The 144,179-nt window shown below is 39.0% G+C and overlaps 1 protein-coding gene across 9 annotated transcripts; it reads right to left on the minus strand.

Annotated features, from left to right (window-relative positions):
* Nucleotides 1-3,240: 3,240 nt before the first annotated feature.
* Nucleotides 3,241-98,763, minus strand: GAB1 (GRB2 associated binding protein 1). Of its 9 annotated transcripts, none has more exons than XM_041471354.1 (12): nt 98,013-98,138; nt 42,288-42,582; nt 31,529-31,742; nt 28,389-28,469; nt 23,996-24,597; nt 22,039-22,124; nt 21,529-21,739; nt 10,302-10,391; nt 8,468-8,561; nt 8,004-8,127; nt 4,932-5,054; nt 3,241-4,724 (listed from the first exon to the last, which is right to left on the minus strand). In XM_041471354.1, the coding sequence occupies exons 1-12, from the start codon at nt 98,082-98,084 to the stop codon at nt 4,566-4,568; spliced, it is 2,151 nt and encodes a 716-aa protein (XP_041327288.1). In that variant the 5' UTR covers nt 98,085-98,138; the 3' UTR covers nt 3,241-4,565. The 9 variants fall into 9 exon arrangements, with proteins under 9 accessions (XP_041327288.1, XP_041327285.1, XP_041327284.1 ...); XM_041471351.1 differs by lacking the exon at nt 8,004-8,127 and adding an exon at nt 5,686-5,761 and having other exon boundaries at nt 21,529-21,832; XM_041471350.1 differs by having other exon boundaries at nt 21,529-21,832.
* Between the last annotated feature and the right edge of the window lie 45,416 nt (nt 98,764-144,179).

Consider the following 144,179-nt stretch of genomic DNA (forward strand, 5'->3'; position numbering starts at 1 on the left):
CAAGTGCTGACTTTATAATTGCAGGAAAACTTTGAGAGTCTCCATTTTGCCAACTTGATGCTTAATGTTCTAAACTGTATAGGATTTTATTCTATTCCATTTTGGATATTAAAGTTAAACATTTTCTCTGTGTGAACAGCAGATTACACATTGCACACTTAGCTAACCTGCTTCTTATAGAAAAGCTGAAGCAAACAGATCATCCCTCTCAAATGAAACATGGAAATATGTCGCCCTGTTTTTTTAAGATTTTCTAAGCCTTCTGATGTTTGCATTCTTGTAGCAATCTTTCTCACACACTTTCTGTAAACAACTTATTGTTTTACATTCTTTTATGAAGGAAAAGAAACTTAATGAACTGTTGGTTTGTCCAGTGTCATTGGAGAGGTGGCACTTTCACCCTCTAATCCACTGTCACCTTTGGAAACCTATAAATGTTGGAGTCAGAAAATAAACTTCCTTTTTTCCTGCCTTGAGAGAAGCAGCGTGTCTGCATAGTGTTGTCTCGTGTCCTATAGTAACAGAAATATTCTTTTCTAGACCATCTAGAAAGAAAACCACTGGCACCAGAACAGTCTAGTTCTGTTTACTTAATAACAAGATGGCAAAAACCTTTCAACTAGTCATGCATCCTGTTCTCCTCCCACTTTTGCTACTGAAAATTAACATCAGGGCTGAGGAAACATAAACATATTCTGGAAAAGTTAAAATGTCAAAGATATTGTTCATAACCCTCTCAAAACCTCTTCTTTGTACCCTACTCTGCACCTTGTTAGGCTGAAAGCTGAACTCAAAATGTTTGTTCAGTTAGGGCAAAATCCAGAAACATCATTGCTTGGGATTTGGTTCATCTACACCAAATTGACACAATGTTTTGTGGAACACTTATTGCACTAATTGCTAGACAAGCACCTTTTTTTGTGGTCATGGCCATATTAGTATCCCCAAGAAATAAAACAACAAGGAATTAACATTTAAGAAGCAGTTTGGTGCAATACACAGAGATCAAGAGCAGATCTAGGAAATATGGAGGATAATCTCGAAATTTAAGTTCACCTGTGAGCTTCTTAAGAACTACAGGTATAAAATACTTCAAAAGATGAAGTGACACTATTGCTGTCCAAATTGCACACTGATATTGTATGGCAGTACCTTCTCCTTGAGCAAATAAATGTCCATTCACTTTTCATGACCCAAACCACTATAGCTAAGGAGGGAATGGAACTTCTCTCCAGGGCTGCTAAGTTTCCGAAGTACTTTTGCAAGAGTACTACATATATATATATATATATATATGTGTATATACACACATATATATATACACACATGTACATGTATACACACACACACATATAAAAATTTACTGCTGCAGTAATAGCTAAACTTAAATTTCACTGTGATAAAAATCTTGCTTGGCTCATAGTGCACTGTAAAAGCTACAGAGGTGCCCATCACTCCCTAATTAGCTACAAGAAGCAATAAATTCTAAATTACTTAAAACAGCTATACTGTAATTTGTCTGTACTCCCCAGGTGTGGCACTATGTCACACCTGTCATACATTAATGTTTTTGGGTTTTTTTCTTTTTACATAAATACAAATATCAGTAAAGAAAAAAGACTAATGACCACATTTTCACCCTTTTCCATGTCACATTATGAAGTTCTAGTGCAGCAGAGCAGCTGTGTTTACACCTGCACTTCATGAGGTAATAGTGATTATATCGCAGTGTGTAAAAGTGTGGCTATTTGTACTTAGCAGATAAAGAAATGTTCAGATCACATCACGGAATGACACCAGATCACCTCTCAAGTCAATCTTAGTGTAAAAGGCACCAAGTTTTCTTTTGATTTTTAAGAGCAACATGTTATATACTTGTAAAAGACATATTGCATATATATATATATTTGCAATTTATAATCACACATACAGCAATGAAAACTGTATCTGCAACTGGTAACAAAGAGTTTGAGCGAAACAAGAGAAAACTTACCTATTTGAAAAAAGAACACTTAACAAGCAACATTGACAAGCTACTTCTGCACCTCTATGTACTTGAGTTTTCCACCAGCTTGCCTCCAACTAGAGTGTCCTCACAAAACTAGTAACTGGAAGTGACACAGGGCTGATATCAGTTTCACTTGCTTTCTATCACCTAGAAGTTTAGGAGTCACATTTTCCATTTTATATTCACATCCTTAGACCATCCAAGAACTCAGATCTGCACTGTGAAGCCCCTGTAGCTTCACTGGTGAAAATGAGATGTATCATCAAAAGTTAATATCACACCTATGAACATACCATGGACAGCATGTAAGTATGGAAAATGTAATACTAGAATATGGAGGTGAAAACTGGTTAGAAATCTAATTAAAGAGAAATTGTAGACTGATACTTAGAAAATGTTACACTGTCTGTACAGTGTGGAAACTCGTGTTTTCCTTAACAAAAGAAAGGGGGAAAGCCTAGAAATTAAGAGTGGATTCTCAATCATAATAACAAATAATGTTGTGAATCCTGCTGAATTTTAAATGAAGAAAGAGTAAGTGTTATCTGTAAATCAAAGACTGATATCAGCAAACTTAGAGCAAACCCATCTCCTATCACTAGCTCAGCAAGAGAGGCTGCCATAGGAGACTGATATTTTCCTGGCACCCAGAAGAGTGGGAATTCACATTATTTGGCTTCTCGGCACAGGGTTTTAAATCAGAGATCCAAGTTAAAAATTGTTCTAGCTGTACATCTACAATTCTGAAAAACATGGCTGGTATCCAGACACCTTCCCAGACACACTGGCATCCGTTTGCTGCTTTGCAGGACAGAGTTTACACACCAAAACAGAACAACTTGATTTATTTAAAATTCACCTCAAAATGCACTGTGTTTAGTTTCTTTTTTAAAATGAACATTCAAAGCATCAAAATATTACTAATTTAAAAAGATCCTTTGTCAAGAATAAGATAATTTACATACGGTAGATTGTGGCTGTGAGGGGAGAGAAACAACCAATGGTAGATTAGGCACAGTACGAAGGCCAACATTCCTGAAAACAATGCAGCTTTAAGCTCAACTTTTAAATGATCTGGACAAAAAAAACCCAATTGGGCAGGAAAATGAAACCAACCACTTAATTGAGGGCATTTGTATAAAATAAAAGTGTTAGTAAGTTTTCTATCTAGACCTAACTCATTCATGTATTTAAAGAACTCTATCTTCTTCCAAGTAACAAAAAAATGTTTCTAAACCAAGGCAGATTATTATTTGTAACTGGCATAGTAAAATAAAGGATCACAGTATACAGAGTTTAAAATCCTGTACCAGGAAAGAGCAACAAGTGGTTTACAAGGGGATCATTTAGGTATATTATCTAATTTTTAAAAACAGAGATATAAAATATCAGTTGCATAGGGATTTAAATATAAGGCCAAGCAGGAGATTAAAGTAATGTAGAGCTCATAAGAAGGGCACTATGGTGTTAAAACATAGTATTTCCATTTGAGTTAATGTCTAATTCAAAATCACAGTATTTTGCTAGTACTACAAAAAGTGAATGTCAAACTGTCCCATTAATCTTGAACTGAAAACTGACATTAGAACTTCTAAACAGTACAAAACTAAAACTCATTGTCTAAACCTGATCAGTGTATTAGCACAACAGTGCTTGGTACGTACCTGATTTATATACTCTACCTTCTGTAAATAATATAAAGGTCATTTCTTGTTAATAAGTGTGAGATCACAATATTACTACATGCCATCAGTGGTTTGCTGGCTTACTTGACATTTAATTATTCAGTCTTTGAAAGTGTAAGATCCCACCCGCAGAATCTTCACCCACTGAACACAGAACACTGTCATTAATAAAATACAATAGAAGTTCCACCACTAACAACTAACATATAAGCCAGGATTTTAGGTCTAAACCCAGTACAGTTCATTATTATTAACTCACAGCAATTTTTTGTTAGGAAGGTAGTCTGTAGACTTCCAAATAATCTTGCATGTATTAAATATAAACAAGTATGTAACTAATGGTTGTCTCTTGGCATTTCAAGTAGATGATTCAATTGTGAAAGTATTTCTGCAAAGTCAATTCTGAGTTGTTAAAATGAAGTTCAAATATTAATTTCCATACCTACATGTAGCTTAATTAACCTAAAATTGTGAGGAATAGTAGTGTAAGGAAAAAAAAATTCTCCAGATGAATTAGACATTAAGGTACACTAACTGTGAATACCTGACCCAACATTGTAACTGAAAAAGTGCATAAACACAGTAATACTACAAATGTTTTAACTACAGAATAAAAGGTTTTCTGAAACCTAAGTAATATTATTTTACAGGTTATTTACAGGCTGTGATTTTTCCAGACACCACAGAGCCAATTCATGTCTTAAAGTTCCTTTGATATATTCAAAGTGTTTTTTGGCTTCCAACCTATTCGGTGAGGAACTGATTCCCAACCCAGGGAATCAGGTACTGTACAGCTGAACAACACTGCCATTGTGGTTCTGTGATTCTTCAAAATTCACTTCTTTCCATTCTTCAAAGACAAAGCAGTGTTTTCACTTCACACTTTTTGTGGGAGTCTCAGACTCTGTAGACTGTCTGCCATCAGTCCATGCCTCCCGCGTGCTCTTCAGGGCCAGCGTTTTCTGCTGGTCCACCACAACGTAATCAACCCTCTCGTCTGCCACGCTGCTGCCTGAACCACTGTTCTTTTTCTGGGAACAGTGAGAAACATGTTCAAGTAAATTAACAACAAAAAAGCAAGTAGGTGTCCCAAATAAACACAGAACAAGCACTGGTTTCTCTGAAAGGTCCAACACTGACTCTCCACTAATCATTTGAGAAATGACCATTAAGAGATCTAACTGGAAGCAATTTTCAACTCCTGATGGCAGAAAAGCAAGAGCTGAACATCTGCTTACCTTACGAGGTGGGGTAGACTTTCCTGAATCTAGGTCCAGATCTAAATATTCCACTTGTTTATCTCCTTTAGGTTTTACCATAGGGCTGCTTCCTCCATCAAGACTGTTGCTTCCAAACAAATTCTGAAATCATAATATAAACAACCTTAGCTGCAAATGTACAAACTAGTGGTCCACATTATCAAATATGCTTACTATAAACTGCCAAAATGTAAATGGTTAAGGAAATGACTGAGACTCTTGCAATCACTTAAATCACGAAAATTTCATTGACCCTGTATGGCAAGAGGATACATTCTATGTCAAAAATGGGACACAGTCAAAACCCAATGGGAGGAAAAAACCCAAAAAACACCCCCCCCCAAATTTAAGGTTGCCATCTGTGCTTTCCACATCTATGCTTTCCACTTAATGTCCCCTTCATATCACGAAATAATAACAGATCATGTTTTGTTCTTTTTAAATGCAGTTATTATATCTCAAAATCAGTATTACTTAAGCACAAACTTTTCTTTTTCCCTCAATTTTTGTAAAATACCTATAATAATTTCTGCCTTACAGTAGTTGCAAAGCTAAAAATGAAACTTTTACATTTCATTCAAAATTCATCATGAGTAAGGAGAAAATCAAAGAGTATTGTTCAGTTGACAAGATTAAAATATTAAAACTTTGGAAAATATGTGTAGGGCTGCCTGAACTCAAGTTGCATTATATATATCTAAATTTCAATTAGCCCAGACTTTTACAACCTCACCTCCTCTGTCCTCTCCCAGCCTGATCCCTCCCTCTTAACAGGTGTTATAGGAACAGTACAATAGAAGGACTCTTCTCTAAAAGATAAAGAAAAAACAGGAAGACAGAGGGCAGCAGTCAGCAAAAAATGAAGAGGAAGGCAGAAGGAAAGACAGAAGGGTAAGGCTGAGAGCAACTTGAAAGAAAAAGCAGAATATTGCCGATTTTATTAAATAAAACATAAGTATGACATGTTCAAACAAGATGTTTCAAAGCTGATGATAGAAAAAGATTAAGAAATACGGATTCTTTGCTAAGATAGAGTTGAAACAAGTCAAAATTCTCAAAAAGTCAAATTTTAAAACAAAGGCCATGAGATATCCAGAAATGTTCTGGTTCTTTAGGAAATAAAATATGTTATGGGCTAAAGCCAAATGGGCTGGGCTTTTGAAATTGAAGTTATCCATTATATCTCTACTATCCAACTCATTTAACATTAAGTGGCAACTAGGACAAACACCAACATATGAAGTTCATTTTCGTTGCTCAAATTCTCAGAACAATTTTCTGTGTATTAAAGAGACAAAAATCAGATTCTGTATCAATGTTTCTAGCATAAATTTAAAAAGCTGTTACTCATTAAACAAAAAAAAATATGTTATTTCAAACAAACTAAGCAGGCAGAACATATGCATTAGGAAACAAACTTTAAATACACATAAATGAAACAGAAACGAAATCTGTAGAATAACCTTAAAATAGGACTGGTATAAGTAAACAGAAGATATTAATGAGCTGGAGCTTTAACTGTACCATCTTGGTATAGAAGTTAAGCCCTGGAACAGCCTTAAGAATCAACAGAAACACCCAGGCTGAACTGTGATTCTGTGCAGGGAGAACTGTGGGCACGGTTGGGGCTAATTGCTGGTGTAATATGGGATGTTTCTTGCACCTGTGAAATGGGAAATCACCCATTACTTACCAATGGCCCTGCAGGTGAGGAGCTAAGATTTAGCATCAGCAGTTCCCCCCTGCTTGGTGCTTTTCCCCTGAGAAGCACAACAGGCACGGCACAAGGCACAGCTTGGGGCGCTCCGCAGGCTCTGGAGCCTGCACCCCACCAGCTCCCACAGGGAATGGCATGAGGGGGGACCGGGATGCGGCATCCAGGGGCAGCAGTGATGAGCTGTGGGGCAGGGACACTGGAGGAGACTGGGAAGGGATCCAGAGTGGCAGGGAACAGGAAAGTGAACAGCGTTGTGAGAGGAAAGTTCAGGGGCAGTGAGATGGGCCAACACATGCTATATAAGAAAGCAGACACACAAACAGAACAAAAACGGTGCTAGACAGGCCCTCCCCAAAGAAGGTCGTACATAAATTATTTCAAGATGAAAAATACTGCTGTATCCCCTACTAAGAACCCAAACATATGAGTACACTGAACTGACTGGATGGGGCTTCGAACAACCCAGTCTAGTAGACTGTCCCTGCCCACGGCATGGGAGGTTAGAACAACATGATCTATAAGGTCCCTTTCAATCCAAACCATTCCATGATTCTACACTAGACGAAAAGCTGAGCTCAAGATACAGGTTTCCTCCAGTGTTTTATGCGTATTCTAAACCACATTTTAGTTTAGGCCTAGGTCAACTGCTATTGTCTTCCTTGAAACTACTGTTATTGAGTCTTCTTTTTCTCTCTCTCCTTCCCCTCACCAAAGAAAAACCACAGTGTGATCATTAACTTTTTCTAACTGGCTGCACTCCATGCTGAGTATCTGAATCTTCCTTATCTGAGAAAATTCTCCCCCAAAGGGGAAAAAATACAGACATTCAATAACACAAAGACTCCTTCTATCTTCTTCTTTGAAAGACACCTAATAAAATACACATGGTTCAATTTTCACAGAATGTATACAAGTATCAATCGTTTTTTTCCCCTGTTCCTTCTACATTTCCTGGAAGATGTCCCTTTAATACAGTTTTTTAAGCATGTCTCAGAGGTCCTAGGACAGTTTATTTCCCTTCATGTCATACTGAACTGGTGCATAGCCCAAGGACAAACATTACAAAGAGGGGACAGATTCTAGGAAAGAGGTAAAAAAAAGTAATGTTGTATACTGTTTTATATAACAGATAAGTATATCAACCATTTTCTTTATGCTCTTAACTTCTTCAGTGAAATCCTACCAAAATTACAGCTATGCTATGGAGAGTTTTTTATCATTCTGTTGATCTAGAAGTATAAAGGGAGTGATGTTGAGTGAAGGATCTATGTTTGCATGATTTAAAAGTAAGGACTGCACAGGAAGAGAGTAGTTAAGACGTAGATTTTACATACTGGGTCTTCAGTGGACTGATTTGGGTTCATGGATACATAATTCTCTTCACTGTCGTGCGAGTCACTGCTGGAAGTTGTGCTATGAACTGAATCCGGTCTGGGAGACACGGGAAACCTGGAGGAGCTAATTACCAGGAATTATTTTACAAACAATACATCTGCAATGTCTTAAACCTCCTGGTAAACAACAAAAATAAGCATATTAGAGCTGAAATTTTCATTCAAGTTTACTAGAGTGTCACATTTTTTGGTTATACACAGTCCCTTATATTTAATATCACAAAACAAAACTTCACACGGACACACTTTATTTCAATACACAGATACACACACAGACTCACACTCTTCCACGGGAAACTTCAAGCTACAAGCAAGCTAACAATATGATACAGATGTGCACGCACTTATTAACACTCCAGTCACCAAAATGATTACTCTGAATGAGGAAAAGCCAAGAAACTTACTCTCGTGCAAAGCTTCTGGTGATAGGAGATCTAACTGGAGCTTGTAATTCTTCCCACTCAGGCAGAGGTTTTATTTCCAGTGGAGCTGGTTTTGCTGTGTAAGAAACAGACAATTGTAAAGCACAGAACTTTCCTAAACAAACTTAAATTTAATAGCTTTTCACAGACTAAATACAGAAAAAAACTATATCTTTCAAATAGTAAATACTAATAAGGAAAGGGAGACACTTCCATTCTCAGAAAGACATGATATATTAACCTACATTTTTAATCTTTTCAGGTAATGAGAGGAAACATCAATTAAAAAATTAAAGTATAAAATTAAAAAAACCCACTGCAACTTCAGAATTTTTCAGCATATACTTGTAGGCAGTAATTATGCTTTGAAAAGAGATCTTGAAAGTGGCAGCATCGTATTCTGTCCTCATTCTGCCTTCTTGAATTGTTGAGCTGGCAAGCCCAGGGCAGGGCTGATGGGCTCTTTCAGCAGAGCCAACTCTGGGGACTTTTCTTGGTTCAGGGCCAACTGCTAATATGCAAACTCTGCCCTCACTGTGTACATGTGCCCTTACTGATGAGGTTTCATAGCTCCACGAGTGGGCAGAACATGCAGCTAAGACTAAGTCTGCAAAAGTCAGAAATGAACCAACAGCAGGAGGAGCCTGGCTTGCTTCAGAGATCATCCACAGTTGAGCAGAGCAATATGCCACACATGACAGCTTGTGCCACTCATAACAGATAACACTGTTCTCAAAAAAGTGCCATTTTTAAATTTCATTTTCAGAATAGAACCATGAGTAGGCTATTAGCAAGAAACACATTATCCCTCCCTCCAGCTTATATGTCTCACACCACCTAAACATTAGAAAAAAAGTATAAAAAGGCTTGTGGAAAAAAATATCACAGAGCAAAACTGCTGTCAACTTTATCCTCCCTAAAACTGTTTTTAGAAAACAAAATGCAATTTCATCATAAAAACAGCCCTTTCTCTTCTTGTGCTCCCTTCCACAATGAGTTTTCTGCCTCTTGGCAGGTTCACTAAGATTAAGTGTCAGGCATCAGTGTAGTAACAGAACTGAACAAGACATAGGCAAGATGATACTAAAGCACAACTGACACAAAAATTGATCAGCTTGGTTCAAGTTTTCTGTAAAGGTCTGAGACTACCTGGCAGGAATAAACAGTGGGCAAGGTGCTGCTGCAGCAGACAGCGCCAAGACTTCGTCCAAAGCCCACCAAGAACAGCCAAAGTATTTCATCCTGTTGCAATGGACTTCAAAACCCAAAGGTAATCAGGGATATTTCTCTGAGATTTTTAATGTTGCTCATTATTTTCTCTACTTCTTGTGACTATGTAAGGCACCAACTCAGCATCTTCAATAAAGCCCATCAAATTAATTGCAATCCTCTTTAAGGTGCATAAATAGATGTCTGTACTAGTGTATGATCAGAAAATCGGTATTTTGCTTCGATACCTAAGTGAACTGTGATTTCAGGTTATCGCCTAACAAAAGTTTCAAGTAACTTACAAGTTACTATGTACAATTTACAAGTTATTATGTACTTGCTTTTAAATAAACAGACAAAATATGAACAGCCACAACTTAAGAGATCAGAACATTCATGTTAATATCAAGGAAAAATTTTCACACACTGTTCAAGCCAGAAAATCTTTAATTCTTTATACAGGAAACTGATTGCTTGGCATGGAAAATGCATCCATCACCTTAGATTATAGCAGAAAAGAATATGCCAGAATTATTCTAAAATAACAATTTTTAAAATTTTTGCTTCATTTATTTTTATAATATACTTATAGTGCTAAAGTACATACCCTTTCTTCTTGTAGTAAAGTCACCTATGGTTTGTGAATCAGTTCGCTCTAAACCATGTGGTTTAGGTCTTAAAATTTTAGGACTTTGACCTAATTGGCAAAAAGAAGACTCTCTTAATAATATTCTATTTGTAAGTGGAAAACTGGAATTTTATAAATAAACATCACAGCTCACTGCAGAAAGGTTAATGCCACAAGCATAAGCAAGCTGCTGAAGGAGATTTTACAGTCTAGCTGGGGCTCACACTAAGGGCTTAAGCACCAAACCAGAAACAAAGAAAACACTGCATGCAAGTAATAAATACATTGGAGGCAAGTGTGAAAGCTGTACACAAAGGCTAAAAAGTGCATAAACAAATATTGTAACTGATCATTACTACTAACTGGTTTGATTAAAAAAAAATAAAAGTACATATTTGAGGTATATTTAGTATGAAAAGAGAACAGTCATGTTTCAGATACAAATTGAAGTACCCTCAGAGAAATTAAATCCTCCTTAGTCACAAAATTTCTTTGGAAATAATGACTCTTGGGAGTCTCCACTCCTGTTGTGCTCTTGGGAATTCCTCTACCCAATGTGTATCTCCCACTTGAGGTGCCCCAAGAATCTTTTTTAACAGTGTATTTGTTAAACTTGTTCCCCAGAGGTCTCCATCTGTCTGTAACAAACCCCCACCACTCTTACCGTGCAGACACAGTGGGATTTTCTTCCCAAGTTTCCAGCCTGCATACTGCACCCCGCCAAGGCACAACCCAAACTCCACCAGAGATGACCCTGGCATGAAAATACAAATCATCTCCCTACAGACAGTAATGCAAATCCCCTCCCAAAACAAGGGTTCTTTAGCCAACTTGACCAAACTCTGCAAGTGTTCCAGGTCATGCCATCTATTTTAAATAAACGTGATCAATAATGTGTAATAGCCCTAAGCTTTCATTAAAGTCTATCTGACAAAGTGTTAATATTAACAAGGGCAAGTGCCTTCAAGTGGTACACCAAGAAGCCATATGAATAAACCAAATGAAAAGTTTAAGTCTGGTTATGTTAGAAAGCTGCCCTACAGCACAAAATGGAAAAGGACTGGTACAGACTCAGGTGTGGTACTCCCAGCAATGGGTGAGAATGCTTTGTAAAGAATAAACTTGGCAACAAATACCAGAAGTTTGCAAATCTCTACCCCAAGGGTTTTGCATATGAAGTGCTCTATTAGTGTTATCAAGTAACAACAAGTAAGGTAAACACAGGTTTTGTACTGTATCTTAACTTCTACACAGTGCTTCTGAGAGACCATGCAGGTAAGATAAAATTTATTTATTCATTAGTAGTGCTGCATAGCAACTTCCTTAAAAAGAAAAGTGAAACATGAATTTATTTTTACACTGACAGTTCTTTTCCAATTTCAAAATCAGCTGCTCCCTTAAATGGCTCAATGTGCTGATGAAATGGGTGAACAGTTGGGCAATGCTGACCAAAGACACAGACTGTGAAGTAGAACATGAAGTATTTCTGACTAGAGCCAAGACAAAAGCACGAGCCAACATGTTGGTGTACTCAATTCTGAGCTGATCCAATATTCTTAAGTCCTTGCCTATAACTTTCTGATAAAAGCCTGCCTATTTAAAAAGACCAGGATCTTCAAACTGATGAAACAAATTTAGAAGTTCAAATCCAAACACTTTTTATTAAGGACAATTCAATGCTGAATACCATTACTGATCATAATAATTTTGTATTTCACAGTTTTATAATCTGATTTAAAAAAAATCTGGCCTAATACAACTCAAGTTAATATGCACTGACATAGAAGCACAGATTGTAAGCACAGTGAGAAAACTAGCAGAGTTACCTCACAGTTAATTATTTAAGCAGCGTGCACTTAATAACCTCTGCTCTTATAACCAAACAGACTAAAGTGCCCGAAACCCATAATACAGAGATAAGTTCAAGGAACTTAGGCTGTAACTTGTTATTTCTCTTTCTGTTAATGATGCTACATGGTCTAGCACAGCCAACCTTTCTGAACTGGTATTTGCCCCATTTGTAAAACATGGCTATTATGTAACTGCCTGCTTCCCACTTAATTTAACACTTACCAACCACTCAGATTTTCAGACGAGCTATATAACTACATGTCCCTTTAATACTTCTACAACAGAAAAAAAAACATACAGAACTCACTGAGCTTTCATCTCTTGCTGCTGGAAGACTGTTCAATCTCAATAAATTTGGTGGCAAACCAGCTTGCTGCTACCAACCAGCCAGGATAATGCAATTCTTCATGTTTAGTATGTCACAGAGAATTAAAATACTTGTGCAGAGTGTTTTCTTTTTTCTTCCTACAAAACAAAAAAACCCAAAGGCCTAATCTCTGTTGAGGAGCTGATACTGTGCAACAGGAAAGACCTGACACCAGGCAAAGGAAAAGAGGAGGGGGGGGATCAAAATCACAAATCTGAGGTTACCTATTTGTGTAACTGCAGAATTCTTTCATCCTGTTTTTGCTCATTTAAGAAGATAAAGTGACACGAGCCAGGGCACTGAAAGCCCTTAATAATATCCCTTACTGCTTTCAAAAGACAATTTTCCCCAGGAGCACATCCCTGTATCTCTGAAAAGAATCAAACTGATTAAAAGTGCTTCCTACCTGTACAGTAGGCTAGTCTTCCACATCTGTTCTATCCACAAATACTCACTAAAGTGTCACAGGGCTGTTCTTCAAATCAGTGTAGTGACAATGTAGGGCTCTATGGAGAGCCTGGCTCTATACAGCATTCCAACACCAGCAATACTGAGGAACACATTTCCTGTGGTTCCCACAGACCCAGATTTACTTCATCTCAGGAAAGATAATACTTTTAACTTACACACCTATTCGGGGAAAGATAAATCTGGGTAAAAGAAAAAAAAGTTTTATTTATGCAATTCAATTTTTTTCTAACTGAAAAGGAAATAAATGTTGCAACATCACTGAATGCAAATCTACATGGGGAAAAAAAAAACCCAAAACCAAATAAATTATGTCAAGTGAAACCAACCAAACAAGAAGTGAAAATTAGATGTTTTTATTGTTCTATTATGTCACCACTTGTAAAATGCAAAATGCTACAGCCAGGAGACAGAAGCTCAGCTTCTGCATGTTCTATCAGACTCTACAAGGGCACTCTGAGCTCAAAAATCACTAATGAAATCTATTTTTCTAACAAATGGCTGCTTGTACAAAGTGCCAGGCAGAGCAGGCGATTATGCTGTGGCACTGGAGTGGACTCAGCTGCATGAATTCTGCTCCTGGTATTTGTGTCATGTCAATGCTGCCTTTGTCTGTGAAGTCACCAGGAGAAGAGTCCATTTGATATGTTTGAGTTCATCTCAAACAATGGTTTAAACTGAAAAATCCTTTTTGGTTTTTGCATTGGCTCTTGTTTTCCATAGAACACTTGGAATATAATATTGGGGCGGGGGGAAGTTGTCCCACTGTAGTAAATTCCTGCATCAGTGTAGGTGGGTCCTAATGTTTTTGGTTTTGAGAACACAATGCTGAAGAGATTAATTTGTTCTCAGACTATTGCCTTGAAACACCAGAACTAAACATGATTTCTGTTAAGGACACTTCTTTCCTGACTGGATGCTTGCTCCATGGCTTGCTGGCAAGGGATTTCAAGTCAGGAAATTGCAAACATCCTCGCAAAAGAGGCCAACTCTTCCATTCAAATACCAGGTATTTAGGGCTTAAAATTTTAAGGCAAATATACTAATGTAACATAAAAGTTGAGAAATGTATTATCTGTTTCCCAGCCAACCGGACTAATCTAATCCTTAGGAGACAAGGAGATCGTATGTAGGAATGCTAGAGCAGTGCTGTGCTTGGGATAGGAGGGGGAGAGCAAAAGGAGAAACCAGCCACATAAGTGCATGGCATCCACACAAAAGTACTTTCAGAGAGAAATAACTAACCACAGTTCCTTGTTTCCATCAACAAAATACATATCTTGACCCCTTTCCTTTGTAATTAGATGAAACTGAAATTTACACTGAGGTCCAAGAATTCCTGTACTCAGAATCACTGTAGATTTTTCCTCAAAAACCAAGGCTGAAATTCACTGTCTTGCTCCCAAATAGTTTATTATTTGGTTTTCAATTCTGCAGAGTAAACTCCTGCTTTTCTTCTCTTCCTCACCCAAGTGAACCCTGATTCCCAAGTACATGGTCTTCAACACAGAGCTCTACAAATATCCTGAATTTGCTTTTTGATCTCTGTTTTTGTAAGACTGTTTCCTGCCAAGGTACTTGTAATCAGAAACATGTATTTACTTATAAGAGATTCAAATGGATTTCCGTAATAGTATCCACCAACAACTAGGAATATCAATAATGTGCTTTGTGCTGGTTGGGGATAAGATACGAATGCTGATAACTATGGTCTCTTTAGGACAATAAAAAACAAACTGAAATCGACTTATTCTTCAATGTTATGAAATATAAAAAGCAGTCACATAAAGAGTTGCTCTTCAGTCTTCTCAGACATCTTTATCCCCTCAAAATAACTGGTAATTCGAATGCTACAGAAATTAAGAATGAATTGGAAAAAATAAATCTAACTGGATATGACAGCTAACATTCACTGGTATTTCTAAAATATTTGGCAAATGCTATAAAACTAGTCAGAGAATGCCAAATGCCATAAAACTACTCAGTGAATACCAAAGCTATTAATCATCAAAATACTATTTGACTACTCTAATTTGTGAGTAACTCTACATGTCTGTATTTTTAAAGCCCCCAAAACATGATGAACTAGGAGCATTCAATAACAAAGACTGTTTTAAAACCTAAGCACGGTGTTCTGGAGTATTTATTGATTAGCAGTTTAATGCTGCACTAAGATTTGCAAAGTCCAAAAGACTTCAAAAATAAAACATAGAAAAAAAACCACAAAATTTAAATTATTTAGCGGAAAACTAAAGATTAACATTAAGCCTATGGAATAGCATGACAATATGTGCATTAAAAACTATGTTTTCTTAAAGAAAGCAAAGAAAAGAAAAATTTTATGAAGAGAATTAAAAATAGGGCATTTTTACCCCTGTTCTCTTGTTCCTGCTCTACCTCATATCTTTGGAGTTTAAAATTACCTAAAAAAAAAAAATCCCTAGCCCTAATCTCTTAATTTAATCATCCCCAGCAATAATATCAGAGTAACTACTGCAGTTTGTCTTTAGAAAACTGGCATGTTTAAGTTTTTTGCAACCATTGTGTCCAGCAAATCACAGCTTCCTCTGCAGCTGTGATACAGCCATCCAAATGAAATCTTTATTGAAATTATTTGCTGTTTCAAAGTTTTAAAAGACAAATCACAGCTGCAAGTTAAGGACTGGTACATCACAGCAAGGAGTTATTTAAAGCCATTAAGCAAAAACTAGACTTGTACAAGTAATTTAGCACAGGCATGAAGGAAGTCTGATTTTCAGCTAAATGGGAGCTTGTGGAAGATCAAAGAAGAAAAAAAATCAATAAATTTGTACTCAACTTGCTTTACAAACTCTGAGGAAGCACCAAAACATCCCCCAAAAGCTTAATTTTTTATAATTCCTAAATGGAATGAACAAGGGGTGTATTCTCTCTCCAAGAGAGAATAGAAGATAATGTGCATGGATTTCTCAAAAGCAAAATGAACAATACTTCTCTTCAGAAAAGTAATCACAAAAGTTACAATTTCCTTTTCAATAGATCTTTAATTCAGTTCTTGCTGCAGACAGAAATCACCATTCTCGTATTTTCAATGCCTACTTGTCCTAAAGCCTCAGAACATAACTGAACATTTATTAAAGAACATGCAAGACAATGATGATAGTGTAGAATACCGAAATGTTGCCAGTTCCTAATTATTATTATTTTTAAAGAATTTTCAGTTCCCGTCATTACAAATGCTGTCAGTGTTTCTCTGAAGTTTTAAGGATGGTGTGGTGCTCCTGCTGTATCAGGACATGCAATATTTTCACAGTGTCCAACTTAAATATTTACATGTTTGAGTGTCTAACAAGGGAACTGTTCATCAGGCTATTTATAGCTACCTTCATGATTAATGAGGGTTCTTAATTTCCTTAACAACTACCTACTTTGCCTGAGATTTGTAGAGCATCACGCTACACTGCAACAATGGATCATTATTCCAGTCATCCAGAAGCATCACACTAGGTCCTGTGGGGACCAGAATGTGACAGATGCTTCCTGCCACAGGAATGCTCTGTACACAATTACCTTTTCAAAGTGGTCCTGGGCTCTTTTATAAAGAAAACTGGAATTCTCTGTGAAGTTAATCCATTTGGGAAATGCTTCTGAGGAGTGGTGGCAAAGATACAGCCACATTTTTAGAAGTAATCCACATATTTGAGGTTTAACCACACAGATGATGTCTTTTAACATATTAAATGAGAAAAAAAATTATGACAAAGGCAAGCAGATAATTTTTTTTAAAACATTTTTTTAAAACTATTAAACAATTAAACATTTTTAATCACGATTTCCAACTCCATGAGAATTTTCTTGTTCTCTCTTGGTTTCTTTTGTTTGTTTTCTTGTTTTCAAGCTGCAACTGGGTACTATCTTGGCATGAAAATAAGTGCATCACTCACTGTCTCTAAATCCAAGTTTACCACATGCTGTGCTGAAAATTACCAGGGCCAAGCAGCAGTCCTTTTTAAAGGCAGTCATGTGGACCTAAGTTGTAGGAAGCCTCTCAGATTAAATGCTGATATATTTTTGTTGAAATATTAGCCATCAAAAAACAAACAAACAAACAAAAAGCCCACCAAAAAACAAACAAAAAAAACCCCCAAGCACCACACTAATTATTGGTTATTTTTGCTATTAGCAAAATAATCTGTGCTGCCCAATCCAAAACTAGGACTGAAAATATTGCTCAAAATAATCTTGAATGCAATTAAAGCCTAACAATATTTGGACAAACAGACTTTCTATTCAAGACTAATGAAGCAAAGTCCAGTACCGTGTTGTAAGCTGGAAATTCTAAATTCTGTATTGCCTATGTCAGCAATTTGCTGAGTGATCCTGAGGGCATTGCTCTATCTTAGCTCCCCATGACTCAGGACTAGGACCTGAGCTAAATGGAGCTCTCTCAGAAAGTGCTTTTAAGTATTATTGATCAAAAACTTTACAAAAATGACATTTGCATTCATTCATTCATACATTACAATCATATACTATATTCAAATGAATAAGATTTAACTTTTGACTTTCATTTTATCATGGCCGTTGTTAGTTCAGCCATATGCCCACTGTTCATATATTTCTTTTCAGAATCTTCAAAAGCCCACTTTGGTAGAAATGTGCTTTAACACACAAAAAAACGAAGTTACCAATTAAATGTAAGCTGGGCATCAAGCTGAGATTTTGAGGAAGTAAACTCCACCATTGCCAGTTCCATTGCTGACTTTACACTTTGATTCAGATATTGAAAAACTGCATTTTATCAGTCAAGATGACAAGCACATATTTCTTAAGAGATTTCAACCTTACAGATGAGATGATGTTACATATCTATAAGGACTTTCTCTGTACAGCTCTTAAACTGTTAAATAAAACAAAAAAAAGTCTGGTTTTGTAGTTGTTTGGTCTTAAAGTCTTGTTTTAAGATGAAATACCCCTCTGCCCTAGCCATGGAAACAAATCCCGGGGCAGGAGAGGGTCACTGTCATGCCCAGAGGTTCACAGAGACCCCCATCTCTCAAATGCTGCACCACTCAAATGCTTCCTCCTGACCCATAAAAAACAATTCACATCTTTTTAATTTTATTTTTGACCACAAACTTTTCACTTGAAAAGAGAACCTGGTTGTTCTTTGCTGCCTAATCTGTCTAGGGAGTCCTCCTTCACCTCACAGCATTTGGGCATCTTCAATTCTACTGCTCCTTCTTGGACAAACAGTATTTTGAAGAAGGCATGTCACCATCACAACAAATGTCACTTTTGCTCTGTGGCAGAACCAGTCACTGTCTTTGAATAATTCAGAGAGCAAAACCCATCTGCATGGGTGGATGTAATATTTTTTTCTGCTTGAAGCCTTTTACCAGCAAACGCACTTCCAGTTTAGCATCAGGACTACATGCAATTGTGGCAAGCTAAAGCAGCCAAAAAGCAGAAATACAAAAATGAATATAGCCAATGGTCCTCCATAACTAAAGAAACAGTACTCTGAAAAAAACCAAATTAAAAAATAGATTATTTTTGTCATTCAATTACAAGTGAATGCAGAAAAGCACCTGCCAAACATTCTCCATTTTGTCCCAAGCAATACATCACATACCTTTTGGTATTCTTTAAAAAACAAGTAAAGTGTTTTGATTCAAGTTATTGGGGCAGAGAGACAATGCCATGTTTTGAAATTCCTTTCAAGACTTCCAGAAAGTACTGGAAGCTCCCCATATTTACAGAAGCAGCTGTGAGTTAGAGAAATGAAACTACACGAATCTGTATTGTAATCTCAAGGCTATAAATACTTTTATTCATTATTATTTTTTAACCCACTTTCTGAAACAAAGGTCTCCTAGAGATCAGTGGAAAAAGAAACAGACTGGGGAGATCAAAGAGTCTAAGGCTGTAAGCAGCAAGCTCTTAAAATAAAGGAAAAGAGACGCTAAACACATATATTTGACAACAAAAAGCAGTGTATCCTTCCTTTATGTGCTGGTTTCACTGCATTATCCCTTTGTCAAATGCATTTTTAGCACTGGGTATAACAAACCTCCCTGGCCCACAGAAACATGACAGACCTAAAGCTAAAGCTCATGTGAAAGGTGTTGATGGTATTTCTAATAGCTTCCAAAAAGCTTGGAGGCAGTGCAAACACTGTTTTTGCAGCAATCTGTAACCAATAAAGAGCAGCTTCTTCTGACAGAACATGAAATGTGCCCTCATAACACCTTATCCCCAACACACCTCATCTCTGCAGTATTTCAGAGATCATCTTTTGGAGAAGCACCCGCGGTCTTCAACAGATGTTCTTGAACCAATGGCATATTAAATCCCCTCAACATTTATAGGAGAGATAGCCTGAAGATAAATATTTTATGTTCCATTTCCTCCCCTTCTGTGTTTGCCAAAGATTTATTGAACACACAGGCCTACCTGACACTTCCTATGCACTAATTTGTAGCAGAAGAGCATTGTAGTACATTTACATAAACAGAAACAACCTGATAACAGAAGCTGCTACAAGAACTTGAAAGCTGAAAAAGCAACACAGAAGAATATAAAGCACACCATCGTTTTAGTTAGGTAAAGATCCACTTAAACAAGGGGTTTACATAATTTAATTCAAAGGAACCCGCAGTTTTATTTTCCCAAAGGTATACCACAAAGGAGTTACTTGTGTAGAAATCTCAATTACTGAAACGGGAATATATCACCATTCCAATGTGTCATCAGATCTGTTCTTCACAACAGTGGAAAACTTGCAGTGGTGCATTTGATAAAATTAGAGTGAGGCAGTCTCTGTGTGTGTGCTACTAAGATAAAACCCTCAGTGGTAAATCAGAATCATTACCATGCTTGGTGCTTTGCAGCTCAAGATACTCACAAAATTTTTTTCAGCCCCCTAAGCACTATACCATATTTACTTTTAAGGATAGTTTTACTTTAAAATCACTTTTGTTTGTAAATTACATTAAGCAATCCTATTATTTTACAGTGATAACATTTTCCAAAAGTCTACAGGCAAAAATTTCATCCAGTAACTCTGCTTTAATTAAGAGGTATGTTAACACATCTTAAAGTCCTTTCCCTGGTGTTAGCTACATCTTTGTAGCTATAAGGCATTTGAGGACGGGAGCAAAGCAGAAGCCTTACATGCCACTTTCTAAATGTGAAACACGAATTCTGTTCCAAAAACAGAGGTCCAAGAGCAATGATGCTGCTCCGGCAAACATCTGTGTGGCGGCTTTGCACTGCCAACAGCAAAAGTGAGATGCTTTTCAACACATACATTTATTACTTTTGAAGGTCAAACATTTTATCAGTAAAATACACAAACTGGCCAGTCTGGTAAAATATTTTAAATTGGTTCAGTTCAGTTCAGTTTATTCTGAGAATGTTTTCCATTATTAACTTTCATCAATCTCTTCCTCTCCAGTATTTCTTAAGAACCAAACAAAACTGCTGTCTGATAACACAGAAACAATTAGACACAAGCAGAGGGCCAAAAATCTTTAAAAAGGCCATGCCTCAATTTTTGAAGATGGACAAGCAAAATGAGACATGGTGCTTTCCACTGCACACAGCTCATCTATCATAGTGATACTCTCTACTTTCCTTAATTACAGACAGTTTTCACTTAGTGGTAAAAATACTAATTTAAAGATTTAATTAGTGAATATTTTGGATCGTCTGAATATTAGCCATTATACTTTCCCACAATGAAGCCAGCCATTGTCAATGTAACATTTTCTAGTACATAAGATTAAAAATAGGACTTACTCAAATGCAAAATAGGGCAGACATTTGACCTGATATTCTTTAGTTCCCTCTTCTACAAGAAAGTTAGTTATCTTGTCTCAAAAACTTAGTAGGGAAACAAGTTCTTTAAGCATTTGCCTGTATTTGAATAAGATGGCTGATAAAACATTTTAGATAAACTGGAAAATCCAAGCTATTTATTAGGGATCCTCTATATGAGTATCTCTTATAGACACATTGCAACCCAATCATCTTGGTTCCTTAAGAACTCTGGTCACCCAAATAATCCTTATTTCAAGGAAAAATAAACACATTATGTGCCAGATTTTAGACATTAATTTTTTACAATAGATTCAAAGGGGCCCTCTAAAATGAATATGTGTGCTGATCCTGTACCAAGCATTGTTATGGCTATAAATTTGTGTTCTACCCAATGCCTTGTGTTCTCTCTCTGCATCACAAGTGTCTTCTATATACAAGGACACACTTCTGAATCTTAGGAATTCAGTGTCATTTTTTCATTAGTAAGTATGGCAATAAAATCTAAACCTATGCTTTTATTTGGCATTGTTATTGCGGTGTTTCAATAATGTTAGAAATAATGCGAGGGCTCCTCTGTGATTTGGTTATTTCATAGGACAAAAATTATTTCTAAAATACTTTCTAAAAACGTGATAATTTTCCTCTAAGCAGAAGTTGAGAGAGCTATGTTATTTTCTTAGATGATAAAAATTAGGTTTTCTTGGAGGTTTTCCTCACCTTTTCTGTCTGGTTTGAGGTTCCGATCCACTGGTGGTGGCTCACATTCTGCAGCAGGTACCGACCGTCTGGGAGGGGTCTTTGGGCTGGACCTGAAACCCATGTGAGCAGGAGGAGGGACTTGCATTCCAAACAATGGAAAATCAAACGTGCCAGGTATCATTGGTACATAGTTTGTTTCCTGGATGGGTTCAGTGAAGCTGCTGGAATGCTGTCGTGGAGGAGAGTTGGGATTCATTGGGACATAATTTTCATCTAGTTCTTCACTTGAAACACTTCCCATTGTCAACATGCTTCTGTTTTTCTAGAATTAACATATATTTCCTTTAACAAAATAAGTTATGCAATCAGCTGTGAATCATATGAGTCTTTTAACCTAATCTACTCAGATTAATGTATTCTATAGAAAGTGAAAAATGACAAACACTGCACAGCTTGCTTTCTTACACAGGAACAAAGAGCATTCAAGCACTGTCACTGTTGCCTCTCATCAGATCAAGTCATACTTACAAAGTGGTTATGGAAGCCCTCCAATGAATTAGATCTGTCATTCGGAAACGTTCGTGGAATATCATAACAATCTTGAGAACTAATTTCTGAAGAAACAAGAAGAGAAAGTGGCTATTTATCATCCCTGTTCCTGTAACTTGACACAGGCATCCAGAGTCTATTGTTATTTACTGTCTGCTTCTGAGAGTACACAAACACACATCGTGAAGCTGTGGCCCCTAGATATACCTATATTTGAAAGGACTGTGTTCACAAACAACCTTAGCACTCATCAGTTACAACTTGAAGCACTCACAGTGGCATTTTTCCATGGCAAGAAAAGAGAAATGAATTTTTGCTTTTAAAGAAACAGCAGAATCTCTTGTTTAATTGAGCATGTGTAAGAACTTAGTGCAATCAGTGAGAATCTGGGCCCTCATGAAAAACCTAGTCTAAAATAAACAAACAACAGATGTCGTTTAACATCTGGAAAAAGGTTTTCTGACTGATGTCCTTTGCTTGGAAAGTGTTGATTCAACAGGATTCCATCTGTTACAGGAACAGGTGAATCCCTTCTCCCCAGTGTGGTCTCCAGGGGCTTTCAGTTGGAGTGGACTGCTGCAAAAGCAAAGATCGCTCCCTTTTCAGAGTCCTGGCTCTTGGCAGTCCCACTAAGCAGGTCCTCAGCTCTGTGGCTGGTTCTTTGCCAGACAGTGGTCTTTGTGACGCTCCTGGCTCCCAGGTGCTGCTCATCCATGCATGCAGCAGGCTGCTTTACCCTGTGGCAGGGATGCCCCTCCTCATGACGCCAGCACAGAAACTAGGTAAAAACTGGATTTATCTCCATCTTGCCCTGAAAAACCTTTGAATTTTTTTAAGATTTTCACCACAGAGGAAAGATAAACAATTCTGCTCTTAAGTACCAAATTTAAACAATGTTTTCAGAAAGACTAATTTTCTTGAGGCAGACAATCTCAGATTCAGTATAGGAATACTCACCTATAAACTTAGCAAAATGAGTGTGGTGGATTTACATGGGAGAAAATACTACATGAGAGAAAATAAGCAAAGTAAACAAGGATCCTTCGTAGTGTTCATTTGTAATTTTAAAACACTAACAATCACCTATATTTTATGCTCAGTCTACAAAATGAATGACAAATAGGACAATAGTATCTGAGCAATTGCATGATCCCATCTATTCTGTATACTGCCTCCTCTAAAAGCCTTTTATTCATCCCTCATTTCAAACAATTCTCCTTTAAAATCATCTGTAACATAAATATTGACTTACACAAATAAAAAATTTCACTTTAAATACAACACTGTAATACCCACCTGCTTCAGAAATCTGAAAGTGAACCCTTTGCCCAAGAGTGGTTAACAAAACAATACACAGGACAGCACATCTGGAGTAGCAACATTTAGGTGGCCACAAGGAACAACTTTAATTTACTAAAAGACTGCAGTAAGCATATCTATCACATGGACAGAAAGAAAGGCTGGTGGCAATGATCATCAAATCAGGATTTATCTCAAAGCTCTGGGTATACACCACATCCTACTGATCTTCATGAAACAATTTCAGCTTCTGCAGATTGCACCACACTTCACTAAGCTCACTTTGGTCATCCTGAAAGACTGATAATGGTAGTATTGAATTGAGTTATATGAGCTTATTACCAAATAAATATGTCTAGTTCTTCAAATATTTTTAGCCAAGGCTGAATGCCACAGTGCAATATCCATCCCTTATGGATGTTCTGTGCTTTGCTGTTTTGATGGCTTCCTTTAAAAATCTCTGTTCCTCTTTCTAATAGATTTTAAATATAGTGAACACAGACCACTTTGTGAGGGGCTAAACACTTGTTCCTACAGGCTAGAAATGCCCGCCCCTCACATTATTCAGCCCATTCGTATCATTCAGATCACATAGCTCAAGACAAAAATTCTGCAGGATAAAGCACGGAATGCTGACCTTTCCGGAAGACATTCAGATCTCCTGTTGAAATGGTGTTACTGCGCAAGGGTGGCACTCCTGCAGCAGGGATGCAGTAACTGCTGTCAGTGTCTGAAGCAGTGCGACTGATGCTACAGGTTTCCACAGGAGACCGATCCGCTGCCTGGTGAGGTTTGGGTGGCCGAGGTGGAGGGATGTCTGGAATAGTCTCCAGTTTTGAAGTCTGAGACAATGTTCCCTCTGGGAAAGTTCGTGGGATCTGATAAGTACCTCCAGGGGTGGGGGGAATATCATAGCTAATGGAGATGTGCCTCATTTGTACGTCTAATGACGTTACTGACGGGGTATTGAAAACATGTTGCTCTCCTTCGCCGTCAGTTCCAGATGGAGATGTTGCCTTTGGCAAAACATCCTGGGAGTAATTCCTAGGCAGGTTGTACAGGCTGGAGTCCGCCAGTGTCAGCGTGGAGCGGGAAGATGGGGAATCGTAGACTCCCTGCTGCGGGAAGAAGCCGTTCATAGTGTGCTTGCTCCCTGATACAGCAGGGTTTTTGTGGGAAGGCAGGTTATCATTGCAGTCTGTTTCTGAAGAGCTGGATTTTGCAGAGTCAGCAAGAGATCTACATGTGAGATTGTGAGATTAGAACGTTGATGAACACACAGAAAAACAAACATTGCAAATCATAAACACATTTATCATGTAACCAAGTGAAAAGTCTAACAGTGCCTTCCAATTTTTTTATTTTCATGTTTTTTAAAATGAGATGCAGGAACTCAATTATTAAACAAACAGAACTACCTAGGCATCCTAAGTAACTACATTCATACAAATTCATTCATGTGAAATATATAGCACAACTGTGGAGCTTTACCAACAGCTTCAAAACAGGTTGATGTTTCATAAAGCAAGTGATTTTCAGGATGCCAGTTTGAAGCCAAGTTTGGGGGCTGGAGGTTTTTTGATCATTTTTTAAACCCATGCTGCAAACTAGCAACACTTTATTGGCACTGTTAAAGGTAAAAATAAGATGCTCAATTCTTGGATTTACAGTACTTGCTCATTATAATCATTATGAAAAAAATGTTAAGAGAAAAAATATGACTGCTTGTAACCCCCCTAAATGGGTGCCTGAAGTTATACTGACTATATCAAACCCATTTGAAATATGTAAGGAAAAAAAAATAAGAGATACAATCATAAATATGAGGAAAATAGTATGTTCTTTGAGGGGAAAAAATCCATAGGTTGCATGTGCATCAGAGAGCTTTTGTCTTGAATGCAAATGAAGGCACTGTTGTTAGATAAAGCTGCAAAGCAGTTTACTTTTGATTTCTTAGGAAATTTTTTTACGAGAACAGCACTCATTAGTACTGGTACTAACCACTACCAGTAAACTTACAGGGAAAGTAACTACATTACAATAATTTGATTTCCTTTCTAAACCTCTCCATTTACTGTGCTCCAGGCAGAGAAATTCTATTATCAGCCTGGCTCCTTGCTTAAATGAAAGTAAAAACAGTGGCAAAATACTAACACTGGAGATGTCAGTAGTTTAGTTAAGGAAGGCCATACACATTTTGATCAAACATATCATATTTCCTATTTTCATTACCTCAATACCATACCATTGTGTTAATTTATGCATGCATATGTAAATATTTCAGCATGCATGTGTATCAATGAATACCTGCAATATAATTCTTAGTAAGCTCTATTAAGCAATTGGACCACAAAGTTCCAAAAGTTTTGAGCAATAAAATACATAAAGTACACCCACTACCATAAGAAGCATTTTCCCCCTTATTTAACAGGCTCTGCACCTTAAAGTGATCACAACCAATATTTATTATTCACATTTCATTTGTCATTAAGTTTGTACAAAAATTTCTTAAGGGTCAGCTGGATTTACCTCCCAGAGTTCTGGCAACCTGAGGAAAAAGGACTCCAGTTAAGCTATTAATTTAGGTTCCCTCTCCAGTCATGAGAGTAATGGAGACTGTGTGAAACACAATCTGTTCTTAGACATCCATCTAAACCCGATGAATTACCCCCGAAATGCCTCTCTGCCAGCTATCAGGGGAACCAACATGATCAGCTTGGAATAGACATCTGCACTCAAGAGAAATGTCATTCACCTCACCTACTGGTTTTTCTTCTGTTTAACAGCAAAGATAGAATCTTCCATCAGGACAAGAGGCTTATGTCAGCTCTCATTCCAATTTCATCACCTTTTCCTATCAGCTTATTCTTATTGCTTTAGCATTTTTTCCATTAGAAGAAGTATAGTTATTTTGCTCTGGTTACTATCTTAAATATAGATTTCAGTTTCTGTCACTGGTCAGAACTGGTTTCTAGGTAACTCTGAACTTTAATCTGCATTTAGTTTAATTGAAAAAAGAAGATAATTTTCTCATTATTTGTTCTTCGCATAACCAAGGAAGTAAAACTTCCTACATTTCTCATTATGCTGGCCATGAATATATATTTCTCTTGTTTCTTAGCAGTTGCATCAGAGCTCTTTGCCTCAGAGCTTCAAAAATTCATGAACCACTAGAAGTTTAAAACACTTGCAAAATATAGAGCACATAGGACAGAAGGAAGCACATGAGGTTACAGGGTGCATAACAGATTGTAAACACTGAGCTCAGGCCCTGCTGCAGCCCTTCCTCTTTATTCAAAGGATTGATTCAAGAGTGCCTCACTTTCTAGATGTACTCTCCTAGTTCTATGATACCCACTTAGACCAAACTCCCAGAAAAGGTCAAGCATTTTTCAAATATGGCAAGGATTGGGATCTTTAAATTTTATACTATAAAAATAAAGTGGGCAGTCTACAGAAGTTGGACATGGAAAATCAATTGCAGAACCAAAGTTATTAGTTCCAGTCACTAGGATATACTTTAAAAGGAAAAAAATTCTAAAACTACAGGAATAAAACATAAACACTACATTTATCTCACAAAAACATGGAGGAATATATAACCAAAGCTCAAAAAGAAACAACAGCATATTTACAATGCCAGAGCCTAAGGATTACCCATGAAATGCAAGAAACAAATGCTATCCTTTTTAAATACAGGAGTTTTTCTGGGTCTAAGTGAATGATGCTTCTTCTTTCTTGACCACAAGCACTTGTGCAAACAGAAGGCTTTCAAAAACCATGATACGTGAGGTAGCCAGGTCTGTCATTTGCTTGGCTGATGGCAACAGCTTACATTTCTTATTACAAGAGGGCATTTCTGATTTAATTCACAATTTTGAAAGTAATCTTTTGGAATCAACATCTTAGTCTACTGAAATAGTTTTCAAAATATGAATGGGTTGTAAGCAATCTGATTTTGTACAACTGAAAGTTTGAAGACACTGTGAAACAAAGAAAGCAGTTTATGCCAAAATGAAGCCAGAGAATTCAGCCTCAGAATTTTAACTATTTTTAAAAGTCAGTATTAACCACTGATCATGATAAGAACACCATATATAATTCTGAAAATGTAGAGTGCATACTTGAGTGCACAGGAGGAGACTGTATTCCTGTCTGGTGTTTTGGTTTTTTTACTTACTTCTGTACTTCAGGAATTTTATTTTTTTCCCTTTAGTACAGCTCAATAATAAAAAAAAAAAAAAATAATTGGCTTAAATATTCCATTAAATGGTTATTATGGTAAGTATTAAAGGGTTTTTACACCACCATTTAAAATAATGGCAAAGCTGGATGTAACACAATTATAATTCCTCACTTTATTAGCAGAGGATGCCTATGACATGAATTCAGTGTTATCACACGTGTGCATCACATATGTGCAAATTATGGTGAGTGGCCAAACTACCCCTTACTCAGTGCTAGGACTGGCCATTTCCTTCCACATACCAAGAAAAGAAAACTGTCCAGGCTGTTGAGCTACAAGGACTGGACATTAAGATGCATGCAGAGGAGGTGGGGCAGTGAGGCAAGGGGAGCCCAGTAAAAAGCCAGCCTCCACGCTCTAAAATCCACTTGTTGACAGAGACCAAGGAAAAAGGTATATCAAGTGTTTTAGACTGAGGGGTAATAAACTCATTTTTGAAAATAAAGTATTCAGGCTGGCTTGACCACTCATTCTTTTCAGCTGATTCTTTTCCCATCCACAGGATCAATATGACTGATTAAACAGAATATTATAAACAAAATGGCAGCAAAACTGCTCTTGTGTGCCAGTAATCTGGGACAGCAACAGCAAACATAGAAAAAACAGGATAAATAACATCCAGACCTCTTTTCAGAAAATGGAAGCAAAAGTTATATAGTTTTTCTGTTAAAACTCACGGAACACCATGCAAGATGAGTCTCAAACAAACAATATTTTCAGGCAAGTTAATGGCTCTGTGATTAATTTCTCACACGTGTTCCAAGAATGGCTACTATTCACTCACTGCAGTGGAATCTTTTTACTTTCAAAGTCTTCTAATAGCAGGTATTCCTGCCCTTCTTCTGAGAGAAAAGGTGACTCTTGGCTGGTTCATACACAGTAGGAAAGATGAGGAAGACAGCATTTAGTATTTCAGTACACCTATCAAATGAGCCAGAACAATAAGGGATTTGGAAGCAATGTTTGGCTGCGTTTTCTTATCTACGATCCAAATACAACCTTAAAATTTCCCTAAATGCTACAGTGAAACAATGCTCTTTCTTAAGTCAGCAGTGATCAGAGCATGAAACTATTTTAGACCGCAGGTGATAGTTACAGTTGCAATTGCTGCGTACAAGACATTCTCACAACAGCATGTGGTCACTCCATGACACTGTAATGGAACATTTAATAATTATTTTCTAGGTCTGAAACATTACAATTCTCCAAAATCCCAAAGAGGTGACTCAGATACATCTAGGTTTCACAGTGACCTATCTCACCCAGAAAAGAACCTCAAAACCTTGAAATAAAATTCAGTGGTTTCCAGGTTACCTGTAAAGTAACATGCAGAATCAGAATAGAAAATGTTCCCTCTGAATATTGGTAATTTTTAAGTCTAAAGGGAAAACATTTAAGTAACAGTAGCTGCCTGCTTAATTACAGCTATTAAACCTTACACTTTACACTAAGTCTGTATGAAATACCCAGATAAATTGTTCCAAGCCTGGAAAATAGGAGAATGATGCAGCCATTTAATGTTTTTTCCTTGCCTGTAAGGATATGGATTGGGGTAGAGTGCACTCTTAGCAATGTGCTACCGAGATACACAAAGCTCTCATTCCATAGGAAAATGTCTATATGCTCTATACTCTGTCCCAAATCCAGCAGCTTACCTCCTTTACCAGAGATAAAACATAGGCAGTCCTTTTAGGTGGAACTGAAAGTCCAGCACAATTGTTATTCTGAATTTTCATGATCACAGCCTTTTTAATGAAAGGACACAGCTTTTTAGTTACTTAGTTTATTGAGAAAATAAACTACACTCATATAATCTCCAATGTCAATGTCTTCAGCCATTCTTATAAAACCATCATTTATTTAAACAATCTCTACACTCCCAAAGATTTTGTTCTGTTCTTTCAGTTCACTAGGTATTTTATTGCCACTGGACCTTTTGCTTTCCCCAGTACCTTCTCTCCTGTGTCACCAGTGACTTCCTTGAGAAATTTTGCAGGTTTATCATGGACTCCATACTTTTTGTGGCTCCTTCTATGGTCTCCTTAGCCTCTACTTAACCCACACAACTATGGGAGTCAGGTCAGAAACTCAATTACACATCCCAACCTTCATAATTCCTAAAAACACCTTCACGTTGCAGTGGTAAAACTCTGCTCTGAGCCTGTCCCTCACTGAAGCAAATGGGCACTCAGACACATTTCTGATAAGCTAGGATTGCTGAAATCCAAGTCAATTCCTCTGCCAAGCTGTTCTGGAAGTGATACCAAACTTAAAAGCTTTTGGCAGGAACACTGACATTCCTCTTCGATACTATCAGCTTCTAAACATTACTGAACACTGAAACCTTCAGCACTGGGTTTCCCCTTCCCCTGCAGGAGGTTCTGGGACATTCCATGCTGCCTGTAACCTGCATGTTCCATACTCTGGAGGAACTTTAGGCTCATTCCCTTGTTTTATAAGGAAGACTGTAAAGGGTAGATACTTTTCTACCACATATTCATCAGTAAATGAAGCAGGAAACTCCTCAAGCACAACAGAGCAAGATAAAAATGCCAAGGGAGGGCAGAGCAGATGGCACAGGTGAAACTGGCAGGGCATCAAGGTGTTGATGCAGAAGGCACTGCCACTAAAAGGTATGGCCCCAAGGAAGCATGTGAAATAGTCATGAAAGCACTCTCAAAGGAAGCTTTCTTCAACCTTCCATGTACTTGTCTGTAATTACAAAAATAATATGACATTAATTTTTCTGTAAATATCCCAGCAGATTTTATTTGAAATTACTGCAGCAAAGAAGCTTGCCAGAGGGATTTATAAGGTTCTCCTACAGAATGTTTAAGGTCGAAAGGGATGTCTGGACATTATCTGCTCAGCTTTTCCAATACCTCTAAGCAAACCCTTCAAAATCAGGAGAGGCTCCTCAGGAGCTTGTCCAGTCAAGCTCATTTTTGGTTCTTTTAGATAGCTTTTTTTAAAAGAGGACAGAGACTCCAGCATGTCACTGGGCAGCCTGCTCTAGGAAAGGCCACCATGATCCATTCTGACAAACCACAGTGATATTTCCCAGGTAGCTACTATGAATATCATATCCTCTTATGCAGGAGGTGCTGTGGATTTATTTAAGTTAGAAGTAACAGGTGGAGAAATAAATAGAGATAGAATTCTGTAGAAGTTCTAAATTTTTCCTTCAAATTTCCTATTGCACACTTCTCCAGAGAACTGACTGTGTAGGCACTCTTTATTCAGTAAAAAATAAAGCTTATTTGACTTTCCTTTTAAGTATCTGTTATTTGGAAAAAGCTGAAATTCAGGATATGGAAACTGAGCGGTTTCAGCCTCTGCATTCTTAGTTATCATAAAATAATTGGGTTTTCTTCTTGTTTGAGAGTCTGAACCATGCTAGTAATAGTAAACAAATGCCACTTGAAGATCACTTTACTCAGTGATGTGGTAACCTGGCAGGTGATAATAAAACCAGCATGTTTTCTAAACCCCTTCCATGAAAGCTTTAACTGGCAAAACTGGAGAACCAAACACCAGGAGGGAGAATGGCTAAATTCCTCCAGCTTTTTCTAGTACTAAACTGGACGAAGCACACCAGATTGTGGCTAAAGAAAGGGTATTTTGTGCCATGCATCACTCCAAGCTCCAATGGAACGCTTGGATTGCTGCATCACTGTGATACTTCATGTTGGCAATTGCTGTCAACACTTTTGGAGATTGCAATATACCACTGACCAAACAACTCACTATCACAGCAAAAGGTTTAATACATGTAATGAAAAGAATGAAAAGTTACAGGCAGCTTCCCTGTGTAGAAATGCGCCTGCAAATGTTCAATGTCTCGGTAATAAAAATTGCATTCAGCACAAACATTCTTGGTCTGTAATACAAATAAAGTGTTATTAAGAAACAAAAGTCACTTACTTCATAGGTTCAGGTTTTTTACTTTGACAGTTTATTAGCAGTAAGTAGTCTTGAGGATCTTCTTGACCAGAGGAAGACTCCAGAGGGGGGACGTTAATAAGCTGATAAGGAGAAGGAAGGGAAGATTCTGCTTGCATGGAAGGCGGTGAAGTGTTGATAGGCAAGGGTAACTCAGCAGATGGTTGTAAAGAACTAACTGATGGCTTCACAGCATCTGCAAACACAGAAGCAAAGATTTCTTTAAACAGTGAAGAAATAGTTCTTCAACAGTAAGAAAAGAAAATTATTAACACAGGATGGAAAAAATCTCAGATTTTAGTTCAAATTTGTTAAATTGGACATGAGAACATCTGGGTGTTAACGTTTGTTTCAGGGTATTTACATTTACATATCAATCTTTATCTTTTCAAACTGCAATCAATTTCTTAAGTAAGCCTTGGAAACAGAGGTTCTGCCTTATTTAAAGACTTATTTAACCTGCTTTCTGGCCACAGAAAGAACAAATATGTTGACAGCTGCAGTAATGCAGCTAAAAACACATATCTGTTTTAATCAAGAGCAGTCAAAAGCTTGTAAATTATTACTTGAACATGGCAACCTGAGTCAGCACTTGCAAGTATTCATTCCTTTTTGACCAAGGTCACTTCAATGTTTGAGATTAGTCACCAGGCAAGACCTGGCCACTCTCAATATCTGAAAATCAACAGGAAAGTTACTGCTTTGGCAAAGGAAGATTTTTTACAACTACAAAAATAATGCAAAGGTACAACAGGTAACATGTTCCACTAAGCCCCCTGATTACATATCCTAATTTTTTATTGTTGTGCAATAAATGAATGGGTTGGGTTTGGTTTGGTTTTGATTTCCTTTCCTTGTTTTGTTTTGGCTTAGTTTGGATTTCTTTTGGAGTGGGGGGAGAGGAGATGTTGCCCTGTGGTTTTCTTTTTTTAAAAAATAACCTTATCTTTATAATTCTTATTCACTTCCTATCCATGTATATTCTAAAGTAACTTCTCTTTTCCTTCCAAATACATATATCCAGACTATTAAATTATCTGGGAGACTAGAAAACATCAACATGATCAAACATTAAACAATTATTTGGCTTTTTCATTGTTTTAATGACATTGACTAAGAACAACAAAATTAAGCAAACTATTTCCTAATTATCAAGGCTTACTTGCAGCTCATTGTACATTCCAATTTGTACATCCCAAAAATGGATGCTGACTATTAGCATTGTTTAAATGAACATGTTATTATCCAATGCTCCTGCTCCTATCAGCCTTACAGGCCAGCTATGCACTACAAAGTAGCTTCATTCAGCTTCTGCTTCTCGGGACTACCCTGGGAAAAAAGAGATGAGCAGCCCAAAACACAGCCCTCCTGCTTCCAGTTCTGTGTACACCACGTACAAGTGATTTAGACATGGAAATAGAAATAGCAGCACTTGTTTTGAACTCCCACGGCATCTAAACAGGCTCAGAAATTAAATCCCACCACACCCATGTGGTTGGAAGAAGTCTAGGTGTATGAAAATTCCTCAACTCAACCTACCTGAAAAGGTAGGATAGCCTAAAAAGTTATTATGAAGGGTTGTGGCTGACCTATTCATCAAACTAATTAGCAGAAGAAAGAAAAAAAACAGACTGTATCAAGGGGTCACACACATAAAAATAAATTTATGCACCCAGATCAGATAAATAATAGTATAGAGATGTTTTTAATTCATAAAATCTCTATACATTACATTTCTTGAAACACATATTCCTAAAACACGTCCTATGGTTTAGAAAAAGGTGGGGGGGGGGGGGGGGGGGGAAGGTAAAATTAATTACATTAATTGTTACCTGAAAACTGCTAATTAAAATAGCCAATATTTACTTAAATACCCTTATCTTTACAATTCCTATGCACTTCCTATTTATTTGTATTCTAGAGCGACTTTTTTTTTTTCTTTCCAATACAACAGTACTTGGATGCAAAAGCTACTAAAAAAGTAGTTTATTTTCTACATGCTTAAACATAAAACATGAACAATTTTCTATCATTTAGGAAATTCAAGAGCTTGAAGGAGCCTCTTTGAGGCACCTACTAATGTTTCTTGATTCCCCTGATGCAGGGGTTCAACAGCAAGAACAGAGATGTGCCTGAATGGACCCTACCAGGAATGTACTGTTTGTACTTTCTGGAAAAGTGGCAGTGGGAGAAAGGACAAGCAGCTCTCTGCCCTGTTCCCTGCAGAACTGAAGAATAGAAGTAAATGTATGCACCAGTAAGAGTGGCGAAGAAAAGTTTCCTGTCAAATACATCATTTTTTGACCACACTTAGAGATGAGATCCTCAAGAGCTTCCCGGTGCCTCAGTGCCCACCCCATTCCTGGGCCTGGCGGTGCACAACCTTCATGTCATTGGAACTGCTCAGTGTCAAGTTCACAGGAGGAGAAAAAAAAAATCAAACAGGATATCCCTGGGGCTTCCAGGGAAGACTGGTGTGTCAGTCAGCACTCATGCAGTCAGGAGAGTACAAGTACACAGTAAGATGCCTATGTGATCTGATGCAATTAAACAGACCATGCACTAGCATTCCCAGGAAGAGTGGCAAAACTCAAGGGTGACTTTCCAGGGAAAAATAAAATAATTGATTTTGAAAGAGGACCAATGTATCCACAAAGTCTGATGTACTGCTCCAGCTTCTGGGATATCCCAAGACAGAGGCTGCTTCCAACAGCCTCTGCTGACCTACCCTCTGACACACTGTTCTCTGAATTTCTCCTATTTATTTGAGTGCCTTTATATTTTTGACCTTTACTACCATCCTGTGGTAGTGAGGTCCACACGTTACTACACATGACATGAAAACTCACTTCCTTTTAAACATGATATATTCACTTGAAATATTTCAGCTCCCATCTTCAAAGAAAATGTGAACAATTACCTCCTACTCATAATTCCCATTCCCAACTTTACACAACTTTGTCATAGTTTTTACTGAGTTGGTACTCCTTAATTTTTCCTGGTGCAGAAGCCATTTCATTGCACATCTGGTTTCCCTTTACCCTCACTTTTCCTAGCTCTGCTACTTTTTCTTTCCGGAGAAGAGAAACTATTGCACACAAAGCACACCAAAAAAAAGTCTAGGACACACTGATTTATGAAGACATAACAGTGATTCATTCCATTCCTTTCCTAACCTTTCCCTTTCAATTGTTACTGAATATTCAAGGCAATGCTGTCTGGGAGCTTTATGATCTGCTCTCTGAGCAAGGATTTGGAGCCCATTAATGTTAATGGATCATTAGGGACACTTTCCTTCTGATGAGTTGTCTCATTTCTTTTGACACAGATAATACTTGATAAAATCCCTGATCCTCCCACAGATCTGTGTGTGGTTTGTTTGAGATTGGTGTTTGCGTGGTTTGGTTGAGGTTTGTTTGGTTTTTTCAGCATATAGAGCATTAACTATTAAAATACCAACTTTCTGATCTGAAATCCATCCTCATACAGGCATTTTGTATGTGTTACATAGTGTGGGCTAATGCCAGATTGAAAGATCTAATAAATTTGATCTAAAGCACTTCAGATTAGCTTTATGCATTGATGACATTTCAAATTTGACTACAAGGGAAGAAGTAATGTTAAAACTTTCATCAGTGAGCAAATGAATGCTCTTTGCATATCTGCACCCTCTCAAATATTCTCTTCAGCCCAGTACTCCTGAAGCTGATATGAAGGAAAGTTGCTCTTCCAGTAGTCATTTAGGATTTCAAAGAATACAATCATCAACTTGCTCGACTTTGGACTAGCAGATTTTTAGGGAAGGGGTCATCTGCACACCAAAGAGTGTTGTAAGTCATTTGGTTTGTTCCCAGAGCTCAGACACTCAGACTGCTTTGAAATAACTGGGAGCTGGAAAAGCAGCCAGAAAATTTAACATGCAAATGAGTCTAACAAGAAACCTATTTTGTTTTTATAATTCCTGCATTCAGTACAGCTAGAACAATCAGCTCTCTCAAAACAGGGCAAGAGTTTTATCTTTTCTCAGTTGGCTTGTTATGAGTAGTTACATGAAGCCTATGAGTAGGCTTCATTTTCACTAGAATTTATACTTTTTTCTTCATAAACATTTTCATATCTTGTAAAATTTATGAGGTAAAAAGAGCATTTTCTGAACAAGAATAGCAAAAGGCTCCACTTTCTTCCTTCTTAAATGTATAAAGTTACTTTATTCCACACGTTCCTAGGTATCTTGCTCTGTGTACAACCTAGAAAATCTGCATGTGGGAGTTTCTATTTAGGATTGGGTTTATATTTTGGTGTTTTTTGTTTTTTAATGAAAGCAAAAATTAAATTGTTTTCTACACTATGATGTACAGCCTCTTAATACTCTAATTATGCAAAAACTTGAAATGCTCTCATAGTGAACAAAACACAGAGGCCTCATTACAGCACGCATTTCTTTAAATGTCAAAATTGCAATCAAAGTAAGAAAATGCATTCTTTGCACATTGTAGGTAGAAATACGAAAACAGAAATGGGATTTTTCCATTACAACAGTGAATCAGAACAGATGTGCAATGGCATGATTCTTCCATTCTTCTGGATGTTTTGTTCCATCCATTTACTATAATGCATGTGTTATTAAAATAACCAGTAGTCAACAAAATATCAGAGCAATAACCTTGTCCAAAAATTCACAGATACAATAGCAAGAACCATAATTTTAAAAAATCCACCAAATAAAAACTTCATAACTACACCTGAAGCCTTAAAAGAACTTTGTTTGAGAGATCCTGGAATCAAAGGGCCATATGTGCAGGCACAGAGCACAAGCACATGTATGCTGGTGGGCACTTGCATTGTTCACATATTAGTTCAATAGATGAGAGCCAGATACAGCCCAGAAGGGGCACAGACACATGAGCATGGATTTGGGATTTTTAAGTGATCAGCTCGCCATCAATATGAAATCTATGCAGTAAAGCTCCATACTGAACCTTTCTGCTACAGCCAGAGAAAATCCTTTAAAATGCTCTAATAAAAACTTCCTATGCATTCCATAGGTTTATTTTCTTAGTTTAATATAATCTCCCAGTATCTCTCTCTTCCTGAAGAGACCTTAAGTGGTACCCTATTTAAGGAATTAAGAATTCAGCTTTGCACGTTATGTCCAGGACAACCCTGCCTCCTGCATCCAAACCAGAAATACAACCGACTGTTCCACGTTCCACCACACACAGAACTTTCCAGCTTTCAGAGCTAACATCTAAAATTTAGTTCTTGCTATCTGAAGTTCATGTGTAATTCTAAGCTGTAGTTTTGGTTACCCATTTAAAATTTGAAAGTACCAAAAGCATTTGCAGTTGGATTTGGCACCTCCTCTCAACCTGCAATTTTTTTTAAAGACTATTCATTTAAAAGAAGAAATAAGGAATCATCTGTAGCTTGTTCTCCCCATCTTCAGATGGCACACAGGCTGGGTGATGCAGGAAAAATAATCAAGGAGTCGTGTTATAGACTAACTTCTGTAGGTGCTCGTGAAGAAAACTAGTGCAGCCCACTACAGTAAAAAGCTTGGAAATTTTTCTTCACTAAAAAGGCCCAGAGCTTTCCTTGGCAGAGCATACTGCTCTGACCACATGGTAACTTCTCCCAGCTGTGGCTCCAGCTCAGTGCCGGGACTGTAGGTATCTCTGTGTTCCAGAGAGACTTCCATCATTCCACATGCTGCCTCTCAGCACCTCATGACTCACGGGATAGCAACCTTTGCCAACACTTTGCCAACCCTTCTCCCAGCAACTCAACATTAATGTTAACAGCACAAGAAGTGTCCAGCAGAAACAAGAGAAAATTAAGTTAACTAGCTAGGCATAATAGATTCAGTTTACTTTTCTGTTTTCCTCAAGGAACAACAGAATCACCTTCCATGTGAACTTCTGTTACATGCAGCTGTCAACTTAAGATAATGACCTCAAACATTCAAGATTAAGATTCTGATCATATCCTGATAGTAAGTGATTTTTAAAACATACGTATTTTTGCCTCACATCTTGAAAGGGAAGACCTACTGCGGCAGATTTTGTGCTCTATTCTTCATCATCATCATCTCACTTAAGCACCTCTTCTTTTACTAGAGTAGAAGACATCTTAGTCCTATCTGCTGTCTTCTCTTTTTCCTTTGGATAACAGGCAGTGATCATCTCAGCTCGAGCCACCAGCTACTAGTTCTATCAAACCTTGATTATTCCTATGCAATTTGATAGAAAGCTCTAACATCATTCTTCACAGTCTATCATCATCACCTTCCTCTCAGAAATTCCACTCTTAAAAAAATCGTTTTTGTACATCTCAGTGGCCATTATCTCCCAAACTTTTCTTACTCAAAGTAAGCAACCAAAAAAGCCTTCCAAAAACAGAGGTTTTGTGCCACTATTCCTTCTAAACCTACTGTCTCACTTCTGTGACAATAGACCTACAATTCTTCTCTGGAGGGTTTCTCTCCTAATGCTTAAATTAGTTCTTTCGTTATTTTTTACTGCACTCCAGGTCATCAATTACCCATCCTTCTGGCACATCACCTTTGAGCCAACAATTCTTTCTAGCTAATCATATCTGAGAGATACAAAAATGCCTCAACTCTTCATTAAGTACATCATCTCCATAGTGCAAACTTGTTGCAATTTTTTTTTAAGCTTATTACTTTGTCCTTGCACTTCCCTTTATGCTCTCCCAGAGCCAACCTTCCTACATCTAGAAGCTCAATTATTTCTCCTCACTTTTGAGCCCTTTAATGACCAAGGTCTTGAATATTTAACATATGCTATTGGGATGGCCATGTGTGCTAGGCTCTGTCATGAACCTGTTAAAGCTGTCAAAGAAGAACATTTTTTGTTTCCTACAGGCAGACCCTTCATGCAGGAAGGGCACCCTGAACACCTCCAATACCCACTATTTATTTATCAAAGACAAGGAGTCAGGATGGGAAGGTAAAGTTATGTTCATCCTGTCAGTCTCTGATATTGCACCAAAGCTGTGATCAACCTGCAGTGCATGGATTATCAGAACATAATCTTAAAAAAGCAAATATAAAATTTTATTGCTCCAAAGGCAAAAAGGTAGGAAGGCATAACCAGATAGCAGCACCCTGAAAAGAAACTTTGAAAGCATCATGTGTGAAGCAAGCTGCAGTACCTTCAATGTATGGTCCTCAAGATGACAGAAACTTTTTTCACCATATTTTATTACTTATGTAAATGTAATTGTAGATTTCAATGTCTTGTTCTTTCCTTTTTTCCTCTTCTTCTCTACCTTGTTATTTCTTCTGGTTTATTTTGCTACTGCTATCTTTATTCAAATGAATACATGCAAGTAACATGTTTGCATATAGTAAGATAATTTCCTCCTGTCCCTTCTCTGCCAAGAACACAATTCACTAAATTACAGAAACATGGAGCTGAATCACATATAAAACATTAATCACAGACATCTACTAAATTCTAGGGAAGGACTTTCACAGCCTGTGCTTAGATATCCTTTCAAGGGTTTTCTTATCATTATATCACTCACTGAGAGAAAAACAAGTTCCCTCTTCAGATAACAATGGATCCATGTCCTGCTTATCACAGCTTTTTTTTTGAAAGTCAGTTCTTCCCTCAGTGTTTTCTTCTCAGGAAAAAAAAAAATCCTTCAACCTTTCTTCTCATCAATCATTCTTAAAAAAACATTTCCTCTATTTTTACCCTTCTTTAAACATTTATCCTCATCATCCTGAAAGTATTTCAGAGGACGTCTCCACAGCAGAAGACACATATCAGCCACTACCCATCAGGTCCATTCAGTCTCTCCATCCCAGATCGTCTCTCAGTACAGTTCAAAGCGAAATACTGGTGACACATTTTTGCCTTACAGTTCCATTTTAACCTCTAGATGATCTATTATATCATGATCTTACAGAGAAAATATGAACGCTAAAAGCGCAGCATGAAACTCTGTAGCAAACCCAAACGCAGTGCTCAGACACCCCCCAGCTTTGCACATGTGTTTTAAACAGAAGGATGCTACAGAAAGAAATGCTTTACAGCTTTCATTTGAAAACAAGAAGCATTAGCTGAAGAAAACTTAAAACTACCCAGAATTTTATTTTTAAAAGTAAAATAATTATTTACTTTATTTAAAATAAAAATTCCTTCCTGTTTCTGCCTTGTCTAATTTTAAAATACCTAAATCACTGTGAAACCTTTCTTAAAAGAAAGTCCCTACAAAAAGCCAAATATTGCATATATTGTAATTGTAATGCAATCATTACAGATTGCATTAGGCTATGATGCAACCAGAAATGTGAACACTCAATGCTTGTAAATATGATTGAAGAACATAAATTATCTACTCTGTCCAAATACAAATGTAACACTGCAGATCTTCACAATGTAGAGATTTCACATGCATAAATCAGTTTCTAGTTGGAAGGTCAAAGCAAAGCATTAGGTAAAAATGAGTACTCAAAATAATTTCTAATAAAATAAAACAAAGACCAAACTTTACATTACAGGAATCACTGAGTCTTTGCTGTGTATGAAAGCAGCAGCTCAAAGCTACTCTGACCATTATTTTTCTCGTCTCTGTACAGTTACAAGCAACTTTTTCTCCCTCATTTGTCCCAACACTAAAACATCAACTCCCTAATTGATTTCTAATAGCACTAGCCACTGTCGCCTTGCAAATTTTTTCTTTTTAAATCCAAGAAGGTAATGTTCCTGGATTTCCAAATGAACCCCAGAAGGAGCAACAGGGTAGTGGTGTTCCTAGCTCTTGATTGAGCAATGGATACCAATGACAAGACACTCACAATGCAACCCTTAATCACAGTCTGGCAAGAGACATTTTTTCCAGCTTCAAAGAAAACTGTCTTCTGCTTCCACAGGTAATAGAAAGATTTGTTATGCCACATGCTCCTTTTGTTTAGCTCCAGACTAAAATAATAGTGTGTTTTTACTACCTGAACTTCACCTGTTCTTTAACTTCCCAAAATAAGCTGCAGGTGAACACAGATTTTTAAAGTACATTTGCAACCTGCTCTTCCATTGGCAGGAAGATTCATCTTAGAAAAATAAGAACTTGGCAATAAACGCTCAGCCACTGATTTCCACATTTTCCTTTTTTTAAATTCTTCCTTAATGCATTGCAAGCATCACTAAACTGATCAAACAGACAGCGCTGTCAACTCTCAGTCGTGTGAAGTAAAGGTGTTGGAATAATTCAGTGTAGTAGACGCCTGACTTTTCAAACCAAAATATTCAGCCAAAGCTAAAATGCCAAAGATGAAACATGCAATGAGAGTACAATGGGGAGAAGTTATCAATACAATTGACTGAAGAAAAACTCAGTTTATGAAGGCATAGTTACATCTCTCCACATCCATAGCAGGTTTCATGTTCAGTTCAATGACAGAAAACTAAGGGCTAACAATACACCAGCTCTCAGAGGAAAGGTCTGATGGTTTTGAGGAGACCCCACCTCTCTGTTCTGTGCAATGGACATGTGCTCCTTTGTGCTCTGCCAAAGAGCTGCCAGGTGTGGCATGAACCAACGTTTCATCCTTAGATCCCAGATTTCCAGTTTGTCCCCAGAACCAAGGACTTCTGCCCACAGCTGCACTGGTGCATTGCCCCCTGCCCACGCCTCTCCGAACGCAGGGACGCCTGGCAAGGCTGAGCACTGAATTGCATGGTAGTTGCTCTCTGAGACGTGCTGTGGGTCCTGGGTGTGCTCAGGATGCCACAAAAACATGCTGGAACTGTCAAAAGAAGCAACCTTCTCTGAATTTGCGATTAGAGAGGCAATTCATAGATGAGGTTTTCATTACAAAGTTGTAGTTCAAAACTGCAATAAGGAGAAAGAAAAGGACTCCTTCTCGGTCCTTAATGCAACAGTATTTTCCAGTCACTTTTAAAGATTTGGCTGGAGCAAAGTGATGCAAGCCCCTTTTTCTCCTTCACCTCCCTCAATCCCCAATCCTACAAAAAGCAGAGATTTAATTCTGGCCCCTTCAGTCAGGCATGCCTTATTAACCCTCTTACCACTCCTGTTTAATGCTTTCTTGGAACTCTGCACAGAGCTACAGCAAGTCATGTAACCCACTAATCTCCAAAAGGAATGCAGGAATAATAAGTAAATAAAAAATAATGGGTTCAGGACAAGCAATGGCCATAAGGTATTTGCGAGGAATTAAACACATCATGGTGTTTCCTACAAGCTGCCTTCATACAGTATCTATTTTGGTAGGATTTGAGTTGGATAGTGCAAAACTACAGGTTATTTTTTGTTTGTTTTAGCTGATGGGGGTGGATTTCTTTTTCCCCAAGTTTCAAAGCAGACGGAGAAATGGTAATATTAGAAACCTGACCTTTTGCACTCAGTCCTGGTTGTATAATCATATGTTTTTATACCAAATGGGACTCATTTGACGATTATGAAGATCTACTGCTGCACATGATTTTACTTGAGATTTTTCCTGTACTTCCAAGAACTAACATCATGCAGAACAGAAGAGCGTCATCCAAGTTCTAAGGCATACTTAATTTGTAACAAATTCTGAATATCTCCCTCTGTTCTGCTTACTTTTTTTGAGGATAACAAGGAAGTTTCAATGCCAATACACACAAGTTTTAAAACATACACCAGCTAAAGATAGTCATCTGATCTTTGAAATGTTCTTCACACATAGGCACTGCACTTTCTCAGGAAAAGCAACAGAACTTACCCTCATCTGTAGGGTTGAACCCACAGATATCACAGATACATCGAACCCACTTATTCATCTCCTCCTCACTGTCTGCTACCAAATAGAAAACTCGGTCTATAGTGTTGATATCAAAAATATAGCTGTTTTCAAACTCCTTTTTGTTGAACGTTAATCCAGCATCCACTTGTTGACATAAATTTAAGTCAATAATACGGATAGGCTTCTTAGCATGGTCATTTTTGTAGTATTCCAATACATCTGGATCCCCTGTTAAGCGGCCGCTCCGAAGCACAAACCACCTTCTCTTCCATGCCTGGAAATTGGGGAGAGAGAAAAAGAAGAAAAATTAGAAGAAAGAAATCACCCTTTAAGACCTTTTATGTGTGATTCCAGCCTGGGTTGAACCAAGTACTAATAAGTAGTTCAATTATTATACTAAGAGATTACACACCAAATACCTACATTTAACACTATTTAGGTAATGTTACAGCAGTGGACTTTAGGATTAGTGAATTTGTATTTTAAATTTTATATCTTGGCTTTGTTTGTAACAAGTCCATATATAAATTAAATCACTGTTTACAAAATGAGAAAGCATGAATACACTAAAGAAAAAAGTGGGGTGGGGATCAGGAGAGGGGCAAAAAAGCACACAAAAAGGGCTTCTGAAGGAAGCTGTCACAGGCATGAGAAAGACAAAATAAAATACATCTTTAAGTGTTCCATGATGTTTTTTTCCAGTATCTGTTGTTTCAGGCTGATGCTTTTTAACTGAATTTTTCCCTGATAATCAACGATATGACCTGCATTTAAGGAACAGACAATGCTCACATTGCACATGCACCGCGATTCCAGGGGAACTCTGCACTCAGAACCTCATCGTATTTCTACAGTAGTACTTCTTACAGAAAAAGAGCAACATTATTATTTTTTGAAACTGTTAGAGGGATGGAGATGGAGAGAATGACCAAATGTTGTAGTTTTACCAGACAAACCCAGTCTTTGGGGAAGATACATAACAAATGAATTTGATAATCTGACACTATGCCTATTATACCAGCCCTCCTGATGCTGCAGAAAGAAGCTGGTCTAAGAGAAAAGCAAATGCAAAATGTCGCATTCTCTAACGAATCCTTAGCTGCCTTTCATCCCATAGGCCTCCACCACCTGCCATAATTCTCATCAAAGACCTTGACCGAAAACACACAACCAAGCTCTGCATACATCTGTCCTGCTGTTTCCAACAGCATCTTTATTGCCCCACTTGGCTGCACTTTTATTCCTCAGGTCTACCACTAATACTATGCTAGCAGCTTCTTTTTATACCCCAGTGCCAGGATAATGGGCACTGCAGAAGAAACAGACACACTGCCATTACTCACTAGGAGAGCTGCACGTCTTTCACATTCTGACATCTGAAAGCAGAGCCCAGACACAGTGGGGAGCCACACCTGTGTCATCCATTTTTTCTTATACTGTTCAGCAAAGCAAATTGGAGACCAAGGTAAATCAGTGCAGTAGCCAAGACAATGTGTATTACTCCACAGACTCACACCATGCCCCAAGTCATCCCACTTTAAACTTCTTTAGGATATTCAAACAAGATTGTCAGCAAGTCCTTTGAAAGATTAAAAAAAAAAGATAAAAGAAAAAAAACCCCAACAACAACAACAAAACTCCCAAAAACCACCAACAAAACAAAACAACAAAAAAAAACAAAAAACAAAAAAAAAAAAAACAAAAAACAAAAAACAAAAAAAAAAAAAAAAAAAAAAAAAAAAAAAACAAAACCAAAAAAACCAAACCAGCAGAAGCCAGTCTTTTTGGCCAGCCCTGGCTGTGTGCTAACCAAGGAAAGGAATGGAATCAGCAAGGAGGGTCCCAGAAGGGGTCAAGATGTGTGATATCCTTTAAACACTGGGACAGCAGCACTGAAAACAAGAGTTTCTTACTGTGTATTAGAGAAAGATTCAGAGCCATTTTTGTGAGGCACAAGAGTGCATTAATTTCATTTTTTTGCAGGTGCTACTGTCAAAGAAACTAGTGGAAGGGACAAGGAGCAAGTAACGCACTGCCATCTCCCCACTCTGAACAAGTGCTGTTGGCTTTGCCCCAGAGACTCATAAAATCCCCACTGTGCATGCCTGTTTGGGGTATCAAGCTTCGAAAGCTATAATGAAAAGATAATACAGAAAACAGGAGAAAGGGAAAAAGGACAGACAGCTTAATTAAGGCTTGTGATCCATTCTCCAACTAGCAAAGCTCTAAAAGTTTTTTTGCTTTTAAGATAATGTCTATACTTTACAAAACAATTGTATTTACTGCAGTTCTGAATAATGGCATCTGTTTTTAAATTACGAACTGTGTGAATCAAGTCAAAGTCTCAAGCAACTATTTCCATGGTAGCAGTAATTTTAATTGGTGAACAGTTAAAATTTAGAAGATGTAATAGATTAAACCCCTTCAATTTAGATTTCAAATGTGAGTATATCCTAGCAGCACAGCTAGATAAGCAGCATTTAACAGTGACCCAAAAACATTAGCAGAATTTGTTTTGTTTCCTGCTTCCAAATCAAGTCACAACTCAGATGCTGGGATAACACGAAACTTCAGTAGATGAGCCTTTCTCCAGGCAAGGCTGATCACAGATAACTGCTACAAACTGTAGAAACAAGCTTTATCTTTAACCTCAGCCTTCAGTCACTCAGATGAAATTTTCAAAGCAGAAATCAAGAGGAAAGACATTAGAGATAGGAGAGGAACAAGAGCAATTGAGAATCATGATGCATTTTGTCTCACAGTTTGTGCAACAACAAAATGCCAGGCAAAAAAACTCCATCATCTCTGTATCAACCAGGCATGCCTCTTCTAAAAATTTATTTCTAGTACTGTGTTAGGGAATGAAAGGTTCTTAGCAATCCTGACAACTTCTATTGAGTATAAATCAGTAAATGGGACTCTAAAACTGAGAAAAAACACTGAGCTATAAAGAATTTCCTTTCAGCCCTTCAGGGTACAAAACAGCAAGTCTTAAATATTTAAAACATTGAATTTAGCCTACTGGCACCTGCTACTATTTTTGAAGAGTTTTCACATAGTGCATATGCGAACATTTATTTCAGTCCTATAGTGAGTCACACTCTGAAACTGGCACAGATTATATTCAAAAACAAAAGCAATTCCATAAACTGCACACTAATAAGGCAGATACAAAGGTTGTCTGGACTACAGTACAAAGCACAATTTAGCAGCAGAATAAAGCTTAAAGCTAGACAAGCAAACTGACATCAGCACCCTTGCTAATCATAGTACAAAAGCGCCTCTATATTTTGTCAAAGTGCAAAATGAGCTCACATAAATCACCCTTTGTTATTTCAAAATATCTGGGATTCTTAAAGCTTCAGATATTTTTAACATTTCAGTATTTGTCGCTGCAAAGAAAGCTGTGCACTGCCCCACTGAAGTACAGAATATTGTGCTATTTGTGTTGTATGTGGAAGGAAGAGCTTTTTCAGTAACAGCTTTCCAAAGAGCAATCTCTAAAAGTGAGAGTGCACTTGTGCAAATACGTACTTATGCAAGTTTTATATTTTTTTACCCATTTGCGCATTTTTGTTTGAAAATTTTGTGTTTTCTTTTATAGAAGTGCATGCTACAAACTATTTCTCATAATCACTCAAAAAAGATGCAACCAATTTATGTCACAGAAAAATTAAAGGTACCAATCTGTCACATAACTGATGTTATTATCAGCCATACATTATCAAACATTGGTTTTCTGTACTAGAAGTCAACTGCTTTAAGTTTGAAAAGTCAAAAAAATAGCCAGAATGTGATTTAAATATTTTGTAGTTATTTAATTCTGGAAAAAAATTTGAGCAAATATTTTTTAAATTAAAGATTCACTCAAATATATAAAATATATTATTAATATAAATATGGTTTAATAATATATTTTATAAATATAATAGCACTTAGTCACTAAACACTGCTTGCAGAGCAAATACCTAATTCAGAAGAAAAATGGCTCCTTTTATAAGTGTTGTAAGGCAAAAATCATGGTTATCAAGTTCACCAAAAGCCTGTGTAGGCTTTGTAAATTATTACAAAACACAGTTTAACAAGGTTTGCTGCTTTTCCTTCAGAGGCCTTGTGTGCCTCTCAGCTTGTTTTCTCCTCTGGGCTGCACAGCACATCAGTTGGCCTAACACAGAACACCACCATGCCTGCCAAACATTGTCCTGCTTCTGTCATGAGACCATCGCTTCATGAGACCATCATAACTATAGAAACGAGCTTGTTTACTTGCTTTTGAGAGAGGCTGAAATGTGACAAGCTGCTCACCCACAGAGCATCAAATGATCAAAGGAACAGTGGAATTCTGTATTTTTTACACAGCATTTTGAGTAGGTTACAAAGTAAAACCAAGACATTTCAACGATTAGGGTTGTTCTTTTTGCTAAGGTATATGCAAACTGCGGATGTGAATGAAGGAGGTAAGAAATGGACAGAAACCAGCATGAACCAGTGTTAGGGTTTAGTCAGGTTTCGGCTTTTTTTTTAACTACTGCATACTACTGCATGCAGCACACAGAATTTACAATATATTCTACTTACAAGAGATGTACCTGTTGAAGAAATTGTAGCTATACTTCCCTTAATCTTTACATTTATGGATTATTTTCCCCTCCTCTCTTCTCATATACAATCAAGATGTACTTCATTCAGCTGCTGCCTGTAGTTTAAAGATGTAGGAAATACGGGATGCATATGTAAATTGAAATGGAAAGGAAGGTGGAAGGGGCAGGAAAGAGCAAATAATTTATATTTTTCAAAGGATTTAACCTTCCATTTAGATCCCCTTAAGTGGTTTCTCAAGAGGCCAAAATGATTTCATGACATGTTAAAATAAAAATGTAGAGATATTAAATCAAAGGCAGCTTTTTGTAACCCATTTTTTACAGATTTAGCTCTCACATGGCCAAGTGACTGCTTACCGATAAACTGATCAATTATCCTTCTGTAGTTTCCTACTGTTATTACCCACCATTCTAAGGCTGCTTAAAGCTGATTTTCCTCGTCTAGCACATTTGCCGCCATTTTTCTTCTGGGTAGCATCCAGTCAAAAAAACCTTTCACAACTCCTGAGAACTGGCTAAGTTGAAGAGGGTTCCTTACACTCCACCCCAGTAACACTGCTAATAAATCTTTCCCTATGTATGACCAGCACAAATCTCAGGCCTTCCTTCTCATCTCTCAAGTGTGCAGATGTTTGTGCTTAGGTTTTCATCTCTGTACTCACAGAATACTTTAAAAGGGCACTATTTGGCATCCTTCTTTCTCAGAGACATCAACTAAGACCTGGCAGAAAGAAATTACTTGCCCAGGGACACAAGGAAGGCTCCAAAAAATACCTGGTGTTTCATAAATGCACAGCAAGACATTTCCTTACTCCAAAAGAACTTATGAAGTAAACAGAAGACAGAAAGCAGAACATGAACCAGAGAGATGTAGGAACAGCAAAAGACACAGCCTTTACACAGAAGTGACTTTATGGACATTTAAGTCCTGTAGCTACTATTAAGCATTTTTCAATTGTCTGCTAGGATCAAGATTTAATTTTCTTTATGCTTTTTGCTCCTATCTATTTAATCTATTTCTCTCTTTCTACTTACTTCTCAGTGCCAAGGTTAAATAACAGTGAAATTGGTACATGTCTCTGACAAACAACCAGAAAAAGGATCCCAAACAGCAGCTGAGTATTTCTGCTCCTTTTTGCCTCCACATTTCTAATATCCAGGTATTCCAGCCATCGCAGAAGACAAACACACCTCTGGCACAGCTTCACTGACTTGTGGATTAGACCTGTGCTCTGCATGCCCAAAGAAGCTCAAATAAAACAAAAATAAAAGTGTTCCTTCACATTGTGCTTCCTTTTAAATCCTGTTTGTGGTCAGCCTAGACCAGTGACAACTATAACCGACGAGCTGCATCCCACAAGGCACATACTTGGGAGGACTGCTGTGAAGTAGCAGAAAGAGGTCATGTTAGGTAAAAATACTTCAAGTACAGGACTTTACTTTTTCCACTTGCTGCTCTTCCAGCTTGCAGGACCAACTCCAACATGGTAAGATTGCAAAATTTCAAATGCTTTCCCTAAGAAATTAATACTTGCAGATTTCCATATGGATTTCTTATTTTGGGGTGTTTTAAGGAAAGCATTTTCTGTAAATATTTTTAAACCTATTAAGTTCATTGGTTTTGTGGGTTTTTTTTATCTGGTTTCTTTCTTAAAGGCCATATCATGAGCACCAGGAACTGAAGAATATGTAATTACTAGTTATTTCTGAAACCCTTGTCATAATACCAACTGGCAACAGACATCCTCTTATCCTCTTCCCTAAAACTGATGCCCTTTATGTTTTGAAACCTAAGACAGAAAAATTAAACCAAAAACAAAACAAAACAAAAAACTGAAAGCATATTTAGTGTCTTAATTCTATGCAGCAGAATGTACATACAATTCCATGATTTGACAATAGTCCAAATATTTTACTCTTAGTAGCACTAGATACTAAGAAGTGTAAACAGATTGCTGGGAAACAAACAAATGTGACACTAGGAAAATACTGAATATGTTATGACTTTCTTTAAATACTTAAGACTTGTTTTCCAGGAAGCACCATCTTTTCTCACTGAGCAAAATAAGGAAAAAACAGTCTCAGTGGAAGTTTCCACTCTCCTGGCCATCATCCTGATCATCTGTTCCGAATACACACAAGGCCAAAATTTCCTGTTTTCAAACTATTGTCACCATTTTCTAGTCTTGTGCTGTCGATTCTAACTTTAGCTTGTTAAATAAACAAAACATTGAGAATACAGCAGAACAATACTTCCACACACACTGGCAGCTCTGTTTCATAACCGATGTTTCAGCACGTGAATTAGTCTCCCAGTGTTAATTAAAGCGCCAAAAAGGTACAAAATAAAATGCAGTGTAGCACAAACTGCTGCTTTATTTTGTGAATCTGAAACTAACTGAATATCTTCATTTTTCTCTTAAGTTTGCATAGGAATTCTTAATTTTTTCTTGCCTTTTACATCTTTTTTTTCTACATCCTTATCCCTATTCCCAATGTGCAATAGCACAGCCAGGTCTGTATCATCTAATTCACATTAAACTGATCTTCATGACAACAGGTTTCAGTAAATACTTTTCTGCAACATGCCAGAAATTTTCTAATGGCAAGGACAAACTTACTCCTGCACACCTTAGAATTATCACCAAAGGAGATTATCATCTCTTCACCAAAGAAGAACCTATTCATTGCTATACAGAGCAATAAAGAAGGAGCCCTGCAGCAGTGCCAGAACCTGAGCCCCCATTTCACTGTCTCCAAGCCAGGACCAGTGACCAGATTGTCTTTCTCTATTCCTACATTCGCTAATCCAATTGAAATGCCTATAAAATTTCCAGTGGTTCTAATCTCTTGCAAACCCATGTTTTCACTTCTCCTCCACCACCCATCCTGTGTAGCCAAGACATAACTCCTACGAACTTGCTGGGAACACGTTCCCCACCACTGACATGAGCTTTGCCATCTCCTTTCACCGCTCATCAGCAGTGAAGTCACAACACTCATGGCATGAGGTCTGCCTTGGCACAAGGAGAAATACAGCTACTGCAGGTGCCTTACTCACACATCTACATGGTCTTTGGTTTGCTGCCCTGTTTCCCAGAATATTTCTAAAATTTGGCTATTTCCTCTCTGATCATGAGCACGCTCTGATCATCCTCCTCTCTAGTCTTTCCTATATCTGTCCTATTTGAAATAATGCTGCCAGAAGAATCTCCCTTCTCTCATTCTGATTACATCATCTTCTATTTTAAAGTTATCCACTTATTGACTTGCTTTATTGTACTTTGGGGCCTCTTTTCCTATTTTGAGGCTTTTACTTTTAGAGAGATCTGTGTTCTTACTTGACTCTCTCTCTCTTGCAAGTCTCCCCCTATTGCTTTTTGCTTTACCACTGATACCAGATTTGGATCATTTGTCCTTCTCTCTGGCATCTCTCATCTTTCTTTTGAAGGCTTCCTGAACAAATAAGCAAGGGCAAGACATCTCCTTCCTCCAGATTCCTCCTAAAGATCAGCTTCTTTGACAGTGCTTGTGATAACCCAACCAAATTACAATCTACCTTTGCATCACATGGATTTATTTAAGAAATGATGGTTTTGTGTATTCACCAGACAAAGGTTTGTTTCTTGAGGTTTCTTTGTAAAAAAAGTTGCTTCAGTCTTTTCATCAGCTTTTAATTAGAATTCACTTCTCCCAACAACTCTTAATTTAAGAAAGCAAATAATTCAGGGTAGGCTCTGCCCTGTTTTTAGAAGTTTCTGTACATTGCTTATAACAAGGATTGCCACCGTATTCACAGGACCCCCTTAACAAGACAAGGCAGAGAAGACACCAGCCATGCTGTTTGACTTGGATTCCAACTGAGTTCATGAGTGTAGGTTGCATGAAGGAACACCCAGAAAAAAAAATTAGTATTTATAAAGACATGAAAAATTCAAAGCTGAGAAGTCAAGCCTACACTCTACTGATATCAACAGCTGCTTGCCTTCTAATGGCTGGGGATTAACTATTTCACCATATGTTTTTATCCATTCATTCCTCATTTCCTAGGAGGACAGGAGTTTTGAAGCAGCATTTGTAACATGTTGGAGAAAAATTCCCATTTCTCCAGATCACAAGCCCAGTGCTTCCTGTAATGTTTTATACAAACTGAGTTTTATCTTTTTTCCTTCTTACTCCCCTGTGTAGATATCTATCTTCATCATCTGTGTAAGAGTTATACACAAGGAAAAGAAAGATGAGACACCAGAATTTTGTAAAAACATGTCATTCCTAACACAGATTTAGATCCTGGGACATTGCAGTTGCAGTGACCATACAACACATGCTTGTGTCACTGCTTCATGTTTGGGTCACTCGAGCATGCTCATTTGCAAACAATACAAGAGTTTTCTACAGATGACAAGAGGCCAAGCATTCTGTACATCATCTCTTCAACAAAATATTCATAGGCTTAAATCCTGTGCTTTGTACACCCTAAAAAAGAAAGGGGATTTGAGCTACAGAAGCATCAGTTTCTCCAGCTTCAATAGGGAATGATGAATTAAGAGGGATTTAGCGATGAGTTAAGGATGATGGTACAAAGATATCCCATAATTTCTACAATTTGTCTCCCAAGTAACTAACCTGGTTTTACCTACCAGTTGTACTAAAGAAGCTCCTAGCCATCCATTAACACACATGCTCCAATGGAAATTCAGTCTCCAATGGAAATTCAGACTATGTTTTAAATAGTCCCTACAAATTAAACTTAGGACATGTTGACACTCCATCCTTATCCATTCCTCATGAGAGCAAGGATGTACAGTCACTGACATCTTTGCAAATCAAGCATGTGCAGACCAAAGCACCTCTTGCAAATGAGTCAGCCACTGCTCCAGCAATGAAAGGACTGACACTTACTCAAGACCTTCTCCTCAGGCATAGTGAAGGGAAAGCTAAAGGAAACCTATTGTTCTGTCAAAGCTTCACAGCTTTGACACAGTAGTTTTTATATACTGTGAGGCATTGCAAGGAATTCCCTGTATGTATATAAGAAACATGCAATTTTTCCCCTGTGTATAAGAAATGGGAAGAACTAGGAACGGTGATTTACATTTTAACACTGTTTTCCCATTACAAATCACCAGATCGGAAATGTGCCTATGCAGAGATGGCAGAGAGTTGCTAAGAAAAGTAAAGGCTAAGATAAAATAAAAATCAGTATTCTGTCTGATAAATACATTCTCACTTCACATGGCTGAAAATATTTACTGATTAGGCTCCAGCAGTTTTTTTTTCTGAGCAGAACTGACCTGAAGAACTCCAGAGAAAAATTAATTTCAAAATAAGAAAGCATAAAGTCCAAATTCTTTTCAAGACATTATGATATATAGATTCCTTTCACTATGCTCCTTAACCCTGAGTTCCTATTGTAGCAAAACTATTGTTTTTCCAACAATGCAAACAATATTTTTAGATACAAATAACCCACTGGCAGTAAGAAAATGGTTAAGAAATTCAGGAACCAGCAACCTCACATAACAATAGCTAAATAAACTACATACCAGGATACTTGAATATTAAGATGCTTCAAATATAATTACTTGGATTAGCTTACAAAACATTCCTCAAGCTCTCATCAGCTCACATAAAATGTTTTCTACTGCTTCCTGGTCTGTAACAGTTTCCTCGCACCATACATTATTAGGATGAACAGCTTTGTAGAACGTAACCACCACAACCAATTTACAGACGTGTGGACAGACAAGGAATCACAGACAGCTCTTCAGTAACAGCACAAATATTAAAATAAACTGTATTTTTAGAGGGCTGTATTAACACAACTAACACATACCCACAATGTACTGAAGCAATACACCAGAGCCTCTCCATGGCACAAAACTTTTTCTTGTTTTTCTTTTTTAGAGCTAGTAGATACGAGTGAGCAAACAGGTAGAGAGGTTTAGGCTCTTGCTTCAGCAACAGCATTCACCAAGTTAACTTGTAAATCAAAACAAAAGCTCTTTTTGAACAAAAAAAAATTTCAAGCACAAATATAACATTCTTTAAGGAAGCCCTCTCACTCCAATTCATTCTCCCCATACCTAAGTTACAAAGCAGAAAATAAACAACATCAAGAACACAGTTTTTGACTAGTTTACCTCTTCAAGTCTTCAGAAAATTTAAGCAATGTCACAGCCATTTCTGTAGTTTTGTCTACCCCAAAATAAGCAAAGCTTTCTTTTTCCTGCTGGCTTCCCACTTCACTCTACACCACCCTATCCTCATAACCTTTGACCAACAGGAAGCAGACACAATGGACTGAAAATAACAGCAATTGTAAGATTTCAAATTATTTAATACAAGGGGTGGGCTTAAACTTGCTTTGATTTTTCAACAGCTACTTAAAACACATTATCTACATAGACTTAAAATGTTAGCTCAAAATCCTAGGTTGAATGGGGCCAAAAACTGTGAAATTTTTACTAGGTACTATTAAGAGGTTCAAATGTACTATACAGAGGTTCAAATGCTTGCATATGTTGAGATTTTGTGTTTAAGTCATAGTCATTAGGCTGTTATATACAACAAAATTAGTTTACCAGCAGTTTAAGCAAGAGCAGTAGAAGTTTCTTAGAGCATTTTGTCTTTCTTTAAAAAACTTTTATTTATCTGAGCTTTTAGGTCAGAAATAGGTAAATGTCCCATAAAATTAGAAGACATTCTTTTAAGAAATGCAAATGTCTATTTAAACAATGCATTTAATCCATGGTGATGGAAAGTCACAGATCAGTTTGCTAACAGACTTTTGCTAACTCTAAGTAGCCAAGATGCACTTTGCAGTGTAGAAGGAAAGATCTTTACTCCTCACAGAAAAGCCCAAGCAATGATCCCATATATATCTTCATTAACAGTAAAAAATTAATGTACTTTAAATTGTACCAATAGCTTGGCACAAACACTGGAGGGTTACAGATTCCAAAGTTCAAAGAGGCAATTACAGCATTTCTTTTTATTAGTTTTAATGTTTTTTCTTTGCACCCCAAGCACCTGCTGATTATTATTTTGCAGAGCCACAATCATGTCCCAGCCTCCTCCTCTGCTGTTACACCACAACACACAGAGGTCACAGTCAGAAGAACAGAAGCACCAACTCAGACAGGGACTCACCTTTGTACCAGAGCTACACTGTGTTTTCTGTACAAAGGAAGGGGAAGATGTTGGGATAAAGAGTCAGTGTCATTTTTACACAGACTCCTGGTCCTGAGCACAGGACGACCAAACCCAAGGTTCTCCCACAATCTCCCACAGAGAGGCTGGTAACATCCTCTGCCTTGCAAGCACCAAGGAAAATCTCAAGCTATGAATATTACATGGAATAGTTACAAGCATACTGAAATGCAAGGTCATAATAATTTTCCAACATTATTAATGTTCCAGCATAATTCTGAGTATGTTTGCTACCCCACGCACATACTTCATCAAGCAATCACTGCACCTCTACTGACATTAGGCACCGCTCCATTTCAGAGGCATTTTAATAATGGAATTACAACAGAAACATTCTTTTCTTGGCAGGGTAAGCTCAGGCACTGCATTTCTGCAGAATAAGACTGGATGTACCTTGTCAATGCAGCATTTCATTAAGGTCTGCTAGAGCTCAAAATAACTACAGAGAAGCCCCTCACAGACCTCGGAATCCAACAACAACTTCCAAACACAAAACATTCAAACAACACACAAGCAAGCTTCTGGGTAGAGCAGCACAAGCCACCACTGACATGTTAGAGTAGTAGCTTGAAGCACAAATAGTCCAACAAGGAAAGTAAATACGAGGTCCTCAGCCAGCCTGTGGTTTAAGAGTCCCTTGATACCACTCCGCCTGCTAATAGGATCCTCCTCTTCACTTCCCCCGTTTTAAGACACAACCTGATGCCATCACACCAAGGAATAACAGAGAAAGGATATCCTGCCTAGATTTTCCATTATACAGATCAAATCGTCAATCCAGAGAAGTCTTTGCTTACACATGGGATAGAAAGAAGATGCTTCCAACTGATAAATCCTGAGAGGAAGCAAGGTTGACTCCATGACTATTTTTAAGTAGTTAGCAATCACACAATGGCCTAAAATTACTGGCCGACCCCCACAGTTCATGAAACCTTCATTAAAAATAAAATTAAAATTAAAAAATAGGGAGTTAGCACGTTTGAGAGAGGAAAAGCAAAACCAAAAGAACTGGAAGGTGACAGATATAACTAGGCCTCTTCCCAGACTCACCTTGAATTCAGTTTGGATGCTAAGTTTAAGTAAGTGAAAAGATAGGAGCTTTATGTCATTTTCTCTAAAAATGAAGCATTTCCTTCAACAATTGCTGGGAGAAATCTTTCTTCAACAGCTCTTGTCATTTAGACTAATACTCTTTTGCTGTAAATATCGTATGACAAAAAGGAAGTAAAGAGAGAAAAATAAAAATATCTCTATGTAACTGTATTATGAAAGGAGGAACTTGTTTCTTAGCCCTCATTTTCAAAGCCAGATACCACAGCTGTGCTGCAGCTCCAGCTGAACAGCTCCCTGCATCTCACCACCTACCAAACAAACGGCATTTAGTTTACCAAATGTCCAGTGTTTCACTTTTAGATCAGTTAAAAGCATCCCACATCTAAGGCTTCATCTAAGCATAAGAGAAGTCATGCTTTGTGCATCTGAACAGATGATGAATACAAACATCTTTGGTATAATCTAAGGATAAATAATTTAAGTGGCATAATTTCAATGTTAAATTCACTAAAAATGCATTCTTCTGCCAAGCATTTCTCTGGATAAAGAACAAGATGAGGCACAAGGCCCTGTAAGATCATTCCTGTAATCCAGAAAATGCCCACAAACTCAAGACATTTTAAATATCACCATTCATCTCTACTTTTTAGTGCTAATAAGGATTTCTTCTTTTATGCATTTATCTTTGTGGAGGTTGTTGTTCCTGTTCTTTTTAATGACAGCATCCTTCTGATGAGTAACTAAGAGATTCACGGAAATCAAAAATTTCTGATCTCACCACAAACTATTCCCCCTCCTCCTCTGTGCACTCAATAAAAAGTGAACAATTAGCCTGCTGTTTGCTTTTTGCTGTTTGCTCAGTACAGTGAGATTGTTCATTTCTTCATTTGTATCAGGTCACATCATGGAACAGAGAAAAACATTAAAAATACTTTAAAGAAAAAAAATCTACCATTACATAACCAACACTGCTCTGAGAATTTAAACCCTATCAGATTATTATTATTTCTTTTCTGGTTTTGAGCAGATTTAAGTGTTACCCTTTACCTTATCTGGTCTGCAAAGTACTTCACATTTTGCCATTTTGCTCTTTGACATGAAAAGCAAGCACTGCATTATCCAACTGTTTTTGCCAACTTTTTTTTTTTTTTTGTTAGTTTCATAACTGGTTTCATTTGCTAAAAAAATGTTTAATTTTTGATTTTTAACTTACAAGCAGGAAAGAAACTCTAAAACTGGACTCTGTTACTTTATTTGTTGTCTTTCTTATACCCCTAAATGGCATCTACTTTGTTTACCGACTGGAAGCTCTTACCACTGCCAGCACTTCAGGAACAATGTGGCTGTGGAAAGGGAAAAACATGTTTTTTTACATTTTGTTTGTCATCTAACAGAATTATAAGGTACACATGTAGAAGTTTCAAAATATTTTTAATAGCGGATAACCTCAAATGGACAAAACAACTTAATTCAGTAGGTACTTTATCTCAACTCCTAACTTAACCCTTTTAATTCTGGAGCCACTTATGAGTAATAACTCATAGTAATGTAATAAGTAGTAATGATTTGCTATATCTCTGGTTGTTTTTCAACATCTGTACCATGACATTGAAAAAGTGTAGTCTATTTCTAACAACAACCATTTTTAGCCCTTAAAATGGAAAGAGCTTTGAGACAAGAGCAAGAGGAATGAAATCAGAAGCAAGATTTAATTTTGTACAGTATCTTGTACAAAATTTTCCACCTCTTGAACCTATATATAACATTATTATTATGAATCCAGTTAGACACACAACTAATTTGATTATTTAAATTTGAGCATGTTGTTTGCTTCTGATGGAAGCCTCTTCCTCCCAGAAAGCCACAGAGCCGAAGCTGCTTATTCACAACTTGAATCATGAGAGACGAACTAAGACCACTAACAACAATGTCAAACCAGAATTTTGGAAATCACTGATGCAGAGTGACTGTATCTTCACTGTCAGTGACTGTGCAGGCAAGATGCTACTAATGTCACTTTATTTGTACTGCTGCTGTCAGCCCCCAGCCAGGCAGGTGTCACTTCACTGGAGCTACTACATGATTTGGGAGCACTTGTTATGCTCGACAGGCAGGGAGGCCAAAGGCTGATTGACGTGGAAACAAGGGAATTCTCACTTTTGGTAACAAGCTGATGTACCAGAGTGGCCAGAACGTCCATTCTTACACTCCCATTTAAATTTTTTTCACAGAAAATAAGACATATTCCAGCAGATTGGGCAAGACAACTCAGATTTTATTAAAGCAAAATTACACCACCACCCAGTAAAGATCAGAATATTTTGAGGATGGGACAATGGCATGATATAGCCAGAGTGTTTAGGTTCAAAAACATAAACTTTTAAAACATGAGGCCCCATGGCATATGAATAGTGTTAATACTGCTAGAACTGCTCACATCAGCTACTGATGGACACAATCCAAATTGCTTCAATCCAGAGGAAAATTATTTTGGTGATGAAAGTTGCTGAATCAAACTAACAATAAAAAGCACTTATTTAATGTCTTGGAACTTTAACCAAAATATGCTGATTGATCAATTTTGCTAGTCACTTCATGACTAATAAAGAAGCATAACCAGTATTTATTGTATGCTTACTACCTCTTAAAAATCTGCTTAAACACTATAATAAAAACATAGTTTAATGGTTTGCTATACTAAGAATTCCTCTCCACGGTGGCAGGCATAGATGATTTTCTGCAATACCATGCACCTGAACTAGACATAATTTTAATCACCTTCTGCCTGGCAGCATCAGATGCAGCTTTGTGGAGAAGCTACAGCTGAACTTTTCTTAGCATTTAAAAGAAGTATCACAGCATACCGACAGAACTGACAAAAATCCCACAGAACATAAGAAAAGTTTCAGTGACTTTATCCCACTCAACAGAAATGAGCTGACAGGGTAGAGAAGCATATACAAATGACTGCTTTCTCTTTGATTCACAATACTTATATTTTTATTTCCAGCCCAGGTAAAACAAATTGGTGTTATGATACTATTATTAGGCTGCATGTATAAATACACTTATGCACTTTTGGAGGCAGACCAGTCAGCTCAGAAAACACATTACAAAAGAAACAGCAAAGAGGAAGAGCATGAGGTGCTGCTCAGGTTCACCCCCTAAGCTGTTATGGGAGGTGGGAAGAAAGAAAACAACACAAAACAGTGGAGCAAATATGTTGTCAACACACTATTTTAAGAAATGTGGAAAGTTTCTCAGAAAAAAAAAAAAAAAAGAGATGGCTCAAGAGCTGGTTCTTGCTTAGCAAAATAACTCCTGAACATTTCATACAGACAGACAATCAAGTAGTTTAAATCACCTGGCTTAACCCAAGGCAAAAGAAACAAAGAAGCAGCGGATACAGATTTCTTACAGTGAAAGGAAATTGGTGGGCAAAGCACAAATTACCATAATCAAAATTTTAGCCAGTGGAAAAAACCTATTTGTTTTCTTTAAGAACAAAGAATAAGGACAAAACACACATTCTGGATAACCTAGATCTTCCACTACATTTTATAAGGAGAAGGGTTCAGTCTTACCTTCCTCTCTTCTGCAACAGCTCAGGCACTTGACCCCAGTTCTCCATTCTACCCAACATTTATCTAAGAAATGACATTAAAAATATTTTTTTCCTCATTTCAGTCAGGAGAGGAATTTGGAGACAGGTCACTTACAGTTGTTTTCCAGGGGACTCAATTTACAGATAGAGTTGAAACAAGTATATCTGAACCAAGAGAGTTTATGGATTTTCAGCCCTTTTACAACCAGCCTATATAAGCAGAAAAAGAGTTATAAGTTTTAAATAAGAAAGACAGACTAACAAATACAATCACCGATTAATCTCCCTAGCTTACATTCTGTCTTGGTGGTCCTCAAGTCACTTATCTGTTCCAACAGCCAACAAGGCTGAGATATCATCCCTGAAGTTCATTTTCTAAGCACATCCACCATGCAGAAAGAAGAAAGCTGCATGAAGAAACAAAGCCAGTAACTCATTCCCTTTGAAAAGGGTCTTGCGAGGTCTCTCGTTTGTGATTTTCTCTCCTTCGTTCACAGGAGACCTTCTGGAAAGAGTAAGATGGGTGCACTCATACCAACAAAGGAGGTTTTCTGTTCTCATAATCAAAACACTTGCCTTGTTTCATGGAAACACTTCGTAATTTTATATTTGGTTCAGAGAAACAGGTCCTTCACTGGCAAAATACAGCTGCATAACATTTGCTCTTACAGTAAAAAGTACCTGCAAAGTAGTGCCACTAATAGAGTAGCCCCAAACATTTCAGGAAGCATCAGGACTTGATCAAGGTCTCCAAAAAGGAGATTTTGAGATAATTCATACTTGAGAGCAAGCTAAAGTTGAAATGAAAAATATTTGCCTAAAATACATACCAGATATTGTAAGAGTCAATTCACTTCAGTCTACAACACAGAAAGATAACTACAGTAAAATAATACTTTGTGAACATTCAAAAGTTTTTTTCAAAATGCAAAAAAATTAGAACACTTCTCAATTCATTTGTTTTCTTAAGTATTTGAGGAAACTTTATTTGATTCTGCATATAAATTATTGGCCTGTCTCTAATTTGCCTATCCCTAACAGCCACTATAACGCTGGATTTTAAAATCAATCTCAAGATGATGCCTCCTACCATCAAGCTATGCCATTCTTAGTAAGCTGTTAAAATTAAATCTAAAACCTTGATGTGTTAGATCTGCTCTGCAGATCAAATCTATACATTACTGGTGTCTGTAACCTGTTACTAATTTGTACAAGTCTGTGATTTTATTTTTTGTCAAATACACATGAAAGAATATTTTCTTCACAGTGTGTATATTGCCCCACTTCTTCACATACTGGAATAGTCTGTTGTGATGGCTTCTTTTTCTTCTTTTTTTTTTTTTTTTTTTTCTGACACCAGATCCAAAATAGCTCCTAGACAAAGGTCACTTCCTTGCAGAATTGCTAAATAAATAAACCACATTTCACAACAGAATTCAAGATAACACATTGCTGTGGTTCCCTTGCTAAAAAATAGTATATGTGTGCTTTTGTCTCACTAGATGTGCTTATTAATGTCATATTGTACTTTCTGTAAGCAAAAGAAATGGACAAACTGCTCAGAACACACTATGAAAGTTACAAATCTTTCTTCTGTTTGTACTCAAGCTCCCAACAGATTAACTGGACTATTTTTTAATACAGAAAAATCTGATTATACTGCAACAGTGGTCACTACTAGTCTTACAACAGCAGTCCCGAATTTCCAAAATTTGATTCTAGCAACCCCTGCATTACAAATATTGTAACGCTGGAGATCCAGAATTAGAAATTTTGTAGCTTGTTAGCAAAAGCAAAGCTCAAGTATAGGACTAATCAAGCATACTACTTTTAATTTGAAATTCAGTGTTTTCAATGTGCTCCTTAAAACAAGTAGCATGGGAAGAAGTTAGGTGAGGTTTCTGTATACCACCAGCTCTGGTATGAACATGTGGTGCCCACCACACTGCTTGTAAAAGGACAGGCAAGAGGATAAGGAGTGACACTTACACTAAACCTCATCACAAAGGCAAAGCCAACCTGCAGGAAAAACCACAGACACTACAAAAACAGAGCAGTGATACATACACTGCAATATTCCATAGGAAGTTACACAAAGCATATCCTCCCAACATTAATAGTACAGAATTTCACAAAAAACAGCAAAGCATGATAAGGCTGGCAATGATTTTAAGAGAAAACAACATCATCATGCAGAATCTTACTTTTAAACAAGAAAGATCGAAAACTCTTCATCAGCCTCCAGCTGCTGCAACCATTATCCTGGAGAAAAACCCAGCAAGATCTCCATTTCAGCAACACTCCAAGGAGAGCACTTCACTTATTTAGCATCAGTTCCCAACAACAATACAACTGAAAGCTCTGCAATCTGGTAGACTTAATGAAGGTTTTAATCATCTAATGAGATTACCTCATCCGTGTGCGGTTTCACGATGCAGTCTCAATGGTAGCCCATTATGCCAGACCCCTGACATGCAGTATCAATCATGCTAATCGGCTTACTCTCTTATCACTCCTACAGGGACACACTGCCATGCACAGAAACCAAAATTGGGCACAGTTTTTAACCCACAGGTTAAAAGGAATTGTGGAGAGAAAACACTGCTAGGTCCAAGCCTAAAATTAATGTAACTTCTATCCAGCAGATTATGAGCCACGTTCCATTGTTAAATTTCACATACATATGCTATGCATTCTATACAACAGCTCTCATGGAGAACATGAAGTTTACATATAACAATTTACATGTTTACAGTTAATAAATATCACATTGGAAAAATCTTAAACCTTCACAGAACATCAGTAGCTGCCTTTTCTGAAGCACAAGCTTCTTCCCCAAGTACCATCAAGTGGAGCTCACAAAGCACAGCTGCCTGCCTGTTTTACTGTTACCAGTATAAAAATGCTACAGTAATTAATGCCCTTCATTCACCAAGGCCAGGAGCATCCAACCTCAAAGTAACATAAGGCATGTACAACTTGTTCTATTTGACAGATGAGGGTAATGAGAAAGTCTAAATATTAAATACACACACAACTGACACAACTAATTCAAAGCAGCTTTACACATTTACAGCCCATTTTGCTGGGCCAAGCATCCAAAACTCCTCTGAATGCATCTCACTCCACTGCCGGAATACTCACTTAAAATGGAAATGCAAAATGGGAAAACCAGCACGGCAATGTCAAGGCAATTAGGCTTTGGACCTTGTTATCCCAAATTAACTGCCTAGTAAGCTACTGACTCAGTTGGCCCAACAGAAGCCAGGATCTGACTTGGGACTCTTGCTTTGCTGAGCAATATTTTTTTTTTTTTAGACATTAAGATACAAAAAAGTGACTTTGTGTAATTTGACAATTGAGACAAAACACATACCTTTAAAAATATCTAGATTTTCTGCCCTACTTTTCAACAAGCATATGCAATTCAAGCAGCTGCATTTTTACGTTATCATCTTTGGACATCCCAAAGTGAAGGCACACAGCTCTAGTTCAAACAATTAAAGACTTACAAATAATTTACCCTTGCTACCCAAATACATACTAGCCCTTCAGAATAGGATATAAAATTGTAATAGAATTTTAAAAATTCACAAAATCAAAACTCTAGATACAAATCAACAATGCTTCTTCCACTATTTCAACAAAATAACTGAACTGATAAAAAGGAGATAAGACAGAGGAGAGGAGGGAAAATGCATGTGACTTGGCTACAAAGAGAAGGAAAAAATATAGCTCTCTAATAAAGTTTCATTTAATCTAAAGTATCAAATATTGGTATTAAAAGTCGCATTATTATTCTGCCACTAGGATAACACTGAAATCTACCTAGAATAGGCAACTGTTACCTGGTCTCTGTAAACATGGAACACTCACAGTACAAAAGTGCCTGTCTTCACACTGCTGAGCTGTTAATAGACTTAAATATTAAATTCTGTCCCATCCAGGAATTTTCTATTGTTTTCAACTTTGAACAGTATTCCAAAAGTCTCTTCCTTCTGAGAGCAAGATTTTTCCTTCCCATTGCCCCCCAAAAAGCTCTTGTTGAAAAACACTGAAATGCCTCCCAGGGGGGTCTCAGTCTTGCAATTTAAGAGGGGTAGAGGACGAAGGAGGACATCTTGCTTAAACAAACCAGTAATTATCTAATTTTTACTCCTTTTCTCACACACAACTTACAACAGATATCCAGAACCAAAAGTCATTAGCATAACCAGTTCAAACATGATTCAGCTAAAACAATACTATAATGGGAGATGTTAGGCAACCTAAAACTTTGAAATTCATTGGATGATCTGCCTGTAATAAGATTCCTGATGTTATTATGTTAGTTTTCATTGGGAGCCAAAATGTTAATTAAAAGTCAAAAAAAGTGTGAGTTGCACTCTCAAAAAAAAAAAAAAAAAAAACCAAACAAAACAACAAGAGATCAACTTTATATGAAGTTTGTTTTACCATGCACCCCAAGTTTGCTTCATGTCTCTGTGTGATGCTCTATAAAATTGTCATTTAGATTAAAACAACTCTAAGCTCAGGTAGAAGAGTCACATAAAGCCCAGGGGAGCTACATTAGGATGAGATAACTAATTTCTAATATCATTTTTCTAATATAATTTCTAATAGCAGAGCACAGAATTTATTGGCTTTCTGTCACTCATTTATCAGTGGGACTATTTTTCTCCCACAACCATTTTTGTTATTCACAACAGAAAGGCACAACATGGCCAGAAATAAGCACACTGTGCTGCTGACTAGACCCAGTCTGAGCATCACAGACATACCCAGGTACGAGCTCATTATGGTGAAAGACCAGTGAATCACCAAGAGTACTCAGAGGATAAAAAAGGAGGAAAATAAGTTGCCCTGAAAAAAAAAAAAAATCAAACATATCAAATCACTGTTCACCTTTCTGTTATTTTTTCTGGAGGATCTGGAATGGGGAGGAGGGATAGGAGAGAGCAGAAGGTAAGACTTTATGCATACAGGTGACCTATCATTCAGAATAGACTAAGACTAAATCAAGAAATCGGCTTCTTTTTCATAGAAACCAAGTGACAGATTCATGAAATTCCTGCATTTGCTTATTCTTGTTCATCTCCAAGGTTTTAAAATACTTCTCTTAGTGCAAGATAAGCATCTTAAAATAGCACAAACATGCAAGCAAACAGTGAATAGAAAAGAGTGAAAGACAGGAAGAAACTGATTTTCAGTGCAAGAAAATAGGGATTTGTTTTGGAATAGGAATAGCAATTGTAAAAATAATTTTTAAAAAATTCCAATTACTGCCACATATCAAGAAATTATTGTCTCAAGCTTGGTATGCAAGACCACAATAATGCTTGATGCCAGAAAAGTGATTTATAAATGACTTGTTATAAAAACATGTGCTATTTCGGGCACATTTCTCATTGGTCAGAACCTATAGATTGTTCCACACTTCTAACCAGGGCATTGCAATAGGTGCAAATATTGAAAGAAGGCTTTAAGAAATATCTTCCCACCTGACAGGAATTTCTTTCTGACTTCATTATGATGAAGCAGAGTGTGAAGCTGCACTGGAACTTACACCCACAGAAAACTTTAAAGATGAGAAAATGCTTCTGGAGGTGGACATTTGACCACATTACATATAGGATTGGGGTTGTTTGGGTGTTTTTGTAATTTTGAATATTTAAAAGAGTCTGTCCTGGGAAAGTGCAGGTGCTCCTCAGGCCAGCATGCTTTCAAACCTCAGCTTTCAAACCTCACCTACAGGATTTGCAATGGATGCAGTTCAGAACCACAAACCTCAACATATTTGCTGCATGGCACTGCCAAGACCATGGCTGTAGCAAGGCATATCTCAGCCTGCCCTCACAGCTCCTGCCCAGCACACCCAACACCCTCCCTGAACAGCACCAGATGAGGGACACACACACACATTTACACACAGGATGACAAAGCCAATGTATCCCAACTTCTCAGAGCAGGGAACCCTGACCACTTCTACTGATCTTATCCGCTGGCCAGCTCTCTGAAGCTGGCGAGCATGGAGCAACCATTACCAGGGGACAGACCAGCTGAAGAGTAAAGAGCTCCAGGGTTTCGTCTTACTAACAGTCAAAATAAAAAGCTGGCCTAGACAAGTCTTCAGAGGCAGCAGAACTCTAGCAGAGTGAGCTCTAGACTCAAGATGTTGCTAGTGACCAACCTGTGATATCTTCTAATCTCTGTAGTGCAGATTCTGGACTGAAAATAAAGGATAACATCTTTTTTTTTGGAATCTGCCTCCTGCCCCTAATTTCTGTTGTACATTATAACATGCAGAGATATGGTATGCATACACCAGAAACAACATTTTACAATTATAAATTACCATTTGGTAAGACAGTGACTTCAACCATTGTTCCAAGAGTAGCAAGTTCCAATTCGCTAACATACGAATTGAAACTACATGAGATTTTATGGTATAAATTTATAATCAAAAAGAAAAACAGAACAGTCTCATTAATTTTACTTACTAAAAGCACACTTGAAATGTTTCACAAAGTAAGTTTTATGGAAGAGGGGGAAGCACTGAAGTACATTCATGAAACCAGAGACAAGACATATGTATAGGGTAAGCTGTTCCAGGTGCAAAATATCATGGAAGAGACATACCTGCAAGAAGAGGAGAAACTGATTAATGAGCCCCAAGTCCTGATGAGTTAAAGTAGCATTAGCTAGCAGTAATACACCATGTGTATTTCAGCAAAGCCCTGCCCACACAGGGCTTTGCCCTGCACTGTGCCCTGTCCTGCTCTGAAGGGATGTTGGGGGGCACACACCTCACCACCCACTGAACCTCCTCCTAGGGCCACAGTTATCCAAGACCATCTGCAGGAAGGATGTCTGTACAGACTGCATGTGGCTGCATCTCTGATGCTTTGGCTTCAAGATTCCAACTTAAAAGAGAAAGCTGGTTGTATTTATTTTTTATACTTGATCAGAGGTGCTTCTTAACATCATAAAGAAAACAACTCTTGCTCATCCTCCAAGAATCTCCCTGCAGCTGTGCATGGGTGCACACACACTTGTACACATGTATCTTGGGAGGACAGGGAGAGAACAACAATTGATTTCCTGCAAGTGTAACGTCCTGTTGTATTTCCAAGGTAATCTAGAGAATCATCACAATCCCAGATGTTTACAGAGGGAAAGAGAAACTGCAGTAACTCTGCACAGGATGAGACAGTTGACTGCCTAAGCACATCATTCTAATGCAAATTCAGAGCTTTACTGCTTTTTCTATAGAAGCTCTCTGTTCCAAACCCTGGAACTGCAATGTGTGGGATATTAACAAGCATACCTTAGAGTTTCAAGTCACTTCAAGTGTGTCTGAAGCAATGAACTTAGACAAAGTATTTTTAGATTTCCTGCAATCAACTATCCTCCTGGCATTGCTCAATATGACACACAGTTTTCTGAGGGATGCAGTTGTGCTACATACAGTTTAATTTTAAAGTTTCATTTCTGTGTTTTCCATAAAATAATTACTGGCAAATTTGCTCATCCAACAAGCTGAATCACAAGTGATTAAGGGTCATCTAAGCCATGCCATATTGTGTAAGTGCTTGTTAAATTATACTCATAAAAAGTAACTCATTTTATCTACATAACATAATTGTGTAAACTAAACAAAACACTAGTAATGACTGGGTGTGTATAGCAAAAAGAGATGGCTAAATTCTGCACAGTAGAGTTTTGCTATTACAGCGTCTCACAAGCCTAAGGTTAGTCTTGCCTGGAGATAACCTACATCATCTGGGAAGGAAAACAAAGAAGAAAATGTTGCCTCTACTTTACATATCCTGCAAGATACAGCAATAGATCTCTAAGAGCTGTCCTATTTCCTGGTGTGGGGCAGAAAATAATAAACAGTTGAATCATTTTGAGGAGGAGCTAGGAAAGAGGGTGACAGCTTGTATAATCTGGGAATCTTACATGTCCAAGAAAGGATCAAGATATATCAGTGCAACCATGGCAATCCAGTCAGAATATTCCAATACAAGATGTTCTTGCAAGAAAATAACCATGGACAGGGTAATTACTGGAACAACCTAATTATGCAGCAGCATTAAGTAACAAATCACTATTTGATGCAGCTCCAGACTATCCACTATTATAATAAATACTGTCATTAACCATTATTAAGCATTATCTTTAATGAAGATGCTTCAAATGAAGGAGCTTGCTAATTAGCTGTGTCCTACATCTCAGAGCCAACAAAGGAATCTCAGAAGTCTTCTGCTACCAATTTGTAAAATTGGGTGACTAGAATCTAACAACGGCCTAATAACACATTGACGATACTTCTTCCATTAAGAAAACAAAAGATGACATCAAGATGTGGTGCTATGATTTTAAACTGTTACTGATGTGTTTCATTTGGACTGTGATTGCTCTTGGTGCACTTTAGTACTGTGACTCTCATTTAGAGAAGAAACTGACTGCTACTTTGGACAACTGCCTCAATTCATCATCTCACTGCTGCCATTACTATTTGAATACTAAGTCACAGAATTATTGATCACACTGCCAACTATTCAGAAAAAAAATTATAATAAGATTCACAGACTAAAGCTGATGTAGAGACTTAACTGAATTGCCTTTGATTAAAGGCCCAGCTGAAATTACAATGCAAATAAAGTAGTTCATTTTAAAGAGTCAGTTTTCACAGTAGTGTCCTGTTGCAAAGAAATTTAAATTCTTTTTGAAGAATGACATCAAAATGACCTCAGTTTCATGTTAATAAAGATGACTGTTTTCCTCAGACTAAATGATAACAGACAAAGCATTTAAATGAAGAAATAGTCTTGACGTGGGGGGGAATCCTCTAAAAATGGTGAAGAACTGAGCGAAACAATCAGAATTACACTGGATGATTCAATGCTGCTGAGACCTACTACAGTATGTACAAGTGACAGTAGAGCATTGTATTCCTTTTTTCCAGTTCTCATCTTGGTCTTGATAAAACCAAATATAGTTCAAGGAGTCAAAAATTAAGCCACATGCAAAGCAAGGATCCTTTTTAGTAAGCATAGAAAACATTTCTTATTATGATAAAAATGGGTTGGATTAACTGTGTTTGCAAAAGGAAAAAAAAGGCTCTTTTGCCATTTGACTTGTTAGAGCTCCTCTCCCCTTCTGTGCAGCACAACCAGCAGCTCTACAAATGGATTATCAAAAAAGAAGGTTTATTAATTTGAACAAATTCATATTTGGTAAACTGTAGAGGGTCCTTCACTGGCCAACACACATGCAAAAGCATTCAAGCATCTGTTCTACACAACCGTTAGTTCTCTTTCATGTCACATACAAGAATTTTTCTGCAATACCATCTGAATGCAAGACTATTTTTGCTGTCACCTGCAGGTTCAAAAGTAGCACAGCAATCTCAAAGAGACCTTGCCCATACCTGCAAATTCCAAAAATTTTTGTTATAGGCTACGGTTTTCTCCACAACTTCAGTCCATGTTTAGACATTTAGCAGCCCAGCACAAACAGCAGTAGCTCCAAGAGCAAAACAAGTCTCAGCTTTTCAGAAGTTAAAGAGAAGAAAAAAAAAAAAAAAACCACCAGGCGAAACTGCAGTTACCACACTTCAGGTTTACATGTGCAAAATATCAACAGTGACAACAAAAGGCAATGAACAGAGTCCAAACTAACAACTCTTGCATTTGACATCTCTCAGCTATCATGGTATTTAGCCAATTGACTCACATCAATCACTAGGAAATACGTATCTATCTTATTTACTAGGGATGTGTTAGGAAAGACATAACCCATGTTGTCACGGTAATCCTGTTCATGTGGAATAAAACCAAGTTTGTAGAGTAAACAACCAAAAGGAAAGAGAAAGCACCAACTCCCGTCAGTCAATGTATTTCTTTTGTCTTATATTATGAAAGGCTAAGAAATACTTCAACAGGAATTATGTAAATGTTTTAACCAGAAATTTTAATCTGAGAGCTACAAATAATTACTTCAATAGCTATGGATTAGAGCAGAGTCTCTGTTCATACTGAGGTGAAGCAAAGAGGTTGGTATTTGTGCCATGAGTATACAAACAATTTGTAATAAAGCACAAGTGATACTCTTGATACTCCTAAGAAGTATTACAAAAAAATACATACAGCGGGAGAAGCATGCACACAGAAAAAAATTAAAACCACAAGAGATCTCAAAGTCAGTTTGATGCCTATTTAATCTAATTTGACAGACAGGAAAGGTGGAAAACCTTGCCACCTCTCCAGTCCTCTCTGGGACATTGAATATTCTCTTGGTGGTTGTTTTTTTTTTTTTTTTTTTAATTAAGCATACATTTTAATTAAGTCATACTGAAATAAGTGACTGGAAACTATTTCACTTCTTTCTACAAATATTCTCATTTTGTATTACCATCAGATCCTGACACCTAAGTAAGAAATCCTGGTTGTATTTTATGTGAGCTGTTATAGAGATTTGCCATTCAGAACATACTTTGCAAAATATTCTCCAATGCTTTTAGCTGGATAAATGCAGCCAGAGGAAAGTGCTTGAGTAAGCCTTATAAAACAAAAGGCAGTTACAGCTAAAACTGCATGTATAAGACACAAGAATTTACAAAAATCAAGACATATCTCAGATCCCAGTCTTATAAGCACCTATCCCAAAGTCTACAGTTAAAAAAACCCAAACAGAAAGCCAACACAATATCACAATATAAAGACATTCACGTGACAGTTTACTACTGTTGGGTGAACTTGAAAGCATTTTCATAGTCCCTACCTTAAAATGAAGTCAGTACAACAACTCATAAAAGCAGAAATAGTGCAAGAGTTACATTTATTTTCTGTATGAGAATATCAGTACCTGGAACATGACAGCAGTCAATTCAAGGTTATTCAAGGTGTCCAGTTATTTCTGGACAATACATTATCTCACAGAAGTTTCTTTAACACAGGTGATGCATGAGGGGGGAAAAGTATGTTCTTCACATGGAGAGAGACAAAGTGTGCAGGGCATTTGCAAAACACAGTTTCCCTTTTCTCTTTGTCTTTCACAGTTTTTCTTAAAAGCATGGACTGAGACACTTGCCAGATCTAATGCAAGAAACACAATGTTTTGCAGCAGCCTTGGTAAACTAGAAGTCACAGTTTTAAACCTAAACACCAATCATTTCAGTCGCACAGAAGTTTGAAAAGCTGCTGCAATAGCAAAGACAGATTTTCAATAGTTTATTACGTTTTATCAGGCTATTATGAGAATCTACATAGTTAGCAAAGCCCCACCAGGATTTTTTTTTTCTCCTTCAAGCTATATGTTCTAAGGAAGCAAAACCCATTGGAGCTTTTTTGCATTTTCTGTGGTACGTTTTCAAACATCCTTCCTTTTATTTATTATTGCACTTCTTGAGGAGAACTCATAAAAAGATTGAGGAACTGCTTTCTCTAGAGGTGACAAACATTATTTCAAGAAAAAGCATATTACATACTGTAGTAAATCCAATTAGTGTTTCACCACACTAAGTCTCATTACATCCAAGTAAAAATGCACTGAGATTACAAGCAAAGAGAAATACCAGTCCTATGCCTGTGAAATTGGTTTATCAATTTAGGACATGAAATCCCTGTCAAGATGACTTCAAGTTTCATGTATTTTTTTTAACCCAAATTTAGTAACCTCTACATTATTTAGGCAAAATGCTTGACTTTTTCCAAAAAAGAAACAGCTAATAGAGAAACTTTGAATATAATAATTGAAATCTGCATTGCTCTTTCTATTTATTGTACCAATAGTTATCATGTGCAAAGAACCCCTGCTACAATTCTTAAAAGTTTGGCTTGTATGATGTACTTACAGGTGCATACCTGCCCTTTTATTACACAGAGATCTACTGGCCTTAAAAGCCAAGCCTGTTGAACACAACTTTGACCAATGAAGTGTGCTTGCTTAATGACTTAATGGAGGCAGACTTTTAGCTTACAAAACAACATCACTCTGCCTACCCAGAGAGAAAGTAGAATTATCCCAGTAGGACAGAGAGAGAGTCTGGTAAGGAGAATCCAGGAAATGACAAGTGCAGGATTTGGATATACTGAAGATGCCAGGGCAGAAAGACCAGACATACCTGTGCCCTTGGTGCTGCCCCTCTCCATGGCTAACATCCCTGCCTGCGTGTTTGAGTGGTCTTTACATCCAGCTGCACATTCAGCACAGGCTAGCCCACAGCCAACTGAGTGACTCCAACTGCTCCATATTAATATGGCGACAGAAGCAGCAGGCAGAGGACAGACAGAGGAAATCGAGAGGGTTGCACCCTCTGCTCAGCAATCCCCCTTCGGCAGCAGGCGGGCAGAGAGATGGGCAAAGGACCAGCTCTGGAGTGCTATCCATGCTGGCACCTGCTGTGCCAACTAACATAGGACACAGTTTGGTGCAAGACAAAAAAAGACAGACAGACAAACAGACAGACATCCCCCTCCCTGCTGAGTAGCTGTTCACTGTTCACACACCAAGGCACGCACAAGGCAACCACCTCCTCAGCCTCACCATCAAGCACCTCACACAGATACTTGACAAGCAGAACCTTCCCATGGTAAAGGGTAAGATTAGAGATGGAATTTTAAAAGGCCTTGGAAGTTTCAAAGAGTGATAAAATGCACCAAACTCCTGCAATAAATTATCTTCCACATTTTAAGCTATCTCCTGATACACAAGCTGTTCAGTCAAAAACTTAAAGGTCAAATTTGCATCAATAGCCTCACCAGAAAGTTTTCTATAGGGAAAAGAGGAGGAAAGGCTAAAGAAGCAGACATGAAAATAAGAAACCAGTATCTGTATTTTATGCAAAATAAAGTCATTCACCATGCAGAATCAGCCTGAAGGGGTGAGTTATTAGTCTTGTTTTAACCAATATGCTCTTATCTCTAAGTCTTTCTAATTAGCGATATTCTTCTCTCCAGTGTTCCTTAGAAATCCTTCTTTTTTAAAAAATCGGGGAGGGGGATTAATGACTGTCTCAGTTTTAATCCTTCCTCACACTCCTACACAGAGGCCTTTTTCTTTCTTAAGGACACTTCACAAGTACTTCATTATGTTCAATTTTTTTTTGTGCCCAGTATATATAAAACAGCTACTTGCCATTTTTAATTCATTCAAGCTGCAGCCAAACATCTTGCCACAGAAAATTAGGAACACTGCTGTTAAAAGAAAAGTCTCTGAATACTTAGAACTATAATGGTATGCTTAAGCAAGCAAACACATGAAAATGACAGATGTAATTTTTTACCTATGTCACTTGCAGATTTCTTATGAGCCCACATGGGTTTGATTTGTTTGGGGTTTTGTCATACTTCCTTTAAATCAAGGAGAAATTAAAGCACCCATATTTTCTAGAATCAGCACACTCCAGTAAGAAAACTGAAAACCTTAATTACTCAAACCTGTCTAGTTCACAATTAATCAAGAATGAATACCATGAAGAGGTTCTACATTCAACCAGCTGGTTTTTAGAGAGATCACATTCATATTAAACATGATATGCTCCAACACTCAGACAGGGAAGAAAAAAAAAACCACAGCCACACATATGCCTTATTTTCACACCTCGTACTGTCAACAAAGCCTTTCAAAAGCAAAACACTCAAAAAGAAAAACCCTGTCTCTTAATGCAACCTGGCACTGTGACTTGCAAAGTAAACAGAATACATTTAAAGCTGTTACAATTTAGTAATAGTTTTGCAGTGCTCAAACCATAGTAAGCCATGCACAACTAATATCCAAGAAGGAAGACTTCTAAGTAGCACAGTTTCCACGCAGCCACTTCATCTTCCTCAGCTTCTTCTCCAGAGAAAACCTGCAAGGTATGTACCCAGCATCACTTAATGCCTGTCGTACACCAGTGCAGCTGTGCCACCTGGTACTTGTGCAGAAAGGCTGAACTCTGTTCAGCCCTTCCCTCTCCACTGTAAAAGCAGAGGAATACCAAGAACCCAGCACATTTTTCACAACTTGTTTCAGCTCTCCCCTCTAAAGTCACCCTGGGGACACAGATTTGCACCTAAGGAAAAAAACCCTGTGACCAAGAAATTCTGTGATCCACCAGAAAGTAATACTGAAATTCCCCAAGAGAACAACTTCAGCCCAGCTGACAGCAACTGTAGGTCTGAATGGCATATTAAAAAGCAATCAAGCTGATTACATTATGCGTCAAAACATGGTTAAGTGGTACAGTTTTGCTGCAATGTTAAAAGAACATCTGATCTTCCTCTGAAGAAATACAGTTTCACTGTCAAGATACTGGCAGGGAAAAAAGATGAAAAAATTGCAGTGGAAGAAACAGGGTTTTGTCAAAAGTTTCTGGATTATAAGTCTATGGCTTCCCACACCCAGTGAAAGTTTTATGGAAGCAAAGGGTGAATTTAATGACCTTGCTTAAAGAAGATGGAAGAGACTGTAACATTACAAAGTTCTATTCCTTTTGGCTTTTCTTGTTTGAATTATTAGGTGCAAGTGTCTTGTGTTATTCCCGCCACTTCCTTCTCAGCAGGCGTAGGCTCACATCTAAAGCTCCCAGTAAACCACCTCTCCTCGGAAGCACAGCCTGGCTGCTGCAGGCCAGCTACTCTCCAGGTTTCTATACTCAGAGACCAAGATAAGAACAAAAGTTTCTGTTGGAAGCAGGAGCATTCATCAAATCAAGAGAGGAGGAATCCAGCAGAGATAAGCAGCAGAGGAGAAAGAAGTCCACCTGCATATCTTCTTCTACACCATTTTTCCTGAAAGTGTCAATGTGCTGCTTTTGGCTGGGCTAGAGTTCATTTTTTTCATAGTAGCTGGTAGGGGGTAACTTGGATTTGTGCTGGAAGCAGTGTTGATAATGGGGATGGTTTTTGTTACTGCTGAGCAGGGCTTACACAGAGCCAAGGCCTTTTCTGCCTCTAACCCCAGCCCCCAGTGAGTGGGGTGGGGATGTACAAGTAGCTGGGAGGGGACATAGCTGGGACAGCTGACCCTGATCAAAGGGATGGATGTTCCAGGCCATATAACACCAGGCTCAGCATATAAAGGGGAGGGAAGAAGGAGGAAGGGGGGATGTTCAGTCTTCCCATGTAACTGTTACACAGTTGCCAGCTGTGGTTAAACCAGGACAGTCACTCAAGGAGACTGCAAAGCTCCACTGTGGATGTGTTACGTTTCTGCTACAGACAGAAATAATATACACACGCATTCCCCCCCAGCAAACTCTAGGTGCTGCCCCACATGTAGAAGGACTGCTTTGATCCAGAAAAGCTACAGAGAAAAGTAGCTTAGGAGAAAAGGACACTGTCAGAACTTCATCGGCCTTTCCAAATGCAGAGGCTGCCCTTTACCCAAACAAGAAATTTTTGATCCCTAATAAGTTCACCCTAATAGGGAAGCATCTGTTGGACATACAAGCCAGACACCAAAAAGATATCCCAAGTTCCTCAGCCAACACTATCACAACACACTGTGGATGACCCCAGATAGCTCTTGGTTATCCAAATTGACAATATAGCGTCATGATTTTAAATGAGAGATCTCCTTCTATTTTTAATTGAAAACTTTCCACTTCAAGTTTCCTCCAAATTTTGGAAGCTTGACTAAGAGAGACAGTTCAAGTCAAAACTGCTGCAGAGAGAGATACATTACAAGTTTGTACACACTTCTGCATACCTTTGCATTAGTGCTTTTAACATGGTATGGCTTTTTCTTTGAAGGACTAGAGAAACTTTAAAAGTAATATTGTGAATATTAAACTTCTTCTTTGACTGAATGCAGGGTAAAGATTAATTAGCAGTATAAAGGTATGCTTTGTCGGATCACCACCAAGTCTATCTGTGAACCTCACAAAGCTCCAGAACCGTACTTCTGAGGCTCTGCTGTTGTAGCCCAGGGGGCACATGAATTTATTTGCCCACAGGTGGTTTGCATCCGCAGGTTAAAAAATACATCTGTCACTCACACAGCATTTGGACCAGCAAGAACTCACCACCCCACAGTCTGCTTTTAGAACTGCCTTTTTCCCTTTTTTCTTTCCTGTTTTTTAACCCAAAAGGGTTTTGCTGATTCCTCCTGTGAAGAGCAATGCCACAAAATAGCTCCCAAGTCTAAGCCACTCCCTCATTGCAATTCCAAAATACATACTTTTGTGGGCAGCTGAGAAGATACAACAACAATGGAACTATGAAGGCAAGACTTTTCTCCCAAAATACTGTTATCAGCCTGTGAGTCCTGTACACAGTCTTGCATCACATCTGTGGAATAAAATGCGAAAAAGTAATTTTCCAAGGGAAAAAAGAAAGATTATGTCCCACAAAGCTCTCTTCAGGCAGCTGGGAAATGGATGTCTTCCTACATAGTGAGTAAGAGACTACCAAAAGAGTATTTAAGTCAGCCAACACATAAAGTTTCCCTTTTAGCACTGAGAAAAACCCCGACCAAACCCCTAAAAAAATCCCAGCAAACACACACCACAAAACCAGGAAATTCTGCTTCCATGCATGAGACCTGAGCAGGAATATTCACTAGTGATGGCTTCTGACTCCAGCAATAACTTCAACAGAAAAGTTGTTTCAAGTTATTTTTTTAGCTATTCAGTCAAAAGTCTTTGCATTTTATATCACAATCCAACAAATTAATTTCCTTCCAAAACCCCACCCTTCTCTCCATGCCAAAAGTTCAAAAATCTGAAATTCTAGTCCCATTCTGAACTAACAATTCATTGCTCTGTCACCAAGACATATTTCGCAATGCGCCTTCAGTAAATTTGTTGCAAGAACCACCCATAAAATGCTGAACTGCCAAAACCTGCTCTGATATTCCCACTCCACTCGTTCCCACTCTCATTCAAGACTCCAGTGCACCCTGAAAGCAGAGACAAGGAAAGGGCATCTCTGCCAGGAGTCCAGGTATTTTTCTGCTATGGCTACTGAGTTCTCTATCAATTCAAATTGAAAGATTCCCAACATGTCAGTAAATTTGAAATGGAATCAATAAAGCTATTTGTCTCACTTCATTCTTGGCTCATGAATGAAGGAAAAAGAACAACTATTGATCAGAAATCAGTTCACCAGGTGCTGCAGATTGTGTAACTTTTGGTGCATATACTTATAAGAATAAATGAGGAAATCCCCCAGAGCATAGCAATCATTGTTATTAAAAAACCACAGTTTCTCTACTCTACAAATGTGCTAGTATCTGTATGTTCTTAAATACGTTAAATTTTATTCCTATAGATGTTTCTTTCTGAGAAAACTTGTCAATAGAAACACTGATTTCTGAACATACAGAGTGAAAGCTGTAGACGATCTGAAATTTGAAGACTGAAAAAGAGCATGTGATTTTGGGCTTCCTAATTATTTTTTACATGACATTGAAAATGGAAGATTTTAAGTAGTAAAGCTATCTGGAAGTGAAGTTTTTAAGGAACAACATAACAAAGGAAGTGTATTTAGAAGTTTGAAAATGGGGGAGGGAGGGACACACTGAAGCAGCTGCATGGTTTTTGCACTGTGGACAAGAAAAAACAATTCAAAGAGAGGAAAAGGCAGACAGAGAAGAAAGTAAAATAGTTAAAAGCTGCAGTACTTAACTTATTCCTGTCTCCGGTATCATGCAAGTGTTGCTGCCTTTTGTTTTTACTTTAGAACTAGTACTTCTTTTTCCCCCTACCTGATCCAGTTTTCGTAAGTGCCTTTCCCAGTTTTCATAATTAAACCCATTAAATAAATAATTATTCAGCTATGACGCGTGTTGCTATGGCAAGGACTGCGATAGCAAAGATTCAAGCTTTTATGACTTCAGTACAAGGTCACAGAGAAACCTGTGAGCAAGAAAAATGCATGGTGAAAAGGGCCATTTCCATTTACATCAACTGTGAGGAAAGACACCGAGATGAAGTACATGGCTGCACCCTGAAGATTGGTCTAAGGGCGATTGTTTCATCTTCACTCCAGCCTCTGCACCACGTCACAGGAGGAAGAGAAATGTGACTGCTGACTAGGCTTCACTAGCACAGTGCTCCAGCAGTACATGAGGCCCCAGGGCCACATCCATTCATGTACCCGCTAACCCAGACAAGTGCTCTTTTGCCTTTCAAAGTACCCATAAAAATACTGCAAGACTGTGATCTTTAAAGAGTGTGCACTCCTTGCCAGATAACTTTAAAGTGGCACTCGAGGAAGATAAACACAGCAGCCTGACTTCCCATAGGAACATGGGCATCTCCGTTCCCACCAGTGTCCAGCCCAGGTGGGAGAAACCCCACAAGATGCACAAGCAAAGAAGCAATGACAGCCTAAGGCAGAGGGGCAGGAACTTCTGGGGATTCCCTGGGGACAGTCAGATATACTTGGTGGTCTCCTTGGAAAGCTGTCCATGGAGTGAGACAGAGCCCCACCGCAGCGGGGGAGAGGTGCAGGGAGCAGCCTCCAGCCCTACACCCAACAAGGTTGAGGGAAAAGAAGAGAAGCTGCCCTCACAATTCTGACCAAACTTTCTCCTCAATTAGAAACCACTTTTGCTGAAGGCCGTGACTTAGAAGAAAGAAGTGGCCACTCGCAGCATGGTGCCCTTCAGGTGACAAAGGCCACCACACAGACAAGCACAAACACCAGTCTCTAATGAGAAGCATAACCAAGCTAAAGCAAGGTGCCTCTAACTTGTTGCTATTTTTACCAGTAAGTCTTGTCCTAAAAATATTTGCGTGGGGGAGGAGGAAAAAAAAAAGGAGGATTTAGTGGGGTGTCAACTAAAAACTTCACATCAAATGCATGCATGCATTTGAAAGCAAATAAACCGCTTTGATGCTGCTCCACAGTGGTGTCTGCAACTCAGCAGAGAGGACAGGTAGGCAGACTCTGACATTAACAGAAGAGGTGGGAGATCCAAAACTAGAGATGAAGAAAGCACACACTTGTACGGAACTTTCAAAACTAGTTATTCCAGTTTAACATTTTCTTCCTGAACTGACATAGCATAAACAAGAAGCAATGAACTAATGAAATGCAAGGCTAATCCCGAAGCATGAAATTATTATAATTGTGCTGTGCTTGGCTAATTTTAGAAGATGAAGAAGAATGACTATACTATAATAAGTCAAATGTAAATATACAAGGCCCTCCAATCACCCACAGTGCATGCAGCCCACATTAATAAATTCTTCTCTGCATCCTCTCAGTTTAAAGTGATAAGAGCAATAAGAGCAGCAAGGAATTCTTCTATCTCCAGTTTGCTAGATAGACCTATTCTACTCCAGAGTAAGTTTAAAATTTACCAGTCACAATTTCTTTTACTTCAAGCCTGATCTTCTGCCTGTAGGTTTCCCAACACACAGGAATGTCAGAGAGTGTGATAAGAATTGTAAAGTCTAATACCTTCACAGTGCTCTTTGCCCCTTGCTGGCTCCACCAGTACCGCTGAATCCCAGGGAAAGCCAGATTTTCATCTCTATGGTACCCATACACTGGGCTAACATCACTATAGTCTGAAAACAGCAGTTTCTTACATGGCACACAAAATAATTGGACTGAAAATTCAAATTAAAAAAAAACAACTAAACTACCAAAAAACCAAACTACTGAGAAGTTTCAAATGAGGGAACATCTTCCCTTCTAGCTATTATTTCCAGATAAAAATCACTACAGGTCAGGGCCCCTCCAGTTGTAAAACCAGCATTTCGCACAAACCTTCTTTCTCTAACACAGATCATGGAGGTCAGATAACTGCTCAGAAATATTGAGATGCAAGACATATGGTAAACTATGCACAAATATAGGCTCACTATCTCCACTTTAAGTTATCCTAAGAAACTCAGAACAATCTATCCCAAGAAAACTATGATAAGCACATTAGGAAGGCTCTCAAAATAGGCAAAGTCAGAAAAATTAAAAATTGTCAAGGTACATTTCCTTCTAACCTTTTGGGAGAGTGGGAAGAGCAGAAGAAAATAAATCTGGAAACATATATTGCTTCAGTGGAGCTGTATTTTTCTGATTAAATTTTATTATTGCTTTCATATAAAATTAAAATATTTTATTTTTTACTGTGACAGAAATAATTAAATATTTATATTTTATCAAAACATTTTTATTCAAAGGTCATTAAATCAATGGATTATAATTAGATACTTCGATTCATCTAGATAACTATTCTGAATAACTCTCTTGAGTTAAACATCAACTCTTTTGAGAAACCTCAGATTCTTGGAGACAAACGAGTATTACATACTAATGTTCAAAAGGGATTCAGAAAGTAATTCTAGCCAGCAAAGCCCCAAATTTTTACAACAGACCTGATTCTATAGCTGAAGCAGTTCCTATGAACAAAACTGGTAAAACATATATTACTGCAGAACTTGGCTCACAACCAGACTAATTTAATGTTTTTCTGTTCAGCACATAGCGATCAACTGACAGTAGCTCTGATTAACTGGCTCACTTGAAAAATTCTTTCCTAGATTTTGCTTCATATTAACTCATGAAGCTTAGTCCAAGAGGAAAATAAATTTTCCTTAGCATTGGAAGTGTTATGCACAATGACTACTACATTCTTATTACCCTACATCTTCTCAGTGGAAGAAGCTGCTCACAGTAGCTATATTATATAAAATATCAAAAATATTCTTGTGATTAACTCCAAAAGGTCACCACAAGACCAATAAGGCAGTAAGCTTGGGAAAGGGTTTTTAAAAAAAGAAAAATAAGTTGCCTCACTTGATACAAACTGTCCATCAACACATTTTCACTACATTTCAGAACAATCCAGAAGATCATCAATAAGAAAAAACTGCAACTCCCATTTGCCTCTGTCAGAAACTCATGTCCCTTGATTTATTTTTTTAATACAAAAGGCTAGGATCATGGTATTTTTTGAGTGTACCTGATTTCCCACAATCTGCAAAAGATTGGTATCATCATTCTGAGATGTGTCTGGAAAGCACAGAGATTTTATGTGCCATTAGTGTGTCATAGCAGAGGGGCATATTTTGTTAATTCTACGTAAGATATTACAGTAGGTTCATGTAGCTCTGCAGACTTTACCACACACACCCAACAAGACAGGCTAGTTTGGCTTATACAATACATAAACAAACCTTAGAGCAAACATGCAGTAGAACAAGTTGAAACATTGGTTACATTAGTTAAACCTAATTACATCTGAGTAGCCTCTTCATTTCCAGTTATTCCCATTAAGTACACTGCTGGTTAGCAAGATCAGAATAAAAAAAGCCATCACCTTCTCCTTCCTACTCCTGGACTCCCCTTTCAGGAACACTTTGCACTGATTGATGCAGCAGAACAATTGGAGAGTGCACAAACAGGTCTGGACCACTTCCAATTTGCTTTCCCATCGAGATGCAGACAGCTCTATCTTTTTCCCCCAATCAGGGTCATTGCAAAACTCAAAACACGCAGTCTGGTCAGTTTTAGCTCAACCAGCTGCAGCCCTCGGTGCCTTGATCTGTGTCACTACGTGCAGGATCTGTGCAGGATCCTGGTGAGGGAGCTCACACAACTATTTCCTCTTGGACAGCAATAGGCTTGGATTACATCATCAAATCACAGAATATTCTGTGTTGGAAGGGGTGGCACATAGGATACAGGGCTTATCTCCTGTGCATAGTAATTAATTCTGCTTTGTCACACATCATTCTTAGAGAATTTCTCAAAGACTTGTGAAAATAGAAAGCAGTAGCGCCAGTGCCCATGTCACCACTGTAAATGTATCTTCCAGCTCCAAATCACTTCAGACTTGCATGACACAGATTTGGGAGAAAAATACCAATTGAGGCACAGTCCAGGGAAGACATGACTGATGCTGTCAAAGCACCTGAAGACTCCAAAACTTTTTGCCTCATTCAGATGATGGAATGAATGCATGTTGTGAATTCCATTGCCTTCAGGCTTTGTTACATTAAAAATAAAATTTAAAAAACCGAATTATTTTATTATTAGAGTAGTGAGATCATCAAACGAAAGAAAATTTGGCTTTATAGTTAAAATTGCATTCCTTTAGGGGTCAGCTTTCATATTTATGTTTGCTTTTATATCTCAGTGGAATTTGAAAAACACACTCTATTTAGAGCTTTACTGAAGGATGACCACAAAGAAACTACAGCTGATACAGAGGACAGCAGCTTATCTTGGCAGCGCTCCCAAAAAGCAGAGATAATTCCCATGCTCACCACTCTCTATTCTGTCAATTCTGTCTATGCACAAATTCAATCCATTTTGGCCTTCATGGATTTCCATATGGGCAAAGTCCAAACTACAAAGGAATCTCTAAATCTGCCCAGATTAGACTATAAAAAAGAGCAATTATATGTAAAGTCTGCTACATGCTTTCTAAGCAGAGAAAGAGATGTGTTCTACCATGAAGTCTTCTGAAAAATTTTATGTAGTTCCTTCCCTCAGTAGAGACATAAGAGCATTTCACAAAAATACACAAGTGAATAGAATAACCTCAAAAATCCTTTGTACACATAATAGGAGAAATCAATCCTGATTGAGAAGCGAATGCAGAAAACACCCTCTAGTCCTAATAGTTCAGAAAATAGTTTCATCGCTTAATCCCAAACTTAGTGCAGAGTTCAAAACCAGAGATAAATCTGCTAGAGCAGTCAGGAAAAATAATAATATATAACTTTCTATAGAGACATAGTGCAGTTGTGAATGGCTTTAAATACAACCTTCAAGAAGACTGCATTTTATGAATCTATGAACAAAAAACAGTTGTGACATTTAGAGATATATAGGCCAGCCCTGATTAATATCTTTATCAATGATCTGGATGAGGGGTTCAAGTGCACCCTGAGTAAGTTCACAGACGATACCAAACTGGTTGGGAATGTTGATCTGCAGGAGGGCAGGAAGGCTCTGCAGAGGGATCTGGATGGGCTGGATGACTAGGACGAGGCCAAAGGTGTGAGGTTCAACAAGGCCAAGTACTGGGTCCTGCTCTTGGGCTGCAACAACCCCAGGCAGCAACACAGGCTGGGGCAGAGTGGCTGGAAAACTGCCCAGCGGAAAAGGACCTGGAGTGCTGGTCAACAGCAGCTGAACACGATCCAGCTGCATCCAGGAGGCCAAGGAGGTCAGCAGCATCCTGGGCTGGGTCAGCAATAGTGTGGCCAGCAGGACCAGGGCAGTGATTGTCCCCCTGTATTCAGCACTGGTGAGGCCACACCTCAAATCCTGTTTGGGCCCCACAATAAAAGAAAGACATTTTGATTCTGGAGCATGTCCAGAGAAGGGCAATGGAGTTGGGGAAGAGTCTGGAGCACAAGTGCTATGAGGAGCAGCTGAAAGAGCTGGAGCTCTGTAGCCTGGAGAAAAGGAGGCTCAGGGAGGACTGACACCAAAAAAACCCCCACCTAACCAAAAACAAACAAACAAAAAACCAAAACAAAACCCAGCAAACCAAAAAAAAAAAAAAAAAAAAAAAAAAAAAAAAAAAAAAAAAAAAAAAAAAAAAAACCAAAAAAAAAAAAAAAAAAAAAAAAAAAAAAAAAAAAAAAAAACCAAAAAAAACCCACAAAAAAAAAAAAAAAAAAAAAAAAAAAACAGCTATAGTGAGCTCTGACTGGTAAATGCCAACATGCCCAGGCAATAATGAATGTGGGCAAGGCCATCTATAAGTTCCTGAAATGGGCAATTCTAGTGGTGAAGATAAATGTCAGGAAAATGTTGGGTGTATGTTAAAGGAACAGAGATGTCAGCTGCAAAGACAACTTCCAAGAAACAGAAAATACACTTAATTTGGTAGCAAAACATTAGTGGTAGTAGTTTACAGAAGAAAAGTCTGAGAAAAGGCAGCATTTAGGAGCTGAGAGAGAGTGAGTGTGTGCCATTGATGCAAAGTTTACATACAATGAGCATGAGGAGCCATCCACAGACAGATCAATGGCAATGCAGAACAAAGATTAACAAGCTGACACAGAAGCTGCAGATCTTCAAAGGAAAGACCAAAAGGAAAAGGAAAAAAAGAAAATAAAAGCCTACTACCTTTCAAGAAAGACATTAATTAAGTTACAAGGGTAGCAGGGTATTATGTCACAAGGCTAGGTACAAGAGGTCAAGCAAGGAGTTTTTGCTTGCTTCTAAGTGAATAAAGATGAAAAGGGAAAAAATAAATAGAATTAATGGGTATAAGCTTGGACAAGGTCACCTGTAGGCTTCTGCAGGCATCTGCAAAAGTCTTCAGGAAAGACTGAGCTAGGCTAAAGCCAAGGCTTCACCTTCTAGGAAGGCTTTCAGCTCCAAACTTTTCTCCAGCCAACCCCTCACAGAAAACCTTCTGGGCACACCGCAAGCCTTATTTATTTACCTGCCTTTTTACCTGAACACCACAGGAATGGAGGCTTTGTGAAGATTCTCCTATTTCTTACTAGGAAGGCACAGAGATTTATTCTGTTGGCACATCACTAATTCCTAAGCTGTTTCAACTGCTTTAATTACTATAAATATATATATCTATATATAATATAGATATATAAATATATATATATATAAATATATATATATAAAGAGGTTCTGGTAATCACTCAAAAACATAAACTGTGCTTTATTACATTTAGAATATATCCTTATTTGGACATTGAGGTAAGTTTTACCACACTCAATTGAATTTCAACTTGTTCTTTCAAATAATTTCATTAGCAATATTTAATTTTTAACCAAGACCCATAACAAACTTGGAGGACTCTCCCATTTTTTTTTTTAATTTACAATAACACTGGACTAACAGAGCTACAGTTCAAGCAATATGTCCTTGTTATCACATACAATAATTACCCCAAACAAACTTTCTGAATTATGCCATTGAAATCTTAAAGATTTGCTGGATTTTGTCTAATCTTTACAATACACCCTTGGGTAATTTCATCCTTGTGAAATTCTCCTCGTAAATCAAAAGCTCAGTCCTGCAACCCCATCTGCATCTTGGGATCTTTTTATACAGGTGAATAAGAATGTTTGAATGCTACCGGAGAAAACCTGCAGTTCAGAAGAGTTACATTTGATAGCCTCAATGAATTCTCTTCCAATCAGTCACTTGCTAACTGTGTAGCCTGCAGTTTAGGGATCTGTTATAAAAAAAATAATTAATCAGTGTTGGATGCTGTATTTCTTTATGAAAAGCCAAGATTAACACATTGAGTCAACATGTTCTATTTTGAAATAGTTTAATTCACTAAGGAGATGACTACTTTCCTCAAATGATGCAGACTTGTCTGCTGTTGTCTCAGTCAATTCAGAGGCTTGTTATTCACTACTTGGTTGATTTCAAAATCAGACTACCCCTTCAGAAAGTTGCAGAGACTATGACATCACATTTATGATAATTTATTGCACAATTACAGTGACTACATCCCTGGATTTTATTTCATGGGAAAGCATGTTTTCTACTATAGCCACAACCACTTTCTTGGCTTACACCTGTCCATAGTCACAAGTTTTGGCATAAAGCTTAGATTGATTTTTTTCATATTACTATATAGGTGTTTAATAGCAACTTAAGGCTGCATAGTTCAATTGCATAGAGAAATACTTGCACTTTACAATAAGACTCACTGAAATTTCACAAGCAGCACAGAAGCGCTGCTTAACAAGTTGCTAAAAATCATACAACACCCCATCAGATTTCACTTTAATACCACTTATGTCTTCTTAAAGAGCCAAAAAGCCCAACAATCTTTGAGAAGGCAAGATTGTCATCACTTCAGATGAATTACAATAATGCAATCACTGAAATTCAATGCAAGAGTATAATTTTATAACCTCAAATTCCAATGGAAAGATTTGGACACCACTGTGATGTTTATTGACAATAACTGATAAAATAGTACTGTGGAACATTACAAGACAAAGTAATGCAAATGACTGCAAAATTGGGTTTCATTGTACTTTGGTAAGTGTTATCTTCATTTTAACCAAAACACTTTATATTACAAGCTTAAAAGACAATAGTAGACAGGAACTATAATACTATAATTACAGGACCGAGCCCTTACATTTTTGTTTCCAATTCAGCAAAACTTTCACCACATGGCATTGAAAGGACACATAAGTATTTTCTACATTATTTAACATGGCATTTTTTTGAATACGTACTGTTAAGTTTCAAGATTTCCAAAATGCATGTAGCAAACAGATAAAAATATTTTCATGTAATTGTTTCCACACGGTACAGTATTATTATGAAAGAGGTTGCCATGATTTTAGACTGGAAAATACTATTAAGAGGGTGCTGTCTTCTATCACAATGCTTTCTTTCCAATTCCCTAGTATGTACAATGGTACATTACCCAAATTGCACCCCCAAAAAAATTACTTTTATACTCCACATACAGAAAACTCATTTCAACCTCAACCATAGGAAAATGTAACTCCTCCCACTATTGCAAAATAAAATGTAAATTCTTTCATTACACATAGGTAAACACTGCAAGCAGGCAATGATGGCAAAAAGGGTATCCAACCCAACCACAACTAAAACAAGCTCTCAGATTTGAAGTCTCTCAAACTTATCTTTCTGAGGAACTTCATTAATTCATTTACTGACTGGATGAGAAAAAATGGCACAAGGGAAAGCCCTATGTCCCTGTGCATATGCAGCCTCGGCCAGAACAAACCAGAACATGAGGCATTCCTATGGCATGTAATAGCAGGGTTCTTTTCTTTCAATTGTCTTTTCTGAAACTGGTACTAAACTAGACTAGAGTAACATTCTGTTGCTTTGTCTTACTGGTACAACCTGCAAAATGGTTTTGGTAGCTTTTTTAGATCATCTGTATAGAGAATATGCTTCCCATGCTATAAACACCATCGTCAGAAAAGTCAGGGTAAGTTGTAGCTTAAGAAAAAGGCAACCTTTTTATCTTTTACAAGAAAGCACAATTAAGCCAGCCTAATATTCAGGGTGTTCTTTCCTCATCTAACTATCCTAAACATATTTAACTTAGTCTCACCTTCTTCCATCTTAGTAGTAAGAACCAGAGAGGGAAGTGAGGAGGAACAGATGAGCAGGAAGGTACAAGTGCAAAGCCGCCAAACAAAAGACTGGGTTTTTCCCCTGCTGTCTCCATTTACTGAACAAATTCCATTCAATAGTTCCACATGCAGTGCAGGAGCTGTACTGTTCAACACATTGTGAGGCTGGTCTATGATGACTCAAGATGAATTTTCTTCACAAACGACAGTAACTAGTAAAAAGTGTGAAAATGCAACAGGAGAGGTGGGAAGCCTCCAGGGGTGTTAGCTGTGTCTTCTCTGTATCATTCTGGAGTCACAGTCAATTCAAAAATAAAATAAAGGATTTTCAAAGCTAAGAAAGAGGAGTAATAACATGAAAAATGAGGATGACACACTTCTATTTTGCAGCTTTTACAAATGTGGTCTAAGATATACAGCAGGCTGATGGAGGCTGACAGATGCTCCAAAGTATCCTTTGTTATATTCTTGCCTTGCAGTGAAAGAATCAAAAAAATAAGCAAAGCCTGAGTGTTAGACCAAGCAGTGTTTCTTCCAAGTGACTAGATAGATGACCCATAACATGTACCTCAGCACTGTACCTATACGCAAGGTGTGAGAGCCAAGAGGCACCACCAACAGCAGCAAGACTTGAGGCAATCTGCTTACTACTGTTATTAACTGCAGAAACTCATAGCCCACAGTTTATGCTCTGCTTTTGTCATCTGTTACCATTCACCTGCTTGGCCCTTATTAGCCCAGCAACCCCAGCAGTTTGGAAGATTAGAAAGACAAGGAAATCAGCTGGGCACAGAAGCATGCAGTAAGCAGCTTACCCAACCTGTACACAACTGAATTAGCTTCCCAAGCACACTGCCAGAGGGACCCCCTCCACCTTCATAAACACAGTCTTCATGTTTGGAAAGGTGCCAGGAAGAAAATGTTTGTTTACTGCAGGCAGGAAGAGCTACCTATGATTCAGATATTAGGAAGTGACAGGAAGGACTAAATTATGTAATTTAAAAGTAGAAAAATAAACACAAAATAGTTGCAATGAGAGAAAGAAGGAGGAGGAGAAGGAAAAGATGAAGAGACAAATTTTGCATCTTCGATCCCACTTGTGCAGGGCTGAATCCATCATTGCAGCAGGAGGCCCCCAGAGGATTCCTTCACCTTTTAACCCTCCTTCTAGAATCCCTAACCAGGGACTTTCCTCCTCAGCACTGAGTAAGAAACATCTGTCCACCTCAGTCTCTCAGTTGGAAAGGAATGATCACAGTCTTCCTTATTCCTTATTTTATTTAAGCAGACTGAGATTTCAGAAGATTTCATTTGCCCTCCCTTTAAACAACAACTACCTGAAGCAAAGGATCAAAGAGCTCATTCTCCAGTCAGCTAAAGGAGTTAGGAACACACTCCAGCTGTCTGATGCTGGTTGTAGAGACTGACAGGAAAGCCTTTTCCCATAAGCAGAAGGCAGGACATGCACCCCAATGGGAATAGCATTGCATTCCCTGCAGTTGTTGGAAGCAATCTCAGCAGTGCTGTTTATGACTTTGTACCTCCCATCCACAGTTTGTTAGGTCCCAGCAGAAGGTTAAAGTTTCTTAAACTGCAGTACAATCTGCATTATTAACATGCTCATTTCAAGGCTAAAACAGCAAACAAGCAGATTTATATCACAGTAAGTTATGGTTGTACTGTAAGAAAACCCCACCAAAGAATACTCTCAAATTTATATAATGATAGTGGTGCCTCCATTATATTATCAGTAAAGATCCTCCTGTCATTCTCTTTCTAAATCAGACAATAAATTCCTGCTCTTTTTTTTTTTTCCCCAGAGCTACAGAGATTCACAGACCAACAGAGCCATCAGATCAAGGAAAAATTCAAAGGACTGTAAATTAACTTAGCACTGAAGTACACACCATAGCAGAAAACTCTGTAGTTACTTGTCCTAGAACAAAATTACCCTGGGATGAAACCAGGGTTAAATTTCCCAGTTTACACTAATGAGTCACTTGTATGCTACTCCTCAGTTTTGATCTTTCCCCTGCCCCGTTTCTCCTTTCTCCATGCCAAAACCCTAGAAAAGAAAAAACAGGCTTTATTTTAGTAATGACTGACTCCTAAATGAATACCAGTGTGTCCTTTCTGCTAACAGGCCTTTGGTAGTGAAGAGTCATTTTAGTTATCTCTCACAGTGCTGAAAAGCTTATGCAATTTTCCTTCATTTGTGCACACAGACAACTGCATTAGATACGTCATAACTAAGAGCGTGACATGACCTCAGCTTTGAGGGCATTATTTCACACTGAGTAACAAGCCATTAGACTGCAAAACTTGCTCACACAGCATGATGCTAATAATTTCAGCAATAATTGCATACAAACAGTGAATGGAATTGCACCAGAACATGCAAGATTCAGGAAGATACACTTATTGACAACCCTACTCTTGCATTAACTAATGTTATCTCCCTTACCAACAGGGAAGGATTTTGTAAACATCAAGTTTGTCTAATGCCACCATGAGAACATCACCCAGTGTAACACATAATTGAAATAAAAAACATTTCTTTAATGAAGAGCACCAAAAGAAATCACAGAATTATGTAACAAGTAATAGATTCAAAAACAATAAGTTTTTGTCAGTTTGTGGTTTAAATCTCAAATTAAGTTCATATAGATCACTATTTTCTAGGAAAGCAGAACTGCCAGATGGCATCACACTCACAGCCTACCTCTGACTCTTCCCGCACATCAGCAGAACTAAGAAAAGTCTGGGTCACACAAGTGAACCAAAGGAACCAGTTACAACATGACATTTTAGAAGTTTCCTCTTATCACAGCCTAGACCTCCAAGTATTCATGTTTTACAGATGGGGGATTCTCTCCAAGCCTCCCCAGAATCTCCTGCATTCCCAGTGTGGATATCACATGGCAGACCATTCCACAGCCTCGCTTGCTCTGGAAAACACCAGCCTCTTCTGTTTCAAACTACACTCTAAACACTCCTCCCTTTCTCCCTGCCCTCTCTTTTTTTTTCTTTAATTAAACAATGCAAGGACAAATTGTCAATTCACATCAAGTTCACACATTACTCTGACATCTTCTTTCTTGGTTGCTTATTGATGAAACAAACACATACCAATCCTTATAACAACCATTAGAAGCATCAAATAAATTATCCCCGCCATCTCTTTCATAAATAAATTCCTTACTTTTCAGTGTTTGCTTCAAAGGGGCACACTTGCTGTCAGTATTTTACTCTATTTTTAAGGATCACAGATATGTATATGCATTTTTAAAAATCATAAATGTTTGTTAAATTCTGTATATGGACTTATGACTGGTTTCAAAAGCTTTACTTATAAAGCAGCAATTCTCCCTGCACCATCCCAAAACCAGGGGAAGCTTTTCCACTACATCTGATCCTGTTTAAGAATCTATATGGAAACACAAGCATCAGAAAACTGTAACAGAAACATGCATTAAGTGTGAACGGGAACATTTGTCTAACACATTACATGACTCAGTTCAGTTATTCTTCATACAAAGAATACATACAAATGTGACAAACTGACACATAACATTCAGAACTGCTTTTTCTTTTTTTTTTTTTTTTTAGAAATGGGTAGCATGCCATTTTGAGACTCAAAATTCATTTTTCATCTGATAACATTTGTGTGTTAACCCTTTTAATAACCTTACCAAAAGCACTGTAATTCTTCAGTGTTGATTGCATCAAAGATCTATTTGAACTGTGTTTGAAGAGATTCCTGTATTCTTATTCCATACTCAAGAGTGAACTCCTACTGTCAGAAATAAACACCTACAGAGGGTTTGTTTTGCTTTTAAATCCCAAACCCCAGACAACATAGAAAAATAAATCAAAGTCTAATTTTGTGTTTTTTTCTTTTTCCCCCTTTTCCTTTGAGGCAGAAATACTGAAGAGCCAGGTGGTGGCTGTAGCCCCAGAGACAGGAGCCTGCTGGCCTGCTCCACTGAAACCCATTGCATTCCTCCCGGGGTGGAGACATGCTTACCCAGGAGGAAGGAGAGAGCACATCTGCCATCACCCTGCCCCAAGGCTGGCTATGCTGAGAAGTGGGTGGGGAAGCAGATTTACTTTGCGACAGCCACTATCTCCACTGCCATGAAGGGTTTACCTGGCATTGTTTTCACTTACAAAGCAGCGGAACAACCCACATATCACTAGCGAGATGGCTGGAAAATTTGTGTGGGGAACAGGCAAAGGGACAAGGTTGCTTTTCTCCTGCTGGCAAGGTTATCCCAATGCCTGGCCATCATCCTCAGCCACCAGGTACAGCCACTGGCCTGCACAGCACCCCCCCATCAAGGTTTCTCATCCGAGCTAGCCAACCTGTGGCAGAAGGCAAAAGTCACCTCCTTTTAAAAAACACAGAGAGGTATAAGCTTTTTTCTGGCTTCCTAGAAATTCTCAGACAACAGAACAAGCACAACTCCTGAAAAAGCGTAGTTGTTCTTAAATCAGTCTGCCAAGATATTGCTGTGTAAAATAAAAAGGAGCAAAAGCTTTTAATTTCTCTTCTTGATTTGGCTGGCTGTCTGAAGAGAGAGGCTGGATCTTGGCACAGCTTCCTAGCTGAAGTATCACCTCTTTCTCCAGATATGTTTTTAAACAGAATTATTTGTATTATGCACAGATATTATATTTAATAATACACAAGCCTTATAAAGCTATGGACATAGCTGCCTGACCTTTTTAATTACATGCTGCTGTGCCACCAAGAGAGACAACGCCAAATACCCATTTTATATTTACCTGAAATAACAGCCATTTACCAAGAAAAAAAAGGAGAAAAGTGTGTCACCATAACCTCAGGGAGTTTAATCATAAAGTTGGAATTTTGGGCACAAAAAGCAATTAGATATATTCCTTCTCCTCAGTTGAGAAACAAAAACACACCAAGAAAAAGATGGTTAGAGAGTACAACAGCTTATTCAGTCTCTTTCATCTCACAGAAAGTTACTTTGTAAACATTTCCTCGTTGGATACTGCTAAGGAGACAGTCAGATACTAGGTAACATAAGAGTACTTTTTACAACTAAAAGCACTGTGGCATGTTTGAAAGAGCTTCAAAAGTTCTTAATGAGAAACAAAACCTTTGTTAACAGCTAGTAGCAAACACAAGTATAAAAAACATACTACATAACCTTTTATTGGAAGCCAGGGGTGCTTTTCTTAAAAAAAAAAAAAAAAAAAAAAAAAAAAAAAAAAAAAAAAAAAAAAAAAAGGTTCAAAAATACAACTAGCACATTGCAATGAATAGTATATTATTGCATTTGGGAGATGGCAGAATCCTCCCTCCATCCTTCCAAAAAAACAAAAAAAAAGAAAGGAAAAAAGAAAGAAATACCTGGTACTCCTTTAGAGCTATTTGTTTGTTCATATAAGGAGCTGTATTCACATTAGAGTCCCTAAAACAGCAGCAAATTATACTGTACTACAATATTCATCTGCACACAACACTTACCTGCCTTGACAAGATTATCCCTTTCTGTGTGATCTTTCTTGCTCAAGTAATTTGCAAGACATAAGGTCTGTCCCTCCTAATGAAATACTGCAATGAAATTGCAACAGTAGAACTTGCGTCTATTGGCAATAAAATGATTACTCACTGAAGCACAGAAAACATTAAGGTAATTTTGAAAAGGTCTCAAGAAGTCTGTCACTGCAACACTGGAAAAGTGGGAATGAAAAAATGAGGTGAATCTTAGCTCCATGTCAAAACAAAACTTGCACCTCATCATTTGTACTCCCCTTCTTGATTTAGGAAAATATTTCCACCAATACAGTTCAGTGACATCTACTTTTAGACTAGGAAAAGATGAAAGAACGACTGAAGAAGTATAAGATACCGAAGCCAGAGTCATCTACAACCTACAGGTTTATCCTCTTCCTTAAATTTACTATGTTTTTAATAACCGATGCTCCTTTCACTTTTTTGCCAACACTTCTATCGAAGGCATCAGTAAAGTTTAATGGGGAGTAAATGTTTTGTAAATGTCTGTAGAAGAGTGAATTTGATTCTAATACTGTGATCCAAAAGTTATGTCAAAAAAGACAAAAAAAAAACCATACCTCAGAACTGACCATTATTCCAACATTTTTAAAACTTAAAGAGGGAGAGAAAAGGACATTAGAAACAATTCTGTTTGTCACTTTCTTCTGCCCCTTGGACTGTTGAATACCAAGAATTATCTCTCAGCTGAAAGAGTTACCTGCTCTAACAAAGGTTTCCAGAATTGATGCTCATTTTGACAGTCAAGGTCTATACTTTTTTAAGGCAAACTGTCCAATAAAACATTATTTTCTCAATTTATCCAACTAACATTTCACACTGCTGCTCTGGGCTGATGATCGACTTAAAGGCATGCAAATCAAGCTCATCTGTGTATAACTGGAAATTAAAATCATATTATTTCATTATTTCCTCTGCTTAGTACATATGTTACTTATACCTAATCTCAGTGCTGCAAGACTCTGTGCACACATGGAGGAGCAGCCCCTATGCAGCATCAAGAAAGTAGCAGACACTGATTTGTTTCCCCACTTCCTCTCCCTGCTAGTTTCTCATTGAACTATAATCCCCTGTGATTAGTTGCACCAAATCTCATTAACAGACTTATCAAAATACAGAAGCAGTACTGAAAAGGTATCCATAAATTGCTATACATCCAATTGAGAACCATCTTCAAGATCATGAAAAGTCAGAATTTGATTGTTCCTTCATTTCTCAGCTACTGTGTTCTGAGTTAGGAGTTATTATCTCACAGATAAAAATTAGGAGTTATTATTTCACAGATGTTGGGAAAAATTTTTCACATAATCTAACATATTTAGAATATCTGGCTTATTTCATACATCCAGTAGTTCACCTGCACTCCAAGAGGAACAGGACTATTTCTGTTAATTAGCTCTCCAATTTTCCTATCTACACCAAGGAAGAATGCATTCAAGTGGTTCAGATACCATCTCATCCCCCAAGCTCAGAAATGCATAAATTAATAGTATAGTAAACTACATAAAAATTAAAATAACTAGTGGAAGATGATCTTATTATGCACACATTAGACTTCTTAATCTGTTTCATATGCTGGTGACTGCTCTTACCCTCTGCAACCATCCTCTGGGAGTGAATTCAGAGCATGCACACAGGTCAGTCTCTAAGATTGCTGCAGCTTTGGCAGCAAAGTCAACACTAGCTGCTGATGTCCTGTCAAAGATGACAAATACTTGTATGATGAGTTCCATGTTCCTCAAGTGAGCCTTACACCCCAACAGCTCGCTCAGGATGTAGCTACAGCCCTAAAGTCATACCCAAGATCATATCAGCATCTTCAGCAGGCACACAAAACAAAGCAACTTCCTCCAACAATCCACAAAAACACTGTGTTTAGTCATGCCTTCAACTTCATCATTTAGAGTTTACTGACCCATATTTAAAAGGATCAAAAGTGAAACTGCTGTTTTCTGACCAGTGCACAGCAGAAGGGGAGGGTCAGACTTCCTTCCAGAAGGAAGTTTCCTGCCTGAACACCAATCCCTGTGAGGTCTTCAGCAACTTCTTGAGTAGCACAAGCACAATCAAGTTCAGAATACAAAAAGATGTCACATAATGTTTCTTGACAATACTCATCTGTCTTGAGTTAACTTAACTTGACCCTGTTCCATGGAGACCACACTGAATGATGTCAGACAAGCTCATCTTAGTTTGGCTTGTTTTTTTCCTGTAAACCAACCAGCTTCTTAAATTTCCTCACTACAGTGACGAAAGATCACAAATAAAAGCTTAACACAAACAGGTGTCTTCCAGAAAAAGGGCTTTGGTCAGACACTGAAGCGTTTACCAAATTAAAACTATTCTGCTGAATATAACATTTCTTAAAACCCTTACATATCTTAGCACATTTAAGTATTACTGAAGACAGAAGATGCACCTATGTGACTAGTGCCAAAGAGCAACTGCCATACAAAAAAACAGCAAAATATTCCACTTCTGTACCTATGCTGTCTGAGCCTTTAGTTTAAGTATCAATAACTAGCTTAATAATCTGGCCCTTTTTAGTCACTTTCTATAACTGAAAATATTAGAAAGTAAGAGGATGTTATCTGTAGCCATGCCTGAATCATATCAGTGCACCTTACATCCTAGGGAGATCAAGCCCATTTCTCATTTTTAAACTCCTTGCTTTAAAATAACTAAATGAACTATCAATAGGAATAGTCAAATAACCACAGGATTTTTAGCCATACTTACATCAAAATTAAGGTTTCTTAACTTACTTTCAAAAATCATCTTATGAACTATAAGAAGAATGGGGAAGTCTATTAGATACAGAAAAATCTGAACCAATTTACCCCAAAGTGTTTAGTCTTCACAGAGTATTTTTATGGAGTTTTACCTTTTGTCCAATAAAATGTATTTGTAAGTAGGACATATTAGAATGACAGAACAGTTAGGATTGGAAAGGACCTCTGGAAATCATCCAGCCCAAACTTCTGTCAAGGCAGGGTCACCTGGAGCAGGTGACACAGGAACACAGCCAGGGTCCAGAATGTCTCCAGAGAGGGAGAGTCCATGACCTCCATAGGCAGCCTGTTCCAGTGCTCTGCCACCCTCAATGTAAAGAAGTTCTTCCTCATGTTAAGGTGAAACTTCTTGTGTTTTTAGTTTATGGCCATTGCTCCTCATCCTGTCACTGAGAACCACTGACAAGTGTCTGGCATCAGCCTCTTGGCACCAGACTTTGAGATATTTATATGCACTGGTGAGATTCCCTCAGAATACTGGGAATTATACTACATCAGTAGACTTTCTACAAACTGGTTCCATAAACCAACCATCAATGCTAAGATTCTGATTTAAAGCACATCCAGGTGCCCTACTGAGCACTAGCCTACCCCAGACAAAAGTGTAGTCGTTCTAGGAGAGAATTTAAGACTTAGTCCTATTCCCTCAAGCTTTTCTTTCTTGCTTTACCAAGGACAGCTGTGTTTAAATATCTGGTGGTTTCCTAGCATAATGGCAGTGAAAAACCTCTTTGCTGCCACCACAAAGCATTAGCTATTTTAACTGGCACGTGCACAACAGAACTGCAATGTAGCAGAAAAACACGAAGCCAAGGTTTACTATCACATTTTAAAGGACAGATGGACAGAAAGGGGCTTTCCAACTACATTTTTTAAAAATAAGTGAACAGAAAAATCATAGCAAGTTAAAGTGAGCACATAAACACTTGCAAATTTTAAGGCAATGGAAGAAGGGAATAAAGAAAAATATACAAGAAAATAGCAGAAGCTGTGAAATTTAGCAGTCCTACATCTCTCTGCACAAACAAGTTTTTTCATGTCCTCGTGAAACCAGAACACAGGCTGTGGAGAGCTGTGCAGGATTTAGCCCCAAATCCCTTTTCCTTCTCCTCTGCTAAATACACATCTTGATCACCCACCAGCACCAAAAGTTACCAGTACTTTCTTCAGAGATCTGCTGCTGAAAACAACCAGTCAATTCCCTCAAACAAACTGCTCTGAACAGCAGCTCCAGGGAATTGACAGCAGGTGCCAATAGCTGTCAGAACATTAATTCCATACCAAAACCACATGAACAAAGCATGAGAACAGAACTCCTAAGAGGGGAAACAAACATTCATGGCATTAAGGCATACAGTCAAGGAAATCTGATTATTCCACCTGCAGGACAGGGTTGGTTGGAGGGTTTTTACTTTTTTTAGCCTCAAAATGAGTATAAGCTAACTTTAATACCACGTCCAACAGTTTCAAACTAAAAATTAAAGTCCCTGTGAAACATGTCTGTGTACTAGCTTCAAAGTGCTCCTTTTCACCCTTTCTAAGAACTAAACCATATTTGACAGCAATATCAGACTTTTTATCTTCATTCCCAGATGGTAACCTGGGTTTGCCCCGACACTTGCATGCAAAACCTAATAGAGCATGAAGCTGCAATTTTTCATATATACCTGTGAAAAGTATGTGTTGCAGAAAAGCTGTTTCCTATTGAAATCACTTTCCCAGCTTTTCATCTGGTGATGAAAATACCCTTGAAATACCACCACCATAAAACATGGCTTTGGAAAAGGCAGTTCTCTGCTGTGCCTTCGCTTAAGCATAGAATTACAGGGAGCACAAGCGAACTCTCCAGCCAGTGCACTCAGCTAAAGTTCATTCTCTTAAGTACATCAACTTCTTGTTTGCTTGAAGACGGTGACCATAATGTCAAGGTCACTTTTAGGTCTTTGAAGGGAGTGTCAGCCTTCAGCCTGCTACAGATCAGGCACTAAATACAAACAGGAGGAATTTTACTTTAAGCCCTTCTTTAAGTGGTACCTTTCTTTTATACAAGCAGAAAAGAGTCAAAAATAACATGTAGGATTTAAATTTACAACCTTATGGCCTACAATGCATGGTGATGTTCAGCCAAATCACGCTAACATAAGCTTGCCATATTATCATCCTGATACTCTGCCTACTCAAAAAGCAGATCCCCCTTTCAAGTGAAAATTAAGGCATTACCTCTTTAGGACAGAAAACCACTTGACCAGTGCTGTAGTCAGGGTTTTCCCCTCAAAGGTTCTTGTGCAATTCCAGTACGGAAATGGAGCTATAAATACACTGAAGGGGCAGCTACATGGAAAAAAAAAGTTGGCATATTAAGAGACTGATTAATGAGATTGATTTAGGAGGGCAAACTCTGTCCATTTACAGACTGCACCCTTCACAGGATTTAAGAGTTTGAGCAGAAAATTTATTAAATGTCTTTAGAAATATGAATACTGCTCTTAATTCCTCCACACTGGTAAAGAGGTATCCTGTGAATACACACACACAAACATGGAGAATTGGCCAAGAATACAGTCCACGTCAAATTTAGGAGGGAAGCAGAACCCTGCTATGACCCATCGGATGTTCTCTTTCCTTCACACAAAGAGGATTTTTAACATTCAGAACCAGAGAACAGGCTACCCCAAATACTGGCTTTTAATTTAAATAGAGACTCATTTCACAAATTTCCTGTCATTAAAAAAAAAGCCCAGAACAGTTTTTCCAGAAGAGACTGTTAATCGCTAACAGACAAAAATAACATGGTCACATTAAGATCTGTACTGACAGATCCTCAAATAAATCTGAAGTAATAAATCTGAAATAAAATTTCTGATAAATCTGAAATAATCTGCTTTAAAAAGGAGAACACTGGGGGAAAAAATGAAGAAGAAAGAAAAGAGAAAAAAAAAAAAAAGGCCCAACATTTTGTCCCAATTACACAGATGCCACGATACAAGCCGGGTGCCAATGGGAAAGGGCTCAGCCAGCAGCGATGACTCCTGGCATCACCCATCCCTCCTACGTGACCTGACAGCCTCCCCGGCGGCCCCGCAGCTCCGCTGTGCCCGGTCATGGAATCTGCCCGCTCAGCAAACGCGCTCCATTTTCTTGCCAGCAGCGCGGTGTCCGCTCTGCCGCAGCCCCTGCGAGCGCAGCCACTAGTGAGCAACAGCGGGAACAACTTCGGGAAAGACACAGGCGCTTCTCTCACAACTCCCTCCTCTTTTTTTCCCGGTGCGGAGAGCAAGAGTAGAGTTACCCCCGCCCCAGCGGGAGCGCTCCCGGGGCATCCCCGGCTCCCGCCGTCTCCGGGCCACCAGCTCCGAGTGCAATCCCGCCGGGAGCGGCGCGGAACCGGGGCAGCCTCCGCCCTCCTTGGGATCGGGCACCAGCCCCGGGACAGCAAGTGTTTACGTTTAAAAATACATATATACCGAGCCCGGACCCAGAGGGAAGAGGGGAAAACTCCGCCCCCTCCCTTGGAAAGGCAATAAAAGCTGGGCTGAAACATCTGACCGCTCAGCGCCCCTTTTTTAAGGAGGAAAAGAAAAAAAAAAGAAAAAAAAAAAAAAAAAAGAGGAATTGAAGATATGGGAAAATAAACGCTGGGGAAGCGGCAAGGACGTGGCGTGCAGAAGTCTCGGCTGGAACGGGGAGGCGGCCGGGAGGGCGGCTCGCCCGGGCCCGGCCGGGAGGGATCGCGCGGGGAGGCCGGGCCGGGCCGGGCCGGGCCGGGCCGGGCCGGCGGGAGCGGGAGGCGAGCGCAGAGCTCCGGCGGGAGAGAAGTGGGGCAGGGAGGAAGGGAGGGAGTTAGAGGGAGCGCGGCCCGCGAGTGGGAGAGGGCACTCACGTAGCGTTTCAACTTCTTCTCCGGCGGGGACTTTCGGAGCCAGCCCGAGCAGACCACCTCCCCGCCGCTCATGGCTGCGCCGCTGCCCGCCGGGGCGCTCCCTCCGCCTCCTGCTCCTTCTCTTCCTCAGGCAGCGGACACAGGGAGCCGCGATCGGCGGCGGCGGCAGCACCGCGCCCGGCCCGGCCTCCCGGGGCTGCGGGATTAGGGGCGCAGGGTGTATGTGTCTGTCTGTCTGTCTCTCTCGCACAACAGCCCGCCGGAGCGGAGCGGGGCGGCGAGCGAGGCTGAGGCGGGAGGGTTCCTCCTGCCTCCTCCTCCTGCTCCTCCTCGCCGCCGCCGAGTTACACGGACATCGAGAGAGACGACAGGGGCGGCCACCACCCCGCCGCAACTTCGGCGTCCCGGGGCGGGATTCAGGATCCAGCCACCGCCCCGAGCCGGTGGCGCCTCCTCCGCTTCGCTGGGACCCTCCCGCTGGGCAGGGCCGCGAGGGACTCTCTCCCGCCCGCCTCTCCAAGCTCAGCGCCGGCCGCCGCGGCTCCCCGGTGGCTCCTTTCCCTTCTTCCTCCTCCCACTGCGCCGGGAGGAGGGGATCGGCAGCACTCCTGCCTTCCCTTCCTCGCCTTCTCCTTCGCGGGGAGTGGCGGGGCGGGGGTCTAGCCCCGAGGCTGGGGCCGTGGCCCGGGGCTGAGTCCGCTCCCTGCCAGTCAGTGAGGGAAGGCTTTGACCTGGAATTCACGGCACCGTGTCGCCCCCGAGCCCCCCTTCCCCCGGCGCCAAGCGGCGGTGCCGCCCCGACCGGCCCCGCCTGCCCCCGCCCAGTGCCGCGGCTCCCCCCGACACTGCCGGAGCCTTTTCAAACAACAAGGGCTCGGACGCAGGGTGGCAGGGAAGTAGGCAGGGAAGGACGGACGGCCGGCGCTTCCAGAGGGATCCTGGGAGCTGTAGTCGGCGGCCGCTGAGAACTGCGGCGGCGCGGCCGGGAGCGGAGCGGAGGGGACGGGGGCGAGGGACGGGCTCGGTCCCTACGAGGAAAACAAATAAACAAACAAAACCCCAAGCAAGAAAACAAACAAACAAAACCCAACCTAAAAATCCCAATTAAAACTGCATTAAAAATAGCGCGGCCTAAGTAAATTCCTCTTAGCAAGTCTGAAACTGCCGTAGCAAAAAAAGGAAAAAAAAATTTATTATCCAAGTCGTTCACCATCTCTGCTGTGGGTGCTCTCTGTCTCTTCCACTCTGTCAGAAAAGGGTTAAATAAGTAATAACAAATAAATTAATAAATATGGTCAATAAATAATATATTCTTAAATAAATAAAAAGAATAATACACTTTTAACAAAAATAGTTATAATTTTTTTAAACAAATTTTTTTCAGATTACTAAATGGCAGGTTCTGGAATGGGATTGCTGCTGTCTTGTCTAGCCCCAGTGATCTTCCACTGCAGAGAAACAGTCCCTCTAGTGTGCCTTGGCTGAAGGGAGCCCAACGATGCTACCATTTATTTAGGTATAAGTGTATTAAAAAGTTACAAAGCAGTGGTTGTAGCATATAGGGGCATTTGAAGAAATAACAGGAAAAAATAAAGGAGAAAGGCTGAGGTGTTAAAATCTATGCATCAATTTCAATATGAATCTTTTTACAATAATTATGACATTATGAAGCAATATTAAGCACTACAAGAAAGAACGTCAAAAAGATATTTTGCCAAAAGCATTTGAAATAAGAAAAGAGGTGAACATCGGCCTTTAGCAATATTCAAAGCACACAAATCCGAGCATTCAAACCATCCTTGCATGAATTTCTGCACACCATTTCAGCTTCCTCAGCGGGGCTTGGTGGAAACAATAAAATGTGATTTGGTTGGTAAACATGAACTCAAATTGTACTCTTAGGTTTAGATTTCAAGCTGGGTTTCAGTGCAACTCTTTTGTTTAAACCACTAATGCCGTTGTTTAATAATCTTAACATTTGAGATTTTCCAAGTGCCAGATAAGACCACAAAATTTTCCAGTTTCCTTTAGAACCGTGGAGACGATTTAGTGTTTAGAACATGTGGAGTCAGTGTGAACTAACTAAAAATGCCATTGGCACTAGGGCATTGTGACGTGATCCAATGGTTCATTTGAATCCCATTAAATAACCCATGCCTTGAGAGCCAATTAAAGAAAGCTTGTTTTGGCTTAAGCAGTCTCCATGGAAGCAGCAACCAAACAAGTTATCTGGTCCAGACACACAAGATTGTCCCTGAGGTCAAATTTCAAAACATTATATTTGTGTTCTAAAACATGCTGAAACCAGTGTCAGCCTGGACTCCAGCTTTTGTGTATTTGTTTATCAGTTTTTTGAGGGGGTTTCATCCCTGTCATGTAATGATAAAACATACATTAGGGGAAAAGAGTTAATGTCATAGTAATGAATAATAAACAATAAAGCTTGCCTTTTAGACCGTACTTAGTTGTTGAGCCTAGTCACAAGCCCCAAGACTGGACATAAAATGTCTTTATTGCATTGTGGAACTGAAGAAAACATAATACAGCAAAGCACAATTTCCAAATGTTAAGATGTTGTCTCACGGACTGCTCCTTTCCTAGTCATGGAAGTGGATTTCCTTTTGTGCTCTCATTTGAGCTACTCATCCATAGTCCCACTAGTGCAGTTACTTACCATCTCAGGAGACGGCTGCACAGAGCTGTACCTCTCTTTCCAAGTTAGTGAACAGCTGGAAAATCCAAGAATATTAATTCTGTGCATTTCTGTGAATATCCAGCAGTGTTCCACAGTTCATAATATAGACACCCTGTATTAGGGTAAACTGAAGAAATTAAGGCTAATGAAATGCATAAAGAGCACAGTATTTCAATCTGACTCTTAGCACCTGCATATTTATAACTGTAAAACTGTCTGTGAAGAGAGTGGTGAAATAATTAGACTAGTATAATTTTCAATATAGAAAAATTTTTACACTTGGACAGTTTAGGCTAGGGCATAATTTCCTGAACTTAAGGATAAAAATCACAAAGACCTCTGTCAAGAATAGCTGTTTGAGCTATACTTCTGTCCTGAAAGTTTAAACAACATTAAGCATGCCCCATTTTGAAATTCTTCTGCGATACAACTTGTGCTTGGAAGAACCAAACTCCCTTCAGGGCTTGAAGGACTGTAACCCTATGTCAGGACATGATCACCCTTTCCCCTCACTTTGTTCCCTCAGGTTATTTCTGTGCTGTTCCTTGGGAAGCCTGGAAGATAAAGGTGTTTCAAACTCAATTATTTGCACTACAGAGGTCTTTGGTATTTGAGTACAAGGCCTTTGAGGAAGAAGAGAGAAAGAAAGAGGATTTTTTTTCTTGGAGGAAAAGTTATTTTTCCTGCTTTTAAGAAGAATGTTGCAATGACAGCAGAGCAGCTCAAGAAGGGAGCTCTGAAGGGATCCATCCTCTCTGCCTGCAGTGCCAAATCCTGCTAGAGGATTGGGAATGTTGGGAATGTTGCCATTCCTGGATCCCACATAGCCATTGCCATCTGAAACAGTCCCTGTGCTGTGACTGGACATTGTGACCAACCTGCAGCGCACACAATGCTCAATAAAGTACACTTTAACCAGTGAGGTGATGCCATGGTCACATGGAATGTGATGACTACACACATGCAGTCACGGTGCTGGTGCTGCCTCTCAGTTCAGGAAGCACGTGCAAGATGCCTTGATTCCTCCACTGAACTTGTGTTCTTCCACAAGTGTATTCCCATGGGTTTAAATGGGTTCTCCAAAATTCTAGAGTATACTATTTATATATCTTGCCAGATAAAGTAGGTCATGTGGAAATCTATTTATCTCTGGTTTGCTTGCCAAGTTGCCTTGATGAAGGAAGGAGGAGCTGATAGAAGAGGAGATTAAATACACATGGGCTTGCTTTCAAAAAACATAAATGATGCTAATTTCTCATGCAAATAGCTTAAGAATTCTGGACTTGTATAATAAGATAGTGCTCACTACAGTACCATCTTTGTGTTATACTTCTAGTATGAAAACCTATGCATTCCTCTCTGCTTTCACCTTGCAGTCACAGACAGCTGCAGCTCCTGATAGTGATCCCTAAACTCCTCTATGTCCCTTGCTTACATTTGAACACAAAATTTGTACTTTGACAAAAAGAGAACCAAAGGTCTAATTAAAAGTTATAAATTATTTTAACAAAAAATTTTGCATGTCAGTCTATATCCCGAAACATCTTTAGGTGTTTATGCAACGATGAATCAGTGAAAAAAAAGAAAGATTCTTCTAAGTTTGCAAAAATCTGCATTTATATATTTCTTTTAATCTCAAATACTTCCATTTTGATTTCAAAATTATTCCCAGGTAAATTTAATCTATGTAGTTGTTTTGGTCAGTTTGTGGATGATGTTATTTACTGTTTCTTTCAGACTGTAGTTATTTAGATTATTTGGCAAACAGATTGAGGAAAGTAATGCAAAACAGACATAATTAAAAGAGATGACTGTATGTCCACACATTTTAGAGTTGTTTACTGGTTGTTAAGCTACCTCATCTCTTTTCTGTGATTACTTTTAATATTGATGTACACAAATAAAGGCAAGAGTATACTGCAGAACTCATACAAAAAAAAGGAGCCATTTTTAGTTCTGCGTAGGTGCAATACATTGAGATTTCCTTTGTGTATTCTGTGGAAAACTCTCATTCCTGATTCTGGAGTGGAAATTCACTGGTAAATGTTCGTCCTCTGCTTTTTCACTAGAGGATCAGTTGACAACCTTATTTCATGCAAGGGAATTTCCCCTTTTTTCCTAGACTAGTCAAGGAAGAAGGAGCAGGCTGGCTGATTGGCCAGCCATGTAGAAACTTCCTCAGGTCTATGCTATTAAAAAATTAAGCGGAAGCTTTTCCCTCCATAAGGACAATACCTTTGCACTTATGTACTGAAAATGTGTGGACTTTTTCTGTCATAGGAAGCATTTTACAAGTTCAGCACAATGGAAACTTAATCATTCAGCCACCTTAGGCTTGGTCTTGTACCAGAAATAAGAATTATTGTAGACACGATCATGTTTCCAGGAAAGAAAGTAATGTATGGTCATATGAGAGACAAGTACTCCAAAGCTGTACATAGTCAAAAGACATACCAGCCAGGCTCTCTGGTTGAGTATGGTTTGTCCTCAAAAAGCACAAGGGGGAATTTGTATTGAACACCTCCCAGAAGAAAAATTTATTGCAATGTAGAATCCTGGGGAACAAGTTAAGTCTAAGAGACAGCAAATATGGTAACACTGCAGGCTGGTGGTTTCTGTTACTGCTTTAAAAATAGTAGGCTCATATCAGAGAATATTTTGGCTAGAGAGCCATTTTATACGATGCAACAATTTCAATAATTCTGCTTACAATGCAAGTGTAATAGTAAGATATATCAACTAGATGTTATGCTTTTTCTTATTTTTCTTTGTCTGAATCTCCATGCTTAAACAGTTCATTGCAACTGGAATTTTGAAAGTAAAGTAGGGAAACGAAAAGATTACCTAGAAATATCTGAAGGGAGAAGGAAAATTGTCTGAATGCCAGACAAAGTTAAGGGGTGTTCAGCCAGAGCTCTTCTCTTCCCCTAAGAGATTAATCCAAGAAAAATGCTCGGTGTTCCCAAATTTCAATTATTAAAATATTTAAACCAAAATTGAGTTGGATGTCTTGGAATAGTTTGATACCCAGTGGGAACAAATATTCAAACCCAAGGGAATTAGGCTGTGGGATCTCAGCACATCACTGTGGATGTGCAGAGACACCAGGGGAGCCCCTGGGGGGCTCGGAAACCCTGGAATGATGCCAAAAGGGTTTGGTGGTTGGATTTCGATCCATCAAAAGGAGAAGAACCTGTGAAGGAGGAAATGGGAGCTTCTTGGGTGTGAATGGTATATTTATGGAGGGAAATATAAATTTTGGAAAAATAGGTACAGGGGGGTCATGAAGGCAAGATGGAGGGTTCAGGGCGTGGTCCTGTGTTCTTCTTTCTTCTTCATGTCTTCCATTTTGTATGGTGATGTTGGCACTTGGGGATTGGTTCATGGTGAAGGTAGACTTGTCTATAAGGGTGAATAGTATTGGGAAATAAAGGTAAATATGGCACACGTAATTTTTACTATAAAAGACACAACCGCCCTGTGGGCGGGAGAGAGTGCATTTGACTGTCCTGCTGAGCGGACCTCGGCTGGGCACAGAGAAAACTTTGTAGATAAGAGATAATAAACAAGACTGAAGACCGAGAATCTGAGAGTCCAGACTCATCCTTTGCGATCGCGGCCGCCCAGAACCACCTTTCCCCGTGTCGGGGCAGAGACACATAACAGCGGACCCCGACATTAGGCAGTAAAGAAAAAAAATGGTTTTGCTGGAGGCCCACCTAACAAAAACACAAATGGCTCCGAACACTGCAAGAAAAGGACCTACCATCACAAGATGGGGATGATGGCAAGGAAATGCCTTTCCGACATGTTCTCAGGCTACGCAGGGACACATTAGGGCCAAAACTCACACTTTGGCTTCTGGTACTTCACAGAGAAATTAGCACTGCTACAAATTACCTTCTCTGCGGACTTGAGGATGCCTTCATCAGAAATGCTTCACCCTCATTTTGTGCTACTACTTTTCAGACAGACACATTTCCTTATCTTATATCTTATTGAAAGAATGAGAAATGCAAGGTAGTAACACTTCCTGCTGGAGTGAGGGCAGTTTCAGGGGTAGTGCTGACACTTGCCTGCAGCCTCAGACACAGGGATTCTTATAACAGCATTCCAACTGGCAGTGCCAGTCAGCTAGGCTGGGATTCCTGTACCTGTATCACCAACAGCGTGTAGGTTTGCATATGCACAACTCACCTAAACCTCCTTTATAGTCAGTGAGAGATACATGGAACTGGCACCTGGAACACAGCTCCTCCAAAGGCAGATGGCTAAACTGAATTATGTTCTTGAAGCTCTTGTTTATCTCCATTGTCTATAAAACTGTCTAGACACCTTGCTCAGAGGAAAGCACCCAGGCTTTTGACATGGGAAGTTAGGGAAGATGAAAATCATAGCATGTAAGTGAGAAAAACAACTATATTCTCAGTCCTGAATGTGGATTTATCTGTCTGTCTATCTATCTATCTATCTATCTATCTATCTATCTATCTATCTATCTATCTCAGCTCAGTGTCTTTGAGAATTTTCATCAATAGCAGGGATGGAAGGTGTAATAAATTTACAGATTGGGTGAAAAGATCTGAGAGGCAGAGCCAAACACTTTGCCTGAAGACAGGACAGATCACAGAGGTGAGATGTAGCTTTTCTGTAGATATTTATAAAATCTTTAGTGCTTTTGCCTGAGATTTCCAGAGGCTGAAGCTAAAGAGATTTAAATGTGTTTCTACCATTATTGTTTCATCAATGTCTGATACCTAAGATCAATATAGCATTTTAAATCCCCAACACACAAAACAGGAGAGTGTACTTCTTTTCTGCCTTTCTAAATAGAGAGAAAAAGCTTTTTTTTCATTGCAAAATTTTGATTATTTTGTTTCACTTTAGGAGGTCTCACACTGGACTCTGGTCTCATCAGAAGAATCCTTTTTGTAGACCTGAACTCTTTCAGGCTAAATCTGAGTTTTCCTGGCAGGAATTATTGTCTCATCAGGAATGAACCATAGTGGAGCAAAGCAGAGTGTCTCAGCTAAGTGAGTGGAACATCCTATATTGCCTGAGTTCCAATAACATCCTCCAATCATTTATGTACTCCTCAAAACCCAAAGGAAAAATCAGACTGAATCTTTGTGGTGCCACTCTCAGGGACAAGGAAACTCCTGCCCTCAGGGTCACACAGTGTCTGGGACAACAAAAACACAAGGGAAATGGGAGAGCAGGAGGACAGTGGAGTCACAGCTGTTTCCTCAGGATGTCTCAGGCCAAGCCCAGAAAAAAGGGGAGGAAGGGATAATCACAAGTAACTTGACAAGTGACATCAGTGGTCAGGTTCAAAATTTAGGGATGGGGTTCATTTTCTCTTGCATTATTTTGAGTAATTCTGGATGACAGTCAGAGTTGTCAGTAATACAGGATGAGAGGAATCTGAGGAACAGTGGAAAGAAAAAATTAAGGTAGGTATGAACTCATTCTTTCCAACACTGCAAAATTCAGATGAACCCTGAGGAGTTCATTAAAAGTCACTATGATAATAATTCTTTCTTTTTTCTTCTTGCCACAAAATTATGCCTCTTTGACAATTCTGAGTGAAGCTGAACAATATCCCAGTTCATTGATCAGGCCATCACCTTGTCCAAAAGGTCATCCAAGGTGAAAAGAAATAAAAATACTGCCTACTTGATTGGCCACACAGCTCCAATATTGATAAGTGAATAGTCAACATGAACAATTCATAGCAAAATTGCCACAAGAAGCAAAAAAAAAAAATTAAACTGCTCACAGGAAACTTTTGATTTATTGTAAGAGCTACATTTGACCCCCAAATAAATGTTTTCTACTTATTGATTCATCTACCTCTACTATTCATCTACTACCTCTATTGATTCATCTGCCTCTACTAATGACTATTATGTTATATTTTAAAGGATTTAGCATCACATTTTGTTTAGGATATAAATCTTGTGCTTATCTGTAAGCTGTCCATATTTGCTGCAGACTTTCACAGACAGACAGCTCTTTGTGGGTTTTGAGATGTAAAACTTTAGCAAAGGATTTGGTATTTTAGGGATGAAATATTTATTCTTATGGACTTTTAAAGCATAGCTGTAGCTTGAATCAGTTGCTTCACTTGCTATGAGCTGGAACCAGTTCCAGAACAGTGGTTCTTGCAGGCAGACAGGCACAGGCATTCCTGCCGCCCAGTCTTTATTACACAGGTCTGTAGGAAAAAGGCACTCAGTTCTGAGGTTCATCCTAGGGCCACTGATATAGGCCTCAGGTATCAATAAGGTTTTTTCATCACATTCACTGAGTATTTCACAGAATGTTCTCTGGTGTGTTTTGGTTGTAGGGTTGGGTTTTTGGTTTTTTTTTTTTTTTCTTTTTTTTTTTTTTTCTTTTTTTTTTTTTTTCTTTTTTTTTTTTTTTCTTTTTTTTTTTTTTTGGGTTTTTTTTTGTTTTTGTTTGGTTTTGGTGGTGTTTTTTGTTTTTTGTTTTTTTTTTGCTTTTTCCCTGAGGAAAAAAAACCTATTTAGAGTTAGCATGTGTAAAAAGCAATTAAAATAATAATTTTACTAAGTAGTGATAAACAGTGCTTTTTAAGGATAGGACCTACTAGAATTCTCTATAAATGTTATTGCAAATTTTTTTCATGCTCCTTCTTCCTGGTGTTTTTAGATTGCTTTCATTTTCCTCTGGGTATTCCTGTTCCTCTAGAAGCTGGATGTGTTGCCATTGCTTTATAAATCAGTGGTGCAAAAAAAATCCACATGCAAAACAGAGAGAAAGGTCAAACAGAAGGTGAGTTGTGATTAATTCACCTCCCCAGAAATTGGGAAAACTCACTTATACTTTATTGCTTCTTAATATTTCTAATCTGTTAATTGCCTGATTTCTTTCTTAATATTTCTAATGTGTGAATTTTCTACATAGAGGCAGCAGAAGGCTTTTCAGTGATGTAGACTAACTCACAGACTAACTGCCTTCCCACATATAAGGACAAGAAAGACTTAGACAGTTTTCATCCTCAGGAGCAGCATCCTCCAGTTCAACAGGAGAAGTAGACTGCGTGCCCAGAATGAAGAAGACTCAAGCGGAAATTTCATCATGGAAACGGCTTGGGGAGAGAGAAAGAACCTTGGGACAGAAACAGTCTTCAAGAGACTAAAAATTTTCCTTTTTTTTTTTTTTCATTCCTTCATTTTTTTGGCAATGAGTGTACAACTTTTGTCCCACCAAGACTCTAGGAAAGCAGCAGCTTTGGTGTGCCTTTCACTCCTGTATCATTCTCCCCTCCCATGTGCTGTGGGATGGAGGTGCCTTGTCACATACAGTGGCACCATTTCTCTCTTCCTGGCCCAGCTCTTTGTGCATTTATAGCAGTAAAAAAGGAGGTGCTTAATCCCATTTGAGAAGTGCCCAACATACCTAACTGAGCAAAGGCAGATAGAGTAATGGTGATAATAAGCTAAAGTCTAATTTGTTACATGCATGTGCAGCCCTGATAAAGACCTATTTACAATGTAAGCAAAGGTTAAAAGTGACTTGAAATCTCTTAATGTGATAAGGTGAAAATTATTATAACCTCAACTGGATCTTATGACCTTGATTACTTTTATGTCTGCCCATGATTATACATTTGCATCTCCATGGAGGAATCAGGCTCTTTACTGCAAAACACTGAAATTTGCACCACCATGTTTTCTTCAACAATGGTTTTGTTTGCAAGGAAATGTTCTGTTCTGCGTAAACAACTAAACTCTTCCATACTCTGGTCCAACATAGCACATGCTTCCCTTTGAAAATGATCCAGCTTCTATGCTAAAATTTTCTGGCTGAAAATTGAAGATCATACAAACCTTGTACAGTTCATATTTTCTTATGAATATATAATTAGAGGTTCCCATAAAACAGGTTTATGAAATGTGAACTGTTCCTGACTAGTAATGTCAAAGTTGTTCCAATGGCTTATTTTCATTAGTTGCAACATCCTGTAATCTTAATAAGAACACAGTGCCTTAAATATCTAATAAAAACAGAGCATGAAACCATGAAAGAAATAATTTGAGAGTCTGCTGACATTAATGGTTGGCAGCGATTTTGTTTTAACTCTATTCTGTAACAACCTAGATGCAGCATTCCCAAAGCCACATTGTATGCAAGTAAGGAACATGTTTGTTTTGGTTATTTTTAGGGCAGGTGGATGCTGTTATTAGTCAAGCAAAGAGAAAGACAAGGCAAAAATCAGAAGTAAGGATGGGAGAAAGTAAATAGAGCTGTAAGCTGAAGGGGAGAGCAGTACTTGTATTGTGCATAGGATTTTTTGTCTTAGGTCATAAGTTTTTTGAGGTGGGGAATACCTTTCTCTCCTGCATTTGCATAAGCAACCAGAAGAGATACACTTGCAAATACACATATTCATTCTACTTAACACATTGCGAAAAGCCCAAATGCAAGAGGACTGTAAACTTAAACCACTAAAAGGTTCATGCACAATTATGAATCTGCTCTTACCTGACCGTATGTCTGTACTGCTGTTTCCACACAGCCCCTGCCAGAATAGCAGCATATAAGAAGAAATGCCTTAGTTCTTGAAGCTAGTGGGAACTGAAGTTATTTTACACTATACTAAACCTAGGGGGAAAATCACATGGCATGTTTCTCAAAACTGCATGAAGACAAAGTGTAAATTTAAATAAGAGACCATATCATGGTGCAAAATTTAGTATTTTGGTCTAAATAAGCTGTAACTCAGCTTCTAACAATTGCAATTTCTCTAAGCTTCTCTGAGGGAAAACAGCAAAATGAGAAAGAAAGATGCTGTGTTGGCTATTTCCTAGACAGCACCAGAGAAGGGGAAGTGAAATTTCTTGGTGTTGTTACAGCTTGGGATAGATGGATCACACATTAAAAATATTTCAGAATGTGGCGGAAACACTTTGGATTACAGTCTTCCATTTAGACTCCCAGCTGCTGTTTGGTGTACCTGAGTCTATTTGCAGACACAAACACAGGCTTGTACCATGTTGTGATCAAGCTTTTTTGGAATTTGTGACCTTCAGCTCCAGAAATGTGGGCTTGGTAAGGTAAGAAGGGCAGCTACCCCAGCTTGCCTGTAGAGAGGGAACCAATAAACACAAAGTAGTTTGGGATGCCTTCCTGCAGAATGCAGGGCTCTGCATACATGTGATATAATTACAGTGCAACTTCTTACACCATCATTGGCCAAAGCAGACCTTCCACATCAGGAAGGCCCATATGTCATGGGAATCAGCAACACAACTTTGGCAAAACAACACGGTGTAGAACATCAGCAGCTTTGTAAGAGATCTACTAGAGTGAGTATCACTTTGATTTATAAATCATTGCAATTGCATGGAACACCACTAAGGTGCATGTGTGAGTATATCTATAACTATATTCCTGTAATCTTCTGGAGCATTACAGAAGGAACTTTGTCCTGTATAATCTCCTGGGCCTAAATGCCTTTTCATTATCCACAGGGATAATGAGCTTAGAAGACTGAAATAGTCAATACTATTTATTTATGGCATTTTCCTATGCTGAAACAATTAACGAAGGTTTGCAAAACCTTTGTGGTTGTATTGTTATGGACAGGGAGACCTGCTAGTGCTGATGCAGCAGGGCAACTTCTGGGAGGACAGGTACGTATCCATGTAAAGATACATAATCCACATTTCCTTGGTGGTAGGGAATATCCTGTGGGATAATCAAAATTGAAACTGTGCATGATGCCAATGATACCCAAACAATTATGTGCTATTGCAACACTAAGAATAGTAGATGTATGTGATGTTGTGCATTGCTTTTTACCATCTGTGGATCTTTCCACATGAAGTAAGGCAGTGGTAACTATATAGCCTTTTTCTTCATTCAGGGTGAAGAGAGGTTGTGGTGCCTTTGCATCCAAATTTTCAGGACTCCACCTTCTGTCCCACTGAATTTCCTGTACCCCAAGGTCTGCTGTGGCATATAGGGCCTAGGAGGAAAATTGCTGTAAGAAGACATAGAGGTGACTTCTGAAGAGACTGTCAGAGCTGGAGGAGTTCCAGGGCAGCTTTGTGCCACAGCTTTCACTAGAAAGTGAAATGTTTGTTCTAGGAGGGATTGACCAAACCCAAAGAGAACAGGAAGCAAAGGCAGACAATACCTCATAGACAATCTCTCATAGGACCTTTGAATCTCAGTGAGGCCATGTCATAATGGTACCATGGGCCTTAACAACACCATAATAGCTTTTGATTTAGTATCAGCTCAGACACTGGCACAAATTGCCCAGGGAAGTTGTGGGTGCCCCATCTCTGGAAGTATTCAAGGCCTGCTTGAATGGGGCTCTGAGCAGCCTGGTCAAGTGGAAGGTGTGGTGGGGGGATTACAACCAGATGACCTTTAAGGTCCCTTCCCATACAAATAATTCTGTGATTTTACAATTCTCTCCATACAAGAATTACCACTGTATCAGACACAGTTTCACCCACAGAAGGCTTAAAAATGAATACCCTTATTACTACCAGTTATGCAGGTTTTGGAGTGCACACAAGCAGTGCATTCACACACACTGCAAACACCTGGAGGGTTTTACAAGTGAAGGCTCAAATCTAGGGAAGATGTCAGAGGAGGAACATCTTTTTTAAGAAGGAGACAGCTCCAGGAAGCAGAAAATATCTCCTCTGATCTTTGAAGTGGCTAAAACATGCCAGAAACATGTGACTATCCAGGGGCCAAGATTTCACCTGACTTGAACAGGGATAAAGCACTATAAGTGCTGTATCCACAAAATGGATGCATTACTCCCTGCTAGGATGGATTTGCTCTTTCCTCATTCAAGTCATCAGTTCTTTTAGGTGAAAGAAGTCAGTACTGGGCTTTTTGGAATTGACTCGTAATAGCAAAAATCTGACATAATACGGATTTTCCAATGATAATCACATCAATAATGAATAAGCACTTCTATACCATTTCGGAGAACTGCAGTCATTAGGAAGTCTGTTTCCTTCAGAAGAAAGACTATTCACTGGGAAAGGAAATATCAAAGGCAATTATTTTGCCTAAATGATCATGACTGTTTCTTTTGACAAGCACTATAGGAATTTCTGGCATGGTCCTTGAACAGCGTGAAAACTGAGCTGGAATGTCACTGAATGTTTGGAGTATCATTTTCTATCCTGAATTTTTATTTTAGACCACTATTGGAATTGAAAAAAATAATGCTGTCTTGTTTCTTCCTAAAATGTACTGGCCAGGATCTCAGAGCTTCCCAGTGCCTTTCTTCTCCTATTACCACCTGGAGAAAACTTTGGAGGAGTTTATTTACTGTGAGGGGAAGACTAATTTTCAGGCCCCTTTGACATGGAAATTTCTGCTTACAACCATGCAAAGTAATTAGCAAGTATTCCTGATGGAAGACCATTTGAGACTATCTCACACTATCTGTAGTAGAGACCTCATTAGCAGCAACACATTTATTACACACATTAACTATGTGTATTTAAAACACACAACTGAAGAAGCAGCAATAGCTTTTAAAGCCCTATCTGACATTTCTCTGCTAGGAACCCCCACCTCTCGCTTTAAAAATTGCACTTCATAAATTGCACAAGATTTGTATGAGCTTTTTAGGTAAATTCTTTTAATGTGAATTCCCTGAAATGCAATTAATCATGTTCTCTTTTTACCTGGGGAAGAGGAGCAGATCAATCTATCACCTACGTCCAAGTGAACTTGAAGACTGGCTGCATTTATGTCAAGCAGCCTTGGGCCTGCCTGGGCATCCCTGCACTTCTGAATATCCCCAGGAAGAAAAAAGGGCATAGGAGAGCACAGAGAAATGGGCCCTTGAGCCTTCTGTGCACAAGAGCACATGACGGCAGTGACAAGCAATGAAGCAATGTAGTTGCAAAGAAAATCTCAGCAGAAAATACTGTAATAATAAAAATAATAATAGGTTTCTACAGTCAAACAACCTGAGATTCTGCAGTGACCACAAAACTGTGTCTGCTGCACTTTTGTTCTCTCAGTGTTTTTTCTGTTCGTCCCATCAGCTGTTTATAGATGAATGCTTTGCTACAAGAAGCCAAGGGAGGAAGGTAACCTTCAGTGACTTGTACATTAGATGAAACACAGAGCAGTCATGTGCAACAGTTCATCTCAGCAGACATCTTCTTTGGGGCATGATAAACTTTTTGAACCCTCCTTCTTGACTAGAAGTGGGAAGAGGCAGGACAGATTCTGCTGTAGAAAGGGTTGCAAAGCAACCAACTACTTTGTCATTTGCTTCCCACCCTCTTCCTTCTGCTCAGCATCCCTAATCCCTGTGAAAGTGTACCTAATCACAACAGTAATGACAAAACCAACAATAAATAGAAACTCCTTCACACATAACCCTGTGAAATTATATAAAGCAAGCCAAAGCTTTAGAGGACAGAAAAGAACAAGGCCAGAATAAAAAGCAGATGGGAATGCAGTTAATGGATTCATATGTTTCTGATGTGGAAAGGCAGCCTTGCTAAATTTTTGATCAAACATATCTGCACTTTCAATAGAAGCCAGAGGCTTCTATTGAGGCAATGTGTCATAAAAAAAACATATTTTGCTTAGGTAGTTCCCAAAGGTTATTTACCTTAAACGGTCAGTGCTGATCACTGATCATTCTCTGCAGTTGCTTCTGCACTTCTAACATTATTCTCTGAAATAAATATTTGTAACAACATATCTGAGTTTTAATTTCCATTTAGGAAACAATAAATCATGTCATAGGTTTCTGCATTCATGTGCATAGGAAAAGAATGACTTTTCTGGGACAGGATCATTTTCTATTTCTTTCCCTATACATGCAAGTCTATCCTGTTCCAGTAATGAGGTTGGAGCTGAAAAACAGTGCTTGTTGCCTAATCTCATACATCTATGTTCTTCCAGAGGCACGTCAGCATGAGGACATTTGATAGCCCCAATTTCCACCCTTCTCCAAAAAGATCTGATATTTTTGGTTGTGGACAAAAGTTCAGAAAGATGACTCCTTGTGGGGGACAGAATAAGTAAGAGAATAGACATAGTGCAGAAGGCAATCTCACCCCTGAGGAGTTGCAGCCGTACTAATTACCAAAGATTATGAACAGGCCTGCCCTTAATAGGCCACAGCTGTGTCCAAGCTGGATGTGTGCTATAAAAGAGTGGTTTAGCTGGTTGAGAAGAGAATTGGAGTTTGTTGGCTGTGGTGTGAGGAAGAAAGAGTTGGTGCTGTGAGGAGCTGCCTATGAGAAAACACCAAGAAGGTATGGAATATTTGCAGTAAGATGACAACAACTCCTAAGCTCCATATGGATGTATAATTTATCATTCAATCAGCCTGTCAAAATACTTTAAGTTAGCAAGGTTATTTTCCCCCCCCCCACATTTTTTTGCCTCCTCTTTCACAAGGGTGGGAAGGAGGAAAGGGAGGAAGGCTCAGAGTGAAATTTTATTTCACTCCTGTGTGAGCCATGCAAGTGGAAAGGCTGGTAATGGAGACTCCTTCTTCCTGACTGCCTTCACACATATAAGGGCCAGGTTTGGCACCTAAAGCAGAATCATTCATGGTAACAATTTCCTGAAAAACATGATGAAATCAGATCCTTAAATCTGACAGGCCCTGATGCCTGAAATTAATTAAAATATATTTTAGTTTGTGCAATAGCTTGCACTAGATTTCTCTGCTTCCTTAAAAAAAAAAAAACACCCAAAAAAACTAGGAGGCAGCTCCCCATCACCCAGAGCAAAAGATGCTTTATATCTTTGGACCTTGGTTCCAGGCACCAAGACGTTCCAAACTCCACTGGCTTTTTGGCCCATGGTATATGGACTCTTTATTTCTTTATTGAGTTAATATACTGATTGATCTGAAACCTTGTTTTTAAATCTGGGAGCAAAATGGACAAAGGGGAATCCAAGAAGAAATTGAGAAAAACGTGACATGGAGGTGAAATCTTGTTTTCCATATATAGGGCCAAATGTGAAGTCAGTGGAGAAGCTTTGAACATACGGTGGTGGAGCTGAAGGCAGACTTTGGCCCTTGAAGCTGTGGATTACTAGGTCTGGAAGAGAGTTCCAGTCACTCCATTGCTTGGCTTGGCTCTGAAAAAATATGACTTCTGGACCTCGTCCCAGCAAGACGGGAATTATTTCAAACAATAATTGTTTTGTTTGCACAGCTTAGGATTTCACTCAGTTATAAATACATTTTTTAAAATTAAATTTCCCTTGGAAAACAATGATTAAAGGAACAAATTATTCATTAAACTTGGGGTATTCTTGATGAATCTTGAACTTAGAGTGGGGTCTATTGTGCCCAAACCACTGCTTAGTTTTTGCCATGACTGCAACCATAGGATGTTCAATCTCAAGCAGAGAATGAGTTGGCCTCATTGTTTCCTTTGCCTTTCCTATAATAAAGCAAAAAATTCACAGGCAGCAATGGCACAAAATCTGTTGTTTTTTCTCTCTCTCCCTGCTCAGTGAGGACAGACAAACCATGGCTTTCAAAACACTTCAACAGTGGACCACACACAGCCTGAGGTTAACGCTATTATTGTTGCTTTGTCAGGCTTTTCTTGTCTGCTCTGCCAAATGAATTGCTTGTTCCTTTATTAAATAGGATTCTTTTCCAGTAGCTATCTCCCTTAACCTCAAAATTATCTCCTTCCCTAGTGAAGAAAGATCAACTGTGTACTCTTGTCCCTTAGTGAAATGGCAGAGACAACATTTCACCAACGGATGTTATAGAATGTTCCCTGAACCTCTTACAGAAAAGGCAAAAAACAAAAAAGTCAAAACCCCAAATTTTTCCTCCCTTTGGGGCTGCAGAGTAAATGTATGGTACTCAGGTTGAACTCTGTTTCCCCCAACCTCTTTAACTGCCCCTTCAGAAGGTAAAGCCTGACTTTTTTCTTACAAAATATTAAATTTTCTCTTAGATTAATACCTATCTATAAGAACTGTCTAGAAAGCTTTCTGCGATTTTTCAAGGGATGAGCAGGATGGTTTTCTAGAAGGCTTCTGACCATGTGTGCAGAGTACCTGTCAATTAATGTATTTTTGGTCAGTGTCAGTATTTCAAAGACTGCAGAAGATTCCCTAAAATATCTGCAGGACTATCATTATCTTCCCTTTTTCAGTTTTCAGTTCACTGCTCCTATGTTCATATTGTCTCTCCTCATTTTCCTAGGACTGTGAGAAGAAATCCCAGAGTCCAACTTTCACTTTTTATTCCTTTGTCCAAGTTTAGGGAAAATTTTGAAAAAAACCTCCAAAGGGGTTCCTCTACAAAGCAGATTTAAGCAGCCTCTCCCCCAGTTGATTTGGGGAAAAGATTTCCTTGAGAAATGTGGAAAAATCTGTTTATCTAACAGGAAAAGCATTCACCAGCACAAAAAAAAATTGAACAATATTAAACAATAAAACCTCTTGCTGCTCCTGAAGAGATGACAAACTCAGAAAGTCCCCTTGGTGGGCTGTAGCTCAGCTCACTCAGTCTCTGATCAGTCCCTCTGGGCTGGAAATGCCACAGCCCAGGCCCGGCCTGGTGGCCACAGGTGGAGCTGCCAGTGCTTTTCTGGGTGTTCAGTCCAGAGCAGGTTTAAACAGGTCCAAGAAAAATAAAAACCACAGTCCAGGGCACTTCTCTGCCTCAGTTAGCTAAAAACTAACTAAAAAGCAAAGGAGAGCTCTGTCACATCGTCTGTCCATCCACAGACAACACAGTCCAGAAGAGGGACTGTGGAGGAGTGAGTGCAGCTTCTGAAAACAAACTGCATGCTTCTTCTCTCCTGCCCTTTGTTCTCAGAACAAATCTTAAAGGTGCAAAACTTATTTCTGGGCTAAACAGATGAATAGGGACACAGTTCGGCAACATAAAGTCACCACAGGACAGTACAGTAAATTTTCTTCTGGTGCAGCCTTTTTTGTTTCCCCTTCCCTCTGACTTCCTCTTTTCTGTCACCAGTTTTGTTTTCCTAACTGTATATCATCCCCTCACTTAGTAGCTTGGCACACAAGGTCTGTGTTAATAAATGTGCAGTCATGGTCTAATCAGATTTAGATGTGATTTTTTCCTTTTGTTGACTGGCAGGTGACAGTTAAATCTTAGAGGCTCTCTCAAGGAGGTGGAAAGTATTTTGATTTTTTCATCTGGGATTTGCATTATATGAAAAAGATAATACCCTATTTTTTAAAGGGGTTTGCCATCTGAAAGCATGGTGCATACCCAAGAAAGGTTATTTTTGCTGTGTTTCTCCCTCCAGAAAGCACAACCAATATGCCAAATTTGGTTGGAAATGTTCAGATCACATCCAAACTAAGTCAATTAATCTGTTTATTCTGGTTAACGATGCTGTACTCTGAAGCCTGCTCTGTTCTGGGAAGAGGGGAAGCAAGGGCAGCTGTGGAGTGAACCTGCTGGCTCCACAGCAAGGACCACACCCCAGTCCACTCCTGTACCACCTCCTGCACTGTCTGTTCCTCGCAGAGCATGAGCATTTCTTGGCCATGCTGGTTTGGGGGGCAGTGAGAGAGGCTCAACCCCTTGCTACAAGGGATGGAGATGGGCAATTCAGCACCTCTGCCCTTGCATCAGAGCAAACACTCCCAGACTGAGTTGCAAGGGAGGTTGATGTCTCTGCTTCTGCACTGGAGAAAGCAGACACATACAGGGCCCACAGAGACACAGGAATGTTTCTTGGCATGCCTTAAACTGTGGTCACTCAGCACCTCCTGCTAGAAACCCATGAAAAAACCCTTGGGTTATAACCCATGAAAATAGCCAGAGGAAGATTTTTGATGATTCTCAGTAATAGTCATCATTTCAAACATATATGATTCAAAGGATAAAATATTCCAGATAAGGTCTGTGTTTAAACAGCAAACCTCAGCATAATGCACATGCAAAAAAAGCAGTTAAAAACTGACATCTGCGTTTTGCATGGGTATGTGGCTACACACTATTTTTAAGACACGCTCAGTTTTCCAGAGAAAAAATGAACAGGCAAATGTGGGTCTGTACTGTTTAAGTTTCCCAAGCAGTCAAATCAACTGGCTGTCATGCTGAGGGGATGACACTTCATCAAGCAGCATCCAGCAGAAGAGTACCTAAAGGAATTGTCCCTTCTCTCCCATGTGGGAGTACGCACTGCTGAAGCAAAGCGGTCTTAACACAGTGAGATCTACAAAGTCCTTTTTTCTCCACTGGGATAAAACAAACCAAAGCAGACTCCTAAGAACAAAATAATCTATGTGTGTCACTGGGTGATGAGACTTTCCCCCTGCAAGACAAATGCATGCCAAATTGTACTGGGGAAGGCACACAGCCAGGCTGCAGACTGTGCTATGACAGTCCTGAATGAAACACTTGGGGAAGGAAATTTTGGGGACATCTGCACCAAAATATGGACTCTTCTGAACTTCTGCAAACAAATAATTAATGCCATAGTATTTGATATGAAGTTTCTATGTGAGGGAAGCTTATATTTATAGATATTCTATGTATAGATGTACAGATGCAGAACAGAAGACTTGTATGGAATATGTATGGGATTTTCTTCTTCTCAATTAGTTGATATGCAGAGGACCACTACAAGAACAACAGAGCAGAGAAGGGAGCTTGTTTTTGTCACACCCAACTGGAAAACACAGTATATTTCTGCTAAGAACCCAGTTAGTGTTAAAATCCTATTGGAGAGTTGGAGATGCTGCAGAGATGTCACTCTGATGGACTCAGCAGAAACATTCATGACATAGGAGGTCAGAAGAAAAAGTTTGGATCTGGAGGGAAGACACCCGTTCCTTGAAGGAGGAAGGAAGTCGTGAGGGCATTGAGCCTACTGTTTCCTCATGGAAACTGCACACTGGATCACAGGGACAGCTTGTGTTTGCTCAGTTCCCAACAGGAGCACCTCTGGAGCCAGCCTCAAGAGCCTCCAAACAGGATTTTCTCCTCTGAGAAGCAAGCCTGGAAAAGCACCAGGCAGAAAGAACATACCAGAAAGTTTGCTGTGAACAGTAAACAAAAAATTATTCCTGGTCATGTGCAGCTGTGTAGGTGTCTGGGGACTGGCGAACCTGCTGGATAAGAGGAGATGCTCTCCCTGAGGAGATATGAGCAGAGAAGTTGTAACAATTGCATGAATTCTTTGATACTGCATGCAAATTTCTTTTCAGCGGAGTGACCTGTACCCAGGATGAGGTGAAGAACAGAACCCAAACTACCATCCCTGAGTATGAGCAAATGACGGCTCTAGAACAACAAATGTATCACCAAAAAGAACAGGGAGCACTACTGAGGGGTCTGAAGCAAGGGGTGTTCAGCACTTTCCTCAGAAAACACAATCCCCAAGAGTCTCCCTGAGCTCATCCCTTCTCCGTTATTAGCATCTGACAAGGGGACAAGTTATGACAATAAAATGTCATGCTCTTTTTTTTTTTTGTCTTTCACTGGAAAACACAACAAATACTTGAGTCAACAAATCAGATAGCGAGGAGCCATGTCTGAACCCAGTAAAACCAAAATTCAAATTAGTTACTCTAAATAGAAGGCAAGCAAAAAGTCACCATCAATAGCAAGATTCAGCTGCTTTGGAATCATATGTGGCCAGCCAAGGATGATGTTCCAAAGAAACTGCAGAAAAATGACGTGTTCAGCTAGTTCCCCTTACAAAAATTAAAGTTAAAATAAAAACATGACATCTCAAAATCCCTTACAAAAGGCTTGCTTTTTCCACAGAGCCTGATGAATGTGAATTACAAGAAGCTAATGCTGTTGAAAGGAAGAAAATTGGATAACCTAAAATGTGGTGCAGGCAAATTGCCTTGTGTACCTTCTGGTTAGTAAAATAAAAAGCACTAATGATAGCAACAGTGTTAGGAAAAAAGTAGACCATTTCCAAACCTGAGCAGCCACAGATGTATACTTTGGTTGTTTTAGATACGGAAATAACTATGGAACAACTGTAAAAAATTTGTCATAGCAAGGTGGGAGGGGGCAACTGGAGGAGAAGTGAAAGCAGTTTTTTTGATAATGCTTATAACCAAAAATCTTTGTGCAGCTGATGTAGCAGAGTACTGCAGAAGAGCATAATGGAAGTCTGAGGGATATGAAAGGAAAAACAAACATTTATGGGAGATATATCTGAATGTGAATGTAGAGAATACGAATTACCAGTTATTAGAAAGGAAGGTACTATGTTATTGGTGCCTTGAGTTTTAGCTTTCATATTTTCCAGATTTTGTACTGCATTAGTATATTACTCTGAACTTCATATAAAGTGTTTGCAAGTTCTTTTCACAGTTAAGTTAGACAAAACAATCCTTTTCCAGCCTGAGAATCAAGGGCCCAAAAAAAATTATAAAAAACAGTGAATTGAGGAGGGCAGTCCTCAATGGGAAGTTGGGACTTCATAACCTGAAGCTATAAGTGGACAACTGGACAATCACCCCAATATGTAAATGGACCAAAACTTATAAAAGTGTGAAAACTCGTGACCTGTTGTCCATCTTGGGTGTAGCTTTGGCCAGGCTCTTGTACTGCCCAAGGTGTGTCCTTTGAAGGCCTTTTAATAAATACCTACTTTATTCCTTTAAAGCTGTCCTTTAACATCTGTTCTAGGTAGCCTCTCAAGGCATCATTTTCACAATATTTTATCTCCAGACTCATCTCACGTTGACACCTAAGCAAGGATCACACCGTAAATGGCAGCAAGGGAGTATGTGCTGTCAAATTTACATCCAGTAGCCTAAATTAATTTTTATTACTTTAGAATTGTTTTGATTTTCCCCCCCTTCAGTAGCCACTTAATGTAATAAAGTTTGCCTGATAATATGTGTTTGCCTGATAATATACCTTCCATTTACATGCATGGTCTTGTAGGAGAGTCATTCTGTAGTCAGGTAACTGTGGGAAATCTCAAAATGTACAGATCTGTGTAAGCAAACTGAGCCTATATAAGCGTCTATATTCTTAGTGGATAAAAGTTCTTGGCAACCATTAAGCAAAGGGAAGTGTTCTGGCTGTAAACATTGATGAGGCCAGCATTTTTTAATTTCTCACTACTTAGGAGATCTTTTCCAAAGGACAATATACATCTCTTGCAAGCAGTGGAATGCAGCTTAAAAGGCAGTGTTGCGATAAGCATCTATCTTTTCTGGGAAAATAGGTTATGTTTTTAGACTTATTAGCAAAAACTGTATTAAACCATTTTAAAATACTGCTTAGCCTGCTGCATGAATAATGACATGAACAAATTTAAAATATTGGTCTTATGAATAGCTAACATATGTTCTAAATTCTTGACTGTAAGGAGAGCTGAATTTTCCTTTAAAACTGATTATAAAAATATGGAGTTTTTAATCTGAAAGACAAAACAGATAAGCCAGGATACAATGAAGGAATACTCTGGAAAATTCCAGGTTTGTGTTTCTCCCTCTTCCCTTCCTTTGGCTGATGGTGGTCTGCAATCCTCTGAGCCTGTATCTCCTGCTGATGCAAATGCAGTGGGGACTGACTACTCCCATCCTGTCAGGGAATCAACCTCAAAGGGCTTCTTCCAGTTTGCACCTTGTAATGGCTTTGTCACTGTGGAAAGATGAGTTTACTGGAAGGCAAAATTCTAAATGAAATAAAAACTAATGCTTGTGATTAAAAAACATTGGCATAGTATTTGCACTGCAGAAGTACATCAAGCACATAATCAGTACATCAAACACATCTGGAAGGTGCCTCTGTTTTTCCAGGACGAGACACTGGAATGTGAACGTGGACTAGGCTGGGCCATTATAAACTTGAAGAATGTAGGTCAGGTGATTGCAAATCTGTTATCACATCCTTTTCCAGAAACAAGATGAGAACATTTGAAAAATAAAAGCCAAACAAATACTTTCAGTGAATGACTGAGGTTATACTGTGGCTGAATTTTAACTCCAAGATCAAGGCCATCTTTACAATAAATGATCTTTTATTTATGTAGTGAGATGTTGATCAGCATTTCACATCTGATGTCTTTATCAGCTCTTTCTTATTTTCCTTAATCCTCTTCCTTCTGCACTGCACCTGAAGAGACTACTTTCTAAAAAAATCTATTTTCTCTGAAAGTAGAGACATGGCAGATGATCCTGATTGCTGATGCTGTGACAGTGTCTAGGAATGGAGACTTTTAGGTAGAAACTTATAATAGTATTTCCATGGATCATTGCCATTTTTTATGAGTTTGTGGTTCCTTGAGCAGGACCCTTCTTGCTGTCTGAAGCCAGGCCCACTCCCAGCAGATTACAGTTCTTTGTTTCCCAGAGCACAGGTAATTTTTTTCCTACTGCTCATCTCTGAAGATGTTAGGCAGATGGGAACGGACCTTTTAGGTATCTTTTGATAATTATATTACAGTTGCATCATTCCAGCTTGTTTCTTGCTCTCCAGTGGATATGTCAAGGAGTGGGGAATGTAGACAGACTACAGACCTGTGAGACAGAGACATTTCACTGATCCTCCTGTTATGGCACTGCTCCTCAGGTCTCTCATGCCAACCTTGTCAAGCTTGAATAGTCCCTTCAGCATTACCTCTCTCAGAGAAGAAGCCCTAAGAATGACAAGGCTGGTTCTTGACCAGCATCTAAGAGAGGTGTGAGTGACAACAGCCCCTGAGAGATGTCAGTTCTTCAGAACAAATTTTTGAGGCCTAAATCACCAAAAGTCAAGATGTTTTTGCAGATTGAGGGAACCAGTTTCTTCTCGAGCATCAAGCAGTAACACCCAGGTGTTCTGAGCCAAGAGGCTATGTACCCCCTGCAGGCTCCAGAACAGCAGGAATTAAAGGTGTGCAAGCTTAATTCCTCATGTTCCCCATCAAAAGTTTGACTTTTGTGTTGTGCAGAAATGTATAATGTATAATGAGGTGTAATTTGAGTTTAGTGAAAATTTTGTCTGCTGATAACTTTTATCCTGTATTTTTCCTTTTCCCCCACTGATAAACATTGTAGTAATTATTACAGCAGCAGAGTGGATATTAGTCTTGTCTGCAAAGGCTTAATGTACTGAAAAATATACCTGAGATATTAGAAAGTAAAAGAGGGTGTAGTCTATTTTAAAAGGCAGCTATCCAGTTCCAGGTGGTTGGAGGGCAAGATCAGAGGATTCATTCATGATGTGGGTGGTCTGGACTGAGAGCTGAACTCTGTGCAAGGGAGTGGACTGCACAGTGGGAGAAAGAGAGAAAGAAATCTTGAATTTATTGGTTTTTTTTACTTTATTACTTAAAGTAGAAGTTATTACTGGAATATGTGCAAAGGAAAAGTCACTGGTAGAGCTGGCAATGCATAGTTTAAAATTACTAATGATATTTAAGACAACGTTGGGAGAAAAAAAAACACATAGGAGAATAATTTCCAAATTAGAAGTAGCTGTGCAGTAAGCACTCAGCTCTGAAACAATTCTTAATTTTAGACAATCTGAATCCAAATCTATTGGGCCATGGCAAGCCATATTTCTTGTTTAAAATATTTATTTTACTTCCCCAGGGGCCTTCCTGTGCTTGTTTTGTTTGTTAATCTTTAGAGCACTAAAGATTATTTAGGAGGGGCAGGGAAGTAATCTTCCTCTGGTGATAGCATAACAGGAACCCCCCCCCCCCCCCCCCCCCATAAAAGGGGTGTTAGGAGTGCTGCAGTGGTGTAATTTAGCAAAATCAACTTTATGACTAATGTGTTCCAATTCATTACTCATAGGCAAAATATTCCATAACCATATTACTGGTTTTACAAGCAAAGTTTTTCAACCACATTTTAATCTGGAAGGCACTTTTCTGTCAAAGAGAGGAAATGCTTTTTTTGCTTTAATTTAAAAAGTAATAATAGTTGTATTTTTGCTCTCCATGGAACATTTATACCTGAGTTTCTGATGCACCAGAGATGGGAGCAGGTGCATGACTGCTGCAGCACTGCTGGGAAAGTGGATCAAAGCCCCTGTGAAGATCACTGAAAAAAGACCTAATTTTAGTGGCACCAATCATGCACAACAGAACAGAGTTTGGGCCATTATATTTTCAAGGTCACTAAAGACAGAGAAAATTAAGAAAAAAATATTCTAGAGCAGCTTGATTAGAGCAAGTGAATAAGAAAACAACACCTGACTTGTAATGTATGCTTTCAAAGTCAGCTATAATTAGTTTAAAAGGTTTAATCTACTGAAAGCAAGTTTAAGGTTAGAATTTTGTTTAGAAAAATAGAAAGCAATGTTACCTAAATTTCTGAGGGGGAAAAGTATGTTCAAGTATGTTATATCTAGTATTCTCAATTTTTTAAAGAACTATTTCCAAGAAAATTATAGATTGACCAGAGAACATGTGATGTCTCTATCCTTGAAGATACCAGCTCTACTCAGCCCTTTGTTCACCTCCCTCTGGGTGGGACAGGTTGGAATGGGAAGGGCAAAAGTGGGAAAACCTCTGTTTTTTGATAAAGACAAATTAACAGGTAAAACAAAGGCTGAGTTAAGTAGAGCAAAAATATGGAACTCATTTACCACTTCCTGTGGACAAGCAGGTGTGTAGCCACCGCTGGGAAAGCAGGGCTTCATCATAGGTTGCCAGTTGTTACTTGGGAAGCCAAACACCTTATCCCCAAAGTTCTCCCTTGCTCCTCCTTTCTCCTAGGTGTTATTGTTGGGCACATCATGTGTCCCAGCTGTGTCCCCTCCCAGCTCCCTGTTCCCTGCAGCTACCGGTGGGGCAGCATGAGAAACAGAAACCCTCAATGCTGTGCAAGATTTGCTCGGTGATAGCTAAAACATGGGGGTATTATCAATACTGTTTAGGTCAGAAATCCAACAGAGAGCACTGTGCAAGCTACCACAAAGAAGATAAATTCATCCCAGCCAATCCAGTATATTGGATCTTTTTATGACCATAGTACTTATCTTCCTCAACTATCTCCTAATGTCATTTTACATTCAGTCAGCAAAATCAGTATTTTATAGTAATTCTAGCATTTTCATTTTGCTTAAACAGCGATTCCAATGAGCTAGTTGTGTGATTTTTTTTTTTAGTGTTTTCTTTCAGTGAATTGGATATATCTGGCAACTCTGCAGTTGTAAAAGTCTCTGCCAAAAGAAACCCTGTGGCCAACGTCACATGTCACAGCTCCAGCAAGAGGAGCTCTCAGCTACTGGCTCATTTCCATTCTCCATTGCATCCCTATAAATCAGGAGTCAGTTATCTTGGATTCAAAATATGTAAGTGGGAACTGAAACTGGGTTTAGGGTGATTCCTTCCAATCTGACCCATCCTGTGATTCTATTACTTGTTATGCTAGCTAGAAGTAGTATTGCTTTAAAAAAAAAAAGAAAAAAGGAAAGAAAATGAGAAGGCACTTCAGCAAAAACAGAGAAAAGGTAATTAGGACAGAGAAGGGACAACCCAACATCAACACAAGAGAATATTTAGCTATGGTTTGTAGTAGTGGAAGGCTGTTGGGTGGCAGAAAGCAACGGGAACACCTCAAAGAGAAAACCCTAGTGATTGCAGCTTTCTCCTTTAGTTTATTGCCTGATATATAACGTCCTGAATACATTAGATATTACAGGCTCATTCATCACAAATGTGCTTTAATGGAACGAAGGGTCAAAGCCAAAATGACCCTTACATACAAAATGACCCTGAAGAGAAGGAACGGCTTAAGAGTGGAAGGGGAGAGATGGTTATTTCAATTTTAGCTTAGGTTAAAAGGTTGTGTGTATGCACAGCTTTGCACAGGACAGGATTTCTAGGTTTATGAACATAGGGTTATTATAAAGATTAATGAAAAAATTCTAGATATGCTAGGTAAACACTAAAAGATGGTTTTAAACTAACAAAAGAAAACAGAAGGAAAAAAGATGCTAAAAGGCACAATTCATCCCTCTTGAGAGAATATTGTAATACTCAGCCACAGAAAGAGGGAACTTAAGCATACAATAAGAGCTTTATCCCAAGCTATTTCATTTTACGCTGTAAATTTAATTCAGATTTTTAATGTACCTTTCTGACAATCTTGAGAAGATTGTATGTAGAATAGTTAGCAAGAGACTTTTTGCAATTGGGACTTTATGAGATGTCAGAGAAATAAATGTGACGAAGGCATCAGAGATCACTGGGGTCTCCAGCTGAGTCACTGAAAGGACTGTGAGCAAATACTATGGAAACCACTAAGTTCCCTTAGAGGCTGTGTGCACATTTCTAAGTTGCTTTGCATTCAAAAGGAGCTCAAAGAAAAAATTCCTTATTTATGAAATCTGAATTCACTTCAGAATATTTTAATAACAATAATAGCTTGATTAAGATCTAAGTGAAAATATGAAGCTCTAAAATGAGCTATTTTAATAGTACATAATTTTCACTTTTGAAGCTGTGCCTAGAAAGGAATTAATCCTCATGGACTAAAGAACACAACATGCATAGGAAAGGCCTTTTGAATGGTTATTAATTTCTGCAATGTTAATGACGCACAAGCAATTGTGCAGGGCCCACCCACAGAATGAAGATAGCAAATACCAAACTCTTTCAAACCCCATTATTGCCAAAACTTAGATTGCCTATACAACTGCTGTTCAGCCCTCTTCCATGCAGGTTTTGGGGTAAAGTAATTAGTTTTATGGATATAAATTATTCTTTTACAGCTGAGTCTGCTACTTAGTCCAGAATTGCCTGTTCAGGGAGCTCAACAGCTGTAAGATACTTAGTCTTCTCAATTTTGACAGTGACTTATTATTACCCACCACGTGAAGCCTACACAGAAACTCTGATTCCTTCATGTGAAGGAAAGCTGCAGGTAGAATAACAATTATGCCCCTGAAGAAGATACCATAACGCACAAAATACAAGAGAACTGAATTAGGGATGCTCGCAACAATCTCAAGAGTTTTTGAGCATTTCAGCACTTCCTAAATATATTTAATCTAATGATCTAGTTTTTGGATGTTATTTCCTGGGGCTTTTTTGGTCTGAAGACCCAGTCATAAGCCAGCATAAAGAACAGGGCTGAAGTCTGACATGCACTGCTCACATAGAATTGAAGTAGTATATTAATAACAGGAGAAGATTTACAATAGGAGTTATCCTTTTCACATACATCCTGTGTCAAAGTGATGAAGTAGAAGAAATTGCCAAGCATCATCAGCCCCAATTTCTGCACCCACATCCCTTAAGAAGGTGTGTGTTCACATAGGTCTGGGCCAACTAAATGCTGTTCTTTAGGTCTGATCAGGGATCACAGCTTCCCAAAAGACCTAAGCTGAACCAAAACTTCACAGCCACTGAAAAAGAGAATTTGCTCTCCTCCCTCCCCACCCTTTCTCCTCTATCTTCCGGCTTGCACAATGCAGTTTGTATTTCTTTACATCTTTGGACCTCAGGCAATGACTTGTGAAAGACACATTATCTCATCACTGGTGTCACAAAATCTTGTATTTACAGGGATTTATTCCTTGGCCACCTCAGAAGGAAATTATCTAATTAGAGACTAATACAGTAAGATCATTATTAGGTTAGGTGCCTAAACCTTCTTGTTATAAACCCCATTTTTGTATCATCTGTAATTTGGCAGTTTTAACTCTGTGACCAGATTTCCTTCATCCCATAAGGTGTTGTGATACGGCACGAAATGATGACACAGACACTGCTGCTCTCGAGGGGAACAAAAAAGAAGCACCTTTATTTTCTGACTCTAACATTTATAGTTTTCCAAAAGTGACAGTGGATTGGAGGGTGACAGTACTACCTCTCCAATGCCACTGAACAGACCAAGAGTCTATCAATTCTCTCTACTTCTATGAAAAAATGCAAAACATAAGTTATTTACAAAACTGTGTGTAAGAAAGTTTGTTGAAAGAATGTAAACATCAGAAAGCTTAACAAAGTCTTACAAAATCAGAGCGACAATAAGGCTTCTTCAGTTTTTTTTTTCCTTACATAAAATTTTCTGCCAAAACCCATGCTAATTTCCAAGAATACAGCTGAAAAGAGAGATGCTGTTTTCCTGACACTAAATCTTCCATAGGAAAATGCTAGCCCACACATAGCTCTGAGTAGGGAGCAGCAATTTGGGGTGAATGCGGAATTAAAGGATTGCTGTTTGAAAATCAAAAGCAAAAAAGTGGTGCAAAAAAGTCTGGAAAAACAGTAGTTTGCACATGTTCAGTGGAGACTGTCCAGAACTTTGTAACATCACTCTTCAGAGATGCTGCTTGCAATGAGCAGTCATGACTTCACAAGGTTTTCTGTGGCAGGAAAGTTTCCAACACAAAACCATGAATAATTGGTCCTCCAATTATATAGATTGGGTTGTATGTGTATGCAGCCAATTTAAAGTCTTAAGCCTGCTGATAAATCCTGTTGCTGTCAGTACAATAACACAGTTGAATTTTACTTGTTCGCTCTTTTCACAAGAACGAATTAAGAAATTTGGCATAAAAACTCTCCTTTGAAAAAAACCTCAACAGTATAAAACCTATGCAAAATTAGTATTATTATTCCATTATACATATTTGCATCTGAGATATGTGAAGTTTAAAGCCAAATGCATCTACTGGTTTTTGGGCATACAGCCAAGATGAAAAATTTGATTTTTCACTTTATTTTTTAATTTTTCTGAGCACGTGGCTTGACACAGCTGTAGCTGTGTGTTCTCTACTCCTGCAAACCTGTTTCAGGTCTCAGAGTCAGGTATTCAAAGAATAGGGAATGTACAAGGTAAAGACTGCCTGTGAAAACCATGGTGAAAAAAAGGTGATCACCCACAGTCACTATCTGACCTTGCATTACATGGAGGACTGCAGCTAGGATGGGAAAGGGACTTTCTGACCAATGACTGACAGTAATATGGTTTTAGCACAGTATATCTATAAAGTTACCCAGCAAGATTAAATGAAGCAAAAATAGGCATACCCATTTCCTGAAAAGTCTTTGGTCAGACCTATTTCAATACCAGCTCTCAGCTTGGTCTTTCTGAGATTTTCTCTTGTTTGTTTGTATGAAAAAAATATTATGAAATTATTAGTATGTCTTACCTTGAAAAAGTATAACCAGTGCACAGTATATAGGGCAGGTATTTGTATAGCAAAGATGTTATATAGATATAATGATAATAATGATTTCATTAGATCAAACCTTTCATTGGGATGTATTATGGAACAATTAATACCTTTTATTTTGGAAGTCAAGGTACAGAGATCACTATTACACTGGGAACTTCGGCACTGGAAAAAGTTGATGACAATGACATGTAATATTAATCACACAGTATTACAAAACAAGCAGAGGAAGTAAAACAATATTTTCTTTAAAACTGTTGAGATGTTATGATGAACACACAGAACCACTTGTAATTAAGATAAACACAACATCCTCTGAGTGTTGCTATGCTTACAGCTCTTGAAAATAACACATATGATTGGTACTTTTATCAAATGTGCTTAGACCTTTTTCTCCTAATGAGGGATTCTATGTGTAGTAGTTGGGAGCAAAACAAGACTGAGTTAAATACATTCTGACTGTCTTAACTCAGAATTTCCTTGTATTTATGGATTTATATTAATTACTTAAGATTATTTAAAATTTTTTTTCAGTGTTATTTTATCATTAATCTTATTATAATCCAAAAAACTGTCTGCAAATGATTGCTTTGAGGATTGGCAAACACATTTGTGCAGCTTGAAACAATTTATTGAAAACATGTTGCTTACTTAAGAGAATATGCTGTCTTTAAATGCTGTTGGTAAGAAATGTTCATTATTTGGATTTCCATTCTATTTATGGACTCTGAAGACAGGAGAAATACATTTTAAAGTGCATTTAAAGGTTGCATATGTTTTTAGGATCATCTTATTTTAATCTCAAGGGATCTTCCTTGTCCATAAGGCTCCGCAGTGCACAGCACACAAGCCAAGGTAACATGCCTTTGCAAAATATTTGATGTCTTCTACAAAGGAGAAACATGTAACCAATCCAGCTGTAAACTGGTGAACTATGATTTAATAATGAGAAGATTCTAGTTTCAGATCAACAGAACAATCAATTTTAGCCAAATATATTTCTGTGAACATAGTACATACAAGAAACATTGATTTATGGTAATGCATTTCCTTATTTTTCACACTGATATCTCTGAATCCCTATAATACTTCAGTCATTTGTATATTTACATAACACCCTAAGATGGAATATCTTGTAACATGAAATATCTTTGCTAGTTTATAGCTGGTGAAAAGGAGGTACACCCTGAGTTACACAGAGCATACCAAGTAGAATAGAACTATGAACGCCCCAAATGGTGAGTCCCAGCGAAATTTTCTCTTTCCTGTGTGTAATGGAAGCTCCAGGGGTTGGATCTACTCACTGGTCATTGGAAGCATGAGAGCTCTCTGCTCTCCCACAGCATGCTGGATACTCTCCTTCCCTCTCTGGTGGGTGTCTTGCCAGCACAATCTGGGGGGACAGTCTAGGATTTTTCCCGATTACCATCTAAGGCAGCAAAACAAAACACTCTGTCCATTCCAGATTTTTTGAAAAATAAATCTTCACCTTCCAGAAAACAGCTTATTTCTATGTCATTTTTAATTGAGATCAAATCCTCACTAATCTATATTGCCTTATATGAAGGTTTTGAGACAGTTCTGTGATTTTCTTCTGCAGCTGCAAATCCTGATACTTCTGCCATCTATGCAAGCAGCAAATACAGAGACTTTTCACCTCTTCCTTCTTTCCTGGCCTTCTAATGATCAAGTACCTCATCATCTTCATTTCCCTAGAACACAAAAGCCCACTGTTTTTCACTATGAACGGTATCTCATCATTTCCTTAACTTGGGAAGGGGAAGAAAGGTAGGACAGAAAATTCTGTAGTTTTCAGTGTCTGCAAAAATTGCAAGCTTTTAACAACAGAAGTTCAGCCCCCAGAGCATCTTCTAGAAGGATGGAAGAAATTTATTGACTTGCATTGGGAAAATTTTGCTACAGCACTTTCAGGTCAAATATAAAAAAAAAAAACCAAAACCAACCAACCAAAAAAAAAAAAAAAAAAAAAAAAAAAAAAAAAAAAAAAAAACAACAACCCCAAAAAACCCCCCCCCCAAAAAAACAACGAATATCAACGAATATCAACTTCTATATAGTCATCTACCTGGTTAGATGTGAAATTCTGCCTGTATATCTATCTGCCCTCAAATTTCACAGAGGAACAAATCCTTTCTCCTGACTGAAGAGAAGAGGGAGCTGGCTTACTCAGAAACTCAGCTAGAATTCCACATTTCTAGCTTGCTTTCCCATTTAGTCCCTTGTTTTAAATTAACAAAGGTAGGATCCAAAACCCCAGCAGTCCAGGTTGGCTCCCCTATATTAATACAATTTTTAAATATCCAGTTTTAAATTAGGAGACTGACATATGTGCCTAGGCATTCAGAACATCTTCCTTTCAAAATTAAATATAGCTGTCTTGTAAAAAATTGAACTTTGGAAACAAAATGGATAGAAAGAATACCCCAACCACGAGTATACATAACTTACAGCCAGAATTCAAAGCTCCTGCCTTTATACCCATATCAGGGTCTTTTTTTATTGTAATTATTTTCCAAATAATTTCCTGATAAGTGGTAAATAAGCACTTTCCCTTTTATCCTTCATGGGGTAGCTGACATAATGTTGAGAGCACACCTACCAGCTAGAAGCAACAGCAACACAGTTTTGGCCAGGTTCCTCCATCCCAGTTTCCCAGGAATAAGAGTAACGACTTCTTTCCTGTTTCACTATGCCGTGTTCTACTTAAGATCTGATTCAGCATCTCATGCCAAGAAACTATTTCTTGCTTAGATTGATCACAGAGAGTTTAGCCATGTTTTTGTCAGTGCTGTGCCTCCAGAAAGCTGGGATTTTGTACAGAAACTGCACAAACACTGGTAAAAACTCTGCAGCACAACTTGCATTTCTGTGCCACTTTTGGGTCCCCAGTAGGACCCGAGCACCTGGATGTTTGTTTGCCTGAGTACTTGAAAATGAAAGTGAGCATTTTTGAGTTTTCTTTGTACTCTGCTAGAGTCTCCTTTCCTCCATCCTGAGCAGCATGTCTCTTTCCAGAGCTCCTGCCAAGGGAGGGGTCCGTGCTGTCCCCGCCTGTCACCAAGTGCCGAAGCCATGCCAAGTTAAATGCTGTAAGTGCCACAGATCAGCATGCAGATTGATCCAGACAGGTAAGAGATTCCTCAAAGACAACACCAGCTTTGTATTTCTGGCACTTTTTCCTCCCCCTAGACTCTTCTCACTTGAAAAAGATCCAAAAAACTCTTATGGAAACCTACAAAAACCTTCAGCCATTTGTTATTTACTCACTGTCTTGGTTTACAAGACAGGTGTCTTCTAGGAAAGGCAGAAAAGCCTCCCTTGGAATGGAGAATGTAAATCCTCTCCCTCCAAATTATTAGAATTTTGAAATTAAGGGGCTTTCAGGCAAAGATATGGGAATAGGAATAACAGTTCTTTGCTAGAGTGTATAGCAAGGTAAACCAAAACAACAACAACTCCGGCATTAGTAACAAACAGAACCAGGAACGCAGTCCCAGCCTTTCTGCCGCGGCACGTTCCCCTTCGGTGCAGTTCCACTCACAGCCAGCAGGGGCGCTGGTGGCTCCCGGTGGGCGGGGCAGGTGCAGTGATCCCCACGTGGCTGCAGGGGGCGCTGTGGCGCGGGCTCGGGGAGTGCGTGGCAATGGCGGCTGGGCCCAGACGGGAAGGGATGGAGGAGAGGCTTTGCTCCACAAACCCTGGAGCAGGCGGTCTCGGTGCGCCTAGCAGGACTCTCAGAAGCAGCAGGCTGGAACAGCAGGGATGAGCAGAAATCCCTGGGCATGGACAAGAATGTCTCAAAACTCTACAACAAATAGCTGGAACCTGCGGGATGTCCTGGCAGGGCAGGGGTATGCGGGGCCCAGCGGCAGAAGAAAGGTTCCCTGCTGGATTATGGTGGTGGCAGCAAAACTCCTTTCCCAAGCCGCAGGTCTGACTGTTCTTGGTAGAAGAAAGCAGCAGGAGACGGAGCCTCGCAGTCATGGTAGATTCTCCCTACAGTGACCTCAGCCTATCTCCCCTCCCCTCAGCCGAGAGAATTAGGAGCTGCACCCCGCCCCTCCCCCCAGAGAAACTCCCAAAAACCAAAGGAGTTCCCTGTCCCGCCTCCAGATGGATGTGTGTCTCCAGCATGGTCATCAGTGCTTTCTTAGCAACTCAAAGGGGAAAAATTCTACAGGTGGTAAGGAAAGAACAGAAAAAAAAACCAAAACCCCAGCCCCCAACATTCACCTACAACCAGTAAGAGACAGATTATGGTAGCAAGATCATCAAACTTGAAGATCAGTGGTCAGGTTTTCGCAAACAATGTTTGCAGCATATTTTTGTTTGGCAACATTTAATCCAGTTACACAAAACGAACTGATTTCAATTACTACCAAGTAAGTAGAGAGTTTACTTTCTAATCACCTTGTTAGGTCAGCACTATTCACTGACATACAATTACAGTGATACAGGCACTAAAAATAATTCACCTAGATTCTTCTTTAAGGTCAAGCCTGGAAATTTTTGGTAGCTGTTATATGTGTTATGGTAATTCGTGCTGGTAGAAAATACATATAGATGCATGAAATATGTCTAAAATATAAAAACCTTAAAACACACTAGCAGGGGAAAAAGGGAGTTGCTTCACAGGGTGACAAAATCACAGCTGGCAGCAGAGGAGGAGGTATTCCATTAGCATACGAAGAGAACCTAGCCCAGCACAGGAGAGGAGATGGTTCTTCTCACTGGTATGAACAGAAGAACCCCAGTGGTCACGGCCCATGAAGATAAACGGAGCCATCAGGGACATACATGTGAATACGGGATTCCAGTAACCAAAGAATGGCCACACCTCGGTTCCCAGACAGGATTTTTGTTCAGCACAGGACAGAGAATGGAAGCAACATGAATATGGAGAACCCTGAAAGGAGACAAAGAGACTCCGCCACAGGCTAGAAAAAGGGTATAAGAACGGACTCTACCAAGCCACATTTGTGAACAGAGGGGGATTCGGTGTGATAGAGGCCAGATCTGTGTTCACCCAGCTTTGATCTCAGGATTGGTGCTGTTCCTTCATTGTTGGCTGTTGGGACTGTATATCAGTCGCGAAATAAATGCTATTTTTATTTTTATTAAATTGGCTGCATCAATTTTTACCTGTAACAGTAGCTGTTCAAATTTCTGTGAGATTTATGTTATTACTCATATATTATGAGTAATGAGATGGTTGGCTCTCACAATTAAGGGATGAACATTATATGTATGCCAAGAGAAGTTTTATAGATGTATAGCTACGTTACTGCAAAGTGTTCCCCCCCCCCCCCCAGCATTGTTATCCCGGGATGGTCCTGGTAGTGCGGGCATTTGGGGGTAGGGACAGGCTGGTTACTAAGAGGCACAGCATGGTAACACTTGACCTCCAATCAAGTTACAAGAAAGCAGTCTACACCAATGGACAGCGACAAAGAGTTAAGAGACAGACTTTGGAAGGGGCTAGGGTTACCTGTTGCAACACCGAGGGTATAAAGGGTGGAGCAGCCATTTTGTAGATGAGCCAGCCACGTGGTTACTAGCAGGGGGATGGGGGGGAGGGTTGGGGGTTGGTGCACTGCCAGCGCTATAATTTTTCCTTATTTAGTCCTTTTATTTTAATTTTTGTTAAGGTTTAATAAACCTTTTAAAATTTAAAAAGTGAGTGGTTGTTTCTCACATTTAGATCTTCATGGAAAGCCACCAGCCCAGCCCTCCCTCCAATAAGCTGTGGAATAAGCCTGGGGAATATGACCTTCTTGGTCAGTAGTCCAAATTAGGCAAAGTGAGTACTTTGATTCTCCTCACATTCCCAGTTTCTGCTTTATAGTTACTGTAATTTAAAGCTCCTTTACAAAGCCTACTTGTCAGTATAAATAGTCAAAATAAAGAGAAATTGAGCCAATTACATCCTGTTGACTAAAGGTTTTTTTAGTCTGCATTAAGCACTCCCCCAAGTTATTTTATGAAGTGTTTTAAATAAACATATTTTGTACGTTTTATAAATTTGCCTTATGTTCTTAAGACATTACGGTTTTCTTGGTTTTCTTTTAATTCTTCCTGAGTTTTCTGTGCATCAATTATCATGGGCAACTTACCCGAAGTGTTATGCAAGGTGATTCGGGATTCTGTTCCAGGAGCTTCATCTACGTATCTAACTATTTTCCTTCTCAGCAATTAATTCCTCCCTTCCTGCCTCTGATCTGAAATACAGGACCTCTTTCTCCTTTCCCTGGAAGTCCATGTTAACTCGATCCGCACTCCAAGTTTGCAAGCAAGTCTCCACTGCTGTCAGGTTTACTCCTTTGACAGTCCTTTGACAGTTATCTTTCTTAGATTATGTACTTGGTATACAGTGTATGTATATCAATTTTATGCATTATACTGAATGTTTATTCTCACCTTTTCTCACAAAAGTAAAAAAAAAAAGGAAATTACAATGTCAGAAAGATACCATGACCCACAAACAGTTTCTAAAAATGCTGACAAGAGCTTGGATGGGAAATGAGGGTACACATGCAGAATAAAAGCCTGCTATGCTGAAGGGCACACCAGTGTTCCCAGTAGATCCTAGCAAGGGACTGAGCTCCAAAACAAAATGGTTAGCCTTTCCTGGGCAGAATGTAGTAAAGCATATCAGTCCAACCATGAGCAAGCAATCCACTACCTAGTTCGTGGTCAGGCAGGCAGAACAAAGCGTTCAAGGAAAGGAAACACCTTAAATAGACTGAAATGCCCCTGTATTTTTGCTGAATGGTGCCTGGAGGACACCATTCTTACTAGCAGCTCTGGCTTGGCTTTGGTTACCATATAAAGAATCTCCCAGAGCTCAGTACGGTTTCAGGAACTCACATGCTATATAAACGTGCACTCTTCTTCCCGGAAGCCACATCACCAGGCACTAGAGATGAGCAGCCCAAAAATAATATTTTGTAAAAAGCACTGCCAATCCACCCTTCATGAGAACAGCCTTCTCATTGGCTTGCCTTGAGGTATTAAAAGTTATGATATGAAAACCCTCCAGGCAATCTTTCTCTCCCAGTATTGTTAGCTTGTACTCTTACTAATTCTGGTCTGCTGTGAGGGCCTTCATCACTTTGCAGACAGAGTTCTGGTTTCAATTAGTGCATTTAGACATCTCATGCCTGGGCTACAGCTTTCTCTAAATCTGCAGTTCTCTTCTTGCACCCATTCAGAACTGGCCATTCTATTCTACTCACTTTTCTCTCCCAAAAATGTAACTGCTTGGCAAAAAATATTTCCCCTCCCTGTGTTGATAATTTCTAACTGGGTGCTTCCTCTTTTGTTTGTTGTTTCCATGAGGCACAGTCCAGAGAAGAAATTATGTTTCCTGTTCACAGAAAAAAACCCCCAAACAACAAAACCCAATGCAAAGCCACTGTTCATCCTCCTCTCCTCCAGGCCTGCAAGTCACCAGACTATGAGGCCCTTTTCCATCCCCCTGTGTGGAAGCACGGAATGTGCCCTCTTGGGCTCCTATTCCAGAGGCAAATCCTGCACTAAGAGTGTGGATGTGTGTGTAGTAGATACTGCACATTCATGTGGGAAAGCTGAGGCTGAGAGCACTAGTGAGGACATGTGGTACTTTCTGAAAAGGAGGATAAAAAAGCATAGACCTGATGATGGGTTAGCAAAGAAGCCCTGAGAAACACATTTAACATCAGACCTGGCTGGGTAGGTGAAAATACAGATCAAAAATGAAGGCTGCAGCTTCAGGTAGGTGTCTTAGAACAAGTACATAGAGGAAGGAGTGTGATAGCAGCTGAACTAAAATAACTCCCAGCTCCAGTGGAGCTGAGTGGGGCTTTCCCAGCTCACAGTTACCCGGGAAAAAGGTAACTGCTGAGACACCAAATGCAAAGCGAGGTAACAGAGTCACATTAGATAGACAAGTTTTCACCTTTAAGCTGCAGAATTCCTTTACTCTGGAACCATCCAGAAAAACCTTAATCCACCACCATTAGAACAGTAGTACTCAAGCGACCCAGGATGCCAGGCTTTCCCAGAGCGCCTCAGACTACCCATAAATGGCCTTGTAATGCTTTATGCGCACCACAAACCCATGCCCTTTCAAACTAGTACAACTGTACTTATTAATCTGGTATATCCTTATTCTTAAAAAAAAAAAAATACCCCAAACCCAAAATACTGTAAGCAGAAGAGGGAGAAAAAGCTATATTACATGTGAACGCAGATCAAAACAATTTTCTGTACCTACAGGTGTTTGAGAAAAAAATACAACAAAACACAACTTTCAATGAGGTGTTGTTAATGAATGATTTATGGGCTATTTGCATGGAAGTACTAAGCATCTTGATAAATCAGCTCAAATTCCACTAGTGCTATTAATAAATCAAGAGCAGGTGATCTCCATTCTTAATGTTGTTATTATGCCTTCTGTCTGCTAATACAAGTTTTGACGTCTTCTTCACACCTCAGAGACAAAGATACATGTATCTCCTCAGTGAATTAATTAGCAGGATTTTGCTTCCCACCACTCTCTTTCTTGCACTCCTTCAGCTTACTGAAGGTGACATCTATAACATATGAAGTACGAGGATATAGCACTATGATAAAACAGAGTCAAATGAACAAACAGCTCTTCTAGAAATGGAAGACTTCCTTCTCCCCTTCTGAAATATCCTCTTCTCAGCCTTTCCCTTTGCTCTCCAGCTCTGTAGATCACCCAGGGTGCTGACACCAGCACTTGTTCAAGTGGAAAGTAAGTTGATGCAATTTACTATCCCAGCAGAACTCAAGAAACCCCAACAAAAAATAACAACAGAAAAACCCAGCACCCCACGCCACACTATTTTGATAACAAGTCAGAATATTTGGGAACATTCAGCAGAACAGAAAGAAATTTAAGTGCTTGAAATTGATTTAAATGCAGTTGCAAATGCCAAAGCCAGCTCAAGGTGAGAGGAGGGGAGAGGATAGTATCTCTTCCTTCTGGTAGCTGCCAGTTGCTAATTTGGCTCCTCCACTTATGAAGCTTTATCTTAAGACTCTAGGACACATCAGTGGGCTTAAGAATCATTAAAACTACCAGTTAGTCTGATTTTTAACTTGAGTTGGTATGGGAATTGGCCCAGCTGTGACTTGGAGTCAGTTGGATTTTACACTGAAAGACCCAGGCACCAGTTTCAAGCCCTGGGAATCATTTGTTTAACTCAGGGTAAGCCTGAGAGTTCCCCATAAGCCTTTAGTGTTATCATGTTAAATTATCCAAGTTCTGTTTGGACATATAGTTTCCCCTGTATGGTTAATTGCCTTTTTTGCCACAGTTTTTTTAAAATACAGACCCAAGTCCCATAACTGATTTGGGGCATTCCGGTGGTGGTTCCCCCAAAGGCGGACAGAGAGAAAAATGGATGGTCAGATGGCCAAAGTAGAAAGAAGTGTATATGGATGCTTCAAGTTGATTCTCACTGATCATGACAAAAAAATTTTGAAGAATGAATTAAAATCAATTGTGAGGTGGATCATTAAAAATTTTCTGGATTCCTCTGCTGATGAAATCCATACCATCAAATTTTGGGACTCAGTGGAAGTTAAGTTGTACAACCTTTCAATTAAAAGGGACCCCACTGCACTCTGCATGCTTCCACACCATCCCTGACACCCTTCACCAGCAAGCAGTGTATTGAAAACTTGATCCATTGGTAACTCCTAACATGGACCTCCCTGAAATTTGCCCTTCTCACACCTTCTATGATGGTCCAAGATGGTGCCGGCCATGCTGACTTGAAGACACAAGATGGAAGGAGTCCCAGTGCAGCTCAGGAGCCTGACCATTATCCTGCCATCTTGGCTCTTCCACTTCCTGCCACCACAACCTTATCTTCTGCCCTGAACGAACCTCCAGACTCCACCCCCTTGACTGTGGGTCATGCCCCCACTGTCAATTGTTCCACCTCAGCTCTGGGCCAGGTCTCTGGAACTCTACCCTGGAAGTCTGCCATTGTAAATCAAGGTCCTTCCTCTCCAACACCTGACAAAATGGCAGCGCCCTCTGCCTCACCCTCTGGGAACAATATAGCCCCCATGGTCAAAGATACTAAGCTCAGCTGTTACACTGTTTCAAATCTGGATGTTTCTGCTCCAAGTTATCCTTCCTCTCCGGTAGAGAGTTTGAATTCCCCAGATCCACCTCACCTCTCAACCCTGGAAGATCCCTGGGATAGAATCTGGAAGGATGCAGTTAAGGAAGGCAAATAATCTTTAAACTTAGGATTGATTGACTTAGGCAACTCATTGTTGCCCCAGTACGTTATGAAAGAAGGGGGGCAAATCGCAGGTATGAGCCACTGTTTATGGGGAAATCAAGGAGCTGTGTAGAGTAGTAAAAGACCATGGGAGCAACTCACCCTACTTTAATGGCCTAGTGAGGGCCATGTTTACTGCGCATGTCTTAACACCCCATGATTTAAAATATGTTTTGTGATAACCATGTTGTTTTCACCCACAGAGTACACCTTATGGGAAGGGGGATGGAAACGTTTATTAAATCAGTTAATAGCAGAATATGCTAATAATGAGGTAAGGAGGGAATTGACCATTAACCATCTAGCCAGGGAAGTACAACACACCAGCCAGATGATCAAGGAGGAAATATCCCCAGAGAGGTACTAGATGATATAAAAGAGATGGCCCTGAGAGCATTAATCCAGGTACCTGATGTTAGCACCCCCAATTTGGACTGCATAAATATAAAACAATAGCCCAAGAGCCATACATGAAATTCATTGATTGCCTTAAATAGGCACTACAGAAACAAGTCTGGGATGAAAAAACCCAAAATGAGTTACTAAAATCATGAGGGGTAGCCAGTGCCAACCCAGAGTGTAAGAAAGTACTATGTGCCCTACCACTAGAGCCAGAACCCACACTCCTACAGATGACAGAGGCATATAATCACCTCAGGACAACAGAACACGTAGCAGCCGTACACGCCCAGGCCTTTGGGCATGGAGTTGCAGAAGCCCTAGTGGCCGTGTAGTTCCTCTTTAATGGGCCCCAGCAACATCTACAGAGCTCAAATGTATGTTTCCAATGTGGTCAACAGGGACATTTTAGAAAAAGAATTGTCCCCAGATGGGAGGGGGATATCCAGTCCCTGACAGAGGTCAACATCAGATCAAGTGAAATTTCTCAAAAGGTAACTACATTAGGCAGCCGTTTAAAAACAACCAATGAGCACGAGGTGGCTTCACGCTATGACACAAATGTTCAAGTCGACAATGCCTACAATTGCCAAAGGTCAAGTAGCACAGGCATCCATCAAAGACTATGCTGAACTCCAGCACCTCATCTCCCATTTGCCAACCACCTTACCACCAGGGGCAAGGCTGGAGCTGGTGAGTGTGAAATCTGTTATTTTGACTGATTGTTTTGCTTACACAATATGAACAGGGCAGCTTGGGCCTGGAGATTGGCCCTGTGAACTACTGATCTTGGGAAACGGCCAATCAAGGACTGAGAGATTCTTCATATTACCATCTGTACTAATGGTAGCTTCACAGTGAGAAATTACGCTATTAGCCATGTCTCCCGATCCACCTTGTTTTATACCCCAAGGACTAACAATTGCCCAAGCCATATTAATCCCCAAAGAGGACAAAGATGACACTTCATTGGTGATGTGGACCCAGGTGACATATCACGATCTACCAAAAATCACCTGCACCCTAGAACTTAACAATGAAAAGATTATTTTCACAGGATTTGTGGACACACGAGCAGACGTGACAGTCATTTCACGTTCCAAGTGGCCTCCTAACTGGGCCCTTACAACTGCTGCAGGGACATTATCTGGGATCAGAGATGACAGCAACAGTCTCCAAAGTGTAAAACTGATTAAAATCAAAGGACATGAAGACCGAATCACCATGACAAGACCATTCGTTGTAAGGACCAAAACAAAGGCCCCCATAATTTTGTGGGGAAGAGATGTTTTAATGCAATAGGGGATCTGCCTAAAGATGGATTTTTGACTGAAGCCATTGAATAGAGCAGCACCCTCAAATTACCTTGGAAAACCGGTGACCCTATTTGGGTTAATCAATGGCTCCTCCCTGAGGAAATATTGGCCGTGCTGAACACTCTGGTAGCAGAACAGCTTGAAAAGGGACACTTAATACCTACCACTAGTCCCTGGAATACCCCCATTTTTGTCATCAGAAAGAATAACAACAAATGGTGGCTCCTACATGACCTCAGGAAGATCAACGAGATCATGGAGGACATAGGTGCTCTCCAACTGGGTCTCCCTTCACCAGCCATGATTCCCAAAGATTGGCATTTAACCATTATCGATCTAAAGGACTGTTTCTTTGGTATATCTTTGCACCCTGATGGTGCTCCTCGCTTTGCCTTTTCCATTCCAACCAATAGGCAAGCTCCTCTTTGGATGTATCATTGCACCATGCTCCCTCAGGGCATGAAAAACAGTCCTACCATATGCCAAAAGCAGCACCCTAATTTTATTATGCATATTCGTTCCCTCACTTCTTTACCTGGACTACTGACACAAGGTAATGCCCAAGCAGATATGCTTGCCATGGCTGCACAAAAAATGTTACCCAGTATCTTTGAACAAGCAAAGCTCAGCCTCACATTTTTTCACCAAAATGCCCCTGCATTACATAGAATGTTTAACATCACCAGCGACCAGGCAAAGGCAATTGTAAGTATGTGCCCCAGTTGCCAAAAGTTTTCTTTAATCTCCACAGGGGAAGGAGTCAATCCTAGAGGACTCCATAACTTGCAGATAGGGCAAACTGATATAATACACTATCTGTCCTTTGATTTAAATACAGATTTAAATACATCCACGTATCTGTTGATACTTTTTCAGGTGCCATCTGCGCCTTAGCACATACACGAGAGAAAAAACTATAGGTCCAACGGAACATTTTCTCCAAGCGTTTGCAGCTCTTGGTATCCCCCAGGAGAAAAAAACTTACGTTTCTCAAAAGGTACAAAACTTTTTCAATCAATGGGGAATTACCCACACCACTGGTATTCCTCACTCCTGCATGGGCCAATCTATTGTTAAAAGAACTCATAACTCTCTTAAGTGCCCTCTAGACAAACAGAAAGGGGGAGTAGAGACCTTGTCCATCATGGAGAGACTAAGCAATGCACTATGTGTCTTTATTTTTTAAAATAAATAATTTATGGAGCCAAATCCTTCTGTCATTCAACATTTTTCAAACACTTCACAGGCTCAATTAAAAGAAAGGCCACCAGTATTGATAAAATACCCTGAAACTAACCAGATCCTGGGGCCATTTCCATTAACTACCTAGGGAAGGGGATACACTTGTGTCTCCACAACTGTATCCCCCACAAGGTAAAGAACCTCGGTGTATACCGGCCAAAAACATCAAGCTCTGCCTATAGCCACTGAGTGAGGATTTACCAGAGGAACCCCCAAGTCCACCCCGAGACAAGAAGCACCAGACAACAACTCTGTCACCCGGACTGGACAATTCTTTTTGGAAAATTACACGTGAGAATCTTCTGCTCACCTTCCTCAGCCAGTTTGCAACCGTGCTCCTCATGCTCCTCAAGTGGATGGGTAGTCCCACAGCCAAAACAGAACATATGGGTAACCTTGGCGAAAGCCATAGAACAAAATACCCTGTGCCTGTCTGTTGCTAGCCCTGATGACCCCTTTTCCACCTGCCTAGTGGGGTTGCCTACAGATATGTGGCCAATAACTGAGGGTGCCTGCTGTAGTATGTGAGGTGACAACCCTGACAGCAAATGGAAATGCAGCTCTGTCAATGCTAGGGACTACTCGACCCAGAAACTCTCGCATGCACCACTCAAACCCCAGGAGCTAGAGATTCTTGGCTCTGTAAAAATGGACTTTTGTGTAAGGTTTTATTACTGACTGAGATGGGAAGAGAGTGAAAGACCCAAAATTACAAGAGAAAAAGAAACTGTTTGGAGGAATGTCTCCCCATACTATCCCACTTCCAAAAATCAGAGCCAATGGTGTAATTACACCTCTTTCAGAATTTCTTGGTCCAGTAGCTACCCACTCCAGTTACCACAGGGCATGTTTCTTATTTGCAGGGATAAAGCATGGCCCAGTATCCCTTCACACATCAAAGCGGGGCTTGTAACTTCGGGAGGCTTACCTTACTGGCACCCAACACAAAAATTATTCATAGCCAGAGAAACAGAGCAAAAAGATCTATATCCTACTTTGAATCTAATTGCAAAGATGATGTTATGTATTGAAGTAAAACCAAGAGAATTGCAGCCTCCATCTTGCTACCTTGGGTGGCTGCACCTAAAGCTTTAGGACAGTTAGATGATCTTGGGTGCTACCTCCCTCGCGTTGAGTGATCTGCTCTCAGATGTAGAGACCATCAGACACCACCTTGCAGAACAGGGCAGCGATAGACTGTCTACTTTTGGCACATGGGCATGGCTGTGAGGACTTTGAAGGATTGTGCTGCATGAATCTCGCCAGCCACAGTGAGTCTACAAGGGCATTCAAGTGCTAAAGGAAGGGTTTAAGAAGCTTCAAATGGAAAATGAAGACCAATTTAATAAACTCTTCCAGTCCTGGGGACTAAAGGGTTGGATGATGTCTCTAGCCAAAACAGGACTGTTGATTGTTTTGGTAGTTGTTGTATTACTGGTTGTTCCATGTTTGTTTGGATGTTTTTATAGAGTTTTGCAGAGTTCTCTCAGTTCCATCTTTATTTTAAAACAAAATGGGGGAGATGTGGGAATTGGCCCAGCTGTGACTCAAAGTCAGTCGGATTTTACCCCGAAAGACCCAGGCGTCAGTTTCAAAGCCCTGGAAATCCTTTGTTTAACTTAGGGCAAGCCTAAGAGTTCCCCCATAAGCCTTTAGTGTTATAATGTTAAGTTGTCCAAGTTCTGCTCCTTTATTGGTTACTTGTTTCCCCTATATGGTTATAGTTCTAGAATGTTCTACTCCCAAGTATATATATTGTTGCTTCCCCTTTGTTTCGGGTCTTTGGATCCTACCCCTCGTATTATGCTTGACTTCTTCATGTTTGTTGTTTTTTACCCCTTTAATAAAGTTCTTCTCAGGCAACTCCATTGAACCCATCCTTTTCATTTTTGCCACCCTCGCCCTGAAGTCAGAGGAGCCAGAGAGATTTGTCACAGCCACCCTCACTGGGACAAGTTGGTCTAATTAGTTCCTACACAGAAGTAACACTAATTCTCCATATCTTCACTGTGCTGGTTAATACTCAACAGCAGAAAGGGCTGGTCATTGTATTACATTTAGGTTTTATTATGCATCTTAAAAATAGTCACTTGTAGT

The sequence above is a fragment of the Pyrgilauda ruficollis genome, unplaced genomic scaffold (genome assembly GCF_017590135.1).
Source record: "Pyrgilauda ruficollis isolate IOZ18807 unplaced genomic scaffold, ASM1759013v1 scaffold265, whole genome shotgun sequence".
Classification (NCBI taxonomy): Eukaryota; Metazoa; Chordata; class Aves; order Passeriformes; family Passeridae; genus Pyrgilauda; species Pyrgilauda ruficollis.

Bases quoted from the DNA above. Each gene is read 5' to 3' on its own strand.
- GAB1 (XM_041471350.1), bottom strand. From the start codon at position 98,084: ATGAGCGGCGGGGAGGTGGTCTGCTCGGGCTGGCTCCGAAAGTCCCCG. The intron at 28,470-31,528 runs GTAAGTGACTTT...TGTATGAACCAG, and splicing joins AAAAAACCTGAACCTATGAA to CCAAGAGTCACCTTTTCTCT. The intron at 10,392-21,528 runs GTGAGGAAAACC...TTTGCCAATTAG, and splicing joins CCTCAAACCAGACAGAAAAG to GTCAAAGTCCTAAAATTTTA.